Source organism: Artibeus jamaicensis, unplaced genomic scaffold (assembly GCF_021234435.1).
Source record: "Artibeus jamaicensis isolate MK-2021 breed Jamaican fruit bat unplaced genomic scaffold, CSHL_Jam_final contig_354, whole genome shotgun sequence".
NCBI classification, from domain to species: domain Eukaryota; kingdom Metazoa; phylum Chordata; class Mammalia; order Chiroptera; family Phyllostomidae; genus Artibeus; species Artibeus jamaicensis.
In genome coordinates, this window is record NW_026521803.1 from 42,723,119 (window position 1) to 42,857,993 (window position 134,875).

Below are 134,875 nucleotides of genomic sequence, written 5' to 3' on the forward strand. Positions count from 1 at the left end.
AAAAGGTTAATTTTTTTCTTGTCCACCAAAATTCGATGGGAAAATTTTGCCCTAAATGAACGTGTCTATGTAGACGGTGCACACAAACACACCAACTCTTGTTTTAGTCTCAGCCATGATCTCCACGTGTTTAGAAACTGCTGAAGCTGATGAACTGAGGTGGGTTTCAGCTCTGAGCTGCACAGGCCGCACCGGGTCCTGGGTAGCTGGACAGGCCCGGGGCCGGTGGGTTTCCCGGCCTTGCTCTTTGCGGTGTCTGGACCGGGCTGGAATGTGAACCCAGAACTGTATCACCGAAAACTCTACTTCTTCCTCTGTTATTACACAACACTGCAGAGGTTGAAAGGTAAAAAGAATAAATAGCTTTACAAAACACAAGGGAAGGAGTTAATATCGCTAAAAATCGCAGAAAAAAGCTACTCACAAAATTATACAAATTTATATATAAACATCCCTTCACGACTGTGTATGTTCTGGACAACCTAAAGGTTTAGAAGACAAGGATTTATACTGACAAGAGCCAAATTTAATGTAGAAAAGTTACAAAAGGAAATCAGAATACAACATCATCTTTCCATCCCTAAAATTTACATCCATGAGATAATAGAAGTCTGCAGGCAGCCATTAACCATTAGTCAATTTCCAGTTTCTAGACATATTTCATTTTATTAAATAACTGTTAAATAGAATTTTTACAAAGCTAATTGCATAGAGAAAGGCAGCCCCCAGAACTCTGTGTCTTTTTTCTACGTGGTCCGCCGCTCTCACCTGGAGAGCCAGTGGGAGGCGCAGGGACAGAGCGGGCCACCGGCACCTGGCGGACGGCTCCCGTCTTCGGGCGACGGCGGGCACGGAGCTGGCTCCTTGACCGCTCCCCTGCGTGGCTCGCCGTCCAGCTGCCCCGGCCGCAGGGCAGAGCGCCTCCATCCTCACGAACAGGCCAGCTGCTGAACGAGGTTTTCGAGACATTTCAAATAATAGGCCCTTAGAGGGTTTTCTTCTGAGTTTGCACAGGCTGGGAGAGAAAAATAAGAGCATGGAAGAGCACGGTGATTAAACTCAGTGTCACACCTGGGGGCCCAAGTTCCACTGGACTCCTCAAAGGACCGGCACGAGGACCCTTCGGTCGTAAAAAGACAGGGCAGTTACAGGTTAGCCAAGGAGTCCACACTGAAAACATCGCGTCTCCGTGACGCATCCCCTGTCTGTGACCCACACCCTCCCTCCCAACACAGAAACGCCCACCTCCGCTCCGTCGGTCAGGACCCTCCTGGTCACAGCGGGAAACAAACAAAACAGAAAACCCACGACCCCTTGGGAGAAAACCGCACTACAGAAACATGTCTGAGCCCAAAACACGGTCGAAGAACAACACTCCCTGAACACCCGTACCACTTAAAGCGGACACTGCACTTTAAAGGGCGGATCCCGCCGGGGGGGGGGGGGGGACGGGGGTGATGGGCTGTTCGTGGAAGGCTGACTCAGCTGCCCGGGTCAGAGCGAAGTCTTCTGGCCGAGGTCAGCTCGGATGGGGCCCAGTGCTTATCACCCAAGAACACAGTGCGGCACAGGGGCCAAGTCTGGCGCAAGAAAAACGACTTGGAGAAAGACTGCAGACGTCTTCGAAGGAACTACTGCGTTACTTTAAAACGTCAGAATGAAAAGCATGGGCCAAATGCTGACACACCGTACGATGCTTCGACTGACAATCTCCTCCAATGTCACTGTCAAACAGCAGCATAGAAAAAGCTTGTTTTGTCATGAACTGTCCAAATATTTCATTAATCGGGGCATTCACTTAACCTCTTCCAAGTTGAACTGCGGTCTCTCACAATGAAACTTACTTTTCTTTGCTAAGGAATATGCTTCCTCCACTCTTCTTTTTATCGATGGGTTTCTCAAAGTCGTTTTCGCCTGGGGAGAAAGAACATGGGATGGCCCACGAGTCAGACCTGTTTCCACGTGTTTCGGGTCAGGACGCAGTCACTGCGCCCCTCCCTCTCTGACTGGGTCCCTCCTCGTCTGCCCCCCTGTCCTTGCTGCCCCGTCCTTCTGACCGTCTCCCGAACCTCAATTCACTGTTTTAAATGCTACACCTTCGTTTAGTTCTTTCTCACCCCCTCGGACCTCGGGGTCCGGGTCCAGCGTCCTGCATGACCAGCTGGCCAGCAGAAATTTACTAAGTGACGCCAGAGCGCGGAGCCCTGGGGCCCAGGGTGAGAGGGGTGGCAGCAGCCCCTGTCCTGTGAGCATGAGCGCTGTCCAGCGGGAAGAACAGCTGCCCCGACAAGCGAAGAGCCCGTCGGGGACACTTGTCTGCACTCACACTGACACCCGGCCACCCCTGAATCACCAGGCGTGCACGGGCCTTTCTCTCAGGAGTGAGACGTCTGCACAGAGAGACAGACAGGCCGAAGACAGGGCAGGTGCGAGTCCCACCTGCTGCCCTGGGGACTGGGGCTGGGACCGGGGAACTGAGCTTAGTCCAAAACTCAGCAACCACCTGCACCAGAGGAAGGGAGGTCCTGTGACTGGATAGAACTTTGGTACTTGGATTCATTTCAAGATGCGTTTTTCCATGACCCTTCTTTGAGCATAAGTAGCCTATAACAACATCCCATGATACGGCAAGGCAGCCGACACGAACAGGGAAAACTCACTCCAAAGGGGGGGGCCCTCCTGCAAGGAGACGCGCGGTGAGAGGGCCAGGTGGGAGGGGCTGGCCGGCGGCGGTCGGCTCCCCGTGCGGGTGCATGCACAGCGCACCACGGCCCCGAGCTGGTCTTGCCCGCGCTGACGCTCCACAGATGCCCCTGGGTGCCCGAGAGGCTGGTGCCCTCCCCCGGATGTGACAGACCCCACAAACCGACCTTTTGGTAATTGTGGGTCAGAGCCCACAGCGCGGCGGCACCGATCCTCTGGGTGTTCGGACTCTCGCTCTCCAGACAGGCGGCCAGCACACTGACGACTTTTTCTAGTGATAAACACAGAAAGGGTTCGGTCCCAGACATGACACTGTGTTCTCATCTCAGGGGTCGGACCGCCTCTCCTGCCCCGCAGCACGAAGGAGGACACCTGTACCAGGTGCCAGGACAGACGGGGCGCGGCCTCGCTGCCTCTGACCCCTCCCACAATGGCGCGTCCCCTGACAGCACTGGAGGGGTGAGGGACTTGCAGTGAGTCGCACCAGTGAGCTCTTCAGTTGGAGCTCACACGTCGGTGTGCAGGAAAACAGATTTGCTGTGATGAATGATAAAGACTGTTGTGCGAACATACCCACAGCACGGGCAGCTGTGTAAACCAATAATCAAGGAACAGCGAGAGGTAGGCCTTTCGCAAAGGACCAAATGCTGTAGAGGACCGTGCTTTGCTGTGGTCGTGTGTGCCAGAGGGAAAGCCACTCACAGCAACGTTCTGGACACTGGCCTCTGACTGGTCTTCCATCCCTTGGGTCTCTTCTCGGCCACCCCGGACGCTGCCGGGCCCAGGGGTGACTGTGCTGAGCAGCGCGGCTCCCACGAGGGTGCGAGTGCTGACGCTGCTGCTCAACAGCCGGCCCAAAAGTGCAAGTATGAGGTGTCGGTTACTTTAAGTTTAAACACCTCCACGCGGCGAAGCCATTACCATGTTGGACAGTGAAGTTCTCGAAGCTGTTTGGTTGCTACTTCAAATCTCTCCACGTTTCAGTTTCCTATTCCCCGTAAGTGTTCTTAAGGTTTTCATTCATTCACTACACAGGGTATCCTTGAAGCTGCTTCCCAATCTGTGTTTTACAATGGCAACATCTGAGGTCCGACAGCTTCTCGCTCCTGTGGCCCTGTTTCCTGACAGGCTTGGTCTCCTTCAACCGTGCACACGTAAACACTTCTGAAAACTCACACGTGGAGGCTCCCGGAAGGTTAGCATGACCTTGTCCTCCACACATCGGAGTGGACGTTCGCTTCTGCACTGTCGATCGAGGGCCAGCTCGAGCCCAGGTCACGGGCCTCCTGGGCCACGAGTCTTGGGGTGCGGAACTCTCAGGGGCAGTCTGTTGTGCGCAGTCTCACATGTGTTCTTTTCTTTATTGTCCCCCAGATGCGGGTTGGGGCACCAACTTAATTCTGATCCACCCTTTTCCTGAAAGGCCAGTTCTTTGGAGTTCCAGCTTCACACAGGCAGGATGGCCCCCAACCTGCCTGTCACGGGGAGTCTTGACTCCCGTCCCCGACACGTCAGTGCTCCTGAGCAAAAGCCCGAGCACACAGTGACGTTTCTGTGTACTTCTCACCTCTCTGGACACAGACTTCCAACCAAAGCTGGCTGGAAGCTCCCCGCCACTTTCCCACCCCTGAGGCGGTCTTCCAGGTTAGTTTTAACCTGTGCTACCTGGAGGGTGGCTGCTGTTTGCAGAAGAGACGCGGCCTGACTTGGCCAGAAGCAAGGAGTCCTCGGGATCCACTCCGACAGCCAGGCCAAGCCCCGTGGCCCCATCCAGCGGGACCACTGGAACCAGATGGGCCTGAACCGTCTGGGCGGGCCGACCAAAGCCAATGGTGACCCCCGCCTGGCAGGTGGCGAAGCCAGTGGGCTCTGCTGAGCCCGTGGGAGTTTCTCCAGGGCTGAAGCCCCACCTGGTTTGTCTCTGAGGACAAGCGTCACCCCGGCTCACTCTCTCTGCTGCCCACTGTACCTTCCCCAGAGCGGGGCTTAATGAACACCTGGCAAATTATTCACAACGATGTTGTGTTTCAACCTGAATACAGCCCGCTGTGGACCACATGTGTTATGAAGGCCATGCAAGTGCGTTGTGTGGCGTGTGAGAGGCACTCACCGTTGGCCAGGATCCTGGGCTTGTGGGCAGGGCTGAAGCAGATGTTGTGGAAGATGAGGAGCGGCAGGCACGGGCCGCGCCGGGGCCGGAACCTGCTCATCTCCGCCAGCAGGTCCAAGCAGCCGTCCAGCCGCAGGATCGTTTGCTGCCCGTCCTCCCCAAGCGACACATTCAGGAGCAGCTTCAGCCAGAGGATGGTCAGGGGGCTGAGATGCTTGTTCCCTCCTTTTGGCAATTCAAGAGACAGAAAGTTCTGCAAGAAGTTAGTCTGTGGGTAAACAGAGAGAACGTTATTTTCTTCGTCCCTCGGAGACCAATTAACGAGCCTTCTGCTCTTTTTCCCAACTTCAGTGTCTCCTTCCTCCAGAACCTTCCAAATGCTCCATCTACACTGTTCCCAGGTATAAGTGAGAAAGTTAAGGAGGACAAAATACTACTCAAATTTTAATTCTCAGCAATACCTTTCTGATGATGGATAAAGTAGTTACAGTCAGTTCTTAATTATTTGGGATAGTTCAGTTTGGGGATTATTTCTGGCCTGAGTCTTCTCTGTCTTCTGGCACTTCCACTGCTCATCAAAAGCTACAGTGTGTGTGTTGGGGGGGGGGGCACAAAGAAGCAAAACCCGCTGCCGGCTGCCGGCTGCCGGTGGGGACCAGGGCTTGGGGGAAACCGGTGGGAGGGCTCCGAGTAACGAGATTCCAGTTCTGAGGTACATTCCAGTTATAAGCCACGCGACTGTGGAGCGCAGCACAGGGAAGCGGTCGACAGTGTCGTAATGGCTTAACTGCGTGGGGGACAGAGAGGCCTACAGTCACTGTGGTGGCTGCGTCGTAGGATGCATCCACGTCAAATCACTGTCAGACGCCTGAAACGTGTACTAGGAAGTAACAGATAATGTGATCCCATTTAAATTTTAGGGTTCTTTTGAAACTCCCTTAAATGGAGTTCAACTGAACAGCTGTACTAGAATTTATTTCGACCATTCAATCCCTTTTAAATTAAAATCAGCGCAAGAAGTCAAGTTGGGGCACTGGAGTCCCAGGGGACTGATGAAATGACCTTTTGTCACACGGCAGTCAGGTCCGACTCAGAGAAAAAGGGGCCATGATTTCATAAACCATTCTGACAATGTAAATTGAACTGAAATTGTCACTGCTCAATTTGCTCGTTTAAAGACCAATATATTACTTTTATGATCTCAAATAAATGTAAGACAGCTGCCTTTCACTTCAGAGTGATAAAATATAATCCAAAGCTAAGAAGATGAACTAAAAGAAATGGTCTGATCCAATTCTAGCTTCTGCAATTCCCACGTACCCACTTCCAACTGGCTTTAAACAAAGGGAACCTCTCAACATTTTACCACCCTTTCAAGTCACATGTCTTAAAATTGAGTAAATTAATCCGAGAAGCTGAGGACTGGGTTTTCCACCCCTGCCCCTGACGGACAGGGACCTCACCTCGCCGCCCCGCATGGACGGTGTGGAAGAGGACGTGGAGGAGGACGTGGAGGAAAGCGCAGGCGAGAGCGCGGGCACTTACTTTCTGGATCACGGCTCTGCAGTCGTGCGACAGGACCAGGTTCGAAAGCAGCAGGAAGACTGTGTGCTGGCCGGTGGAGCCCCCGAGGGGCGCCGGGGAGGCCAGCTTCAGCACACACAGCATCAGAGAGCTCCCGGGGCCGCCCCTGCACAGGGCCGGGGCAGGACACTGTCCAGAACTTGACCAACAGAGAGAGCTGCAACCTTAAAAATAACAGCTTGTCACGACGGCTTCTCAGGTTCACCGTCTGGTCCAAAACACCCCGAGTGGTCCAGCCTCTCAGTCTGTGCAGCGACGGCCACTGAGCTGTGAACTGCGGGCCGGCACTCGGGCTGGTGCTGACCACCCAGCGAGCCTCGTGGCCCTGCTGGCCTCGTGAAGGCCCTGTGATGGCAACGGAGCACTGCAAAGCACTAGTTTACTTTTTAAAAAAGAAAATAGGCATAAATATGGGTTTTACATAGCTCTTAAATAAGACATCTAATTAAACAGGAAAAGAAGTTTAGAAATGGGCGGTAACTTGGTCTAATGCCTTCATTTCCTAGAAGAAGAAACACAGTAATGCCAGGGCGTGGGGACAGGACAAATGCCACAGCCACCCATGTGGGTGAAGGACATGGCTCAGAGAGGCCAGTGACCCGTTCACGTCACACAGCTCGCAGGCTGCCACAGCCAGCAGTGGCACCCCCGGTTCTCCAGACTCTCGTGCCTTCTCAGTAAATTAAACCACTGTCTGGGAGTTGTCGAGGGAGAAAGAGGATCATGAAGGAACCGGAAGTGGTGGGGCTGGAACGCGACAGAAGCGGAGGCTGAGTAACTGTGGAGGGCTAGGTGCAGAGCGGGGAAGGGACGGACTCACGCAGGGCCAGCGCACTGAACAAACACACTGCTCTCCCCGTGTTCGCACTGCACAGCAGTGTGCAAACACCACTGCTCCCACTCGCTGTTACATGAAACTGTCACGAATGAGGCGACTTTGCTTGAAAGCAAACCAGACAGGAAAATAGAAAGTTTCTTCCTCAGTTTAGTTACCTGATCACATTCTAATAGTTACACCACTTTCAAGTATGAAAGTAACACAGATAACAGTTTCAAAAGATTAATATTAAAGTAAGTGGATTTTTTTGCTCAATAGTTAGCCACTGATTCTTCTTTACTCCTTCCTTCCCTAAGCCCTAAACTGAGGGGTAAAGGGGCATGCAGAGTAAGTGGTAGGGACACGCACCCCCCGCACCCCACAGGGAAAGGTGCTGGAGCTCCAAGGCCACAGACAAGCTGCGGGGACCCACAGACGAACAGCTCCAGAGAGCACTAGGCTCGTCTCGGCACTGCGTGGGGGCTACGTGGGCTCTGATCTGCTCTTGAGTTCCAGTCCTTTCTCTGTACACCTTTCGCTCTTTGGAAAGCCCAGCTGCCACGCTGCCGATGCGGACAGAGGCAGCGGGCAAACTTGCCACACAGCAGCAATCCCGCCCCACCTCCCCAGCAGGTGTCCTATTCCCCCCCACTCAAGCAGCCTTTTCGCACACCGTCTCACCTCTCCTCACACCACCTCCTCCCTGCCTACACTCACCCTCAGCTGCTGGCCTCCACAAATGCATGGCCCATAGTAGGTGCTCAATAAAACATCTGGCCCAGGAATGAAAGGAAGAAAAAGGCATCCAACGTACCAACCATCACCAACCCACTGTATGCAGAATGACCTTTCATTAAGCCAGTGCCCTGCTCTCAAAGCTATTAAACTTTTAACATTTCCCTATGTTTTAAGGACTGACATCATAATTTCACTCTCTCAATTTTCCTATGACGTTCAATTTCCCACTGACAGAATCGGGCCAGTTTCTCCCTCTCTGTGCCCTGAGCTGAGTCACGACTTCTCGACAACATACGAACACACCTGCCTGCTCTCAGACACCTACGAGGAAGCATGCCGGTAAGCAGGAGAAACGTGAACCATGTGCTGGTTTTGCTAGCCCATTTTAACAAGAGCACAGGAAACCAGGATTTCAGCGCACCACGTCACTGAAAGGCACGCCAGGCTCATTACCGTTGGGGAAATCCGCAGTGTAGACACAGAGCAGCTGCAGAGCGATCTGCATCAGTGAGTCGTCCACCAAAAGCCAAGGCCAGAGGGCATGCAGCACAGGCACGAGGTGGGCTTCAAGCGCTGCTTCCTGTTGTAGACAGGAGGTGAAGGCAGCATTGGTTTGAGTGCAGGAAAATATAACATGAAATCCAACCCAAACAGCAGTCCCCAATGCCAGGAGGCAAAGGCGAAGTTCATCCGCATTTAGATGAGTGCGAGCTGCCATAGAAGCCCTCGCCCCAATGGCCCTGGGGCCAGACCAGCCTCAGGAAGTCCCACCCACCACTGGGAGACTGGACAGACACCTTAGGTAAGAAATGGAGCAAAGCAGCTTCCAATGTGTCAGTTAAGCAAGACAGTGAGGTCTTCCAACACGGAATAAACCGGGAATGCTCTGATATGGTTAAGAAATGGGATTTTCTGCTTAAGTAAACACTCTAATCAACTCTGAGCTCTCCCTTCTGCCCTCTCTCCGTGTGTGTGTGTGTGTGTGTGTGTGTGTGTGTGTGTACGCACACCCAGTGTATGGGGATAGACAGAAATAAATCAGTCGGGGGCATGGTAGTGTTTTTAAATCATGGCTCAGCGCCAGAGCAAGCAAGCCCCTGGGAGGTTCTGGGCCGAGGCACTGAGGCGGGCAGGGCGCCCCGGAGGCGGGCAGGGCACCCTGGAGGCGGACAGGGCCGTGCTCAGCACTGGCGGGCAGCATCCCCACACAGAGGCAGGAGGCACGCTCATCCCCTCTCCTTAGGGATACAGACACCCCCACTCACTGCCCTGGAAAGCTGTCTGGCCGCCAGCCACCTCTGAAACTCCTGTCTCAAAAGACATACGTAGCCATTGGCTCCATCTCAGCAAAAACAAGTGAAACGCCTGACAGGACGGGAAGGGGTGCACATGTGTCTGAGCCACACAAAGTCAAGGTCTTGGGGATAAAAAACGCAAGCATGACGGGGACTGTCATCGGTGCTGAGGAATGAGACGGCCAGGGGCATCGATTTTGAGAACAGAGGTTGGTGACCAATGGACTGTGCAGCTGAAAAACTTCGAGGGGTTTCTGTTTTCCTGCCCACGTATCTCATTCAGAAATCAAGCTGCCCCCTGCCAGGACTGCTAGGAAAATGTGAGAAGGGGCTCTACTCACCTTACATTCTCCATTCTGATAAAGACAGTTCCGTAGCAGCTGCATGGCGGTGCCTAACTCTTTCGCGAAACCACCCTCCTGTTCAAACAGAGGGCAGTTGAGAGACAGGAACACAAAGGCACCGTCCACATCAGGGCCGCAGTCCCCGGTCCTCTGGCCGCAGTGCAGAGGACCTGACTGCGCCTGACCCCATCACTCCAACGGGACCGGGAAGCTCCTGCGCTCTGAAGGGGGACCACCTCTCAAGAAGCACGCCCCTCACGAGGAAGTGACTTGTTCTACCACACATGGAGAGCCTGAGATGCTCAGTAAACTCCCTGTTCCATCTCAACAAAGTGACTCGGGTACCCACTGGGGCTCAGGCACCTCAGGTGTCCGCCGGCCTTCATAAAGGCGATGTCAAGGGCCTTGGCCGAGAGGGTAGGCAAGAACCTGAAAACCACGGCAACACCCCGCATCAATCAACTGATGAAACCGGCTCTCTCTCGGTTTCTAACCCAATGCAGCTGAAACTGGTTACTCCACAGACGGCCCTCCAGCGGCCTTAGCTGCATACGTGAGTGTGCACTTACACATTTATAAATACACACACTTCCACTTCCTCAAGGGGCCTGTGTGGCAGATCTCTGTAACCACGGGTACGACTGTTCGCCATCGCTACTGCATCCAGATCGTGTTACTTCCAGTTTCCGTACACATGCGATCTGAACACGAGCCCGGCGGAAGGACGGGACAATCAGACATTAGAAACGTTCGCCCTGCAGCCGCCAGGCCGGGCCAACCCTGGCTTCGCTGATCACTAGATGTGCGACTGTGTAGTCGTGCGCGTGCCCGGGACGATAAACGGGAAAGGGTTAGAGCAGTGCCTGCCGGGGTAAGTCAGAGCTCACTCCTACTGTGCCTGTGCTCACTCGGAAGATCTGCTTTTGGTGGTACAGCATCGCACACACTGCAGAATGTAAGAGCAAATATATGCCTTTCGTTTAAAGATCTTCAAAGGAGAGCTAAGACTCAACACAAAACCCCCAAACTGCTAATGTGGAAATCCTACTATTTCTGACTGTGCCTTCCTTCTAAATCAGACCCTCGTGCGAACCCAGTGTTGGTGTCCTGTCACGAGGACACTGGCGAGAGGGCCTCTCCCGAGGCCGCGCGTTTGTCCCGGAGTTCCGGAGCCCGCTACCTTTTTCCTCAGCGCTGCTCTCCCCGGCCTCAGGGAGGCGAGGTTCAGCTGGGCGTGGACATGCTTCATCTGCTCGAGGCAGCTGTCTATCAGATCGGCTGGAAGACAAAACCCAGACTGGCAAAAGGGCGCGCCACTTCCGAGGGAGTGGAAGCCACACGTATCAGACTCTCGGAAACACACAGTGCACTGCTGACCCACTCCACTGGAGCATTTTCAGCGGGCGAAGAATGAGTCAGAGGAAACAGTGTACGGGAGGTAACAGGCTAAGGCCGCTGGTTCCCACTCGGCACGACACTCCCCGAGTCTGAGTTCCGCTCTGGGACAGGCACCCTTGGTCCCAGCAGTGACTCGCATCGGCGACCCATGGACCTGACGGTGCTGATGCCCTTGTACCACTCAGACCTGGGCTCTCGAGTTCCGGATGAGACACCGCAAAACTCAGGGTGGGAGGTGGGGCTTGGAGTCTGTATTGAAATACAGGATCTTCTAATGCTGCTGATTTCACCATCAAAACTATGTTTGATTTTCCGGCCATGTAACATATGCTTGTGGTTACTAATATTTCATTACTATAAACTTAAGTGGTGTGTTACTTCTTAAGCCTCTATACTATTTAGAGATTTTCAGGAGTAGAAAGCATTGTGCACAAAAAAAATTACACATATGATCTTACCATGTTACAAGTAATGCACGCTTAACCGTTTTTAGTGACCCTGAAAATACATTTAGAGTCAAAGGAAATTAGAACGGACAAGCAGCAGCCCCTGACCCCACGGCAGGCCCCCCACAGGGGCTGCCCCACGGCCCACCTTTCAGGGCGAGCCTCTGCGCCCGGCGGCTGACAGCCAGCAGCGCCAGCAGCCCTCGCCCCGCCACGCTGCGCAGGGCGTCTCCGGGGGACTTCCCTTGGTAGCACTGCGGAGAGAGCAGAACACCTGCGCGTCAGGGCCCGAGCCCGCACCCCTGCCTTCTCCCGCCCACCCGCACCCCTGCCTTCTCCCACCCACCCGCACCCCTGCCTTCTCCCGCCCACCCGCACCCCTGCCTTCTCCCGCCCACCCGCACCCCTGCCTTCTCCCACCCACCTGCACCCCTGCCTTCTCCCGCCCACCCGCACCCAGCAGGGTGTCCGTCGCCGCTGCTACCGGCACAGGGTCCTGTTGCTGAAGAAGCCGGGCCGTGACCCGCCCCCCCCCCGCCCCCCGGGTGCGCCTGCTCTGCACGTGTCTGCCCAACCCCCCCCACCCCGGCCCATGAAGACCTGACCTCGCCGCCTCCCCTCCGCGCTTCCCAACCGGATGTTTGAGCTCTGAAGACTCGACCGGGTTCGGGTGGAATTTCTCGTGCTAAGAGTCTCGTGTGGAGACACGTACACATTTTTACTACACTGTCAAAGGGCGTGTCAATGCCGGCGTCAGATCAAGAAGTTCCTCATTAGATTTATAAATATCACTTAACTCAAATTCCATGACTTTTCTTTCTACATCACTTTTCAAAATAATCCAGCTTTATAATATCCTGATTAAAATTAGGCTTAAGTGACAATTTTACATAAAACACACTGCAGCATAATTACTAGATGCAACCCCACTCACAACTGGAGCGCACACTTGGCGCCGGGGAGGGGCCTGCGCAGTGGGGCAGGACCCCCGTCTCGGTACCTCGGGCTGCGGGTCAGACACTGAACGCCTCGGGACAGGGATGCACATGTGATAAAGGTCAACTGTTCCCAGATGATGACATCCCCTGGAGCACACCCTGCAGTCCGCAATGGGAATCCTGCTTGTCTACGAACTTGGCAGGGAAACTGCCCTTCTCCACACAGACGTACTGACACTGCGTGCGTCAGTGAGGTGGGAAGCAGCAGACTGACCTCTCTGGAAAGCACCACTCCTCTGCTCCACGCAGCCATGAAGGGCAAGAGCTGAGAACCCTAGGTGCGGCTGTGCACACAGATGTGTCTTTGGTTCCCTTGGGGACTCTCACTAAACTGACAGGAACGGAACGCACACAGACCAGTCCAAGTTCAGAAATGGGAAACCCGGGGGGTGAACAGCAGGTGCATTAGCAGGCTGGGACCCTGAATCCCCGGCACAGGGATGACCTGCCCGGGCCGAGGAGGCTGGGCCGCAGGCGGCCCTGGCAGGGAGCTCGGGGAGGACTGTCTGAAAGCCACTGACGAGCAGCCACACGGCCGAGTCGCCCACCAGCCCCCAGTCCCGTGCGGAACTGCCACTCTTCCTGCCCAGCTCTCCCCAAGCACCGGAGGCTGTCTCCGGAGAGCAGGAAGTGGGGACTCTGCACTGGCAGAGATGGGGCACGTCTGGGGGGGCGTGTGAGGCTGTGCAAACCAAACCCTAAAATCCCAACTCTCTCTTCTCCCCTTTGCCACAGGCGCTCGGCAGCTGGGGTTCCCCTCCAGTTGGGAGGACCAAACTGCCTCACTGGGGAACGCAACAACCTCCAGAAGACAGGGTCACCCACGACCCAGCCGAAGCCCCTCCCAGGGCCGCCTGCAGGTGGCAGGCCCCACTCACGTGCTCAAGGCTTCCAATGTGGACACACGGCAGGCAACCAAGGTACCGGAACTCAAAATAAAACCCTACCCAGAAAACAGAAGCGAACATAGAAAAAAGGGAAGAAAAGAGAGGTTCTCTAGGAAGAAGAAAAATTCACAGGGGCTCCCAACATACAGAGCACACCAGGGGCAGGGAAGGTCAGGGCCGTGATTAGAGGCAGGCGAGAACCCCCAGGAGAGCCAGCCCGGCGGACAGGGAGAAGGCTCTCCATCAGGAATATGGGATCCACGCAAGGCCAGGAGACAGGAGCCTGGTGTCCGAATGCCTTCAGAACGCTCTACAGCAACAAGAAGTTCAAGGCAGGAGGCAAAGCCTTCTAAACCCTAAAGCGAATGATTTCCGCTCTAGGGTTCTCACTTGATCAGGATGAAAATTCAGTGTTAGGGTGGAAGAGCATGTTCAGAAGATCCCATCCCAAAAAGCCTGCTATGCACCTTTCCTCTGGAAGGTGCTGGAAGAGAGACTTCCCAGGTGTGGCCCAGGAAAGGAGGACAGGGGACAGAGGACACAAGGAGATGGCAGCAAACAGCGAGGCCTAAATCCCCAGGGAGAAGGCTAATAGCAATCCCAGGGTGACACTGGGCACCTCGCGGTCACGAGGAACTGAGAGTGATTCCCTCTGGAGGAAAATGAGGCTGAGACAAGTTCGGACATTTCTGAATCTACCCAGAGGAACAGGGAGATTATCGGTGGTAACAGAAAATCAGCAAATTGAAAAATGATACAATTACCACTAAGAAAAAAGAAAGCTGTGCCGGAAAAGGAAAGTGAACGTTGTGTGCATTGCTCTCACCGCACGCTGCGTAATCAATGGTCAGAGTGAGCAGGTGCAATGCTGGGGGACCAGGAGGGAGCCCGCTGTGGCTGGGTGGGGGCTGGGTTGTGGGAAGAGTTACAGTCTCGTTTTCCATAGCAGGAAATCAACAGGCGGGGTCCCAAACCGAGTAACTAAGGCAGGGAAGTCGTGTTATCTATGTATTTGCAAATGAAGCTGACGGAGTAGCTCACTAGAGAAGGCAAAACTCCATTAAGTCAAATGTATTCCACATTTTAGGGTCAAAAGCCCACTAAGAGTTTCTTAGAGGATATTCAAATGCTGGCCCTTGGAAGGCAACTGCAAGGCTGACGTGGCCCCCGGTGAACGTGAGTCTCACGCCCCTGCCTTCCAGGGTACTGCTACAGAGCAGCCATTGAACCGATTCTCTCTGCCACGACACTCCAGTCGCAGCCATGGTACCATAATTTGCTAGAACGGAGAACGGAATCAGGAGAGGTCCAGTGATGTGCCGAAGACCACACATCAAAGACAGACTGGCGTGTATGCTGCTGCTTATAACACATGGCACGACCCACGGCTTACGTGGACGCATGTTATTTACTAACATATGCTATTTCATGTGGTTAAACAATATTCTAATTCCCCTATCTTATAGAAGGCAGGCCAAAGAAGACAGTGCTCGCAGTTTAACAAGCCTTCCGACGGGTGCTATCTCGTGGCTGTGTCTCGGGCACGGTGCCTTTCCTTACTTTGAGCCTTGCCCACGCCCTCTTAACAAACACCCCATCTTCACAGCTGACTGTTTAGGCGACGAGAAGAGTATGACTTAATAAGAAACAGTTTGCATCCTTGGTTAATACGCCCGTATCCACACTGAGTACCTCACGCATTGTGCAATCAGAAAGACGTGGAGGGAAAGTCAGCTCGTCATCAGGAGAATCACTGCGATGCCCCAGACTCGTTTTCCTTGACCCAGAAGGTAACAGCAAAAGGTTAAAAACAGTACCTTTTATAAAATTACAAAATATTAAAGAAAAACCAGGGCGTGGTACACGGAACACGACCCTGGGGCACCGCTTCCCTGTGCACCGCACTTCAATGCGGCTCCCGGTCCCTGCGCGGACCCGTGGTTGCACCCGTGGTTGCCAGAAGCCCAGTCCCTTGAGACCCAGCACCACTGAGGAGCAGGAGACAGGAGCACAGGGCCTTGCATCCCCAGGCCCCGGAGGCCTGGCTGCGGGGCCCCTGCCCTCCGGGGAAAAGAAATCAGCCTGCACTGTGAGTCAGCTCCCGGAGGAGGAGAGCACGTGGAGGAGCGCCAGGGCCCTTCCCGGAGAAGACCATTCCGCCGGAGCCAACGCTCGGAAATTAATGATGCTTTCGGGTTGGGCTGGAGGATTTTTGTCTAGGTGTGAATTTGAGTTTCCCTGCTTAGTATGTATTTTTAAGTACATTTTTTAAATCCTCACCCAAGGACATTTTTCATTGCTTTGAGAGACAGACACACAGACACTGATGTTAAAGTGACAAAGAGCACTAAATTACTCATCAGGGGAATAAAGCCTGTTGTTCTGACAGTGAATGAGATCAGCGAACAGTGTCCAGTTTGGGTTTTAAATGGAGAAAAACTGAGTGGAATGAGGATAGTAGCTCGGAGGAAGCTGTGTCTTCCCAAAGAGAGGGACGTACAGAAACTCTTGGAGGACTTTGTTTCCCTAGAGACCCAGTGTCTGACCAACGTGCTGAGCAAAGGCGCCGTGCCGGAGAGCAACAGGGAGAAACCATCAGGCCCCCTTAATCGGGCTCCTTATCACTGCCTCGGAGGCAGTCCAACCGGTTGGGCCGGAGCAGCGGCTCCTGCAAAGCCTGTGACCCCTCCACGGGCAGGTGTGGGCCAGGCCATGCAGCTGCCCTGACGCTGTCGGCCTCGCCCGAGTTCCAGCAGGGTCAAGGCCGGGGGCAGCACGCGCACGTGGTCATTCTGGGAAGGTCTGCGAGAGCAGGGCTCGCACAGGCAGGCCGGGGCAAACCCCGCCCTGAAAGCAGGCGTCCTGATGACCGCACAGCACGTGCGAACCCACCCGCTGCGAGTCGGCCTCTCCCAGCTCACAGTGAGAAGACGGCAGGCGTGAAGCCACAGGGTCGCTGCAAACAAAGTCTTAATGCCAAAAATCAGTACCTCCTAGTGGTAAAGACAACTGTCTAACCCAGGAAACACTTCCAGCTGTTTTCACTGTCACCCTATTTATAAACACAGTGCTTTTCTAATGTTTCTGATGAAACAAAAAGCGTGGTTCATATCTGAGGATTGCAAAAAACAAGTGAGAATATAAAGCAGGCATCCAAGCTCAGAAAGAGGGCGTTTCCTCAGAGGTGACAACCAGGCCTGCTATCTCATACACACGACCTCCTTAAATATACACAGTTCATGTACCTACATCAAATGTCACTTGGGTGAATATATTTTCAAAGATGGAAACTGTCTTTAAAATGGAAACAGACTGTGAATAACACCATCACCCTTGAAACACGGCCAGTGGCCGTGGTCATGATATGATGCACTACTCTGATAAACTGCTTGACGTAGATCACTAATATTTCACTTTGAATTTCTGTACCATATTCTGGTCCACACCAGAGGGTGGGACTGATTAGGAAATAGTCAATTTATCTACATATAAACTCTTGTATGACTTAGTCATGAGTATTATTTTTTTTAGGGTCTATGTATTTATTTTTAAAGAGCAGGGGAGGAGGAAAGAGAAAAATATCAGCGGGAGCAGGCAACATGGATCTCTGCCTCTTACACGCGCCCTGACCTGGGAGGGAAACTGCAACCCCAGCACGTGCCCTGACCAGGAAACGAACAGGTGACCTTTCACTTTGTAGGACGATGCCCAGCTGACTGAGCCACACCTATGGGGGCAGTGTTAATTACTTTTTAATTCAAAAGATTGAAATTTTTTTTTTTTTACAAAACTAAGCCTGAAAAAGTAAAGTTGTAAAAACTCAAGAAATCACGCACCTGAATCATGACTTCATTAAGTCGTTCGAGAGGCTTCTCACTTGCCGGTGCTTCGTCCAGGAGAGAAGCCATCGTTGCGCCGTGACGGGAACTGGCTCCATCCTTATCTCGAAGGCGCCGCTTTGCTTCTTCGGTCAAGAGGATGGAGAGGAACTGCAGGCTGGCGGTGTAGAGCGCCGGGCAGGTGGCGGACAGACCCGCACACTCACAGAACCTGTCTGGAAGAGAGGACAACCCGACACACAAGTGTCTGAAAATGACCTCAAAATGAAGTGGGTCAGACTGCTCTGATTTTTATGGAAGTGAAGCAACCAAGGGTCACAAGAGCAGGTCGAGTGTTTGGGAGGAATCTGAACAGGACTGAGACAGCAAGCTGAGTCAGGAATCTACTTAATGTTCACTTCATCCTTTTTACATGAGTTTTTATGTGAATGAGTCTGTGTGTGCACGAACGCACACATGCATATCTGCCAAGACCCAGAATACTCCTTGTACGAGGGATGTGGATAAACGGCTCTTGATCCCTCTGCGATCTACTGGATCCACAAAGTCTCTAGGGTTCTTAACTTTTCCATTTTTATTTCAGTGCTAACCTAAAAAGAAGCTAAGGCAACTATACACTACATTATTTAGATTTCCACCCCATAGGTGTGACTGTGTTTCCCCTTCCAAACAAGTTGATGCTGAGTGGTACCCAAAACAAGACGGCGTGCAGTATGGCAGGATCGAAGGGTTCACGGCCATTCCGCTGGAGAAGGGTGTGAGGGACGGACATGCAGACACAGCAGAGCGGAAAGAACGGGCAGACCCACTCAGAAGAATCTACACTGAGTCAGCCATTATTAATTCCCTGCTGTGAGCACTGATTCATACAATCAAAGGAACATTTGCTGCATTATGTTAATTTTATTCAATTGCTAGCACAGGTTTATAATTTTGTTGTTTCATTTATATATTATTTCAGACTCATATTTGTGTAAGAGTTCTAACTGGGAGAATTTCTACCTAGATTTAGGTTACAGAAATGCTCGTGTTCTTCAGTAACCTAAGAAAAATAATTTGGTCAGCAGTGGATTCCATGAGAATTATGCTCATGTAAATTATATCTAAACATTAGTCCAGTTTGAAAGTTTGAGCAAAGACTGTTACAGATCACATAAGCTAGAGTAACCACAGACATCTTGAATGTGTGTGCATGCACAGCATAGCAAATAAACAAAACCACCCTAAAACATCTCCATGTCAAGGAATGTCCCTGATCCTTATTAGTTACGTTTTCATCAGCATCACAATTACCAAAGCCAATCATTTATGTAGTAGGCTATTTTTGATTAGCACCACTATTATATAAAATGGTGTGTGTGTTGTAGAAAGATTTTGAATTTAACATGTCTTTTATTTTATCCCTAGAGAAACAGTGCCAGGTCAACAGGCTTAAATTGGGGTCAGCACCCTTCTCTGCAAAGGCCCTGAAAAGGTAGGTATTCTAAGCTTGTGGGCCGACCTCGCTGGACCAGTTGGCTCAGGTGCCCCGTGCATCCCATTAAACATCTTGCTTTAACTTATTAGTGATTCAGGCAGTGACACCCTGTGCATGCAACAGGAAAATCTCCATCTCAGCCAGTCAATCAATCAATCAATCAATCAGTTTCAACTTTTACTTCTTTTAATAAAATAATGATCTCTAAATGGATACTATTCCCTGTAGGGTAAATGCAGAACTCTTAACTCCAGGTACCTAACAATTCCATTTCTTGTTAAACATATTTCCCCATAAATCTTACTTCAGAACAACTCTCTGGTTACAAAACATATCACACATTTAACTTACAGAATGACCAAATGATATAGTGTGGGGAAAAAAGTCAATTAAATTACTGATAACTTAGAAACTTAAATTCAACTCTGAAAATTAAACTGGTTATTTTTAAAAAGTAACCAATGTCACTTAAAATATTGATATAAAAAAAGCTTCTTGCCATGCTAAAATTTAGAAGACCCTTTATCAAAAATTAAAGGCAGTAGTTATTTAAGCAGTTAAGAAAATATCTTATAAAAATAACTACACTATATCCTTGGCGCTTCTGTTGAGAGAACTCGCTGCATGAGGAGCCGTGTCTTGAGACCAGACACCACCTTCACTAGAACTCTCCACGTGACCAATGCACAGGGTGCCAAGTGCAGGTTTGCCCACGTAAGCAAGTGCACGCAGGCGAGGAAAGAACAGTTCCCACACCAACCAAGGTGAACCTCTCTCGCCGTTTTATAATCACGGCATGTGTACCTGCAGAACACCACAGGCTTTCCTTACCTATGTTCACCTGAAAGGTGTTTCAATTTTTCTAACATACACTTTGGGGGCTCCTCAAGGGCACTGCAAATGCCTGGAAGTGAGCGCCCGGTTCCTCTTTCACAGGCCATGCCGTAACTGCTCAACTTTAGAGAGGGCACATGTAGGTAAAGGTGTAATAGAGATCGTCCCATCTGAATCAGCGGAAGACCCCGGCCGGATGAGTGTCCCTTACCAAGCACTGCCACCCAGTGCTGGGCCAGTCCTGTGGTTATGGGTGGCAGAGAGGCAGCTGCAGCTTTCCTCAGGAGGGCGGCCAGGAGGTTAAATAAATGTGTCCACGTCTGATAAAACGCCAATACTAACTCGCCATCTGTTGAGTTAATCAAAACATGTCAAGTTATGAGTACAAAGAAAATGGGCCTTTTAAAATACAAAATTCATCAGACACTTCATTACACTTAAAATAAGGTGTGTACTTGTGAAACAGAGCCAAGTATAATTCAGCATGAATTTACTTCACTTACTTTCTCTTTTACAATGCTTAAATAGGTCTTTCCTCCCTCTTCCTACAGACAAATAAGTGCACTCACAAACCCCCCTCACTCAAGCAATTGCAACAATCACGGAGTGTGACAAACTGAAAGTGAGGCCAGGACTTCAGAAGTACTTATTGGCACATTGTAAACAGATGTCAGTGTTGTGCTGCTTCTATAAAAGCAAAGGTTCTCTGGTTCCCTTCCCCCTCCTCCCCCCCCCCAGCTTTGTGGAGGGAGGAAAGGGGCAACGATGTGCCAAGGTCACCACGCAGAAGAGGCACGTTTCTCTGAGGCCCCAAGGAGGGCTGCCCCACAGGGAAGAAGGTGCTGCTGAGGAAGAGGGTCCGCAGCTCTGCCCCTGGCTGACGTCCCAGTTCACCTTCTGGGGGGTGAGGTGCAGCTGCTCCCTTCCTCCGCTCGGCGCCTGAAAGCTGGAGGCAGCCACTACATCTCAGGGCTGCCTTCCCCACAGACACCACCCTCAGGCTCTGCCCACGTCTGTCCACCTCCCCCATCGGGCGAAACTGGGACGTCCTCCCTGGTGTTCTTCAGCACCCATCAGGCACCAGCTGCTTCAGGGCGTTTGGAGAACAGCCCTCGTCTTTCTCTACTCTTTTGTTATTGCCAGTTCTCCAGGAGTCTTTTCGGCATATATTTTCTCATTACCAGCCCTGTGAAATATTAATTCTACAGATAGTGTATCTGTTTATGTACTATCTGTGTGCCTGCACTTCACACATAAAAAGAGTAAGTATAAAGCTTACTAATTTTATTCAACACAGGCTTAAGGCAGCTAAATGAAATATTTAAGTTGCAAGTTAAATTAAAATTTAAAAAACTATTAATATTTAACTTTATAACTATGCTTGCTGAACAACTTCTAATGTAATTTATTCATATATCAAATGTATCAAATTATATATGAACATTACAAATCATAATTTTTATAAAATTACTCAAAACTTTTATTTTTCCAGAAAAAAACTTAATTTCTTTTTTAAAATAATTTTATTTAGTTATTTTTCAAGTACAGTTTTCTGTCTATTTCGCCCATCCCAGCCCCGCCCCGCCCCGTGCTCCCCACCTCCCTCCCATTTCCACCCCCCTTAGTTCTCATCCCTGTGTCCTTCCTATTTGTTCCTCCAAATCCCTCCCCCCCTTTCCCCCTTAAATTCCCTTCCCTCTCCCCTCTGGTCACTGTCCCCTTGTCCTCTATTTCAGTGTCTTTGTTTTTATTCTGCTTGCTTGTTTGTTTTGTTGTTTAGCTTCCTGTTAAAGGTGAGATCATATGGTATTTGTCTTTCAACTCCCGGCCTATTTCACTCAACATAATGCTTTCCAGTTCCATCCATGTTGTTGCAAAGGGTAGTAGCTCCTTCTTTCTCTCTGCTGCATAGAATTCCATTGTGTATATGTACCACACTTTTTTGATCCATTCATTTACTGACAGGCACCTAGGTTGCTTCCAACTCTTGGCTATTGTAAATTGTGCGGCTATGAACATTGTGGTGCATAGGTTTTTTTGAAATTGATGTTTTAGGATTCTTAGGATATAATCCTAGCAGTGGAATTGCTGGGACAAAAGCCAGGTCAGGTCGATTTTTATTTTTCTGAGAAAATTCCATACTGTTTTCCATAATGGTTGTACCAGTCTGCAATCCCACCAACAGTGAACTAATTTCTTAAAAAACATTTTAATGCACTTTTAATTTTTGCTAGATATAAGAAAATAACCTTTAACTTAACCACTTAGTAGATATACATTCAGATGTCGCTGACATTTTTCTCTCCAGCACCTGACATAATTGATAGGTTAAACACTTTTATGTAATTAAATAACAATACACCATTTTCATTTAATTCTCAAATCCCAAGTCACGCCAAAGGCACAGGATCAGCGGTGCGTCCACAGGGCAGGCAGTGGCCGCCGAGGTGCGCAGGCCGCTGCCACGAGGCGCTGGCGCCTGCCCCCCAGGGAGCTGTCTAGTCTCGGCCACCAGGCCTGCAGCTCCAACCTGGTGCTGTTCTTGTCTGCCTTCCAGGGGCTCCACTTCATGCTTCTCAAGTGACACGCAAGGAAACCCGACAGGAGAATTAGATACTAAGGAACAGATTTTACTGGGCAGAGGTGAGCTCTGGCAGCCACTGACTACTGAAGAGCTAGAACACTTCCCCTGGCCCTTCCCCCGATGCAGTTTTTGCTATGGGCCTGTGACTCCGCCCTTGTGGAGAAGGCCCGGCCTGGCTGGTTAGCTCAGTCAGGACATCGCCACCTGGAGCACTGGGATATTTACAGTGTCCGTGAGACACTGGGGACCTGCGTGGCTGAGCATCATCGAACATCTCTCTTAACGGACCTCAAACCAAGCCAACCCATAAAATTCAAAGGACCACACAGGAATGAATCGACAAGCAACGAGAATTGCCAAATGATCAATTACTTCATTATAAACTATTTTAGACAACTATCACATGTTAATTTTGATAAAGATACTACTTTTTCTATTGGTCTCCACTACTAAGTATTATATTCAACTTTTCGTCAGTTTATTTTTCCATCATTTCAGACCCAGATGTTGTACGCTAGCCTTGCTTATACTTATAATTGGAGTTGAGTCGCTGGTGGGTCTCCTGGCCTTAGCCACAGTTTATAATACTACTTGCTAAAGCTCTTCCTCACATTCCTCACATTCCATAACAAACTTGACCTTTGTGTAAACTGTCGGTGCAGAGACAGCCCTTGTGCCCACACGGACTGCCCTGAGGTTGTCCCCTGGCACCTCTTATCGCACCCGAACTACAGAACACACCCTGAAACCCCCCAACACGGGGAAAGGGTCACCTGAAGTATACCTTGCAGTGGTATCTGGTGCAAAGGTTTTCCCTTCTGAACCGGGACAATAAAGCTTACCCAGCAGATGGTTGGTGCGGATGGTGAGAACTCTGATGACGTTCGCAACAAAAGGTTTCAGAAGCTCGTCCTGAAGCACGAGGCCGGGGTCCACCACCGCGCAGGACTGCAGAAGCCGGGACAAGGAGCACAGGTACTCCAGGAGGAAGGACGCCTGCCGGGAGGACGGGGAGTGAAGCAGGGCCTCCTCCGAGGGGAGGACACGGCTTTGTAAATATGGTAACAGAAAACTAATAAAATAGTAATCATAACTTTCAAAGACCTCAAATGAATGCACGGCGGACGGGCATTGTTTTTCTCGTGAGCAGCACACCATTAACTATTGTATTGACACTACCAAACAAAACGACATTTTTTAAGTCAACCGAATTTCCATTTAGAGAAAGCAAGCCTCAGAATTTTTCAAGTAGCTAAATTGTGAAATCAATATTTTTCAGAGAAGCAGCAAAGGGCATTCCAAAGCCATAAAGCCTATAATTTTGTACAAAAAAAAAAAAGAAAAATTACAAAACACTCTTCAAAGGGCACAACTGGGGGTGGGGGCGGGTAGCCTATTCGCCTAATTATTGCTACAAATAAAATGCAAATGATTGCATGTCTGCCCTCAACTACCCTTCAGTATAAAAATACTACTCTTAATTACAAAAGAAAAATTCACTCTGCCCCAATATTAGCAATAAAACCATTTCTGGAATGTTGCTTGGAATATTATAAGAAGCATTAACTGACAAAAGTACTTCAAGAAAATCTCCTGGATATATAGGAAGTAAAGAATAAGCTGAGACGTCCCCTTTATCTGTTGTCCCCAGGAAATGTGACTGTCCACACAAATCAACATGAGACAGACACTGAAGGCCCCCTCTGTACGTGTGTGTACACACCACACACACCTATTCCCGTGACGCTGTGCCACATGACCTAGCCCTCCCCGGTGTCGGGGGCTTGCCTCGTTCCGAAAGCTCAGGGAAGATGTCACAAAGCAAGAGGGACTGGGCTAGTCCACCCCTGACTTCATCCCACATGAATCTTGCAGCCCTTCTTACAAAATCGTTGATTTTGAGCTAATGTTTCTATCAGCCTCAAGTACCCAAAGAACTGTTAAACATTCTGTATATATGGACTCGTAGTCAAGAACCTAAAAATAACTAACATATTCTTATCAAACTGGGTTTTGAAGAGACACAGAACTTTAACAATGCCAGGTTAGATGACAATGACAGAGAGAGCCTAAAATCAGAGAAGGGGAAGGAGGCTGCTATACCACGTCCTCCTTTCCGATCGCGGTGCGGAAAGATACCCAGATCCTTGATGAAACATTTATAGCTCGTTAGCGATGGAATCAGGAGTGGAATGTAGGTCTTCAAACCCCTCTGCTCCTTTCTACCCCCAAAGATGAAAATGTTAAGTAACCTATTTCAAATGACCCCATCACACCAGCAGAGCCGGAGAAGTATCTGCCCCCCTCCTGCACACTGCGGCCTCGGCAGGGCTCCTGTCTCGGCGCTCACAGCACAGGGACGCACCGACTGGCCCAGGGCCAGAAGGAGATGCAACACCCTCACCTGGGCCTGCGTGTGCTCCGCCGGGGGGGACGATGGCAGCGGGGCCTTCAGCTCCTGCACACAGCTCTCTATGAGGGTGGCATCGGCGACACTGTCAGGGACAGAAAAAAAACCCTTCTGATGATGAGCACGCCTCTTGTTAAAGACGAGTAAATCCGAATTTGAAGTCAGAATGTAACCCTGAATAGAACTCAAGAGAAAGGCTTTTACAGAGAAAGTCAATAAATGGCTACAAAAAGGTATTTCCGAGCACAGGAAAAGATCTTATCAGATACAAGTGGGAAGCAAAGAATTTCAAAGGAAAATGCCTTATGAAAGCGTAAGAAAAGCATCACTCATAACCCTCATGCTGACCGCACTAAACAGGTGCAGTCAGTGACACCCAGGGCCATGGCCACAGCGCTGCTAAGGGGACCAGCTCAAACCGGACCCTAGGGTGGGCTGATTCAATGCCGTTTTTATCGCACCGCACCAACGAGAAACCAGAAAACGTATGCCAGAGGCTCATTAGTATTTCAGATAAATGGAAGACCCAAATCATGACTTCCCTAAATCTTGTGAGAATTTTTTCTAATGAAAAGTTCAGTCTCGCATAACTAAATAAATCCAAATGAATTTTAAAAGTGATTTTTCGAACCGCCGACATTCGTCGGACATGACCACTAGGGAGCTAATCCCCCAGCTCCTTCACTTCCAGTCACAATGACCAAGGGGACTGGACAGTCCTTGCGTGTGATGGAGGACAAACAGGGTTCAGAACCTCTGAATTTTACAAAATCAGGACTTTTCCTGGGGGGGAGCCGAGCAGTCAACATAACGGACTGATACAAGTGGCTGATTAGATCTAAAACCAAGGCTGTCAGGACAGCTCCGCCGGAGCAAGCTCTGCGGCCAGAGGGGCCTGCAGAGGGGGAAGAGTTAGCCCAGGACACGGAGCCCTGCAGCGGTGCAAATACAGCCTAGGGGACCCGGCTCCCCCGAGGTGCCCCCGGTGCTTCTCTCACCTGCAGAGGAGCTCTAAGAGCCGAGCCTGTCGGAAAGCACATGCCGTGTCCCTGGGAGCAATCACCAGGAGGCTGTCGGAGAGGCTGCACATCGCGGAGAGGAGGGGTGGGGTCACCAGGACGCACGGTCGGGGCCAGGCAGCAGAAAGGGACGAATCACGAGGCAGCCGCGGGGACGCAGTTTCGGCCTGACCTGTGATTGAAAGCATGCAGAGAAAACATCCTACTTGGTTTACCCTGCGGTTCTGTGCAACAGTCACGGGTCTGACACTCAGAGGAAAGTTTCCGCATGTGTCAGGGAGAGACACGGCTGGGAGTCCCACGTGTGCCACTTGGGGCCGTCAAGCGGGGAGACGTATAGGCCCCACCCGAACCAGATGGTCAAGGTCACCACCACCAATAACGGGACAGGCAGGAATCATGGTTTTCCTGCGTGAGGCCCTGAAGGTCTCATCACGGGGGAACAATGAAACATCAGACCTCCTGCAGTGCCACTGGCCTGGGACTGTCACAAAAGGCCAGGGTCCGGGAAGACCACGCAAGACTGCGGAGCACTTCCGGGTCAGCACCCGGAAGACAAGGCAGCTGAGGGCGCAGCTGCTCCGACCTGGACCCCGGCGAGAAAGGGCACTTTTTTCCTCTGCTACCAAGGACATTCCTGGGAGAATATGCAATTTTTGGAAAAGGACTACAGAACAGATCATAGGCTGCGTCACTGTTAATTTCCTAGTTTTGTCATCATAAAAGACAAAATTTTCCCTCTGTAATTATTAATTCCTTTGGGGAGGCACTCTGAGAATATACATTACCGAGAAAATAAATCAAATAAAACTGGGAAAATTAAATTTAGGCAAGTCCCCAGAAATACTTCAAATGGTTTTGAGGAAGAATTTGAAATACTAGTCACAAAACATGTATTACACGCCTTCAGCACGTCTGTCTGGGGTCAGCACATGGAAGAAAGGAGACCAGTAAAATGGGAGGGGCACAGCATTACAGAAATTCACACTCACTCAATGTATCCAATGTAATTTTTACATTTTATCTGCACAGAATTGTCCCAGTTGTCTGTATGTACTGTTCCCAAACAGACGAACACTGTTATTTTGTGATGATTAAACTGTATTAATCAAATGTAGCTTATAGCTCGAAAGACTCTGGTAATGGTTTTCTTATAACATAAAAAAATATTTCTGTAACAAAGATCAGAAACTAAATGTAAAAATGAAGTCTGGAGTGGCCCTGATGCATGTGCTGGAAAAAATGCTGGTCACCCCGTTCTGAATCACCGTCCTGAATCGCGTTGGGACAGGATAATTCTCAAGTAACTCAAGAGGCACAGCACAAGCAATGAGAGGACTAACGAGCTTCACTGAAAAATCCTGCTAGATGTTCCAGCTGAGGGAACTAAAATCTCGTTATCACTAAAAAAAAAAAACAAAAAAAACCAAACTTGCATCTGAAGACTATTTTAAAAACACACAATTCAGAAAGACATCAACAGCCCTCAAAACCGCTCCAGTCTCGCAGCTCGCTGACAGTACAAGTGCTGGGTTCCAGCCAAGTTCAAAGACGTGTGACAGACTCAACACAGAGGCTAAGAAGCTTTCTGTCGAATCCACACACTACAGTGACTGGCAATCAGTAAAAGTGTCCATGAACATATGTCCTGAGCACAATCCTTGAAAATAAAATAAATTCAAATTGAGAATGATAAAACAAAATACCCATGCAAAGGTACAGGGGTGGCGAAAGGAGCGTTAAATTACCAGTCATTAGTTATTATATGGAAGGTAAATCAAAAATAAGGATATAAAGTAACAACAAAAAGACAACAGATCATACAATAATAATTAAGAATAAACTCTGGGTTTCACAGACTCACAACTGAAATCCACTTTTGCCCACCCCTGGACATCCACACAAAAATCTGCACAGAAGTGACTGCTGCATTATTACTCATAACAGCCAGACAGTGGGGAAAACCCCAGCGCCCACAACTGAAGAACAGGTAAACCACAGGGGTCTATCCAGACCGGGCAGCATCCTTCGGAAACGAAAAGGAACCAGGCACTGACACGTGCCACCGCACCGCGGGCCTCGAGGACCTCGTGCTGAGTGAGGGACAGCAGCCACAAAAGGGCACATGCTGTATGGTTCCATTCACAGGAAATGTCCCAAACTGGTGGCTGTCTGGGGCTGGTGAGAGTGGGGGCGGGGACGGCGAGTGCTAATGGACGCAGGGTTCCTTCGGTCAGTTCTAGAACTGACCGTGGTGACGGCCGCACAACTCTGTGAACTCACTGAGGACCGCTGAACCATGCACTTAAGATGGCATGTGAGCTGTATCTCAAAAAAGAGTAACAACACACATTCACAGGCAGATACTCCTGAAACTCGCCACCAAATTTCATTCCGCACTGTGTCCTTAGCTACTTACACAATCTGTCTGTCCCTTTGTTCTCCAGAAAATCAAGAAAGTGTTTTCTCACTTTTGTATACTGTCAACATAAACTACTAAAAATCCAACCGGGAATTGGTTTAGGAAGTTATGAGCAAGTACTGAAATAAAAATTCACAGTAATGTCTTAAATATTTTTGAAGTTCTAGAAAGCATTTTCTCAGCAGATGCTTACTCTTCAATGTTTAAAATTACCTTTTTTTTAAGATAGTATATTCTGACCTGGCTGTACGTGTAGCTCAGTGGATTAAGTGCCAGCCTGTGAACCAAAGAATCACGGGTTCAATTCCCAGTCGGGGCACATGTCTTGGTTGCAGGCCAGGTCCCCAGTAGGGGGCACGCAAGAGGCAACCATACATTGATGCTTCTCTCCCTCTCTTTCTCTCCCTTATAGCCTCTTACTAAAAATAAATAAATAAAAGCTTCTTTTTTTTAAAGATGGTGTATTCCTTACAGGTTAGGAATTTAATGTTAAGTTATAACCTTCAAGTATATATATGTACATGTACTTATATTGAGAAGCATAATGGAATTGGGAACAGTCCCTAATGCAAGGTGTAACACTGTATATATATATTGCCATTAATAAAAATAAACCCGAGGCTACTCATCATGCATTTGCAGTAAGAGACCCAGTGCATTCTGTGTGCTCTAAAATGGAAGCGCCGTCTGAGAAATACTTAGGACCCGACTGCCCTCACTTGGAGTGAACTACCGCAGTAACTGACCGTGTTCTTGGGAAGGAGGGAAAACGCAGTCAACAAATCTCCACCAGCCCGCAGTTATCTATGCTTAACTAACAAAGCCCCACGCGGCGAGCAGACTATTTAGTGGATGGCCAAATTCCTGCTTGTAGTTACAAGTATTTGTTTTGTTCCTTTCTGATATATTTATTCTAATTTATTCTATCACGTTCTGTGACATTTTGTTTTGTTCTTATCTAGACACTTTGTTCTGGAGCTTATTTAATTTTGCTCTTATCTGGACGTTTACTGTCAAAATATCTATCTGGACCGACTTGTCCTTTTTCCTTCTGAAAATACCGAACAGACCGCGAAGGGTACCTGGAGCCACCAACAGGCCGCGCGAGGGGTCCGGGAGAGACGTGGCGGAGGGGGGCGCCGTCGGTGACAGTCCCGAGCTCCCCGAGGAGGGCGCCACCTGCGGACCAGCAAGAAAACGCTTTTTTACTCACAGGGATCACACCTGCGTGTCACAACGCGGGACGTGAACACGAGCAAGATATACGCGGGCAGGATATCCGGAAACCAAAGGCTTGTAGCAAAACCACACTCGCTGTCTAACTGGGAAACGTTCTGTGTTTTGAGAGTTATCACCGTTTGGCGAGCGGCATTTTCTACTTCTCATGTAAGACCTGTTGCAGTTCCTGCATCTTCTGTTTTTTATGAGCTTCACTTACCCATTTACTTAGGTGTGGACTCCACCTATTTGAGAAAGCGCATGGTGTTCTCTTTGTCTGACTTACTGAACTCAGCGTGCCGCCCTCGAGTCCACCCTTGTCTTGCGTGGCGCGAGTCCACGCTCGCTCTGGCTGATACCACCCCCCCACCATCCACCCCCGGGGTCAACGACGCGGTACCGAACGTGGGCTGTACAGATCTCTCCGCGCTCGTGTTTTCCTTTCCTTTGGCTTAATTTCTGGATTTCTCAACTCATAATCAAAGGGGTTTTTTTAAGCTTCAAGTGGCACGCAAATCTTAATGGTGCTTATGAAAAAATTAGCTGCAGTATTAAAAGAGTTTTCTCTACCTCTCCCCATACTGCAAAAGAATTGTTTTAAAAATTAGGCAATATCCTGACAGTGTTTCAGTTACACTTTTAAAAATGTTAAACGTAACGGAAATTCTGTAGAAGGCAGACACAATTCCTAAAACTGGAAAAAGCCCAAGCCGGCGAGTTCTGCGCCTCCAACGCGAGAAACGCCTCGCCCAGAGAAGGGAAGCCGCCCCGTTTGCAGCTCCGCAGGCTCCGCCCACCCGCTCTCCCGAGACCGCGCGCCCCGGCACCACCGGGCGCGGCGCCCCAGCGCATGCGCACGTACCAATCAGCCCTGCCTGCACCAACACGGCGCAGCTCCCACGTGGACCGCAGAGCCACCCTAACCCCCACAGGAGGGTGAGGGTGGCTATGCCTTGAGGTAACAGAATGGAGCAAAGGCCACGGCTATTTTCATTTACCGTCGCCTCTGAGAGTACAAAGATTAAATTGGAAGGAAATACTAGATGAGACTAATATACAGGTTTAAAACCCACTGTTCAACTGTAAGACCTTACGCCTCTCTCACCCACTTCCAGTTGGACGTTTTGAAAAAAAAGAAATGTGACAGGAAGCTGTAACCAAAAAAAACTAGCTACACACATAAAGGCATACAAAAAGGAAACCTAGGTAACCTTCAGTCTAAATAAATAACACATAAACAGGATGTATACTTTATGCTTTATATTAGATCCAGATAATAGGGGGAAAACCCGATAATTTGTTGTTTTTTTTTTTTTTAAATCTGCCCACGACTGGACATAATGTATGAGACAGAAGATACACCTCCATGCAGCCGGGACCGCACCCGCAAGCTGGCACCGCGGCAGCCTGGACCTGCTCCCGCCGGCTCCAGCTGGCCCCAGCTGCCCGAGTACCTGTGGTCGCGCAAGGAACCGAGCAGAAGGTGCTGGAGCCCCTCCCTCTGCACGGACCTGCCTGGCTGCGAACATCCGGCAGCCCTCGCAGGCAAGCACGGAGGTGGCCTCAGGGCAGTTGTTAAGGGCCTGGTCTCAGAAGAACGCACGGCTGCAATTCCTGACCCAAGGTCAGGGGTTAATAACAGTTGTACTTTATATACTTGTTTTTCTCAGCACAGTCCAAGGAAGGGAAACAGAAATTTGTAAAACATGATATTACAAAAAACCTACCAATTAGTTGTACAGGGTTGGGCAAGTAAGTTTCCAGCTGTTCACATGGAAAACACGAATGATGAATAATAAAGGAATAAACTGTGCCTCACGTACTCACGACTGAACACCCACCCTGACCACTTGTGGGCTAAAGCTTGCACCTGTGGATGAGAAGACACAAGGACTTCTTCACACAGTGATATGCTGTGTTTTAAAAATTCACTACAGGTGACTTATATTTCTACTAGCCTATCTATACTTTGATGTTTGCTACATTAATATATTTTAATAAGACAAAAAAGTATTAGACTGAATTGCTCTAGTTCAACACTCAAATCCTTGCTTGTTTCAAAATAACTTTCAATGAATATTTATTGGATTATATTTACTGAGACCCATCAATATATAACGACGTTACTTGTCGTCTTGAAATCTGAGTGTCAGCTACTGGGAGGGGGAGGTTCGTGTGAGTCTCAGATGCCGCAGGCACCTCAGGCCTGACCTCGTCTGGGTCGTCACTCACAGGAAAGGACAAGCAGGGGTGTGCCCACCTTCAGACTGCAGGTAGGAAGGATCCTGGACCAAGACGGTAGTCACGGCAACACAGATCAACTCAAGTCAGAGGGGACCTGCTTTTCCAAGGAGAGACTCTGCTGGCCTGAGATTTCCACCCGTCCCCAGGATGTGGCAGTGGGCTTAGGTCACTAGCAAACTGAGCATGTTCCGTCACCCCCTCCCTCCCCTCCAGGGGAGAACACAGTCTCATTTGCAGTGCACCCACCCCACGAGGAGGACAGGCCCCCGGTGAGAGGCCGGGGTCGTCGTCCGGGAACAGGGTGTCTGACCTGTTCCTACTTCTTGCTCTAGTCATTAACACGGCCTCTGGACAAAAGCACAGCCTAGACTTTTCCCTCCCTGCCCTCTGCTACAGGCCACATTCTGAGCTTTGGAATTCACATCCCGCAGTAAGACAATGACACTGAGCTCTCCTTGAACTGAAGTGCACACACTTCCGGCCCCACCGCCCCCCTGGTGTTACAGAAGGCAATAAACGGCCACTGCACTGAAAGACTCAGACGTTGCTCATAAAAACTAAGAGAGAACCTCGGCTTCAATGTCCATAAACAGACACGGTAACTAAAGAACCTATCGTGCTGCGCTGCAACATAGGCCGTTCCAGTTTGAAGAGAGTCCTTTTGAAATAGCTGGAAATAGCAAAGTCATTTATCACATCAAAACAGAATTTGAGTTTAAAACTATATTCCTAATTTCCTGTTAGATAGACAAAATGTATCAATTGATCAAAAACTGTTTTCTTTGTGTTCTGCCTTACAGGAATGAGAGCTCACTGGAGGCTTCAAAAATTTTCAGAAGTTACTTCAGGAGTTGCATATTTTATTTTTCAAAATGCTTTCCTAATACCTTTCATCCTCTTTCATCAAAAACAGCATGGTACCTAAACACATTTGATTTAAAAAAAAAGTAAAAGAGAACAAAGGAAGAAAATGAGGGTCTGCGATGTGAAAAAAAGATAGGGTAGAAATCTACTCGCATTTTTAAAGCACAACAAAAATAAGATCTGAGAAGTTTCTAAGGAATTTCCGCTTCCACGTGGATACCTCTCTACACGCCCTAGGGCAGAAAAGCGCTGGAAGGCTTCACAACTTCCAATCATGAATTCCAGGCAAACTGCAACGGGAAGTTACATCGCTTTAACTGTATACACTGGAGTCGTCGTTCAAATGTATACAACATAAAAAAAGAGCTCAGAAAACACCAGGAAGGACCAAGAGGAGATGACAGGTCCTTCCCATCTGACTGCAGCCTCCCACTCACATCCAGACACCAGGACACAGGGAGGGTTCCAGGGGGACGGCATCCAGTTTAAGACCACAGCCTACAGAGCCTGTCCTGGCCCCTACACTAGCTCTGGGGCCCTGGGCCAGAGACCTCAATGCCCCGAGATGGCACCGCTTCGTCTGTGAGAGGCCACCGCCCTCCAGTGGTGCGGTCCCGACCGCCGAACATGCAGCTGCACGGAGCTCACGCGCAGGCCGGGCTGGCTCCACACGTCAAGGGTTAAAATAATTGATTTTTACCAAAATTCAGGAAATGTATTTTAGTACAAACATATAATAAGACCCAAACCCACTTCACCTATTTCAGTTAGAGATTACTGCTTAATAAAATTGCTGAAATCTAGTTCAAAATGTTTTTGTTGGCTTCTTTAAATGCCTGCCCTGACAGCAACGGCTGTAACTCTGTCATTACTCAGTTTGGAAAACTTCAAACACGTGAAAATGAGTACAAAACACAGAAAAAATACAATAAATATTATTGGCTCTTCCTAATAATTTTAGGTGAGGAGTAGTTATTTATAAAGTAGCATGTGCTATGCACACATAAGAGAATGAATGTTCTGTTTACAGCTGCCACTGCACTCGTCCTGAGCAGGTGTCACTGGGACGCACTGCTCTGAGGGCACGTGATGTCCCAGCACAAAGGACCTAAAGGCTTCCACACCGACAGAGGCCCCCTTATTTGAATGATGATTACGACAAATAACACATATCCAAAGCTCTTCTCAGAAAAACTGGTACCCTAATCTCTGAGATTTATGTCACAATAAAATTGAGAAATGCAAAAGTTTGACTTGCTTTTGCTTCTTGTACTTAAGTATTTTTGTACACGACCAATACAACTGTTATCTACAAAACAGCTGAGATAGCTCAAAACTAATCACAGCAGTTAGCATTTACTGGGGCCTTACTGTGAGCAAGCAACTGAACAACGTGCGGAGACTCCCAGGTTAGTCAGCACCCCTTTAACAGACAGGGCAACCCAAGGAGGACTGTTGGGCACAGGCTAATGCCATCCTTCTGTGAGTTAAATAATCCTCTTTGCCTCAGTCACAGCACTGCTCTCATTGAGACAAAGACGCGCAGTCTTTCTAGCTTGGAAAGGAAAGCGTGACACCTAGTGGAACGGTAACTGTTCCACTTCTCTAAGTAAAGGTGTAGTTTAGCGCTAAAAAAAAAAAGAGAACTCTTCTCTCAAGTCTCAAAAAGATAAAAAAAAAATCTTAAAACTGTAGTAAAGAGTACCAGTTTCTGGAGAAACTGTACCGTAAGTAGCCCCTATTGATGCCTAAATGACGGTCATCGTTCCCAGCCTTCTTTGCCCCTGGAAGCAGATGGCAGTTTGGGCCTTCCTGGTTCTACAACACTGTAATCATTCCAACAACACCGTACAACCGAACATGATGTTTTCCAGTCAAGAATAAGTGATTCTGCCTGCTTGTAAAACAAATGAACCTTAGGATCATTATTATCTAGAAATACTTAGTGTGCCAAATTTTGTGGAACCGAGCACCTAAGAACGGAAAGCAAAGGGGAACAAGGCGGGCAGGCCCTCCTAACTTTCCTGTGCTCTGCACCGCCCAGGTGAGAGCGGTTTCCGGACACGAGTGTGCAGAAATGTGCGCATCGGCACACCAAGTCATCCGAAGGGGTGGCTGTCTCCAAACTGCTGGGCCCTAAGCCAAAGGTCAGGGGCACCAGGCACTATGAACCCTGTGGGATCTGTGCTCTTTTCCTGCTACCACTGGAAACACTGGTAAAGTTTGGGTTCTTTGGAAAAGACAGGAGAGAGCTGGAAGCTCATCTCCGGGGACAGCCAGTGCAGCGGCAAGGGCTCGGCTCAGGCAGCGCTTCGCATCCACTGTGGCTGTCGGAGCAAACACAGCCTGACACCCCCGCATGACACCTCCCCACTAGGAAAGATTCAACTTTCTTCAGGGATCAAAGAAAGCAGTTGTGGGCCCTTTGGAGGTACCATTGTTTCCAAGGTGGAGAGAGAGCTTGGATCTCGATCTTGATGGGACGTTCTGGAGGGAGCACTCCAAAACTTGAATGAGTCTTCCAAGCCTGTGACAACAAGAAGACTGTCACCATGAATGTCTCCTGGATACTGTAACAATTACCAGAAAAACAGTCATTACATGAAAGCAATCAAGAACTAAGGAAAGGTGTACCTAATTAATCTGTGTATAGAGCTAGTTTTACAGAAAATGATAGACAATGAGCTGAGTGTGCTTTAGCTTAATCATATGCAGTGTATCAGGGGCACCAGCTCCCGGACTTCCGTGTGCTCGTTAAAGCGGTTCCCGGCGCCCAACCCAAGAACCTCGTCCACACCCAAGTCCGGGCAGCCGTGCACCTGCATGGCCGACACACTCGGAGTGGACGTCCCTGCTCATGCTCCATGGGCCGCGCTTCCTCAGTAACACGGGTCCAAAGACACCCAAACCACTGAATGGGTCACTCTCCCAGCAGGGACATTATTTAGAACACTCCTCTTAACTCCTCCAAGAAGTAAGCAGAAAAGTGAATCAGAAATTTACACTTAAATATTTCAAGGGAAAGAAACTTCATGTCTGGGCCCTGGATGGTGTGGCTCAGTGGACTGATCCACACACTGATGTTTTTCTCCCTCCGTCCTTCCCTTCTCCTGTCTCTGACAGTAAGTAAATAAAATCTTAAAAAAACTTCATGGCTATACTTTATTTTTCACTGACTCAGAAAAACATACATAAATATATACATGCACATAAATAAATTTTAATTCATAAACACATACACATACATGCATCACAGGGGGCATATACAATAAAATTAATTCCCAAACTCACATTTGGAAATTCTTTCTACTGTTCTTGCACCTTTTCTGTAAGTGTGAAGTTATGTCAAGATTTTTCAAAATTATATGAAATTAATTTTAAATTTCAATTTATTTCTATAAATAAATTATAAATTATTAAAAGATATAAATTACTACATGTTCTAAGATCTTATACTTAGGAAATCCAAGAGAATCTACAAATAGAAATAACGAGGTTTCAGCAAGATTTTTTCACAAATGAGTAACACGCCAAACACAAATGCATTTCTGGATACATTAGCAAAACAAATTACAAAATTTAGTGGAGAAACGTCTTACTCTTGACCTCTTAGGAAGACCCTTTTTAAAGTTCAGGACAACAGTAGCGGAAGCATAAAACTTGGCCGAAGGTCATGAAATACCTTATGAAACATTTATATATGATTTTAAAAGTGGTTTCCATGAAGAATTTGTAACGCAGAAAAATGCTTAAGCAATGTCTCGTGAAAGGAGGGAAAACAAAAATGCACGCGAGACATGAACACAATCCCGTGAAACACACCCAGCCACGCGGAGAAAGGGACTGAAGAAAACAGACCACGGGGCGGCAGCGGCCGGATCCGGGCAGCAGGACGAGGGACGGAATCGATTTCTCCTGTGTACTTATCATGTTTCAACATTTTGTAACAAACACTCAGGTTTCTAACAGTTTAAAAGGCATTCCGTTTCATAAAAGTATCAGTGTGCTCACCATTTAAATCGCTGCCGTCTGAAGCTCTGTCAAGGGCGGAGCCCTTCCAGTCACAGGTATACAGTCCGAGGTGACACTGTCTCACCATCTGGCCCAAGTGTTCGTAGAAATGGCAGTGATGCAAAAGGGCCTGCAGGGCGGGCTTTCCTATGAGCGACAGCCCAGAGTCCTCGTCATGGACACAGGGGCCCTGTGGGAGAAGAGGGGGCGACAAGGAGAGGGGGCATCGTATGGCTCCTTCGGGGACCTGGCGGGTCCAGGACCCACAGGCCCCGCCCCTGCCACGCCCACCGCAGCGAGGCTGGTGCGCCCGGTCACAGCCGCCCAGGAGGGCACTGCAGGCAGAGGCTCCCCCAGTCTCTCAAGGGGCCAGTTAGTCTGAAATCTGTCCGTGAAATGGTGCGACTTCAACCAAGTAATTATACACTTGAGCTATCAACACAAAAAACTACTACACAGCCTACACAGAACAACAAGTATTAAAATAACAGAAACAATGGGACCCAGGCAGCTACAATTAGTCTTCATGGCTACTGACACTCTAGATAAAAGGCAGTGACCCATCAAGGCCCACAGTCAGCGCTGCCTGACACTTAGCCAACCGCCTAACGAACCTCGATAAATTAATAAAAATACTGAACAAGTAGCTCAAACAGTATTTTTCTAAATATATTTCATAATTAACGCCCAGAACAATTAAAAAATGTTACACAGATTACATACAATTATTCAGAATTTTTACTTTTGCAGAACTACGTCTATATAATAGCTTCCCGGATGAGTTACAACCTCAGGGCAAAACTGACCCAGGTGTAAGAAAAATGCACAAGAAAACGGGACTGTGCACACGTCAGAAACCAGTCATTCCAGAGCTCCTACACCTGCCAACCTTTACTCCCAAAGACTTCCTCAGGCTGACGGTTGGAGCTTCTGCTACAAGGACAGGTGTTGGAAACCTACTGTACTCTAAGGCCCATCCCTCCCTTAGAAATAAGTATTTTCAAAGTGAGAAATTACACATGAAACTACAATGGAGAACTATAGTAGCTATTCTAGAAATATGTATAATCGTCTTAAAGATGTCTAATTAATCACATTTATCCTTCATGTATTCACATATTTTAAAATTGACTCTATAGTTCTTACTAACAGAAAAGAAAAAAGATTTACAAAATAAAGATAACAAAAAATGTCATGCGAGGCATAAATTTAAAATTAAATCTACCTGATAAAGTTTTAGAACCTGTTTTTTTGTTCTTTGCCTCGAAATCAAGGTGAAAATTATTTGGTTTACCAAGACTGAAGTTAAACTAATTCTGATATGAAACAAAGCATTAATATCCCAGAAAATAAAGATTAAGAGACAAAAATGTAAAAGGAAACAAGGAAAATCAATTCAGGAGGCCTAATATGGGACTCCCATAATTTGTGTAAACATAAAAAAGAAAAGAGGTTTTTAAAATAAGTATGAGAAAAACGATCTGAGCCAAGAGATATAGAATATCTACATCTTTTAACTAAGGAGCTTAACGAATGTCAAGCAAGAGAAATAAAAAAAGATAATCATAAGTTCTAAAATATCGGAGGTGAAGAGAAGATGGAGAAGAGTCAGCCAGAGTCGACGGGTGTCCACCTGGTCATCAGGACCCCGACGTTAGGAGACAGTGGCACAGATTCTCAGAGAACAGCCTGGTATCTGGTAATTAGCCCAAACAATCAATCCAGTGCAAACTTAAATAAATTTCCTAAAATGCAAGAACTCATGAAGTTCATCACTCATACACTGGTTTTTAGGTAAGAATACAATTATTTTGAGGCTGATTACTAGAAAAGAAAAACCTAATTAAAGAAAAAGGATGATTGTGAGCTTAGAAAAACTTGCTATGATAAAAAGTCACAGTGCAATATAAACTCCAAGGGGGAAAAAAATCACCCAAATAAATTCTGTAATCACACACACACACACACACACACACACACACACACACACACGGAAGCAACTCCTCTGTGGGCCAGTGGGGCCCCGGCCCTGGAAGTGGACCTGAGAACGTGCAACCCCAGCCCAGCTACTGGTTCTGTAGCAAATCGCTGGTCTTCACTCTCTGGAATCAAACCATATAGATAAACGGAGGCAGCTGAAGAGAACACAACCGTACCCAACCTTCAGGAGGGAAAGGAAAACCAGGCCAAGATGATAAAACTGGCACAGATTAGCAGCAGAAGGACGGCGTGGACACCGGTGAAAGGGTAGGAACAGCTCAGCCAGACCTTCTTACCTTTCGCACGGAGCCCAGAGTTGTGGCCCATAGAAAACGAGACCAGAATCCGCAGGGGCGGCCAGTGGAGGAAGTAAGAACAGCAACAGAACTATATTGGAGGAGACTGTTTGAATGAGCTACATCCTACGTATCCACACAGTAAAGCAACAAACATATTACTGCAAACACGCTGAAGAATTAAAATCAGTAGGAGGCGAAGCTGCCTCTGTGAATGGAGAGAGGCAATGAATTTCATTATAGGCTCTATTAGCTCTTTTAACCACATGTACTTAGTACTTGAAAAAAATCATTTTTTCAAAAAAGTCAGACAATTCACTCAAAATACATTTTAACTTCTCAAAGAAAACCCAGCAGTCTGGAACACGTACACATCCTTTTTTATTGGATTTATCCTGACTAAGCAGTAGGCCTGACCTGCCTCCCCGACAGACAGGCCCCAGCTTCCCGGCAGCCAAGGCTCTTTAGCAGCAGGAGGGACTCCCAGCAGGGAAGCCACACCCAGCCCAGGGCCCCAGGGGTTCTGGCTCCGACTCTCCACAGGTGACTGAAGGTCCGAGGGCCAGAACGTCACCACCTTCCAGGCTCGGCCCCGCAGAGCCACCGTGTGGCAGGGAAATGAGGTGCCTGTGTCCTTGCCAGCCCTGCCCTCAGGTGAGGCCTGGGCTGCAGGGTCAGCCAAGATCAGCCAGGGAACTCGGACAATGTGTGCAAAGCAGAACTGTTCAGACCACTGGGAAAATATGAACTAGGAGAACTCTTCAGAGCACGAGGAAAAGACTGCCAGCACTTAGCAACCATTCTGTAATAACTGCTTTGGACAAGGACGTCATAGGACACGCCCATGAATCTGAAAAAGTTGTGCTCAAGGACGCAGTAGCTGCCACACGCCATTCAAACACAGCTCACCCCGTGTCCAAACGCAAACATGCCCATTAGCGATGCTTCATAGGGAACTAACTAGACACAAAATGGAAAGTACATTTAAGAAGGACAGAGATTTAGTATGTTCAAGAAAAAAATTTTTTGATATATAAGAAAAAATTTAAATGTGATAATGCCATTTAGAGATTGGAAAAATGACCCTAATTATATAAGAAATCCCTAACTACGTATAAATTATGAATATAGTTAAAATGATACTGTTTCTCTGACACTAAGTACTCATTGTTTTGTGAAATCAACACTCATGACTTGTGATGAACACAGTAAAAGATGAAAAATATGCAATGACAGTATTACATTAACTATGAAAATGACCTACAACTGAAAATGACCCACTATCGAACACACACACCCACAAACACACATGCAGCCAGTTCAGGGCTGTGTCCACTGAGTGCAGGGAAGCAGTGACGGCCCCCCCACCCCACCCCCCCGCCCCGCCCAGCAACAGCGCGCACGTCTGGACACCAGGTTTCCGTCTGAAGAAACCTGGGCTCCCTGCGCGAAGTCTGAGTCCAGGCGGGGGCTGGGAAGCCCAGACGTCCGGCTGCACAGAAAGGAAGGAAGGGCTGGAGGTGGACGCAGACACGGGAAAAGGACACGAGGCGTCACGAAGGGGCTCCTCCTGGCCAGATTCGGAACAATTTCAACATCTAAACACATAACGACAGAAACAGACTCAGTTTCCTAGAGTGCATATTGCACACTGGTGTAAATAATAAAAACGAGTAAACAAGTGGGGAAGAAAGGAAAGCTCTTCCTCACAATAAGATGTAATAAATGTCCCAGAAGCGATGGAACCAGAAAGTCAACACTTGGCAATCACTCTGTAATAACTGCTTTGGACAAGAATCAATAACACAAAGTTAAAACTAAGAAAGTAGATGAGGAACAGACACTCATATAGTCTCAAAAGTATCTCCCGGCAAAGGGGAAACCTACAACAGAACTCCACAACGAAGGAAACAGGTGGAATTTACCTCAGCCAAGTGAGCAAGTCCCAATCGGCAGTAACGGGACAGACAACATGTCTCCACAGAGACCGCACTAATAACACACACTCCCACGGCTTTTCTGCAAAACGCACGTAACCTAATTAGAGAACATCACAAAAACCGAACGGGCTGCGCTCCCCGAATGCACTCCTGTGAGGTCTCACATGTTAATTCAGGCACTTTGTACTTCAGAGGAAAGAAACCAAGCCACGTGACCGCCCTGTGGGTGTGCACTCAGTCACCAGCATGGGGACGTCCACTTCTGCTCCAAGTCACCTCACCGCCCCAGAGGAGAACGCATAAACCTGACCAAGCACGTGAAAATTTCTATGTTTCCTTGTAAGAGATCCTGCTGCCTAGTACAAATTTCATCAGTAATGAAATATAAACATGCTGAAACTTACCATCAATCAACCTCAAATATCTACTAGATTGATAATTGTTCAAAGTCACCCACCTGCCAAGTATAATCCTTTATAATTACTGACGGCATTGGAATTACAAGGAGATTCTGAAGAATAAACGCAGCCTGAAATTAAAAAAGAAAGTCAATAGCGCCACCTTGCGGTCGTCTCTGGAACAACCAGCGTGCCCTAACTTAGTAACAAGAGCGCCCTCCCTGGGTGACTGCGGGAGCAGACAGGCCACTCCCAGAAACGCCGCCCTGCACCTCGGGTCTGGGAACCACCACCAGGGCTGAAACTGTTTCATCGGGAAATACAGTTTCTCCTACTTCAGAACTTTGTTTTTCACAAATAAAGTGGTCTGTATAAACAGTTCTGGTGGCAATGAGTAAACATATTTTCACCATTCTGTTATCCCCTGCACACCCACTGTGCGCACACACCCCCCCATCCTCGCCCCTCCCTCACACAAGCCGCTCTCCATAGAGAGTCCTATTTAACAAAGGTCGCAGAGTGGTCCAAAGAGTATAGGGACAACCCCTTAACTAAGCTTGTACACAGGAGAGAGCCATCAACATGGAGGTCACAGAAAGTACTTTTCCTGTGAACCTTTTCAGTGTATCGTCGAGTGAGGGTACTAAAACGACCCAACTCTGCTCTGCCCTCAGCAGAGCAGAGGACTCCCACATCCACTGTGAGTTAACACCACTGTCACGCTGCACTAGCACCTCGCGTGGGTTCCTTGCAGGGCATCAGTGCGATTCCGAGGCCCAGCCCCACACACGTCTACGGGGAAGGGGGTGGAGGGGACACGGGCAGCGTACCTCCCGGCGCACCAGGCTGCACTCCGACTGGTCCAGGAGAATGTTCACCACGGTGCCCCAGAGCCCCCCAGAAATGTTCTGGCAGCTCTGGGCCAAGGCCACGCAGCCGCTCTCCACGGTGGTCAGTGCTGCCCCCAACCCCAGCGACGTGAACCGCACCTGCTCGGGTGGAAGAAATGCTCTCAAGTCGAAGAATCTGATTCCCTAACATAAATTCTTCGTTTTCCTGGTACACAGAATATCACATTTTATACACTGTCTCGACAAGCCTAAATTATAAAAGACACATAAAAACAGTGTCCTATAAGTGCTTGAATAAATAAAATCCTATTCCACAATTCAAGAAGGCAATAATATAGGAAGAAAACTTAACTGAAAGGAAATGTCACAAAATGTCAAAGCCAGGTATAAGAAGGAATAAAAAATACAGCTCACAAGACTTTTTCCGAAGAAAGCAGAGGGTACTTACATATCTTTAATGAGGCAACCCCAGATCATTCCTCATTTTTAAAGAGACTACCTATTATTTTGTATTATCATCCTTAATTTTTTAAAGACTTTATTTATTAATTTTTAGAGAGAGGCGAAGAGAAGGAGAAAGAGAGGGAGAGAAACGTCAGTGTGTGGTTACCTCTCACACGCCCTTAACTAGGGACCCAGCCTGCAACCCAGGAATGTGCCCTGACTGGTAATCGAACTGGTGGCCCTTTGGTCACAGGCTGGCATTTGATCCACTGAGCTACACCAGCCAGTGCCCATCCTTCATTTTTAGTTTCCTCCAAATAAATGGCTTTAACTTTTTAAAAATTTATTTTCAAAAAGAAATAGTGTAGTTATTTTTAAAAGATATTTAGCATTTTCGCCAAAATTTTTTTTAAAAAATGTTTTCAAGTTTGATGTAGTAAAATCGGTGTGTACCACAGCTGCCCAGGCTACACATTGCGCTGAACTTCTCAACTCTCTGAATTCTAACCCCCTAGTACAGTTTCACCGATAACTACAAGGTAACAACAAATGTAGTCATGATATAATCACACAAGTGCAAGGCAGAAACTTGCAGAAGTCCAAGTTCAATCTGTCTAAACAATGTAACCTCTCAGTTCAGATCAAATAATACATCTGTATGTACATCAAGGTTTCTATTATAATGGGACGTGACAATTTCTTGCTTGAATTAATGGATGATGTATATAGTTACCATTACTGTTTTATATACTTAAAGTTTTGCTACGAGTAGATCATAAAATTAAACAGTGAAGAAGGTGGGAAGAAACTTTTGGAGGTGAAGGGTATGTTGCTGATGTGGACAGTGGCGTGGTTTCTCCAAACTCAAGAAGTTGTGCACACTAAGTACATACAGTTTTTTGTATGACAGTCATATGAAAACTCATTCATAATATAAAACTTTGCACCGCAATGGGACTATTCTACTAATGACACAAGTGTCACCTGGCAGCGATCCTTCTAAACTGGCTGGAAATGACTGGGTGTTTCCAATAATTTTCACTGTTCTTTCTAAAAGTGACAAATCCTGTAATTCTTTCATTTTTCATGTGTTCCACCCATGTGAAAAGGCGGTGCTGTGGACTGAAACGTGTCCCTTGGAACTCGCGTGTTGAAGCCCTAACACCCCGTGGACTATGTGTGAGGACCGGGCTCTTGGCTCAGGGGAGCTCAAGGAGGTTGTAAGGGTGGAGTCGGACAGGACTGGGGGTCTCAGAGGAAGAGGAGGGAAAAGTCACACATCCGAAAGCAAGAAGCTTAGCCCTCCCCAGAACCCAACCATGTTATCGACATCTTAACCTTGGACTTCCAGCCTCCAGAGCTGTGGAAAACAAACTTCTTTTCTTCAATCCCACCCCCACCTGCCCCCTACCCCAATCTAGAGTATTGTTTCGGCAGTCCAAGCCGATTACACGGTGGGGAACAAAGTTTGAGGTTTAGCAGCCACATTAATCGCCCTTTGGAAAATACGAACGTGCACATGCCGTGCTTCATGTGTTTCTTAATCTGCACCTAAAGGACTCGCTTCTCCTCGCACTGACCTCTGGGTCTCGGTCGACCCACAGTGGAACCAGCCAGGCCAGTCCCTGCTGGGCGGGCGCGTGCTCCTCGCTGGGACCACCCAACGGCAGGGACCAGAGTGACACCCACTCCTGCAATTGAAAAAGGAAAAAGGGAGCAGAGACACACGAGGTCACTTTCCAAGAATAAAATACAGAGAGTTCTAAGTAACTCTGAATTTTTAAAAATCAAAACAAAGTAAAAATGTACTGACGCTTGGCTTTAATTCATTCATTTAGCCAAAATAAGGCAAACAAAAGTACTGGCTTCTTCTTAAAAAGTTAAACATAACATTTTTCTTCAGAACAGCTATTTCCCATATGATTTTGAAGCAACATTGTCTACAATGCAGATGTCAGTCAAAATAAATTTCAAATAAAATTCAGATTTGTGGAATAAGCAACTTTTCAGAAACATCTTAGTCAAAAATCTCTTTTGTCTCCTAAGGAGAGATTTTCCCCGCAGTAGCCCCCATAAACCCAAAATGCCGCTGGGGCCCGGACTGCCGCCCACGGCGCACAACCCCCCTCCTCCCGTGCACCGCTCCCTCGCAGGCTCACCGGGCTCCGGTCCTGGGCCGCCATCTCGTGAGACAGGTGGAGCAAGCAGAGGACCGTGCTCTTGGTGACGCCCTTCCCCATGAAGGACGTGGCGTTTCCCCCACGCTCCACGTAAAAGGAGGTGATGACCTAAAAAACAGCGCCGATGACTTGACACAGGGGCTTCACCCAGGGTGCTCAGTACAGACAAACGCATCACTCGCCAGCGACGTGTCTGAACTGACTCCTGACCATAGCTTATACATTTAAGAATGGTTACGATGGTAACTTCTGTCATCTCACCACAATTAAAAATATGTCGTTAACAGTACTGCACCATATATTTCAACATTTGTTAACAGTAAACCATAAAATGTTTTTTCCTTTGGGACTTACATGAAGAATGTATAGTGTCCTTCTAAGAGATTTTAGTGATTCAGAAAATACCCATAACATTCTTCAAAAGTTTAATTCCTCTAAATAAAAGAGCTTATACATACCTTTTTTTACTTTGTGAAAAAGTACGCTCAGAAATTACTAGCTATATGACACTCCTATGGACTACCAGAGTTAAGCTAGATTTTTCTAGAATTATAGTTTAAATGTAAATGGACATTTCCCCACTTCTGAGCAATCTCAGATTTCTATGTCATATTTAAGTACGTGCTTATTGAAATCATTAGCTGTCAACTCTTTTTCGCCCACACCTCAGGGTTTAACACATTTCCATCAGTAGCAACACAATGTTTCTCATCTAAACGATACGACCTTCACATTACAAATGATGCTATAAAGCAGGTACTTGTACACTGACTTACATTTTAAATGCATTAGGGAAGCTTACTTTTTAAAACACATTGGTACGTCTTTAGCTAATATATCCGTTCTAAAACTTCACACATTTCTTACCACGGACACCTTGAAGCATGAGATAACTGAGTAATATACTGCACTTTTTCAGTACTTATTCAAGAGAAAAAATTATTTCATTAAAGGAACTACACGAAAATTCCTATTAAGTTTTATACCTCAGGTAAGAATATTTAGGATTTTGAAATCTTAAAAAGCAAGGTCTACTTTTGGGAAGAAATTCTAGATAACATCACCTGAAGCAGAATTTAGACCAACATCACCTTTACAAGACTTATTAATGCAGGTACAAAATTAAATGTGTAATTTACACTCATTTATGTCCCATTCCAGTATTCAAACTGCATTCTGATTTAAAAATCACACAGAAGACACAATACAACTTAAGTTGCCCATCATCTGCCCACTGTGGACGAGTCCTGCGGGGGCGGCCTGCGGGGAGCTCCGGGACGGCAGAGACGGTCCGAGGACGACTCTTACGAGCGCGGTTCTAACACATCAGTGCACAGACGAGGTAAGAACGCAAAGTGTCGGGGACGGTAACAGTGACCCAAGCTGCTACAGGTCAAGAACTGACAGAAGAGACCGGTCACAGAACCCACACTGAGCGTCCACGCCGGGAAGGGCAGGTTCAGGCCCGCTGAAGGAAGGTTGGGAGTAAGCGAGGGCAGATGGACAAGTGAAGGCAAATGGATAACGAGAGGTAAATAAAGGTAAACGAAATGATACCAGGCCCAATGGCGGAACCAAGGGAGACAGGAACATGACCGTCTGCAAGGAAGTGGGGCCTCGCTACACGCCTGGCAGATACGGAACCAATGAGACGATCTGATGAGTCCTTTTAGGGCCATGAGTTCAAAAGTCTGGGTACATTTCTAGAAAAACACAGCTTACTGCAGCCGGCACAAAAAGGTACAAAATCTAAATAACTCTAAAAATTTCATTTACAACCTTCCCAAAAAGAAAAAACTCCAGGCCCCGATTGCTTCGCCATTGAATTCTACTACACATTTACGCTGGAAACAAAAACCAATTCAAATAAGCCACTCCAAAGATTAAAAAATATTATATGAAGAAAAGGAGAAAACTACATACATATACACAGGACATGATTTTAATTGTAAAACCTGGTAAAAGTTACATGAAAAGATGCAACAATTCTGAAAACATTTTTGAGTAAGAATATGGGTAGAATAATCTTTAAAACATTAACCAACTAAGTCTGTTTATAGTATAAAAGAAATAATACATCATAACCTATTTGGAATTTTCCACAAACTCAAGGTTAACATTTTAAAATCAATACGATGCATCATTGTTAATGGACTACAGGGGAAAACATTATGAATATCTTAAAAGATACAGAAAAAGCAACATGTGTCATTAAAAAAAAAAAAACAACTCTAAACCAAATGAGACTAGAAGAAATATTCCTAAGTCTGATTTTTCTTGAATTAATTTAAGAAACTACCACAAAGAGTATATTGAAAGATGAAAGAGTAAAGCCTTTCCTTTGAGCCTGGAAACAAGGATTGCCGGTACATGATTAATATATAAGAGCTAAGTGTATTTCCACACATAAACACTAGTTCGAAAATAAATGATAAAAACTCATTTTCGCCACGACAAGAATGTTCATAGCAGCAATATCCAAAATGGCTCTGAACTGGAAAAAAGAAAAAGGATGTCCTTCGACACCGTGGTGGAGAGCCCAGAAAAACGAAACTACGCCCACTCCACCCCCAGGCAGCGAGTGAACACCTCTGACGGGGTCAGTGACGCAGGAGCCAGGGTCCCGGTTCCCGTTTACCCATCGGGCAAACCAGGCACTGGCTTACTGCGCGCGCCCACTTAAACGTGAAACTACCAAGCTGGCAAAGAAGCGTTTAGACGAAACTCAAAAGAGCAGCTCCCTCTCGGGAGAGGAGCGCAGTCTGGGGAGGGGGCGAGGAGCTGGGGGGCTTGTGCTCAGCTGGCTGTGCGGACAGGGTGGGGGGAGTGGGCGGGGGGGGGGTGTGCGTGGGGGTGTTGTGTGTGGGTGCCGCTGCGCAACTGACTGGGCTCCCTGTTTACATTTTGTGAGTTTTCTGCACGGTGCTGTGTCACACAAGCATACAGGTTAAACAACGTAAGTAAAGGAGCAAATGACCCTAATGTGAGACTTAAATGTGAGCCCTAGTTTGTTTTTCTTGAAAATCAGGGTATGCGTAAAAGTGACCTTACTGAGCAAAGAGTGGACAACTGCCCACTGAGGGCTGCTTCAGTGGGGGCGGCCCTGGGACCGCGACTTACTTCCAGCAGGCCCGACAAGTACTTCACGCAGATGTCCAGCGGCGTGGCGAGGGCAGCGCGGGAGCCCCAGCCGGGCAGCGCGGTGAGGTGGGCCACGCCCCGCAGGGTCCTCTCCAGGGAGGGCAGGCCGTAGAAGTGCGGCGCGTCTGTGACGCGCAGGCACTGGAGCAGCTTCAGCGCCAGCCGCGTTTGGAAAGCATGGAAAAGTTCCAAGCACTTCCTGCACACAAAGGGGAAAAATCAACCACCAGGCGAGCGCGACGGCGTGGCGGGGGTGGTCTTACAGGTGGCAGCGGGTTCCGGACAAACACTGTATCAGAAAAGTACAAACTAACAGAAAAGCCAGACAATATTCCCTCAAAGAAAACTTTTCAAAAAGAAAAGCATAGTTAAACTACCACCTTGGGTACAGAATGTAAAATACCAGCAAAACAGTGAAAACTACATAGCCCAGGCCGGTGTGGCTAGTGGATTGAGCAGCAACCCTGTGAACCAGAAGGTTACTGGTTTGATTCCCAGTCAGGGCATGTGCCTGGACTGCAGGCCACATGCCCAGGAGGGGACGCTTGAGAGACGACCACACAAGGATGTTTCTCTCCCCTTTTTTCTCCCTTCTCCTCTCTCTAAAAAAACCTAAATAAAATTCTTTAAAAAAAGAAGAAGAATATATAAATGGATATTGTAATTCCCACCCAATAATATGAAAAATTGGCATGGAAAGCTAAATGCATATTTTAAATGAGTTTAATTGCTACATATTAAATTGACATACATTTAAATTATTCAGTGTCATTAAAAAATTTAAATTTATTAGAAAATGTATTTTCCCAGAAAGCTAAAATAAAAGAAAATGAAAGGTTTTAATACATTTGACACAATTTATACAAAACCGTTAAACAATCAAGATACATTTTCTATTAGAAAATAAAATCTCTGAAATTAAGCAGCTAGGCATGGATCCAAAGATATACTTCCCAGAAGAAGTGATATCATTGTGTAAGAAAACACAGAATAAAGTGTAAATTTTCTTCAGCTTTATAGATCTTTAGACTCCAAAAGTGACAACTACTGACTATATCAATATTATAGGTGCGTGGCATACAATTTTTAAAGATCATAATTTTCATATACCTGTCATCCAGATGCTTTTAAAGTTTTAAAATATACACACAAACTCATATTCCTCACAGGTCAGTAACAAAGTAATCTGACTAGTACCATAGGAAAAGTTCGCGTCCCCGATTCCTCTCCCCACCCACTGCCCACTGCGTCCTGTCTCCTCCACACACATCTCTCCCCTCCTCGCTCCCTTGCCGCCTTCTCTACTTGCCCCCTCCCTCCCCCTCCCCCCGCCCCTGATTTTCCTCTTAGTCTAGTTTTCCTTTGCAGTAGGTGCACGACCAGCAACCTATAAGCATACACAAGTATCTCCAGTCCTGAAACAAACAGAAACCCTGACCTGTTCTGTGAAAGAAGGTGCTTCAAACACTCCTCTCCTGACAGTAAAACTCACCGAAGAACAGCCCACACCTGCATTTCTCAGAGTCCAGTCCCAGGACCCCCTGGAGCGCTGATCTAAGGGCAGCTTCCTAAGCTACTGACCCGACCACTTTAAGAACACGTGTGTAAGAGACCTCTCCCCCACTCCAGGTCCAGGGGCTCGGACGTCCCTGTGCTTGGACCCACCCTGCTCTGGCCTTCAGTGCTTCGCTCAGGCACAGCCTGCCTGCAGTGAAATTCACGGGTTCCACGTGCGCCCCGCACGATGGTTTCGTGTGTGCACATAAACATGTAACCACGAAGCACGACAAGATGGGAAACATCCCCAGTGCCTCGGGAAGCTCCCCGGGGCCCCTCTCTGGTGCCACCTGTCCTGACTTGTGTCCTAAAGTCACCCACCTTCTCTTTCACTGCGCCTTGTCCACTGTTAACCCCATGCAATGAATTCTCTATTTTAGGAACTTCATTTCTCGGTTGCAGAATTTGTATTTAGCTCTTTTGTGCACTCTCCATTTCTCTGCTGCTGGTATTCTGCACATTTTTAGTAATCTTGTCCACATGTCCCTCTAATATTTATTATGCTTATTTAAAATAACATTAGTTATAATGGTAGCTTTTAAGTTCTCATATCTGACATCAACGGGTCTGCTCTTAATGACTTTTTCCTCCTAACTATGGGAAAGAGTTTCCTGTTCCTGCACAGTTCTCTTCCTTTCTGGTTATGTGTCACTCTTTTTTATGAAGAGCTACTTAAGCGTGAAGTGCATAATCCTTTCTCAGAGTGACAGCTTGCCCTTTGGTCACAGGACTTGGGTCGAAGCTGATCTCTTGGACCCGATCAGGTGTGGAGCGGAAGCAGGCCTGTGCGGACACCACGGTTTGCTGAAGACGATGTTGCAAGTGTGGGACCAGGGCTTTCCTTCCACAGAGCCTTGGGGTTCAAGCACAGGAAGGCCTCCCCAAATTAAAAACTTCTGTGCTTCAGAGGGCACTATCGAGAGAGTGACAAGAAACCCACAGAACTGCAGGAAAATTTGCAAATCAAACATCTGAAAAGGGGTTAATGTCCAGAGCACAGAAAGACAACTCAACAACAGACAAACGAGCAACCCAGTTTAAAGCCGGGGGAAGGACTTGACAGAAGTTCCCCCGAAGAGTCTGCGGGAGCGGGAGCCGGTGAGGACGTGGGGACTCGAGGGCAGTCGGACACGCCGCAGGTGGGGCAGCGCCTGACCGCCGTGGCCGGCACAGACTCGGCTGCGTGCGCGCGTTCACAGCAGCACCGTCAGAGTCCTACGGGTGGAAATGACCCACGGTCTACCGACAGACACACGGACAAACACAAACTGGCACGTCCACACAGGAAGTAAGCACTGATACGTGCTGTAAAGGGGGCAGGCAGTCCTGGAACACACAACGTTAGGAGACAGAAGCAGACACAGGAGGCCGTGCTGTTTGATCGCACTGATACAAACATCCAGGGAAGTCAGATCCACAGGTACGGAAGGAGCGGTACTCGCTGCCACAGCCCGGGAGGGGTGACTGGGAAGAGGCTGATAAATTGGTACAGGGGTTCTTTGGGGGAAACGAAAATGTTCTGCGATTAAATAGTGGGAGTTGCAAAACAGTGTGAATACACCAAAAGTCATCAATTCTACACTTTAAAATGATCAAAATGACTAGTGAAATTTGCCTCATTTTAAAAATTGAGAGAGACGTGTCAGAACCACATCTGAAAAGCATGAAAGCAAAACTACTCACAAAGCCACAGAAATGGGTATGACTGCACAGCGCGACGTGCCGAGACTCGAGAGAGGACGGAGAACTGAACCCAGAGAGCAGCAGACTCCCCTGCGTGCGGAGCTGCAGAGGGGCAGCCCAGAGATCCCGCCCGCCCACCGGTGCAGAGGCCCTTCCTCCTCCTCGTCCACAGCAAGTGAAAAGTGAGGCTCTTTGGAACTCAAACAAGAACCTGGTCCTCTACCAACATCCCCAGACCTTTGGTGACGCAGCGGTACCTGTCAGTAACTGCCCCGAGACTGAGCAGCAAGGTGTTGAAAAAGGCCATCAGCTCCTTCTGCAGCTGCTGCCTGACCGCGGCTCGGACGTCATCTGCCTCCTCCCGTGCCTGAGACTCCGTCAGAACCAGCAGGTCCAGCAGTGGGTTTGGACTCTACGGAGTGAAGCGGGCAGGGAACATGTTTACTCTCTAATGGGCGGTGGGTGGCTCCCCAGGACAGCCTCAGAGGCTCACGATGTCCTGGATAACCCAGAGGCGCATGCATGCACTTCGCCAGCTGGTGGGGAACCCGCTGCACCCCAGGGCGGCTCGGTGCTCCGAGGTGCTTCGGGTATCATCTCAACAAAGGGAGCATCTCTATTAACAAAACTGAGGAAAGTACAGAGAAGCGTAACGTCGAAAACAGACCACCTGTGATCACACCTCGCAGAGACCACAGCTTCTAGCAGACGGGCACGCACGTCTCTTTGCATGTGCGAGTGTAAGTGTGATTCTGTATTTTTAACAAAATGGGGATCAAGCGAAAAAAATCCACCATTAAAATAATTCCTTTTGCTTCAGCTTGTTAACAAGAGTTCTTCAAAACCACGTTAGTATCTGATTGCTTTCCACCCCCGAGAACCAGCCGCAGTGGCGGCTGAGCCTCTCGACTCTGCCGGCGCCCTCCGCCCTTCACACGCGTTCCAGCCAACGCTGAGTATTGGGGTCTTTGCCAACTTGCTAGGCTAACAAACAAACAAAACTAATGCTATTTAAATTTTTTCCTGTTTTCCACTTTTAAAAAATGTAACTAAAGAAATGTAAAGGATTATTTCTAATAATATTGAAAGAACAGAAAATATCACATTAACCCCCAGCATTAACGATACATGCAATATTCATTAACCACCTATATCACCACGGGCAGTGTGCTACAGACAAGAAACAAGATTTCATGTAACTTTTCCACTGAAGGAGAAAACCTGCATTTTCTTATTTTACATGTGAGTGAAAGGGGTTGGGTAACCTGTCCAAAGTCATGAGTACAGGCAGAGCGAGGACTTGACCCCACAACCGGGGCAGTGCAAAGCTGGCTGACACTCTGGGCCGGCACGGCGTCACCCAACAGTGTACAAGCAACAGGCAAAGGGAGGCACAGCCAAAACGTCACTGCCGCTGTCACAAAGGCCATCCCCTGAAGAACCCCACTCAGGAGTGACCGTGTTCTCCCAGGGAAAAGAAGTGAGGAAACAGGGACCCCGGCTCTTCATGTCACGCACTCCAACCTGGTGCCCACCATCACAGACCACGTCACCCAGGGCCTCCGCCCGCGAAGCCCCGGGGCGTGACGTCTTGCTTTCACGTCACTCGACGACATACACACATCAGCGGCTTTCTCTTTTGCAGCCTTTCCTTTCATCTGGAGCAAGAACTGGCTCACATGGATCAAGTATAATTACGTGAAACATAACCACAATTTCCAACTTTCATACGTGAATAAAACAATCAAGGTACACGTTTAATAACATGACAACAATAAATGTATACTCTAAAGTACTCTCAGCCCCACATCACCAAGGGCGGACCCGGGCCCCCATTCGCACTGACAACACGGGACGCGCTGTTTTCCATGCCGACCCCATCTCGGTAAAACACGACCTCACTGTCAGGAGCTACTAACTTTGACATACAGATAAAACCTTAGTAGAAGACAGAGTCACTTATGAATATACTGATACAGCATGTATAACCATACATACTATGTACAGTACGTACTATACATAGTATGTATACTATGTACAGTATGCGTAAAATCAAGATTCCGCCAAAGAATATCATTCTATTTACAACTCGTTTTTGCTTCTAAGCTGCTGAGATTTTGCCCTTCATCTTCTGCCTTGGTTCACATGTTCACATCAAGATTCAGTGAACCTCGGCAGCATCACTACTAAAATGAGGCGTGAATTTCCATCCTCGGGTACAATAAAGAGTGGAATAGAGGTCTCTAATAATGCCTGTTCATCTTGTTCATCTCAGGTGCTTCATCAGACCTGAAGGCTCTGTCTTCAGACATCAGTATCCAATCCTAACGTTTAACCACCTACTCGGGCCATTGTTTTGTCACAGCCGACCTCCAAACGGCAGCAATTTCTGGAAAGATGGCGCATTTTCTTTCAGCACAGTTACCAGGCATCGCACCCAATTTTCCATCCATCAGCAACCTACAGAAGTAGAGCCTGCACTGCCCCCAGCCCAACGCCAAGTGCACAGGTGCCTGGGAAAGTCAGCCAGAGAGACACACACAGCGTGGTTCTGAATAGCCACCCTACAAAAAAATTATGGTTCCACTTTTATTAACTTCCATCCAAAAATTCATTCTATCAGGAAAGGTGTTAAAACTCGCCACTTCTAGGCAATTTTATATATTTACAAATATCATTACACTTCCTATTAGCATTCTACTGTAGAATCAAGTATTTATAACTGCCCATTTTTGTTAGTTTCTGCCGCCGACACTTTCGTAATCTTTTCATATTGTGTCTATAATTCCGAACAATTCCTTTGGAAACGCTGTTGTACTGACCACCTGAAATCACGTCTCACTGTCTCACCCACTCCAAACGGTCAACTTCAGGAGGCGCTGGGCTGCCCGAGGCCAGGCTTCCGATTTTGAGCCTCGGTCATTACAGACACTAAGTTAACTCCTGTGGCACTTAGAGAGGAAATGCCCCCAGAGGTGGGCACCGAGGTCCACTCCGGCCACCTCGAAGCGTGACTTTCCACACTAGTGATGCGTGACGTGTGAGGAGAGAAAGTCAAAGCTCTGCCAAGACAGCCCTGGTGCTACTCAAAGGAGAGAAAGTCAACTATTCCAAAACTCCTTCCTGAAACAGGATTCAATTACAGCATAACCATCTATAACCACACAGAAATTTCACTTTAATTTCCAAACTATGAATAAATGGTACAATGTGTATCTGTACTAAGCACACTACAAAATTCACAATCATTTAAATATAGAGCTTTCGTTATCGTTTCAGTTATACACAATTTAGGAAAACACAGTTTAATATGCAGTGACTTTTCCACTGTTATATAGTACATACAGTCTTTTATGCTAGTTTTTAATTAATGCACAGATTTTAAAGAAAAGCTTCTACAGCTGAAGCCCATGCTATCTGCTACTTTACAACCCAAAACAACCATCATCTTCGGAACACACGATCTCTAATCTAAGAAGGAGACTGTTTTGGAGCTTATTCTTTTTAAAAAAATGAGTAAAAACATTAAAGTTATAAAACATTTGTAGATCAAAATTCATTTGAGTTATCAAAAAACTCATTCAGATGGAAAGCTTTCTAGAGATTCTTTTAACAATATTTTAATACCCAATTTCCGAGATATTCAAACATGCTTAAAAGTAAAAAGCACTATAATCACATTAGGCTTTACTGTTTTTGCTTTATCGAAAATTCAGAAAATAACTGCCTCTGGGTGCTTATTTTCTAATATTTCAGAGATAAGAGAAAACTCTAAGTAAATATGGGTTTTTGCAATCATCCTGGAGAGAGTAACTAAAGAGCAAACGTTACTGGATGAAGAGTGTATTTACTTTAGAAGTTTAATCATCTTACTAGATTCAAAAAGTGCACTTTAAGAAGTTAATCTTTTGTCTCTCATTTGTAATATAAATATTTTTCTGAGTTCATCCTATCTTTTTAGCTGTGTTGAGGTATTTCTTGCCTGACATTCAGAAGCCAATAATATTCATCCACAGGACAACTGTTCTGTCCTTAAGTTTCACAAAATGGAAATAAAGTTAATCTGAAAGGAGTAAAAATGGCCAGAAAAATATAGAAAATAAAGTTTATTAAAGACAAATTGTTAAAATTATTTTAAAATGTAGTTCTCTAGAAAATACAGACATATCAAGGGCACACAGTACAAAGTCCAGCTAAATAGTCATGTACATACAGGAAATTAGTATGAGTGTTTTAATGGTGGCAGTTCAAACCAGGAGTAGACACAGCATATAGAGAAAATGCTAACCACTTAAAAAATAATCTACGTCCCCAAAAAAGAGAATTAAAAATATAAACAAAAATATTACTTAAAAGTATACGAGAAAACATGGGAGTATCTACTCAAAACTTTGGAGTACAAAAGACCTTTCCGATGAAATACATAATTTAGAACTTATGAAGAAACATATATGTGACTACATAAGAATAACATGGCAGCCCTGGCTGGTGTAGCTCAGTGGATGGAGAGAGGGCCTGCAAACCAAATGGTTGCTGGTTCAATTCCCAGTCAGGGCACATGCCTGGGTTGCAGGCCAGGTTCCCAGTTGGGGGCACATGAGAGGCAACCACACATTGAGGTTTCTCTCCCTCCCTTCCCTTCTCTCAATAAATAAATAAATAAAATATTTTAAAAAAAATAAATAAGTAATATGGCAGCGAATAGAAATACCTTGTCCTGTCCTTACAGAGTTTACTTTCCAGTGGGGTGGGGCACAGGTAAAAACAGCAAAGCCACTCTGCAGACGGAAGTGACAGGTGCAGTGGGGAGACACAAAGCAAGAGCTGAGGCAGAGAGAGACAGCGCGGAGGGAAGGGCGTCACACTGCTTGATGCCAGAGAAGGCTCCCTACGTGACTAACATTCGAACGGAGCACCAAGTGCGCTGGCAGTCAGCATATGGGTATCTAGAGAAAGGGTGCACCAGCCAGGGAGAGAGGAAGTGCAAAGGCACTGAGGTCACTGTGAGTCTCAAAACAAACACACACAAGTATCTCTGCCACGTGGAACTGCCCCAGCAGTCACAGTTCTGGGAATCGTGTCTGTAAGTACACACTCACAGGCGCAATACAGGCCATTGCTTCCACTTCTGTGAAAATTTAACAGGTTACAAAATGAAAGTTATGTTTTCTCATAATTAACCACGTAGATTCCACAATGTCAGAAGTTTACCACTGACTTAATAAATGTTTATTGAGAGTTCTCCCTGCGCAAGGTGCTATGGTATATAACTGTGAACAAAACAGTCCACATTTTCACTATCAAAAAAAGGTAGAAGAAAATGAGCATCTAAACACCTCTCACACAATCACACACACACAGACGTCTTAAATCTATAAATGCTTCAGGAAGTACTCTGTACTAGAATTTCTAACATAAACCAAAAAGTCTTCTCGGTTAGAATTTTTAACTTACACCATATCAGCACTTGGTACTTTCACAGAGAATCATGTTTTAAAATAAGCTTTGTAAATGTATTAACATACAATGAAATGTATTTGCGTTACAAAGTCTGCCATCTTCTCAGTTTAGGCCCTCTTTTCTCATTTTTATGTAGGTTTTTTACATGACCACTTGCATGAAGGTTTATGGTTGCTAGGTTAAGTAAATTCACGTGGTGTTTGGGGAAAAATGGGTAAACGATATATGGCGAGCCAGCGGCCTGGCAAGTTTCCCTTCGCGTGCAGTCAGCTGGACAGCTGGGCGCAGTGGGGCTGCAGGAGAAGACCTCGGTGGGCGCGCAGCCAGGCCCGAGCCCCCTGCACTCATTCTTGCCCGGCTCTCCACCACCACGCCCTCAGGCCTCTGTCCAGCTCTGCTCCCTGCCTCTCCGTACTCCTGTCTGCCCTCCCGTGCCCCAAGGCCCCACTTCGAAATATCGCTGCAGCAGGAAACTCGCAGGGAAAGAGGTGGTGTTGCCCAGCAAGACTGAGGGTCCCACTCACCGGCAGACTTCCAGTTGCATAAACCTGGTCACAACCACACCAAGAAGGCCACACGGCCACGAGCCCTCTGACACCACGTGAGGGCACTTGGCACGGGCTACATCAATATTTTACTTCTCCACAACATCGAGTTAATAATTTTCAAATAAACCACCTGTCACACCTAAATCCCAAATTCCTTAACAACACTTACAGGTCTAAGAAGTAATTCTAGAAGCCAGCTGAGAAGTTCCACCGATGACTTTTTCCTTTGTTCCTTCAATAACTTATTCAGAAAATGTACGATGTCTATCAGCAGTTTCTCATCTTCAGCGCAAGCAGGCAGCACCTGCAGAAACCTGCAGTGAGGAAGACAACACTCAGGGTTTCCGGCTCTAACAGTGGTGTGCTGATAAATACTTAACCACCAGCTGAGCAGTGGACGCTGATTTGCTGTGTCTGCCCACTTCCATGGTGTAAATACCCTCCACGGCTGACAGCCAGACACCAACGTGACACAGAGCCGTGGAGAGACCCACAGCATCATTTCGGTAACACAGAGCAGAAGTAACTTCGAGAGCATGGAAAACAGTGCCGTAAAATGACTGGGGAGTAATAACTTCTGTATAATCGTCCCCTTCATATTCACATGACTCATTTAACTGTAAGTTTGCATAATTTCATATTAAAGAGCAGCTCTGTTTAAACCAACCAGCGTGGCAAACCCCTGACCAGGCAGTGCTGGAGACACACGGTCAGAGGCACATGGTTGGAGCCTCGCTGTGTAAGGACCCAGCACCTCGGAACACATCCACCTCTATTTGGAGAAGGGCACACTTTATGTTAAACCAGAAAGTTGCCCATTCCCCACTGGAGTGACAGGAGGGCCAATATGTGGGGCCACTGCTGCCAACCCCTGCGCCCCCATCTGGCAGGTGCACAAGCCGTGACAGGGTCACAAGGCCGGTCTGACACCTCTCCCAGTTACTGACAGTCCTCCACACCGGGCCACCATCTTCACAGAAGTCACAGCAAACACCAAAGTGAGATCACACTCACGGCTAAAAGCAAGAGCAAAACCAAACAGCCTGCTATACGGGTAGCAAACCCACTACCCACCCACTGACGTCCTAAGTCGCATGTAATATGGACAGCAACAAACCCTCAGTTTGTTCATTCAAGTCTCAGCCTGGTCATTTATTGTATAAGAGCAAAATTTTCCATGATAAGGAAACTTTAAAAGCTGTTGTAAGTTGACTAATAATTCCTTCTAAAATGCAGTGATTAGGTTAAAATTTTTCTCTTCTGCTGTTATTAAATATACATTACAAGTAATAAAAACCCTGGGTTTTTCCTTCTACAAAAGCATTTTTCCCCTCACAGCATCAGTGAGACGAGATGCTCATATTGTCACAGCTGCGGCGACAAACCCGCACACAACCAGCCGGTCTCCGGAACCGGCCGACTGCAGCCCCACTGACCTGCCCAGGGCGCTGTGCCAAGCCAAGGACCTCAGCGAAACCCCACGGGGGCCGGCGCCGCCCTCCAGTGACAGTCTGTCATTCAGGAAGTAGAAACTCATGCTGGTGACCGCGGCCCTCACTTCTTCGTGGGCGGCAGCCTCTGTGACGGCCTGGAGACAGCCCTCCAGGCCGCTGGCTGCGTGTGTCACCGTGAGCACCAGGGTGTCCTCCGGGGATAATCTCAGGGTGTCTGAGAACCTGAGCGCACAGGAGAAAGGAGGAGGGCACAGCTGTTAAACTAAAAGCTCACTTTCATTATAAACTCTGCCTCCAAAATCCCGCTTTATCTCCCTTTCCCTTTCACCAAGGGCGGGCTCCCAGCCGCGCGGCGGCCTGGTCCGCCTCCGCCAACACGAGACTGGCACAGCCGCACCCGGTGCCCCGCTCCCCGGCCCACAGAGCGACCTCCACTCCGGTGGGAAGGCCCCGACGGACCACTCAGGGTTCGGGAGCAGTAACCCTCCGCCGCCTCGTCGCATGCGACCCCGCGTGTGCACACTGGCCTGTCCTCCAGCCGCCTCGTCGCATGCGACCCCGCGTGTGCACACTGGCCTGTCCTCCAGCCGCCTCGTCGCATGCGACCCCGCGTGTGCACACTGGCCCGTCCTCCAGTCCAGAGCCCTCGTCCGGGCGACTCTGCGTGTGCACACTGGCCCGTCCTCCAGTCCAGAGCCCTCGTCGCGTGCGACCCCGCATGTGCACACTGGCCTGTCCTCCAGCCGCCTCGTCGCATGCGACCCCGCGTGTGCACACTGGCCCGCCCTCCAGTCCAGAGCCCTCGTCCGGGCGACCCTGCCGGGCGGCTGAGCAAAGGCCACCCGATCACTGAGGCCCCGCAGGCGCCCTGTGCTTTCTGGGCAACTTCCTCGTGTGACAGTTTTTTAAAAGTAATGAGCACACGTAATCTTTAAAACGAAGTAAAAATTATAATCTTCAGAACAAACGCAGAATCAGGTGACAGGAGGTAAAAAAAAACTACTCGACTTGAAGGAAAAACAAAACCTAAGCGCCTAATGAAAGGTAAGTGCGTTTTCAACGAACTGTGACAGCTTACTCTGGGATGCGCGTTTCGGAGCTCAGGTGCCGCAGCAGGCCGTCCGGCCCGTGGTGCCAGGACAGGTTCCACGCCATCCTCAGCATGTCTGAGACCGGCCTCAAGGCCAAACAGTCGGCGGACAACGGCAACACCACGGAGTAAGGGCTCACGGCGTGGTGGCCGAGCACTTGCACTGGCAGGTGATACCTGAAGAAAAGGCACACGATCATCACAAGCTTCCAGTTCTTAAATGCCCCCCGAAGCGACGAGCCCCAAAGGCGGCCTCGTTCTACACGCCCCAGTCTGCGGGAGGCTGGAGGCGACGGTGCAAGTGCTCCTTCACCGCCCTGGAACCTCCCAAAGCCACCTCGTTCCACTCAGCCGACCTCACGGCACCGAGGCTGTCTGCAGAGAGGACAGTGCCCTTTGAACCCGTAACAGGTGTTCAGCTAAAACAGAGACGCCGCTTTATGCCCGGGGCTGTGTGCTGTCCCTCGTTCACTCATTCAGCTGCATGGCACGGTGATGGGACCCCACCATGCCTACGAGACCCCAGCGGTGGTGTGGGCAGGGCCCCTCGTGGTTGGGTGGTGGTCCGTGTACGAAGACGGCACAGCCCACTGACCAGTTCTTCCCGCTGGGGACAGGGGGGAGGTTTCTAGCTCTTGGCCACTGCAAGCAAACGTGTTGGAAACATTCTAATAGCAAGAAAAAAAGAGTGGGTGGGCGGATACCGACGGCTGGGGGGTGTGGAGCAGCGGGCACTGCCGCTGGGAACGGGAACTGCCGCGACCACCGGGCGCCTGTTTGGAGGCATCGGCTGAACACGAGAACACGCTCTGGCCCGCACGTGCTCAGAGCACACGCCCATCGATGACCGGGGTGGACACACCGCTGCACACCCCTACGCCGACTCCCACGGAGCGAGGAAAGTGACCGAAGGCAAATCTCTCCGCAGTGAGCCAAAGAAGCTGAATACGAGCACATGCTCTGTTTATGAAGTGCCCGACCCCGCAACACTATTGTACAGTAACAGAAATTAAAATGGAATTACCTTCGAGGGATGTGGGAAGCAGTGAGGGAGGCACGGGAGGGTCTCCTGGCCTGCTAGTAACATTCTGTGCCTTAACCCGCAGGGCAGTGACATGGGTGTGTTTGTCCGGAAAAATGTATCGAGCGCTCTTATGATTGTATACTTTATGTGTGTATTTTTACAGTGGTTATGTAGGAAAATGTCTGTAATTTATGATTTAAGGATGTGTAAGCTAAAATAATTGGGCGGGAAGTAAAATTGTGTCCTAAACTTATTTTCACATGGATCAGGAGGGAAAAGTCACGTATAAATAAACATACGGGGGAGGTAGGGAAAGAGAGACCGGCAGCCCACTTGCTACCAACTGCTCAATCCAGGCTGAAGGTGGGCCGGTGCTCACTGCTCGGTCTTTCCACGGTTCTGTGGACTTGGACACACTGTGGACTTGAATGTCCTGTGGCCCTGAAAGTGCTATGGACTGGAACGTTCTGTGGACTTGAACCACACCAAGACAAAAGCCTGGCTACGGGGACAGACCCTGACTGACTCCCCCAGCACCACCGTGGAGGACAAGCCACGACACCACAAGCCACGTGGGTTACACACTAGATGATCACTATGACAGATTTACAGGTTCTGATTTCCATTCCCGTAACAATAGTTTTCCTTCAAGAAAGACAAAGAGAAACATCCTTACCTTCTACAAACTGAAACAGGCAAACTGAAGACCGACGGTGAAGACGGTTTCCCGGGAGGAGCGACAGACCTGTTTCAGGACGGGAACACGGAAGGAAAGGGGCAGCTGAGTGGCTGTAAACCCAACTCGCTTCACCGCCTCGACCGAAACCCCAGGCACAAGGCAACCGGTCCCGGCATCCAGTGTAGCTCTAACGAATCCGCCACGACCTGGATTTGCGGAGGAGAAGTAAAGGACGCTTCCGTTCAGGAAGTGCGTCTCGCAGCTGGTTCATGTAACACGGGTGCTGTAGTGGCAGGTGGACCGGTGCCCCCGCCTGCTGACCCTGCTCAAGGTCAGTGTCAGACAGCTGTTACCATCCTCAGCATCTTCCTGAAGGTTTTTAAAAATAAAATATTAAAGAAAAACATGCAAAATTGAGTGCACTGAAAAATAGATCACTGACAAAATTTACTGCAGTAACTTTAAATTTTCTACCTCGTCGTAATGTTTACAAATAAAAGTTCAGCGTGACTCTGTGAGCCAGTGAGCTTCTGAATGCTGCTCACTCAAACCCGAAATCACCCCGAGGCACATCTACCACGGAAAGCACACGCTTCCTACACCGGGAAGTCCACGCACTGCCGTGAGGCTGCGTCACAAACCGCAGGTGGAGAACCGTGAGCAAACACTCTGTGATCTGTTAGCGCTCACCACGCGTCCATTCTCGAGACTTCATCAAATAACAGAAGACAGAACAGTGCCCCGACTTCAGTCACGACAGTGCAATCTTCCCGAAATATCAAGGACACTGGGAAGGAAAAAGAAGCATGATATCACAAAAGATCAGAAGCAATGAACTTTAAATGTAAAGTATCCTAACTCGGAGGGAAGAGAGGCCGTTCTCAGAGTAAACGTCCAGGAAAGTATTCAACAGTTTCTTCTGCGATGAGTTTTTTAAGTGACTAACGAAGTAAAATGGAAAGTTAACGTCCCCACAGTTCAACGTGCTCACCCACCTCTGAACAGCAGGGTCAGGAGCGAAGGCCGCTGTGCCAGGGCGTCTCGGGCCGCCGGGTCCGCGCACAGAAGCTTCCTCAGGAGCGCGAGGCTCGGCGGGATCAGACACTCTACCACCTGCGGGGGGAGCACGTCACTCCAAGTTCACCAGCTCTGGGGTGAGACCGAACACACTTCACTGTTATCCGGTTACATTCTCATTACCCGATTACAGTCCTGTTACCTTACTCTAAATTTCGTGCTTTATCAAAAGTGTGTGAAAAATGCAAATGAATATTAAGAATTAATTTCCACTAAAATTAAGCTTTGTATATACTTTTGTGTACGCACCAGATAGAAATTTCTAGACTAGCTTTTGTTTATAGAGCTGTCAATCAGAAATGAACAAACAAGGCAGAGGGTGTTCAGAGTTAGACTCCAAGGCAGAGTCAGCTGAGTTCACCCTCAGATCCGACCGATAAAAACACTGTATCTGAAAAATGTACCTCAACACCCATTAGTCTTACCTCGCCGTCCTGACCTACACATTCATTTAAATATTCAATTATCTTGTCAATTAGGCATAACTTTTTCACCACAGCATGCATTTTAATATCTGCAGACAAAAAAAATGTTACTAAAAGTTAAAGAATGTTTTCGGTAGTTTTAATAATACAGAACAGACGTCCACATGACTTTCAAAGTATTAAACATAGTCACACCTGGTGTCGAAACTAACGGACAAAACTTCAAGTTTTTTTTTTATTATTCAGTTACAGTTGTCCCACCTTTTTCTCCACTGCTCTCCCCAACCCCGTCCCCCAAGTCCCAGTCAACGCCCCACCGTCCACGCCCATGAGTCCTGTACTCATGTTCCTCTGCCTGCCCCTTCCCCTTAAGTTTTTACTTAATACACCTTTGAACAATTTGCAAACGTTTTTAAAGCAACACAGATTTTACTCTTGTACTGTTAAAAATAAAACAGTTAAAAAAGAATAATTAATTGAATGAGTCCAAACTCAAAAGTACTAGAATTTTAGGCATACAAATGAATCCTTTTATTTGTACATAACACATTATGGTATCTGTACTGTTTCATTGACAATTCTTTTTTCTAAATCCATTACCTGAAAATGTTTAGAATTCCTCACAAGCTCATGGATAAATATGGTTTGCAACATGATCATTTTTCTACTAGTAAGATCTCTAACCTCAAGGTGTTAACAGCAAACCGGAAGGGGAAGGGGGGGGTTGTAACATACTGTGTACATTTTAATGTGCGTATGTGTCCACTGCTATGGACCCGGTTTTTATGCCCCCCCCCAGTTCCTCTGTGGAAATCAAATCTCCAGTGTGATGGGGTCAGAAGGTGCAGCCTCTGTGAGGACACCAGGTCAGGAAGTGGGATCGGGACCCTTAGGAAAGAGGCCCAGGGAGCCCCTGCCCTCCTCCAGGGCAGGCCCGCAGCAGCCCCCAGACTGCTGGACCCGGGACCTCAGACGTCCAGCCTTCAGCACTGGGAGAAACAGAGGCCTCATTTCTAAGCCCCCACCTGGGGTGCCCGGTACAGCAGCCCGAACAGACTAAGACACATGCACGCACACACACACACACACACACACGATGTCGCCAGCTGCAGGAGACTGGGCGCTTATAGATTAGTTACAAGTACTTAATAATTTCATAACAAATTGTGTTAATCTGTTCTGCTAGATTCGCAGTGACTACCACACTGAGGAGCAAACACACACTCACGTCCGTACGGGATCAGCAGCTGTCACTGCAACTGTCTCTAGCCGACACTTACTAGAAAAGTAGTCTTCACTGCCCCAATACAGCACACGCCACAACTGTAAGTTGTAGTTTGGGAATGTTAATAATGCTAAAAGAACACTTTCTGAAACAGTTTTTGCAGCTTTCTTGTCAAGGCTCAGCACATTTTTAGAGACTTATTTTCTGGAGTCTGCGCAGCCACAGACAGGCTGCGTCTGTGTCTTTGAATCACTCTCATCCCAGCTTCTGCTGACGCCAGGAGAGAAATACTAACCAGGCCCCACCTTCCACGTCAGAAAAATCTTTTCATGTAATACAATGTTGTCATCTCTCTCGAGCATTAGAGATGTTACATATTTCAAATATAGGAAAAAAACCAACCCGAAGAATGGAATAACAACATTATAAAGTTAACAGTATAGTTTACCAGTTTTTAAAAAATAAGCCCTTAAAGAAAACAGTCACAGCAATTATCATCTTACCTACCCACAAACAGCACTGTTTCACTGACTCTCTAAGCAACACGGAACAAACTGAAAACGCCATCTACCAGGTCACCTGAGACAGGAGCCTGCAGCTGCTGGAACTGCAGCAGTCTCTCGAACTGCAGCAGTCTCTCGAACTGCAGCAGTCTCTCGAACTGCAGCAGTCTCTCGAACTGCAGCAGTCTCTCGAACTGCAGCAGTCTCTCTGAAGGACGGCTCTACCCAGTGACATCCTACCGGTAAAACAGTGACGATGCAGACCAGGGGTCAACACCCTTCCTTTGTAAAGAACCACAGGTGATAGGTTAACCTCTGCTGGCCACACAGGGCGTCTGTCCCATATTCTTTATTTTCATCTTTTTTAACAATTATTTAAAAATGTAAAGACCATCCTCAACTCAAGGGCTGCAGGAAAGACAGACCGGGCCCGGAAGCCGCCGCGCGCAACCCGGTACAGCGACCGGACACACTACCTTGCAGAATCACGGCCAGCTGCTCCGCGGCTGACTTTCTCAGCACAAGGTCAATGTCGTCTGAGATAAAGATTTCATACACCTTTTCAACAGTCTCCAACTGCAAATCAAAAGGAAACGAATTTCATCTACTTCCAGTTCTCCAATAAAATTTTACAGTTCATACTGTAAGAATAAAGCTCACACAGCCAACTTAAGGAAATGACATAATTACATACGTGTAAACTTGCAACACTAAGGTGCTGGGTCAGGGAGGAACTTAGGGTCTAAACAAAGAGCCATCATCTAAATAAGCCTCTCTTCATGGACACTTTTGCTGGGAAGTCCTTCCGAACCGATGATGCATCCAGAGGTCATGGTAAACTTCCCAGCAGGGACAGCAGGCCACCCAGACGGGTGGCCTGGCTCTGACTCCGGACTCTGACTCAGGAACCTCCCCTGCTCAGAAGCCACCCGGGGATTCCCTGGGCCCCACCCTGCCCTCTCTCCCTCCCTCCCACGGACCAGGAAGCACCAGCCTCCTGGACCTGTGACCCGGCACCTGGTGAAGCCACCATGAAGCTAGGCCCAGACTGTGTTCATGCCAGGACAGGATGTGAGGTGACAGCACTGAGCCGGAAAGGAGAGAAGAACGACGACACCCCTCCGCCCTCCCACCCGCTGTCACCTGCTGGCTTTAACAAGAACTCACGGGACAGGTCCAGAACAGCCACCCCTGCCTGCCTGCCACACGCAGGGCACAGGAGGGACGACCAATACTTACGATGCGGGGGGTCCCCATCAGGACCCCTTCCGGGGCCCAGGAAGGTTCTCCAACCCTCTCGCCACGGCTATCTGGGGGCCCCAGACGCTGAGGCGGGGAGAACACTGAACGTGCTCCCCGAGGTAGAAAACCCACTGGGCTATGCCAGTGGCCCCCAGAACCACCACAGGCTGGGAGCTGCTCTATCCTCAGAAGGGCAACTGCCTTGGCCCCCATATTATGTTTTTCCTCTTACCATGAAGAGGCTAAGGATTTTTATTACAGGAACTTTTTCTTTTTTGCTATTATAGGCAATTTCCAGCATGAGAACAAGAATTCTGAATAGCTGCACGTTACTGATCTTTCCACTATTTTAGCCTTATGCTGTACTTGAGACACTATTCAAATGAAGTGCATTTCCAGTGTCTGTATCGAATGAAAAAGCACGAAGGGCCTGGCATGTCGTAGGCACTCAAGAAAGTTGCCCACTCAGTAAACAAACGTATCCACGGGCCAGAAGAAACCAGACCACGACCTCAAGGCAGCCGCGCAGAACCACCCTCGAAGCCGCCACTGCTCTCCCTCTGGCATCGACCACCCACGGGAGAACGCGGCGCCAGGTGTGTGGGGCGCCAACGGGCAGCACCACACAGGGACAGGTCACAGTCACCTTGATAATCAGCTCTCTTCTGTCATCCAGTTTGAGGTCAATGGGCGTCTTCGCCAAAAACAAGTTGGAAACTCTGGAGAGGACTCTGGCATCCATCGTGGGGCGCTTCCCGCCGGCCCCTTCCTCCCCGGTGAGATGACACGCTAGCAGCTTCAGGGCCAGCGAACGGACCCTGGGGGCGGAAGCGTGCGGGTCAGCACCGTGCACGATGGGGACGGACCAGAAAGGGCTACAGTCACAACCGGTTATCACCTGTCAACACGAGAGTCAGCTGCACTCGCGCCGGCAATCCTGGTAGAATTTTACTTCTTCTGTCAGAATACTTACTGTAGGACTGCAACCATCCTCTCAATTTTGTGTATGTAAATAAACACCAGAAACAAGGAAGAACTGATCATCAATCACAAAGGAAGAAACAGACTCACGGAGCCTGTCAATGCCCCCGTCAGCATCACCGTGAGCGTGGGGCGGTCACACGGTCCCTCCCCTTCAGTAAGTTGACCTGCAACTGCAACTAACCCCGAGACTCCCAACGCCGAGCCTCACGCTCTGTCTCGGCCATAAAAACGGTCGCAGAGCCCTGAATAGTTTAAACGTTAGCTCCACACTAATGTTCAGTGCAGTGACCGCACTAGTAACTGACAACCAGCATCACAACACGGATAAAAATCTGATGGATTCCCCTCACACAAGGACAGAGGAAAAACCCTACTTTTCTGGAATGCACCAGGAATGAGGTCAGTTGAGTGGGAGGTGGCAGACCCCCGGGGAAATGACTTTCTGCACGCCGTGAGCAGCGTGGAAAAACAGAAAAACCATCCCGGGACGAAGGGCTCGGAGCTGGGAGACAGTGAGACAACAAAACACCTGCCGCTCCTCGGACAGGTTCCTGAACCACATGGAGCGGGGCAGTCTGAGTTGTGACACAAGGTCCGGGTCCAAGGACTGCTGATGAGACAGCAATGGAAATCCGCAGGCTCCCGCCACCACGGCCGCCTCCCTGCCGTGTTGCCCTGACGTCCCCCGTCCTAACACTGGCCCCGCTTTATCCCCGTGAATCAAGCTCCGCTGACGGGGCCTCTCTCCTCAACCCCACGCACAGGTCAGGAAGGGCCTGCCTGTGCTGGGTGCGGCCGGGTCCCCTGGCTGACACTCAGTGCCAGCCAACTAAGCAGAAAATTCCCGTACAATTAATTACTGATGAACATCATCTCCGCAGGATTAACATTTACCCCACGACAGTGTGAGAGGTCAGGTGGACGTTCTCCCTGCCCCTCCAGCTGTCCCCTCCGGCTGTCCCCTCCGGAGAGCTCGGAACAGCCGACTGTACACAGGCTTTCCCTGGGCTCCCTTCGCTCCCACCCAGGGCCGCCTGCTGGAGTCTGGGGCTGCCAGTCCAGGGCAGTCGGCGCCCCAATAAGAAAGCCGGGGTGGGGGGTGCAACACGCAGAGCTGTGCATCTCCTTGGGGGCACACATTCAGCGCCTTTCTGGGTTTAGCCTGGGGCCCCAGAGTCCAGCTATTCATTCCTCTATACTATTTCTTCCAACGAATACATTCTGAACATATTTATGTCCAAGGTCCTCTAAGAAGTGCTAAGGATGTAAAGATTAGCCAACAGACAGGGTTTCTGCCCAGTGGAGTTTAGGGTCTAGTGGAATGGGGTAGAATGAATCAAATCATTTAAAAACATATATGTAATCCAAGCTGTGTTGAGTTATGTGTAATAGAGCCTCACCCAAAGAGAGGCCTGGCCTTGCCTGCTAAGAATGTCTTTGTTTACCCAGAGACCCCGGGCCCCAGGGGTGATCAGAAAGTCAACTTCCACTGCACTCAATGGCCAGTTTCGGGGGAGGGCGTGTGCCACACCAGCGCGAACCTGAACGTGCGGAAGCCAACCCTGCGGAGCATCCACTGGACGGCCACCCACCTGCATTACCCGCAACTGGATGCTACACAGAGATTTTTACAACCGACCTTTCTGACTCCCCACACCCGCCCCCCCACCCCCAGTCTCTTAATATCTTATTTCCACCCATGGATTTGTCAGCCCCATCATCTCCTTATAAACAAGCCGATGCCTCATCGGGATGTGAGGTTTGGGGAGATCAGAACTGCGCACTGTCCGAGAGCACGCTGGTCCCCCAGCCTTCCAGCTGACCCCTCACTCCACCACAGATCCTCCTCCTCTGACCCTGAGCTGTCTCCTCTCAGTGGGGCAGAACCCACCCGGCTACCTGCAGAGCAACGGAGAACATGCCCACGGCACTGACGGAGAGGGAGGGACAGCCTACGGTCCCTCTGTCAGTTAAAATGACACTAACACTGACGATGGAGCAGAGGCCACTCTCAAGTTCCCAGAGGACAAGCCGGGCAAGATTAAACCGCCTGCACACTCTGCTATGTGAGGCACCGGGCCACTGCACTCCTGGGAAACACCTCATCTTCAGAGCGCATTTAGAGGAGGCCCACTTGCAGCGAACAATTTCTAAAGAGAAGAGACGAGGAGACGCTCTGTAACTTGTGACCCACTGGTGGCGGCGGCAGCGGGCACTGCCCACAGCACCACCAACGGCACCGAGCCCAGCAGCTCGGCCAGACCACTGCCCTGGGCGTGAACAGAGGTTTCCAGAAAGCACCTGAAACACCAGGATCTGCATAGAGAGCTTTACCCATCGGTTTCTTGTCTCTGTCTATTAAAAAGAACCGCTTTCCTTTACCGCCCCCAGCTCTGGTCTGCCGCAGTCCGATAGAATTACCGTGCTATCCTTTCTCGGGTCATCCCCATTAATCTTTGCCACGCATACGTCCCCGGTACTTACGACGGCTTCTTCACGAGCAGCAGGCGCAGCACGGACCTCAGCCGGGCAACGGAGGGCAGAGCCCCTGCGCCCGCCTCGGCGCCCGCCTCGCTGAGAAGGAGGATGCAGCTACCCAGGGGGTCCTCTGTGTCGGCGTAGCCCTAGCAGATGCCAGGAGAAAAGAAGGCATTGTTCGGGTGTACACACAGTTTCAACTTGAACATGAGAACTGCACTGGCCTGTCAGGCAACTCGTGCATTTCTTTCACTTTGGCTGAAAAGTCACTTTTCAAAATAACCTACATGATGTGAAAAGCCTACCTAACACTGTACTTCCCTTCAGGAAAATATGCCAACCTCTGGACACCTGCTCACTGATTCCCCGGGTTTTGGGGGTGGAGGCACCCCGGGGTCTTCAGACCTGTCCCCACGGGACAGACGTGGGCATGGCAGACACACCTGCACGGTGAGCCTCGAGGCCCACCACCCCAGCTCCTGTTCCACACGTTGTTCCTGGGGGTGGTACCCGCTGCCCCTCCCCGTGCAAGGGGCAGGAACCAGAGTCCCACAAGGGCTGCTGCAAACGCTGCTTCCGAGAGTTCATCATCAGAGGAAAGCTCTAGTCACACACATGCACAGAACTAGTTGGTGGACCAAGCTGTTACGTCGCATCTGCTTAACAGCCTGAGCTTTGCCTAAAAGCCTCCATGTAAGGCTGAGTTCTGTTCTTCATGTCACGGCTGAAGGCCCGCGCCCCACACCAAACCCCCCACCCAGACACAGAAGGGGACACAGGACAGCCACCGCTTGCTGCTCGCTCAGCCGCGGCACCTCCACGGCGTCTCTTCACCCCCTTACGATGTGTCGGCCCCGCCAGGGGCGCCCTTCCCACCCATCCCGCTCACCAGAAAGGGGATCGTCAGCGGGACGGACACCTACCTGCAGCACTGGGAGGACAGGACACAGAGACTGGACGAGCCTGTCCCAGGTCGCCGCTGTCATCATCAGCCGCCCCTGCAGCAGGTACAGCAGGATGGCCTTGGCCGCAGCGTTCACCTGCCCGACACACAGACAAGACGCCCGACAGAGTGAGGTGGCCGCTGGGTGGCCGACACACCTGGAACCTCAGACAGGACCTGGACAGGTGCTGTGATTGACAGCTCGTCCTCCCACAGCTCGCACTGCCGCAGCATCATCTCACACTCCTTTCTGTTTACCTTCAGGGTATGTTCTTCCGCTGAATCAAAACACCCATAAAGAAATAACCTGCTAACTATACCACTGCACAGCTCTCTGCATCTTGGATAAAAACCCTAAGTAAATAGTTTCATGAATGCTTTGAGAGATTATGTCATGTAGTTTGATTTATTTAAATAACTTGACTGAGCCCACACGTCAAAGACAAGTTTCTTCTCTGTTTCTCAGAATGCTGTCTAGTTCTATGAGGACATTACCCTGATATAGCTGCGTCTCTAAGGAATTGGTGCTCTGCGCTTACCTTTAACGTACCATACCTCATTCTTAGGCTCCTGTAGGCCGAACGCAGAGATTTCATACAGAACTTTTGGGTGGAGTAGAAAGTGAATTCCATTACAAAGTGAAGATACAGGTTCACTAACATTATGGACACCTAAACATTCCTGGAAAACAAAACCAAGATAATTTTACATACTAGTGACACTGATTTTTCAAGAGGACTCCCCTTTCTCCTGCTTAAAATTCAATTCCGATTTTAGTGTTCGCTTCGCTGAAACTTTTCTTTTACCCCAAGAGGACGAAAGACCCTCCCGACCGACAGTTTCTGAGGCCGCACGAGACGTGGACTGTGTGACTTCCGGCCGGCACTGCAGCCTCGAAAACCAGCCAAGGTGCTGAGACACCCAAATCCCTTAAGTTGCTCATGAAGACAAACACAAAGGAAATAATGAGCTACATACCCAAAAGAACTAAGGCAGGTACTCAGGCAGGTATCCGTATACCTGCATTCACAGAAGCATTGGTTACGATAGCTAAAAGATGCAAATAACCCAAATGTCCATCATAGATGGATGGATGGATAAACAAAATGTGCTCAATGCAGACGAAAGAATATTACTCAGCCTTAAAAAAGGAATGTAATTCTGGTCTATGTTATCACATGGATGAGCCTTGAGGATATTACATTAAATGAAGAAAACGTACCACAATTAGTCAAATTCAGACAGAGAGTGGAGTGGTGGTGGCAAGACGTGGTGGGGGGCCCTGGTGGGTGTAGCTCAGTGGATTGAGCGCAGGCCTGCAAACCAAAGGATCACGGTTCGATTCCCAGTCAGGGCACATGCCTGGGTTGCAGGCCAGTTCCCAGTGGGGGACGCATGAGAGACAACCACACATTGATATTTCTCTCCCTCTCTCCTTCCCTTCCCCTCTAAAAATAAATAAATTTTAAAAATCTTTAAAAAAAGACATGGTGGGGGATGAGGAGTCGCTGTACAATGGGCAGAGTTCCCACATGGGGAAGGAGGACGTTCTGAAGGCGAACCGTGCCGACGGCCGTGCAACGATGCGAATGTACCTGATGTCCCTTAACTGTACAGTGAGAATGACTAAAATGCTAAGTTCCACGTTGTGTGTATTTCACCACTACCTCCAACAACCAAACTGGACAGAGCTAAAGAAAGAACTAGTGTACTGAATAGCAGCACTGAGGAGTTCCATCCAAACAGAACAAAAAGAGATAGGAAAAATACTTTCAAAAGGCTTAAAAGGGAAGGTCTAACACAGCCGCCTGGAGGGAGCAGCCAGTCCTGAGAAACAAGGATGACGGAGAAGCATCCAGAAATGAGGGCAGACGCGAGGTTAAAGAATGCTAAAAGGACAAGGGAAGTTTTTAAAATATACATATATATATATATATACGCACAAAGACACATCGTAATGAGACAAGGAAAAGATCTTAAGAGCAACTAGAATAAACAACACAAAGCAACTGGAATGTAAATGACAGCAGACGTCTCAACAGTGACAAGAGGACGAGGCAGTTCTGCGCCTCGCGAAGCGCCAACGGCGGCCAACCGGCAACTCCACACACAGCCAGGCTGCCACTCGGGCGACACCGACAAACTCACGAGTAAGGGAGCCCTGAGGCTTTCAAACACATGCACCACTCGTCAAGACTGTAACTGAAAAACCTACTTACGTAAAAAGTGGACTGAACTCAAATATTAATTTAAAAATGAATGAGAAGATACTCAAACTAAACAGCAGTTAAGATGAAGGTACCAGGTAGATCTCAAATCCTACTACTACATGAAAACAGGCAGCTGAAACATGTTCAGTATAAAACAATAATATGTGTTGTGTATAAAGACACACATATGTACTAAAAACATATAAACAATGAACGGGAAGGAGCAACACCAACTTTGTAAGAGTGATTATCTTGGTGGAAGAAACAGTAAGAAGAGGAAAAGAGGCTTCAGTTATAACTATAATATTTTTATTTCTCTTAAAAGTAAAAATGGTAAAGTGTAAACATTTGTTACATATAGATAGTACTTACAGGAATGTTAAATGTAAGAGGACATTTTCAAGAGTACAGAGGAACATACATTTTTCAACATTGTCCTACGTATAATGTTCTTTCCAATATTGAAAAAGTTAATGTTCTGTGTATTACTCTATGTTGAAATATTTGATGACTTAAAAACACAGAAAACAAATGTTTCAAAAGAAAACTATGACAAAGGAAAAAAGACCTGAAACTATGTAACTGAAGCCATAATGACCTAAACCTTTCCCTGAGCATGGAGATCACTTTAAATACCTGGCACTTTTCCTGACGAGTTTCCATCATTAATAACACAGCATGAATGCAATTCTCACCAAAACCTCTAATAAAGCAATTCAACTGCCAGACTTACAAAATTAAGGGAAATGAATAGTACAAATGTCTTAGAGTTGACTAATAACTGCATCCATTTTCACAGTAGTAGTTCTTATATTTCATTTAAAAGGTCAAGTAATTTAACTTTAGAGTTACAGGAAGAGAATCCACTGTTAGTTCGCCCCCAAAAATCAAAACCCAGAGAACCCACCTTAACGATCTCCAGGCAGCAGCGGTAGGTCTCCGCCCTCACGGGGGGCAGGGGGTGAGACAGCATCCGCAGAAAAACCCGCTGACTCTCCCCCTGCAGCAGTGGGCTGGCCTGGGCCGGCCTCCAGCTGGTGAAAAGACAGAACGGCCAAGACGTCTGTAAGGCAAAGAAATGGCCATACAGCCCACGAAAAGCACAGTGGAAAGAGCTTCTTCCTACCCCGATATCTCTGACTGGGATCGGATTTAAGTAACACGATATTAGTATTTACCCAAACATGCACTTGTTTCAAGGCAAAGAATATTCTCTTAAAAGAGTATAAAAACACCCAAAACGTATTTAAAAATCTGTGCGTGGGACGTCACTTGGTACAACCATGACAGAAAACATATGGAGGTTGCTAAAAAAATTAAAAAGACAACTCCTACAGAACCTAGCAATCCCACTCCTGGGATTAATATGCACAGAAAATGAAATCAGGACGTTGCAGAGACATCTGTACTCCCGTGCTCATTCCAGCATTCTTCACAATGGTCAGTGGATGGAAATAACCCAAGTGTCCGTCCATCAGTGAATGAATTAAAAAAATACGGTATATGCATACAATAAAATATTGTCCAGCCTTTAAAAAAAAAAAGAAGAAAATCCTTCCATTTGCCATTTAGATAAACCCAAAGGACACGATGCCAACTGAAATAAGCCAGACACGGAGAAGTAAATGATGCACAACCTCACTTGTGTGGACCTGGAATGGTCAAGCCCACGGGGGCAGAGTGCAGGGGTCACTTCTTGGGGGAGAGGTCAAAGGGCACAGCATTTCAGCTGTGAGGGATGAGCACGTTCTAGGACCTGACACACTACACGGTCACTGCCGTCACGGATCCCGCGCTGGACATTTGGAATTTGTTAAGAGAGTGTATCTTAAATGTCACACACACGTGAAATGGTAATCACATGAGGTGAAAAATAAGTACATGTTAAAACCCCATATTGAATTGATATTTACCAACATGCAATTTGCTCTTTCCAAAAGCAATGAAAATACTAAGTTCTAATAGGAATCTGCTCTAACGATTCCCCCCAAAATTAACCAATGCATGCTTTCCAAAAATCCATATAAGGAAAGGGTAGGAAGTAATGCAACTTACATTAGAAAAATAATTGAAAATATTAATTAAAAATGTAAAGATAAATAAGTAAACTAATATGCCCGAATCCCTGGTTTGAATGGATACCAAACCAAATGTATAAGTATCCAAGGATAATTCACTCCAATTGTGGCATGAGATTTTTAAAGTTTCCTCCTGAATAAGTCAACTGTCCTAATGCAGCTACACATACACAGTGAAAAGGCCGGACCCACGTAAAAGCAATTTAATCTAAAAAATAGTGATGATACCGAGATTTAAGACCAAACTCAATTTTCATTGCACTTAACGTCTCTCTCTCTCTCTTTCTCACACACGCACACACACCATGTCCTATAATATAATCACATTAAGAAAGAAAATATTACATCATTGAACAAATGCGGATGATTTCCTTTATGAGGGGAAGATACTGATGATAGGAAAAGCTACGCAAAGCTTGGTCTGCCAGCTCCACTAATTCTAGAAGATTCTTCTCTCCCTAAGGAAAAAATCAGAATAAAGCAGTAAGTGTCAAGTTCATGGATAACCAAATAACAAAATTCTCCATAGTTAACTAGCAACTTGAAGAAACTAGGTTATTCAGAGGCCCTGAGATTGCTCATACTTGCTTTAAGCCCATTTTCTCTGTAAGCATCAAAAACTGTCAGTCCTGGAAGAAAGATGAGGGAAAACCCCAGCTAAGTCCACACAGGACTGTCCGACTCACCGCTGAGCAGGCCCGAATGGTCCCTTCGGCCACGGCCACCGCCTGCAGTCCCACCTCCCTACCAGCTGGAGCGCAAAGCGGGGCTCCGGTTCCCGTGCCCACTCCCCCTCCTGACTTCCTGCCCAATACGTGCGAGGTTGGCTGGCAGTGCAGAAAGCTACAGAAATAATTCAGCTTAAAGACAACTCAAAATCCTACCCTGGACGAAACAAGAAGCCAATGGCGTCAACACACGGCAAAAAGAGGGGGAAAAAAGCAATAGCGGATAAAGGAAAATCAGAAATATGAACTTCAGGCAGACTCCAACGTAAGGACCAAAACAGAGAATTTTGTGCCCAGTATTCTGAAGACCTTCAGGACCCAATTTGGTATTTCCAGACAATAAACAATTACTGCAGTCTGAGTCTGCTTTAGACTCGCTAACCCTTCACTGATGCGCACTGAAGAGCAACGCACTTGTTTTTCTATCACTGCACACAAAGGCCCCTGCGCCTCACGACCTGTTCACGGCTTCACTCAGCAGCGCTGCCGGGCTCCGTGCGTGAGGCAGTAAGGGTCTGTGACGTCAGAGTGGCAGGGTGTCCGCAGGGAAGCACTCAAACAGCCCTCACAGCCCTGTGTGCGGCAGTGCGACCCTCCACCCGCAGCGCGCCGCCTCCCAGAGGGGACGCGGTACTAAGACGCTGAGAATAATTAATGATCACTGATTTCTTAAAACCTCTAGTTTTGTGAATGTACACCAGTCATTAACCTAAAGTCTTCACCTTATGTTTTTACAAGTCATATCCTTACTTAAACCTGATAATTGACCCACTCACTAATTATGTGTCCTGTGTCTAACAATTCAATTGTTCTATGTCCATTGATTTGAAAAGTACAGGTTACACTTTCTAAGTATTTTATCACAGGAGTTTAAAAGAGGTATTAACAAAACTTTTTACCTCCTTCCCAACGTCAGACAGGAAGTTGCAGGCACATTCAATTGAATACACAGCCTCTGCGGTTCGTTTATAAATACTGTAGTTTTCAGAGTTCAGCTGTTCCAAATAGGCCACCACAGCTTCGTGAATATTTGGATATTCCAATGAAATAGGCATGTCCAAAGAAATGAGAAACAATGCTGCTGACATAGACTCCGGTAAAAACTGGCTTGCCTTGATGGATAAAAAAATAATAATAATTAAAAAAGCATTTTTTAGATAACCATGGTAAACTATAACCTTCACGTAGTTCAACTTTCTTTCTTTGCAATTCTCTATCACAAAGTCGATACTTTTCTAAAGAAAACTCTACTCCCAAAAACACCTATCTGTACGCCTTTACTGAATACAATTTTTCTCAGCCCGGAAGGTCTCGAGCCCAGATTCCAACTCTTTCTGGGTCCCCCCCACACCAACACCCAGAGTGACCAACTCTCCCCAGCCTGCCTCTTGGTTAAGGCTCTGCCGTGGGCCTTGTGCTCTGAGTGCCTCACACGCGCACACACAAGTCACCAAACTGATGCGCTGGCCTGGGGGCAAGGACAGCAGCCACGGCTGCGCACACAGGAGACCGAGCCTTAGGTCGTATAAAATCAACAGGTCCACATGAACTACTGTTCTATACTTTTAATCAACTGGTTTATGAAACTAAAACAACTGTTTTTATTTTAAAAGAATTCTAGTTTCATGATAGGATTCTATGTATCAACTGAGAAAAGAAAAAGGATTAAAAAGTCAACATTCAGAGAAAAATCTGGCAGACAGCACTCACTATTATGGCGGAAATGCTGTCTTTATTTTTAAAAATTGGTCATGATTTATTTCACAGGTAACCTATTTTAAAGGTAATCACTAACTGCCTAAAAGTCTAAGATTAGGAGCTAAGTCTGCTACACAACGCTTTTAAATCAAAGTTGCCACGTGAGCATCAGAACTACAGGACTCAGATGCTTAGGTCCCTGCGCGCACTGCACTCTGGGAAGCGCTGCTCCGCCAGATGACGCGCGTCCAGGGGCCTCTGAGGAAGCCACAGCCTTGGGGTCTAAGCCCCTCCTGACCTCCGCCGGCCTGCTGAGCGGGTCACAGGGGCTCCTAGGAGGGTCCGCACCCGCCTCCGGCACAGGGCCAGCGGTTCTACCCCTTATTCCCGGATGGTTCCTCCAAATAAAGTTACCTTCATTCATCTTACCAATTTGAATTAACCAAGCAGAACCTTTGTACAATATTCCAATGTAGCATTTTAACCTATACATGGGTTAGAGTTGCTGATTCTCCAAAATCATTTAAAAAAATTGGTTTTACGTTTTTCTAGCACTAAATTAAAACATATATAAAACAAATTACTGATTTCTATATTAACTTGTTTCCTGCCCAAATGAGCCCATAGAAGAGAAAATCTACATTCAAAAAAGCAATAAATAATCTATACACTACAATTGATCATTGTGTTTCCATCAACACATCAACTGACAGAGATTGATCATTTACAATATTTAATATCAAATTATTGTAGCACTAATTTTTCAGTTATATATTATTATGTAAAGTGAGACATATTTTAAACACAATTATGAGTAGAATGCTCCAATTTATGTTTATGCCTTGAAAAATTATCATTCCTTAAAATCAAACTCTTCACGAATACGACTAATGAATAAAAGTTAAAAATGAAAATGAACAGAAATGGTGTTATTCTCCCCAAAGTAAAACACTGTATTCATAATGTAATGTTTTACCCTTGTTTTTCCAGGTGACCTGACAGTGCTGCACCTGCAACCCACTTAAAATGGGAGTTTGGACTATGCGCTCTGCAGAACACCGGGAAGCAAGGGGCAAACGGTCACAGCGGCGCCACAGCGGGGCAGCAGCGGCTCTGAGAGCCGCTCTGCCATCACACTGGTCCCTCCAGGCGCCCTCCGAGGCGCCCGCACTGCCTAAGGGCGCAATGCGCCCTTGTGCACGAGCCATCCGAGATATTTCCACCATGAACATTCAAGTGCAAACATCTAACCTCCATTTAGAAAAAGTCTAAAAACAATTAAAAAAATATTGACACCTATGAAAACCACCTTTACCATAAAATCATACAGTAGAATACTATCTTACAATAAAAATTAACGTGCAACTGCTACAGCCAGTAACAGTGAAGAATCCTGGAAAAAAAAAAACCCTTGGGCACAAATTCTCACTCCATTAGTGTGATGTTTGGAAACAGACCGGTCTGCCATGTGAAGTCCACGGTGAGAAGTCCGAGAGGAGCAGGTGCGGGCGGTGGGGAGGCCGCGGAGGACGGCGAGGCCGTGCAGAGCAGGGCCCCGGACCCGCTAGCAGGGCTCCCTGCCCTGTGCTAAGTTTCGCCTCTGAAACACGATACACTCACTTACTAAAAATCCACTGAACTGTGTCTCTGTCTTAACATACGTTACACTATATTTTTTGAAAGTCCTTCAAAAAACACTTTACAGAATATGTTTTTTCCAACCAAATAACTGGTCAAAAATGCGGCTTGTCCGTTCCCACATTCCAGAGTGATCTTCGCACGTGGCGAAATGATCGGCGGGCACTTACGACACATCCGTGTGACACTCAGCGCACTGACTGGGGTGGGCAACGCCCCCGCCTCACCTTCTCCACGGGGAGCAGCGTCTGCAGCAGCCGCACCGCTAGCAGAGCCACGCTGACGAACGCCATCCGGTGCAGCCGCCACGCCGGTTCCACCTGCTCCAGGCCCACGCCGCTGTGATGGTGGCACAGGGTTTCTCCCAGGGACCCCAGCACCGCCAGCAATCTCTCCTTCTGCAGACAAGTAAACGCAAAACAGGAAAACAACCAATCTGTCACAAAGAACGCGAGAAAAGTGCTATCATTAAATTACAAAAACCCAAGTGCAACTAACTACTCCAATCAATAGCTGCTGAGGTAAGGAAAGAATGAGAACACCTACATTTTTAAAAAACTAACAATCTGTAAGCATTCGATCTGATGACTTCTAACTAATGAATAAAAAACAACAGAGGAAAGGTGAATGACCCATGAACGTCTCCTACTGTCCTATGCGTAACTGTTCCCACTTTGAACATCCCCGGGTAAATCAGCAAGTATTCGGTAAGCTCACCATATGCAAAACGCACTGGCTGGTATAATGGAAAAACACGTTAGTATAAAAGACATGACCTTCACCCTCAAAGTAAACCCAAAAGTACTAGAGAAATGAAACAGGGAAAGTCAAATAATTAAAAACAATTAAATATAAAATTGTATGAACGCTCTTCAAGTAATGAGGTTGTTTCAAGGGAAAGTGTTCTGCCATCATCAATTTCTAGATAACTCATTACTTAGATATTGTATCTTTTAAATTGAAGTACTTGAAATACAAAGAGAAAGCTAAGACACAGCCAACTTGCCAAGTGCAGCTACAGGTAATAGACCAATCACATCCTCGACCTGGGGACACGCCCCCATCAGCAGGTGGGAAAGGGACGCAGCAGGTCAGATACAGACAGGGAAGCTGTGGCTTCTCCCTCTCACCTTTCCACAGGGAATGTCAGAAAATAACACAGCACGGAGCCCGCAGACTAAGGAGGAAACTGTCCTGCGTGTAGTAAGTTGTTTTATTCAAGGGCCAACACATGGGAAACAAAACTAAAAGGTATGAGCACTATAAACATCAAAGCCACATGAGCTGCCACTTCTCACCCATTAGGATGGCTGCTGTCAGAAATAGTGGAAAATAATTTTGTGCACGGAAAGTTAAAGATTCAATGTTGTAGTGAAAAACTGACAATATGTGAAATATGAATAAATAATTCAGGGCAAAAAATAGGTAAAGGGGGCATTTTGTGTTGACGAAATGCGTAATTACGAGTAAAGACCCAACATGAATGAGTCTCTGTGGTCTGACTCACAGTATCAAGAAAAACCTGTTACTGAAATGAAAATGGATTTCATAAGTTTTAACTCAGTCTGTTTGAACCTAGTTAATAAAATAAATAGATTTAAACCTGAACATTTCAAAGGATACAACTCCAAGTTTCCAAGGACACTGACAAAGGACGAACCACCAACTTAATCACACAGAAAACTTTGACGTATGTTTATGGCTACATTCTCCTGATCCCAAGAAATAAAAGCTAAAAGTAAAAATTTAAACCAAAAGGAAGGCAACACTAACTAAATTAAAACAAAAAAACATGACAGTTGCACCAGAAATAACTGCCGGTCTACAGAAAACAACTGAGAAACACAGTGACAGTCTGGTCACACCGGCAGGCAATTCTCAGTACCCCTCCATTAACGCAGTACTTTCACATTCCACCAACATATCTGCTACTCAAGATTAACTCTGACAAATTACATTTTTAAATCAATAAACACGTTTAAGATCTCAGTATTTCCAGGTCTTTACTAGAAGTCTATTTGCTTGTAAAATTGTTTCAAATAATCCTGCTTATGCTCATGATGAATTAAGTGTGAATCAGTCTTGCAATTTTCACTACTTCCGTCATTTCTTCCATGTCAAATAAAAGTGTTCTTTAAGAAAAAAAAAGCTTTAAAAAAAGGGTTGAGGCCCTGGCTGGTGTAGCTCAGTGGACTGAGCGCAGGCCTGCGAACCAAAAGATAACGGTTTGATTCCCAGTCAGGGCACACGCCTGGGTTGCAGTCCAGTTCCCAGCAGGGGCCAGTTCCCAGCATGGGACACACCAGAAGCAAACCACAAACCGAGCTGTGGCGTTCCAGACGTGACCACTGTCAGCACGACTGGGAAAGATCTGGAAATCTGTACATCCAGGTATTCGATGTCTGAACTAGCAACAGCAGATTTATTATTCTGCTTCCTTAATCACAGAACACAATTATTACTTCCATCTTTCTTTTTAAACTTGGCAAAAGTAAAGACAATAAGAAATTCTACTTAACTATTTCTTTTTATTAATATATAGCCAAAATACTGAGATGTTTCCTGAGGCATTTATAAGTAAAAGTAAATCAAATATAATTTCAAACAGTACTGTTTTATTTAACATTTCTAACATACTGATTGGCACTTATACAACAGATTTAACCTTTAAAGTAAAAATAATTCAGTGAATCACAAAAGATTAGCAGCCAAAGATTAAAAGTGAATTACTAACTTTTACAGATGAATGTTCTGGCCAAGAAAATTGAAGTTAATTTAAGAAGCAACTGATGAAACAGTCTTCACACATCTGAGGAAAAAGCTACTTTTTGAAAACCTTCAGTGTGTGAAAATCTGTAAGTGCCATAAAACAGCGGGGCAACCGTAAAGACTGCAGCAAAACTAAGATTAAGAACTGCCTCCCTGTGTCACAGATAAAGAAACTGCAGGACTCACACAATGTACTATGTCAACCAAAAACATTTCAATGGCTCCTCTTTTCAAGAAACTCTGTTCTTAAAACAAAGTTTAGGGTTTTTACCCGTGAGTATTAGTGTTAAGAGAACATCAGTACCGCGTTTATTTTTCACGCTCTCACCTCTAGTCACAAGGAGTTCAGGCAGCACGTGACAAAGGTTAACGAAACACAGACAGACCCAGGTCACAACAACATACAGAGAAAACACTTCGATAACCATGTAAGTCAATAAGTACTCCTATGACTAATAAATTTTGCTTCTACTTCTCTAACGACGCAAGAAAAACAGGCTGTTGCTAATTTACATGAAAAAAAATAGAACACCAGTATTTCAAAAAAAAATCAAGGTTGATGAATAATTTCAAAATAAAATATATAAAATGACAAATAACTGATATATATTGAAGTGTCAAAGAGGATATGATTTATAACTGCATGGAGACATACTCTGGTAGTTCACAGATGTCTTAAATAATCATTTACAATATAACATTCCTAGAAATCTTGTACATGTGTTGATTACTCATGCAAATATTAATAAAAATATTCCTTTCAAAAAAAACAAAACATAATGTCATCTTTTCCAAAAAATATTTTTTTCCAAAAAATATTTTCCCTACTGAAATGCAAAAAACGAGGCATCCGGCAATAACATGAACTAATGAATGCGACAATATGGGAATATCTCAAAGGAAACACACTAAAGAAAACAATGAGACAAAAAGGCACACAATGCATTCATTCGGACCAAATTCTAAACAACGCAAGCTAATCTCGATCACAGGTGTGTCTGATGCTGAGAATTCTACCACTGAACCCCACACGTAGTGTATCTGCACGTTGAAATGTACCAACAAACTTTAAGAAACATGTGCAGCCTATTACATGTCAATTATATTCCAATAAATCTGTTAAAATCCACATAAACACATTCACACATATACATAAAAAAAGATAAGAAATGTGCAAGATCTACATGAAGAAAATACTCCTAAAAGACAAAAATGTAGACTTCAAGAACTGGAAAGATACAGCACATTTTGCCAAGGTGTAAAGAAAATCTTTCTAAACTTTGATTCAAAATACAGAACCAAGTTTCATTTTGTTTTGTTTTTAAAAATGAAAGAAGCTGATGAATCCAGTTACATAAAAATAAATAAATATCATTAGGAGAGTTAAAAAAGAAAAACAAATAGGGGAAAAATTGCAACTTGTTTCAGAAAGCCAATGTCCTTAATATATAAAGAGTTCTTAGAATCAATAAAAGAACAAAAGACTACTCAATGACCCCAAACAAAAATGGATAAAGGTTTGGACAGTTTACAAGAAAAGAAATGACAGTGGCTCTTAAAATTACAGAAAGATGTTCAACTCTACTCAGAGAAAATTATAAATTAACACTACCTTGACATACCACATTTCACTTATCACAATGGCAAAAATCTAAGGTTTGGCTATAAATCCTACTGCTGAGCCTGTAGGTGAAACCACATCCTAACCAACCGCCAGTAAATGGCTGCAACAGTAAAGCTGTCTAGGATAATGTGACAGTATCTACAATTAAGACTACATTCTAATACAGCAATCCCACTTGACAAAAATCTACTCTAGAGACACACTTGTAGAAGCAGGAAATGATTTATGCACATGGTTCACTTCATGACTGATAGCAGCAATAATGTCCAGCACCAGGAGACTGAGTGATAAGCACCAACGAAGCCCCTGGAGCTTAAAGAACAGATAAAAATCTCCACGTACCACACAGAATAATCTCTCCATGCACAGGGGATACAGTTTCAATTGTGAGAAGAGTGTGTAAAATCGTATAGAATATATTACCTTTTATTTAAGATGCGGGAGACAGAATAAAGCTCTACATACTTACCTGCTTACATTGCAAAAACTAAAATAAAAATGGAAAAAATAAATCAGAGAACAAAAAGGCAGAGGGAGATCTCTGAGTTAATTTTATGAAGAGAAAACTATGCCCCAAAGTGAAAACCAACTAACAAATCTAACTGTACATTGTGTTGTTAACAGAAAAAAGAATTCTTTCAAGAGACTTTAAGGCACAGTACTGTGACTCTATCTGATTAGTGAGAATGAGTCTGAGTGAAAAAGAACTGCAGGGAAATCCTGCACTTTATTCGTCATGGACCACGGTGATACGAACATTGCAATCTGAAATCAATGTGAGCTGAAGGTAACGCTGAAAAGCAATGATGTTGACACCGTTAAAAACTAAGACTCTGTGAGTGACAAGTACAAGCGAAAATAGGTAAGTTTAAAACCATAGAAACAAATCTGAACTTATGATTTTTAAAAAATATATTATTTCCTAGTTCTGTTACTAAAAGAGAAGAACGATATTCCTGTACTAGAAGCAGCCCTGGTGGCCTGTTTCCGCCTTGACATTCACCGCTCCTCTGTGACAGGTGACCAGAATCTCTGGAGAAACAGCCTGTATGTAACAACACGCAAAGCAAGCCTGGGACACACTGTGTCTGAGAGAGAGAATGCTTTTGAAGACCAATGGAACAAAAGATACCAGCTTAAAAGGACCGAAATAAAGTAAGATGCAAGGCTACTACTCGTAGCCCAAGGAAATCACTGATTCTCACCATATCTATAGCAAAGAGGCTGCTGTCGTCCCAGATGTCTGTTGAAATTGCTTCACCAATAAGTATCAAATCCTCTGCAAGCAACTCCAGAACTCTTATTAGCATCTGTCCACTACCTACAAAAATGACCAGGAGAGAAATAATAAGAAAGACAGTTAACTTTCAAATAAACAACTGAATGCCATATTGCTCAATCCTCTAGTTAGTCATACCCACAAATTCCTATTTCTCTTTTGATATTGCTTTCAGAATTGTAGAAAGAGATAAATATGGAAGTCACAATCTACCCCTGCCATTAGAGTTCTGTTCTGATCACAGCGTTATTTTACTACAACAAATTGAATGTACTCGTAAGTGGGAGAGAGACTCAAGAGTAGCAACAATTTAAGTATCATGAGACAGACTAAAATGATTTTTCGACTTCAGAGACCATCCACGCTGCACGCAGCATGCGACAGAGCACCAGGCTGGTTCAGAAAATGTGTTCTGAGAGTTTCACGTTCAGGACTAGCAGGCCTGCACCCCGTCAGGAACTCCTCCCCACACAGCAGGGGCCTGGAGAGCTTCACTTGGACAAGAGCAGCTGAGGGGCAAAGGTCCACGCAGGTCCTGGCTGGAGAGGTCTGCAGAAATTGCACCTGGAATGTGTTCTCCAGCCGCTGCTCACCCTAAACCCTGCTGTGGGAGCCACGCCACCTAGTGTGACATCCCTTCTCCAGAGAGACAGGGTAACGAAGGAACGCCAGGACCCGGCACTCTGAGTGAGGGGGGCATTGCATGAAGACCTTCCTGCCCGCCTACCAGAGGTCCATTTCAGATGAGTGCAGAACAGACCACCAGATCCTAAGAGTCTACATTAAGCATGTCATTAGAACAGCTGGAGAAAGTGCTTTCAGAAATCTCGATAATACTGAACAATTATAAATTATGCAATAATCTACCACAAAAGGGCAAAAGAACATTTAGAAATTTTTATATACCATGATACAGCTTTGTAATTATCAATCTGACTTTTCACAGCAAATTAAGAAAAGGTTAAATACGAAATCATTAAATCTAAAACTGTTCTTCTCCATTTACCATGCAAACATATACACTTTATAATGCCAGAGTTCAGATTTTCCTTCACCGCATTATTAGTACATGAATTAGTATGTACTCCTAAGTCCCAGAAGCAGAGTTACTCAGTCAGAAGGTCGGGATAACATAAAAATGTTAATGCTTTCCAGATAAATCTCTGCCTCCTGCTTTCCTCCCCATCACCCTCAAGCAGGCAAAAAACAGGCACAGGCCTTAAAGAACCAACCTCTTTGTCACTCAGCCAGCATAAATGAAAAAAGGCAAAATTCATTTAGCTTGCAGTAATATCTCAACAAGTTCATCAACTACTGAATGCATCGATTTATTGAATAAAACTCATCACTTCCACCAGATCAAGTCTCTGTCCGCAGCTGTCGGGCTCTGGACAGCCCCTAAACCGAAGAGGGCGGGGACGGAGAGCACGCGATTCTGCGTGGAGAGCCAGCCCGGAGCCGGCCAGCCTGTGCCACGGGCATCATTCCGTCCCTGGTCACTCGCATCACAACTATGCACGCCACACTCCGCTACTGAGACTGCACTAGTACTTTCAAAAAAATGTAACCTGTTCGCGTGTTTTGAGTTTCGTTGTTTGTTTGGTTTCTTAGGAAAAACTCCAGCAAAGGTAAGAAGCCAGCTGTAGGTGTGTTTCTAACATGTTTCAGAGGTGCTCTAACAACCAAATGTAAAGAATGAAGTGAGGGCAACTCGGGAAGTTTCTAAGGAGCAAACCGGCGGTCTTCCATTCCGGTCTGTTCAGCGGCAGGTGCACGACTTCCGCACCCACCGAGGGCTGCTCCGCGCCACCCACGGTTAATTACATGGATTAATGAAGGCCGCACTGGGATCCTGGGAATGTCTCCCCCAAAGGATAAGTAACTCTGATTCTCAAGGTCCTAACACAGACGGTGAGAAGGGAAAAACAAGAGTCCCAGAGAACACACGAAACACACACCGGTTACACGAGCACCACCCCCAAGGGCGAGACCGCGCACCTGAGCGCAGCAGCGGCGCGGCGGCCTCCAGCACGCAGACGCAGAACTGCGGCAGGCTCAGCTGCTGGAAGCGCAGGCGCAGCGGGTCCTCGGCCTCCAGCTCCGGCAGCTCCAGCGGCACCGCAGCGGCGTCCAGAGGCGAAGGCAGGGAGATCCTGGAGTGCGCGTGCGCATGGCTGCTGCTCCCGCTGTGGAAGAAACGGGAGCGTCCTTGAGGACCGGGCGGCCCACGCAGAGGCCCACGGCGTGCCTGCCGCCTGGTGCAGTGCAGGCCTCAGAGTGGACATCACTCTAAGGCTTCACGTACCCATTCGGGTTGGGTTTGTAGAGACCATGATAAGTTTATGAGAGTAAATTCCATCCAGATGGCTCAAAATTGTAAAGGAAACCAAAATGCCTTTACAGTTTGCTTTCAAACTGATGTTCCAGAAATGTGTCAAGTCTTACAGCAGCAATCAACATCATGCACTTGTTGACCCATTCATTCGCTTGTTAAGGAACGCAAGCAGATTCACTGCAAAGTTCTCTGAAGTCAACTACAAAGACAAAACTAAATGGTTCATACGGTGGCCTGGGTATTTCGTGATTTCCACCAAATGTGTGTTCTAAGTAGGCCAATGTTAACAACTGAGAAGTACTAAAAGATGCCAATAAAGAATGAGAAATGGATTACTTAGTACATTCAACATCACAAAATGATTTTGAAAATATACCAAAAGATGGAATATCCCACCTTTGTTGGCTTTCTTCATAAAAAAATTCTTACCTGTCTATAAATGGTACAGTAGGGACAAAAGTGTATAAGAGGCTGGAACCTACATTTGCAAACACCCTACAACCAGACTTTTGATGTCATCCACAGCAAAGCTGTCACGGGGGTGCACTAACGCCACCAAACACGCAGACTCCCAAAGGTTGATACACATTTTGTCTGCCTTCCATTTCAATATCCCAAGCATCCCCAGCTCCTCTCAAACTCAGAAAGGCCCGACGAAGCAGACACTCAGGAGCAGGAAGCAGACACTCAGGAGTGGGAAGCTGCCAGAAGCAGCGCTCTAGACGCAGCTCAGAGAGGGAGGCAGGAGGCTTCCTGGGGCTGAACAGACAGAACTCCGTGAGCAGCACCGACCGCCGGAGACCGGAGCGCAGGCTCTCCAATCACGCTGCCCAGACCCCCCCTTGCTCCTCACACACTGCACGAACTGGAGTGTGCAGCCCTGCCAACCTCGGGCTTTTCTGTAAAACTGTAACGACAGTAACGCCAACCCCCTCACAGGATTACTATGAGGACGGCTAAAGGAGACAAAAAGCAGGGCGGCACCCGGCACAGCGCCAAGCATACTGCAACACGACTCAAGGTCAGTAGTGGTTGCAGTGTCATGAGAACACTATCAAGCCAACAGAAACGTGCTCACCTAACTGTGCATTTATTAGAATGATACCAGAGATTCATGTTTTTAAGATGCTTGCAGCCTATGGATGAGGTAACAAAATAACACCATGTGACCTGGCTGGTGTGGTTCAGTGGACTGACTGCCAGCCTATGAACCAAAGGGTTGCCAGTTCAATACCCAGTCAGGGCACATGCCTGGGTTGCAGGTCAGGTCCCCAGTACAGGGCACATAAGAGGCAACCACACACTGATGTATCTCTCCCTCTCTTTCTCCTTCCCTTCCCCCCTGCCTAAATATAAATAAAATAAGTAAAGTCTTAAAAAAATATATCACACCAACACCTTTAAGAAAGCTTGATATATAAAAATCAGTATTTACACAAACAAGTAAAAGACCACACATGTACACCTTCAAGGAGTCTTTGTTTTACAGATTATCCAATCAGGTACTTGAATAGGAAACACTGTTGCATTTAAATTACACTTACAAAAATGGGTTTAAAAATACTATCAAAATGTATTTAAACCTATAATGTTAAACTAGATCACATTCCATTTGGGGCTGGTAAAAATAGTGGGTTGGAACTATCATTCTTTTTCTAATGAAATACAAAGAAAGAGAAAATATAGTTCGCTGTGTAGCATATGGAATCAGAGTACTATTTTGTGAACATTTTCTTGTAGTGGATAAACACACACGCACACACATACACAGAGTAAAACCTGCACCCTGAGCACAGAGTTACAATATAACATTTATTTCCTGCTGTGGGCCATGGTCAAAAGAGCATGTGAGTCACTGGTTTAACACAAGACTGGCCCTGGTGGTATGTCTGAAGCGAGAAGGCAGAGAAAAAAGAAGGAGCTTCCTCAGAACCTGAAACACACACCCGGGTCACCTGGCCTGTCCGAGCTCACCTGGATGACGCTGCGTCCCAGTCCTGGCCGTCCCCTCGGGGCCGCAGTCCCGTGCGTCCGACCACAGAGGGCCGGGGGCTGCTGCTTCCCGGAGAAGGATTCTGAGAATGATGAGTAACCCTTACTTCCGGGCAGTAAGACAAAGAAGAATTTTGGGAAACTGTGTCTGGGGGCAAAAAGAAAAAGAAAATTATCCCTCAGTAGAGCCAGATTACTGATTATGTAGTATTTCTAACTAAATTAAGTTGGTAGAAATGCTTCTAAAAGGGTAAAGATAAAAATAAAGGTCAGCTTTTCCTGCCAGTATTCACTGAGCACATTGGGGTTTCTACCTCACCTGATTACAGACACAACCTTCTAGCCAACGTCACTCACCTCTAGCATTAGAGACCGCCAAGGCTGAGCACCACATCATGCATGCCCCTGCTTAACACTCTCCAGGAACCCCCACCTCAAACCATATGCAAAAGTTAACTCAAAATGAGTCAATAACCTAAATATGAGAGTTAAAATCATAAAGCTACGAGGGAAATACAGGGATAAATCTTCATGACCTTGGATTTGGCAATGGGTTCTTAGATATGACACAAAAGTACAACCAACCAAAGTAAACGTGAACTGGACTCCATCTACATTACAAACTCCCTTGCATCAGAGGAAATTATGAAGAAAGTGACAACGTACAGAACGGGAGAAAGCATTGCAAACAGAACCCTTGATGAGAATTTAATCTCCAAGATACATAAAAACCTCTTAGATGCAACAATAAAAACTAAATAAAAACCTAATTTAAAAATGGGCTGTGGACTTTAATAAACATTTCTCCGCACACATCTACGTGTCTGAAACCAGTTTGCTTCTGCCTGTCCCAGCCGTATAAAATGTAAGCTCAGAGGCTGAACCTCATCCCAGTTTTGTTCAGTTGTACCCCCATCGGAGACTAGAATATTGGTTGGTATATAGTAGGTGGACTATAAATATTTACTTAATTAATGGGCAAATCTTCAGAGATATACACTATTCCTACCGACACTGTAACTCTTTTTGTGATGAAGTATGAGCTACTCAGAGTCTCACTAAGATCAGTCATCTGCCAGAGGCTGTATTTCAAGGGCAGTAACAGGAAACCCCACACCTCTGAGATTTGTAATAAAGCTAATCAAAGAACAAATATTCAAATGGCTGAGAATCAGTGAAACTCTCAACAAAACAGGTTATCTGGGACGCACAATCACCAATCCCCGTAAGGTGATGTTCGACTTTCAACGCCTGTTGCGTAAGTGCGTGCACAGAAACCCTCAAGTGTGAACGGTTTTGACAAGGCCAGCTTGTCCTCTATTTGTCCAGTAGGTGGTGCTTTTCCATGAAAAGTCAGGCACTGGGATCATATAATACTCTGACATCACAAATTGCATAAAAATCATTGCCATAAAATAAAAATTGATATTTTTCAACCAAACAATTTATTACATATAATTGCAAAAAACGCCCAAAGCCCCACGTGAATAGCTGGACTGAGAATTTCGGTGCCTAGCTTCCAACAACACGGACGAAAAAAGAGGCACACCTTGCAAAGGTCTCATAAAAACAGCATTGGCTCATGCGTGGTTGTGACGCGCAGCTCGTTTTCCACGGCTGTCATCTCACTACGCTGAGGAATGGGGAGTCTGCCCGCCAACACAGCAAGCCCCCACGGAAGGCACGGCCGGCGCATGAAAACATGACAATAAATACCCTGTTTGCTGGAGAAAAAGCCCGGGTCACGGTGGAAGTGCAGTCTGCTTCGTAAAGACACACACAGCTGCTGCAGGCAGGACAGCGACTGCAGCGCCAGGCGGGGCGCGGTCCCGGCGCCGAAGGCCAGCTTCAGCAGGGCGAGGAGGCTCTGAAATGAAGAAGAGCCGTGAAAACCACCACGGAACCAGGTGAGGCGCATCAAAGGACGTGGAGCTGAGGACGGTTAAGTGAATCGCCAAAGGATAGGTAAGTTGCTGGGTATTTATAAGACAAGCAACAGGAATGGGCAAAGGTGATTTAGCACAATGCAAGAAAACGGGCCAAAACTAGAGAAAACATGAGAACAGTCAGCGTTGGTCACACTCAGAATCAGTTAGCTGAGCACCTTCGGAGAGAACACAGGCATCGTTCGCATCGGGGACATCAAGTTTCACGGTACTTTTTAAAAATGGCACAAGGTTTCCCCATCTCAAAACCTAAACCACTGTGTCACATTCTGGTAATTAACGCCTCTTCTTCTGCTGTCACTGGACAGCAGCCACACTACGCGTTCACCAGTGGGTGCACAGGAGCGGTCTTCCGCACTGTGAGCGCGGAGTGAGGACGCCCGGGCACTACCAGAGCACACGAGACGGCGGACCCGCCCCACCCCCAGCCCTGGACCCCACGCCCCACCGTACAAGCAACGGAGCAGACTGCAAAGAACCCAGCTCTGCCGCTCCCACAGCGGCCAGCACTGTGCCTGACACACAGCACACAATCAGGGAGGGAGGTGCCATTCTCAGTGTTCCTAAGGGCTACTGCTGCCCCCTCTCGGTTTCCAAAGTCTAGTCATCACTGCAGGTGACCCATAAATGGCAAACTCAGGGTGGCCACAGACTGCACATGTCAAATGAGACTTCCTCCTATTAGAAGAACTACCACTACTGAAATAAGTCAGACTAAAGGGTTTAAGTAACCAAACACCCTACTGTTTACATATGGGAGTGCACATTTCCTTCCCAAGGACACCGAGGTTGCAAAATTCATTTCACTGCAACAAGTTCTCTATTTCCAAATCCAGAACAATGAAAGAGGATACACACCTGAACGATCTTCGGCCTTTGGAGGAAAATCTCAGCAGGAAAGTCTTGCATGATGACATCCTTCAACAGCTCACAGGTGTTCCAGATCAAAGTGTGGTTACTGCTCCTTAAAGAGCTACAAAGTAGGGCAGTATGTATCTTTAAAAGGTGTTTACCTGCACCAGACTCTGAGTAACCTACTGGTAAATGACTCCACTCACACCCTTCAGGTCTCAGCTGAGGCATCTCTCCCCTGAGCAGTGAACAACCCTGGGTAGGTGCTTCTCCCACCACCCTGCACTGTCCCGGTCACATGGTGACCACATGGTCACTCCGTGTCCCCCACCAGACCCTCCTCTAGACTGCATGCCTGGATTATCACTGTGCCACAAAATGCGATCAGTGAGGTCGAAGGGAACAGACTGCAAAGACATCTGTCGTGTGAACTAAGCAATAAGACAGAAAAAATAACAGTACCCATGGAGTTAAATTCCAGGAATCAGACCCCTTCCTGTTCTTCCCCACCCGAGGTGAATCGAGCTGGGATACCCCTGAACTTCCCAGACTGCATCTGCCCTCCGGGGGACGCAGGTGGCCCACCCCCCCTTCTCTCAGCCCGGCCCCAGCGCCCACCTCTCTCCCTCAGGGGCAGACCCAGAACTGACGGGTCGCGTCGGCCCTGCCTCTCTCCAAGTGCATTATCAAACACCACTTAGCAGCATCCTCCTCCCTCCAGCCCTCATGCTAAGAAGTTGGTCTTTATTTTCCATATTTTCTGCTGCCCCCCCCAAAAGACAGAGCATTTGTTGTAGAATTTATAGAAATTAAAGTTCTAGCAAAATAAGGAAACTAGAAATTAAGACACTCTCCAAACTTCTATAAATCAGCTACCTACTGTGGGGTGCAATGACCAATCAACATCCACTACGTAAAATCGCAAAAATCGCTGGTCCCCACCCTTATCACGAAGCGCATGTTCTAAAATATACCGCCTGCTAAGAAAACTTTGAGTGCGCTTAGTTTTTCCACTTTGTTACCCAAAGGCACAGCCACAACAGTGGTCAGGGAGAGGTGACCAAGGCGCTTTGGTCAGCTTCCACCTGCCCAAAGGCTTGCTTTCGGAAATGCTGGAAACCACCATCCACTCCCGTGACTCCATTCACAGCCACCTAGTAGCTCTGTCTTCCTGCTGAATGTGCAGGGGGGCACTGCCAGGTACAGCAGCTGGCGACGACCCGAGCCCACCAGGCAGCGTTGGGCACCGTACCTCTCGTTAGAGGAGAGAACATGTCTGTCCGTGGTGGTCAGGGGCAGCCAAGGGAACGTCGTGCACTTGAAGCACTTCGCGGTCGGAGTCACTGGTAACGGAAAAGCAAAGCTGAAGCCACCAGAGAAGACAGTGTTGCACATTCCCCTTTAAAGTAAGTCCCCAAATAGAGTCACATACACAGTAACCTAAAACATACCGAACAGGGTCAGCTGCAAACCCTTTCCCTCACAGGACAAATAACTGAGCTCTCCTTTTGAAATTTAAACAGAACTCACATGCTATTATTACAAGAAGAGCATTAAACACAAACCCTTATCAAATGATATTTACTTTCAATTACGTTCTCCATTTACTGGCTGACCAGAACACAGGGCTTCAATTTAACATGAAACGACCTGCCATTGGGAGATCTGTAATTATAGAAACCAAAAACGATAAAACATAATCACAGACTATACTTAACGTCATTTTCAAAAATCCTGAATGGTGTTAGATGCTTAAACTTCTTTGAAGATGAAGACCATAAGGCTGAAGATCAAGTATCTTCAACCTCAAAGAAGATTAAAAGAAATCTGAAAAACCAACACGATTTTGAACTTCCACTCTTCACATTATTTTAACAGGTTCCCCCCAGGTTTACTGCGACGTCACTGACCTATGCGTAACACTGTGTGAGTTTAAGACATAAAACATGATGATCTGATACCCAGGTGCTGCAAAACGATTCCCGCAGCAGCGCAGGTAAACTTCTCCAACCTCTCACAGAATTACAATTTTTTTCTAATGGTGGCAACGTTAAAGATCTACACTCTTAACTCTTTAACGTTAAGATCTTATATTGCAGAGATTAAAGGGCACACTGAGAAATCCCTTCCGAATGATAAACAGTCCTGCCAAACACTCTGAGAAGAGCATGGAATCGCTCAGTTGAGTTAATTATTTCCCAAATTAGAGCATGGATGCTTCTTCCAGCAATGCTAACAGAGAGGCGAGGTTTGCTTCCCAAGAGCGAGCGGTGAGCGGAGGGAAGGACAGGCTTACACTGCCATGTAAAAGTGCGCCCTAAAGCAGCCAGACCACCAACCCACAAGCTGCAACTCACATTTGAAAGCACCACCACCTGCAGGGTCCTCCTTGTCTTCGACGGTTCCGGCTCCAACGCCACGAGCCCAGCCCTGGGGACCTCGCTCCCCCCAGACACCTCTCACGGACACTCAGGTGAGCCTCAGCCACCACCCAGAGAACGACCACCTCAACACCAAAGCTCCCTACCAGCCTCACGAATTTCTCCAGAAAGGAAAGATACAGTATTTTTGCAGCTGAACAAGTTTTCTGTTTTTTCTTACGCTATTATTTCACCTGAGAGTTTTTAAGGAATCTTTTTAATGACAAGGGGCACCCAAGTGAAGTTAAATAGCATCCCCAACCTCAGCAATTATATCCTTAAACACACATTTTTTTCAACTACACAGGCAGGAAAGTATAAAAAATGTCTTTACTTACAACTCCTAACCGCCAGGGGGACAAGGGACAAAGGTCTCCTCCTTACCGGGCCTCAGTGACCCCATCAGAAAATGGGGACACTAACGTCCATCTCACCAGGCTCCGTGGGGACTCATTACTCAAAGAGTGTGCTCTGAGTACTTAATGCATTTTTGGCATCATTCTGCACATGGGGCTAAGCCATGTTTGCAGCTATTACTAACCTTATCATTACAAAAACAAGAAAGAGATATATAACTTCCGATCAGGACACGTGTTAGGAAGAAAACTAAACACAGAAAGTGACCACCGGCTCAGGTCCCCAGAAAGGCCTCTTTAAGGAGGTGGCGTGTGAGCAGAGACCAGACACAGCCAGACATGCAAAGACCTGGATGAGAAGTCTAAATCGGACTCCAGAGTCAGCTGGGTGTTGGGACAAAGGTGAAGAGACAGAGGTGACGCTGAGTCCTGGCCCCGAGTGACTGGGTGGGGGGCACACTGCACAGTGTGCCACCAGCGGGAGTGAGATGAGATGTGCGGGGGCACCGCACAGCCCGACGCAGGACTTGCGTTCCGTGAGCACTAAGCACTGCTGCTGCCGTTACGTTACCACCTGCCTGTTTATCTGCTCAGGTGCAGGTAGGATATCAGACAGTTTTACCAGTTGGACTCCACATCCTAGACTAATCTGAGGGAACTGAACCACTCGATTGGTACTGAAACATCATGTGGGAACACACTGTGTCCTCACGACAGTGAGGGAAGTACATTAGTTCCCGATTTTCCCGGAGAGCAGGGTCTGCCTCCTGTGTGCACTCACCCACGGCTCCGGGCAGCCCGTCCGTCTGCTGGAAATGGCTTTTGTCTGGAGGAAAATATCCTGTTAAGATTTCAGGTGGTTGTGGCAATTCTGAAAAGAAAACACAAATATTATTGCATGTGTTATTACTGACTCATTATTTGCTAAAAATGAAAGTTACTTTTTTCAAAATGAATGTTTTCTTTTGAGTTTTTGAGTCATTTTAAAAACTAGAAAAATAATCCAGTCTTTTTTCCTCTGAATAGTTTGTCTTCCTAAAGAGGAAAAAAATGTGAATTTCATATTGGGGGCTTTTTCTTCCCTCTCTCTTTCACTGTTAAGTAAATTATTTGTTAGAAGGAAAATACCCACAAGGTACAACAAGAATCTGTTTTAAGGTGTTCATTCAAGGACTGTCTGTCTCTGCTTCTAAGCCCACCTCCCCCCTCCCTTCTGCTCCAGTTACACAGTTCCTGGTCACAGCAATTGACATCAATGTCGTCTTTTAAAAGTTGTCCAAGTCAGAAGTCAAGCACCATTTTTTGATGCTTTCACAATTCTATCACACGTGATTACATGTTTAGCAGTACAGAGACAACGACATGGAGAATGACAAAAGGACTAAAACTAAATTTTCTAATTCTCTGTTTGAAGGGTTCACACCAGCAGTTCTTAATACAGGTGACTAGAAATGAGAGCCTTAGACCACACCTCTAACCTCACCTGTGAAGAACTAGCTTGAAAATTCACGATTTAACGTTCTACTTTATTTGTTATGGCTTAGACAGAAATTGTGAAATGTGTTGCTAAACACCACAGTCATGCAAGATGTCAATAAATGGCACCACCAGAGTTGTTGTTAATGGTGGTACCAACAGGCGTGGCAGCAGCAACACAGCACAGACACAGAGGGAAGTACCGTCTGACAGGGTAAGCAAGCAAGAACACTTCTTACACTTCCACACTCATCACATCAACTGCATGGGCCTTTTTCTCCCTTCAAATCAATTCAAATGCTTCCCAAACACAAGGCACCCTGTTGGGCATAAAACCAGAACACAGCTGGAGCAGCCAACAACTCTGCGCCTAACAGACGCCACGCCCAACAGATGCCACGCCCCCGCCGGAGCTCCTCCCAGGCATCGTCTCATTCAATCCTCATGACAATCTTACAGATGTTCTTTCTTACTGCCCCGACTTGGGATAAGAAAACTAAAACCTGGAGGAGTACTTAAGTGCCTTAGCCAAGGTCACACAACTAATGGCACAACTGAGACTTAAATCCATGTCTCTTTGACTCCAATTTTATCCATCATCATTTTGATTGGACCCCGTAAAAAAAATCATGAGCTAGGGCAGATACCCTCCTTGAAGAACAGTCCAAAAATGCAAGTCCAAAACACTGAGAACAATACCTCATACACGGTAATGAGTGCTCAAGGAAGATGAGTGTTATTATTGTTCAAGGAGTAATCTGTCAAACTGGTCTCACAAAGAGAAACTCACTACACCTCTTCGGCCCTTTTACCAAAAAAGCAATGAATACAAATGTATCCTCCTCTGAACAACAGTAGGGAAGGGACAAAAGGTCAAGCTCAATTAGTCAATACAAGAAAAATAAATTGTTTTTTTTTTAAATCTAAGGTTCCTTTCCTTAGAATTAACCATTAGAACCAATATATTTGTATTTTAACCAAAGGCATCAGAATGATTCCAAAGAGTTACCCGTTTGAATGGTCTGGAAAGAGGCAGAACACAGCGCAGGAACGTCTGAAGGAAGGATAAAAAGTCCATCCAGAATGCCATCGATTTCAGCCTGCAGACTGGGCTCCACATCAGCACGAAGTTTGGACAAGAAGTCCACTGCGCCGAGGTCAACCAAATGCTGGACGGCTGCGGGAAACTGAAGGAAGAAGAGAGTCATGACATTAAATAGCAACATTTTGGGACATTACCTTACAGCACTTTAATATACCAGACGTTCCTTCTTTAAAAATTAGATCATGCCCTGACAGACCCAAAAGTAAAGAACTTCCATAAATAGGACACAGATTTATAAAAACATAAAACGTTTAATAACAGCTCTGAAAAACCCAGACTAAACACCAGAAATGCACACCATCAATTCCTATACTTTCATTTATCAGAAGAAACACTTCTGTCCACTGACATGCACCCTATCGCCTCCGACCTCCAACCAGCCAAAATAATAATCACCCACAACTGCACACCGATTCAGTTTTGAAAAGTTAAACTTGCACCTTGACATCTGACTCTGGCTACTAACCAGTCTCAAGATACAGTGAGGAACATAAATCTAAAAAACAGATATGGAGAAAAACAACTTAACACACTTGTCAATTAACCATGGTCTGTAATATTACCTTTAAATGTGTCCTGTTTCACACAGACACGTCCGATTTTTAACATGCAAATAACAGACCAGACGGAAAAACAGAATGACAACTATTAACCTCCCTGGGTGACTTCCAAAAACCAGAACCTAACAGAACTCAGATCTGGGTCCCTTAAGAGCACAACGTGAGGTTTAACATCACAAACCAGAGAAAAGGAAGACTAGAACCGTATACCCAAATGAGTTCAAATTCAACGTCTTTTGAAGAAGTTGTTTTTCAAAAGCTGGTAAAAGTGACTTTTCCAGCAGTGCCGCGATGAGATGACTAAGACACACTCTCTCCTGGGTCCCTGTGTCAGGATGATCGTACCTTGACCAGCGTGCTCAGCAAGCCAAGCACCTCTGCTTGCAGGGGAACCGACGGGAAGTTGAACCACTGCAGCAGGTGCACGAACAGCAGTCGGTCTTGCGCCAGGTCCGCGCCGCCCACCAGGTTGAGCTCTACCTTGCTGAGAATGGTGCGGAGCGCGCGCTCTCGGATCTCTGCCAGCTGGTGACCTGCGGAGGAAACGCCGCTCTCAGCCATGCCCGACACCCTGGAATCGCCCACCCAGAACCTGCCCGAAGACCGTGATTACGCGGGGCCGAGGGCAGGGGTCAGCGGGAGTCAGGGGGACAGAGAAAACCAATGTTTTCCACCAGCGGGGCCGTGCACGGCGGCACCTACTCAAAGTCCGACAGGGACCCCCGGGGGCTGCCCTGGACAAGCCAGGACCAGAAAGAAAGGACACGGCCATTCTCAACACATGGCCACGCCGGGAGGGCGAATCCAGCGAGGGGCAGCTCAGACTATTACCGAGTTTCCTGATGAGCCCAGTCAACACCATCCTGTCCCGCTCAATCAGCAACCACGGGAGAATTAAACTGCCGCGCCACAGCGTCCGGCCACGATGATGGTCCCCCCGGAAACTCGGGCAGTGTGACTGCAGGTTCCGCCACGCCGGGGTGAACCACCCGACCTGTGAGAGGCATTCCGTGGGCTGTTCCCGGCCCCCGTGCGCCTGGAGAAGCTTACGGTTTTTCTGTGATTACCACCACGCAGTTCCTAGACAACCATCTCTGAAGCAGGAACGGGAAAGATTGAGGAGGCGAGCAGAAGTGGAACCTGCTTTGGCCGCCGTGCACGTCGGGAGTTGTAGTCTCAGCCCCGTTGTGCTCCTTTCCCGGGATTCCGGGCCCGCCACTGCGCCCGCCAGCGTGGGGTTCCCGCGTCGGAGCGCGCGCTCCAGGCGGAAGCCCGGCTCCGCCACGCACCGTCGCTCTGCATCCTCGCTCTGCGGAGATTCGTTCAGGATCCTGCCGATCTGAATTAGCAGGGCCCAGAACTCCACAAGTCACAGTGCAGGATTTTGTTTTGTTTTGTTTTGTCTGAATTGCCTCCACCCACGTTACAAAATGACTTAACCACTAACTGTGAAGCGTACCCAGCAAAGTCAAGCTGGGTCTTGGATAAGATCAGTATAAACAAGCAAGCCTCTGAAGGAAAGAGAGGAGAGAAAGGGAATAAAAGAACAGAAGAGAAAAAAGGGGGATGCAGACAAAAAAAAAAAAAAGCGGGGCGGTAAAGGTTTGAATTAGTATTTGCACCAAAGTTGAGTTTTGCACCGTGATAGTTCTAAGCAAATAAGGGAAAAATTCTAAGCAATGGGAGAGCAACAACGACAAAATTTAATTTGTAAAATGATTTGCACTTTTAGAGAACATTTCATCTCACTGAGCCTTTTCAATCTCCCGTGGTAAGAAATGCCAAGGCAGCTATTTCTGTTCTTATGTTGAAAAAAAGCTGAGGTTGAGACGCGGGGGGGGGGGGGCAGCTGTCTTAAAACTCAAAGAATTCGAAGAAGTGCCTCACCTAAGGTCACACCGAGTGGTAAGTGGTGTATTAAGCACCTGACTTTAATTTCCTTTGTAATAAATATTCTGAGAATCTTGCTGTCTGCATGTGTAGAGAGGGTGGACCTATAAGCAAATCTTGAAGGGAAGTAAGGAGGAGTCTATTTGCCAGGCAAAGGAATGGAGTAAGGGGTTGCCTGCGGGAGAAAACACCACATGCAACAGCAAGGATTCAGAGGGAGTCTATCAAAGAAAGGGAAAATGAGAGATTCCAGGGGACCAAATTACCTCTGGACTGAAGGAGGAGGGGGAGGGGACTGCTGGTGTGCTGGTTATTTTCCACCTCACCCCCACCTCTTTATGGGCAGAAAGTGGTCTGCATCTCCAGCCTCCAAAGCCCTTAGCTTATAGTTGCTGCAGAAATCAGAGAGCTGGAGGAAAGAGAGGTTTGGGTATTTAATCGAGACTCCAGAAGCCCGTACCTAAGCCTGCCTCACCAAGATTGTAACAGCGGCTGCCTTCCTCCGCCCTAGGGCACCAAATGGACCAAAAAGTGGAAAACGTGGAGGCCCTTACACCAGCTGAGAAGGTCCTGGCATTTGCCGGGCACGAAGGTTTGAGTTGTGGATTTGACATGACAGAACACAGGAATAACAGAAATAACTTCTCGGTGATATCTCCAAGATGAAAAGAAACTGGGAATTGGGGATGTCAGAGGGTAAAGGGTGCTAATACTGTGGGAGAAAAATAAAACAAGCAAGTTGAAAGTAAAATGGAGTCAAACTAGGAAATGGTCTCATTTACGTTGCTTTTGTTTTTTAATTTGTATTGTTATTTTTTTTAATATTTTATTATTTATTTTTAATCAGAGGGTTAGGGAGGAAGAAAGGAGAAACATCAATGTGTGGTTGCTTCTCACGCACCGCCTACTGGGGACCTGGCCGGCAACCCAGGCACGTGCCCTGACTGGTGACCCTTTGGTTGGCAAGCAGGCCCTCAACCCACTGAGCCCCACCAGCCAGGTGTATTATTGTCATTGTTGAGCATATGTTGCTTTTAATAACACAGACTCATTAGGTCCTGCTTCTTACATTCAAAACAAAGAAACTCTCATTTTCCTGTTAGACTAAATAGTAGTTGCCAAATTTTCCTCAAAATATCAACATTTAATTTGTTGATTCTACTGCTAGGAATCACACATACGTATTCTAATGTATTAACTATATTTTTATTTACTATCAGTTACTTTATCGTTCTTTGGTTAGGCCCATTTCTCTGTTTCTTTTGTAAATTCTTGAGCTAAAGGTTTTGTTGCTTTATTTTCATTCTTTCTAATTTAGTTGTAGAAAATTTGAAGTCCATGAATCTGCATCTAAAAAAAGCTTTAAACAACACATTGTGAATTTAGATTTATAATGTTCTAACTATTGTTATTCACAACCACACTGTAAGTGCTATTTTGATGCTTTCTATTTCACCTAAGATCTATTTAGGAGGGTTGTTTTTTAATTGTCAAGACTTTCTTGCATATACATTCATTATTTACATTACATCCCAATCAGCAACTGCAGATTCTGTAATTTTGAACTTCAAGGTCAAATGTTTTAACTGATACTGAAGAACTTGAAAAAATGGGCAACATATATTTCTGTGGGTGAACTGTAGGTGTATGTAACTTTGTAACTTTCTACTTGTATTTACAATAGTTTTTGTTCCATTTACTTAAATGCTATCTTGTAATAAATCCTGTTGACTTTTACATGATGGAGAATGATAGTCATTCAGCTGGTGATACATATATAGATGGAAAAGGTGCGAAGGGTGGAGGCTGCATAGGCTGAGGTTCGCTGTCATCACAAGCCAAACAGCAACACGTGGCCCCAGAGCAGAGCACAGGTCACAGTGAGGTTGTGACTGAGCTCCACAGAATTCTCAGAGGTTCTTCCACCTCTTAGTCAGGCGTGGGAACCACTGGCAGTCACTGCCACAGTCTGCTGGGTCAGATCATTCGGATTAGATGGAGTTATCTGTACCCAAAGTCACCGGAAACACTCAGCTACTCTCCTAAGAACTCATATTACTGTCTGTGGTGATTTATTCTAAGAGAAAAATAAATGCTTTATTTTCTCCAGGAAAGGACATGCATTTTTGCTCTTCCTCCTAGAGCAGACATGAATTTTAATACTTGGGGTCAGGGACAGTAGTTCTTTTAGTTGTCGTCAAGTGCATTCCAAACCCTTTGTTCCTGTTCCTTGACTGACTTAGAATGTCTGGCTCACAGCCCGTCGGCAAAGTGTTGCACAGAGCGCAGAATTCGGAGCCACGCAGGCCTGGGTTTCAAACCAGCTTTGCAGCCCCTTCATTTCACAACAGTGGGCAAGCTTAGCTTTCCTGTCGCAAATGGCAAAACTCTCCGTTGGAGAAGTAAGCAAAAATGAGTTACTTCTCATCTCACTCTGGAAAAGGATCTGGCCTCAGAGACTCTGAAAACTATCAACATTTTCCTCTCCATCTCTTGGCTTGCTTCTCTCGGGGCTTTTGTCTCATTCTCTTGTATCACTGGCAGGATTCTATCAAACTGGGGGGCGGGGGGAGAAGGGATTGTGGTCCAGGCTTCCACCCTTCCCGGTAATGAGCCGAGAAAAAAAAAGAAAGCTTCTCTCTCAACGCCTGTGTATCAAATCCATGGGGGAAAAAGTCCCCAAGTGAATCACCATTACGAGATTTCCTGATCCTGCATTGCTCATTCACAGTCTGAACAGGAGGGCAGGATATTAAAATAGGATTACAGGGATTTGGGCAGAAGACTCCCACTAAGGAAAGAGAGGTATTAACAGAAAACCGGGGAAAGAGTCTAGGGGCCTGGGCAGGAGTGGGAGAACCTGATGCCTCCATAATCTCTCAACCTCAGTCTCCGCAAGTAGGAGTTGGGATTAAACAGTACCTACTGATACAACTGTTTTAGGACAAAGGAGATTACTTAGAGAAAGCACTGACCCCAGACCCCCGTGACAGGTAGTTACTGTAACAGTTGTTGCAGAAGCTGTCAGACTTGAGGTCGCCTTGTTGCTGGGGACTGCGTATTTGTATCACCCCCAAATCCATGTTAAAATCCACCCCCCACTGTGATAGTATTAGAGGCAGGACCTTTGGGGTTAGGTCATAAGGGTAGAGCGGTTATAAATGGATTTAAGGGGGGAAAAGCCATCTATGCACCAGGAAGCGGGGTGTCACTAGACACTGCGTCTACTGTCATCTGGATTTGGGCTTTCCAGCCTATAAACAGGCTGTCTGTTGTTTATAGTTCACCAGCCCATGGTATTTTTGTTATAGCAGCGCCAATGGGCTAAAATATTCCTCTTTCTGGGCATCAAATGCAGTGTCAAAGCACATCCTAGTGCCACCTACAAGTAGAACCACAAGGTAGTAGCTCTTCCTTCATCGCAGGGATCCCAGGGCCCAGAAGGAGCCTTGCCCTTGGGTAGGGGATGCTTTGATGATGGACGTGTCTTGTTCAGTCATATTTAGGCAATCTTTCTAGGAAAGAAGGAAAGGAAGGAAGGAAGGAAGGAAGGAAGGAAGGAAGGAAAGAAGGAAGAAAAGAAAGAAGAAAGAAGGGAAAGGAAGGAGAGGAAGAGAGAGAAAGAAAGAGAAAGGGAGGAAGGGAGGAAAAGAGAGAGAAAGAAAAGAAAGAGAAAGAAAGGGAGAAAAAAAGAAAGAAAGAAAAGAAAGATGGGCTCTGACCCATTTTTCCTTGTTTTTCAAAGGGAAGAAATTATTGGCCCAAGGGGATGTCCTTTTACAATTAATACAAAAGCTACATTTACATTAATTTGGCTACTAATTTATTTATGAGAACTGTTTTCAAAAGAAAAGGAAAAAAAAGAACGAGCAAGCAGGATTCCCAAACAAGAGGTGTCCGATGCGATAGACCTGTGGAAGGAATTCACGGTCCCCCAGGGCAGGCAGACAGTCTGTGTCCGTGTGTTTTCCAAGAAGGTCACCAGGGCTCCAGCCTCTTATCTGACAAACAATTGTGATAATTCTGATCTCTAAGGAGGAAAAATGGTTGAGACATGAGGTTTCACCCCCCTACTTATGAATTTTCCTGCTCACGCCCCATCACTTCATCTTATAAATTTATATGATATTTAATTTTTCAGGGCACTGTCAAATTCTAATTCATCTTCCCAATGCTAAAATAGAAAGTTAATAAATATTTCATACCATTTTAAAGTGAAAGGGTTGAAACAAGGTATATTTTTGTTCCATTTCAAATGGCAAAGCAACATGGCTTTGAACTCTGCTTTCTCTACACTGTTTAACAAACAGGGGTCTTCATTATAGATGCGGAGAGGCACCTATTGTCTGCCATCACCATCTCTGCCTAACATTGTCCTAGAAGTTTTATTCAGGGCAGTTGGACAAGAAAAAGAAATAAAAGGCATCCAAAGGAAGAGTAAGTCTATTTCTATCGGCAGTCAAGATGACCTTAGGTACAGAAAATTTTAAGGAATCCACAAAGACATTATGAAAGCAAAGCAAAGACTTAAGCAATTTTGGAATATATAAAATCAATTCTATCTCTATATACTAGCAATAAAAAATCAAAAAAATAAGAAAAACAATTTTACTTATACTAACATCAAAAAGAATAAAATACTTAGGAATAAATTGAACACAATAAATGTAATACTTCTATACTGAAAACTACAAAATATCATTGAATGGAATCAAAGACCTAAATAAATAGGTATCCATGTCATGGGTCTAAAGACTTAGTGTTATTGAGATGGCAATACTCCCAAACTGAATGACAGATGCAAAGCAATCCCTATCAAATACCCAGCTGCCTTTGTAGAAAACATTGGCAAGCTGATCGATCTGGAAATAAAATAGACATCATTGGCTTATATTCACATGGAAATCAAAGGAGTCAGACTGGTCAGAACAATCTTGAAACAGAAAAAAGTTGAAAGATTTACCCTCCCCAATTTCAAAATGTACTGTGAAGCTACAATATCCAAGGCTGTCTGGTGCTGGAATAAAGACAGACGTATATGTCACTGGAAGAGAACTGAAAGTCCAAAAACAGTCACTCCTGTCGATGGTGAAGTGATGACCAATCAGTGTGCCAAGACAATTCAATGAGAAAAGAATAATCCTTTCAGCAAAGGGGACAACTGGATATTCACATGCGAAAGAGTGAATTTGGATCCATACCTCACACCATATTTAAAAAAAAAAACAAATCTCAAAATGAATCAAAGGCCTAAATGCAAGAGCTGTGACTATAGAATCCTCAGAATCGGACTCAGGCCTGAACCCTCATGAGCAGGAACAGGCAACGGCTTCTTACCTGTGAGAGAAGAACCACAGCAAAAAGTAAATGGGGCATCATCCAGATTCCAAACACCTGTGCCTCCAAGGAGACTGCGAAGGAAGTAGAAAGTCAGCGTGAGAATGGGGGAAAACGTTTGTAAATCCCATGACCAGTAAGAGTCCATTATCTAGCGTATGTAAAGCATTCTACAACTCAGGAATAAAACAACAAATAACTCAATTAAAAAATGTGCAAAGGGTCTGAAATTTCTTTGAGGGAGATCAATAAATGCACAACAAGAGTTTAAACATCATTAGTCAACAAGGCAACTCAAATCAGAAAGCCAGAATGAGGTACCACCAGGGTGGCTACAATCAAAAGTAGGGGCGATAACTTCACGGGGAACATTGGGAACCCCGTACATTACCATTGGGAGTATAAATGGGTGTGGTCTCTGTAGAAAATATGGCAGAAGTTCCTCAAAAAGTAAGACATAGGGTGAACATATGACCCGGCAATTCGCAAATATAGATACTAGATATCATCCCCGAGGAACAGAAAATGGGTATTCAAACACAGAAGTGTGCCCGGCAGCAAGATTTACAGGAGCCGAAGGGGAAACAGCCCAAGGGTCCCCAGTAGGGGAATGGACGAACAAAACGTAGTGCGTACCCGTGCAACGGAATAGTATTCATTCAGCCTTAACAAGGAATGAAGCCGTGATACCTGCTGCAACATGCATGGACTTGGAAAGCATTATGTTAAGGAAAATAAGCAAGTCTCAAAGGCTGCATATTACATGATTCCATGCAGGTGCGTATCAATCTGCTCGGGCTGCCCTAACAAAGTACCACGGGCTGGGTGGAGTTAATAACAGAAATGTATTTTTGCACAGTTCTGGAGGCAAGAACTCCGAGATCAAGGTGCTGGAAAATGGGGATTCTGGTGAGAGCCCCCTTTCTGGCCTGTGGTGAGTTACCTTCCAGCTGTGACCTCACATGGCTTTTGCTCTCTTTGTCCAGGGACAGAGAGAGGCTCCCAGGTGACATAATCCCATTGGACTAGGGCCCCACCTTTTTTACCTCATTTATTCTTAATTACTTCCTCAAAGGGGAGGGGGTAGTTAGAACAATGCCGTCCATAACAGAATGAAATATCCAAAATAGGCAGCTCCGTAGAGCCAGAAAGCAGACCGTTGGTTGTTAGGGCCGGAGGGACAGGGAATGGGGAGTGACTGATGAACTGGTACAAAACCTTACAGAGGGGGCGGCAATGTTTTAGACCTAGATAAAGATGATGGTTGCACAACATCGTGAATTTACTAAATGCTGCTGAATTGTATCCTTTAAAAAAAGACAATATTATTAGCAAGGAAAATCCATAGCAAATTGAGAAGCTGCAGCTGCTGCCACATTAAAAACCAGGTCTTGCAAAGTATATATTCTTACCAGATGTACAGACATATTTTTCTGTTTTTCACTGAATTGTACACTTAAAATTTTAAATTTTAGGTGATGTGAATTTCCCCTCAATTAAAAAAAGTAAGTGAAACTTCTTAAGTCAGAGACTAGTGACTCGGTTGATTGGAGAGTGATCCCACAACCAAAAGGCTGCAGGTTCGATTCCCAGTTGGGGTACAGGGGGGGGGAGGCAGCCAATCAATGTTTCTCTCTCACGTGGGTGTTTCTCTGTCTCTTCCTCCCTCTAAAAGCCATGAAAAAAATGTCCTCAAGTAAGGATTTAAAAAAAAAACTTTTTAAAAGATTTTATTTATTTACTTTTAGAGAGTGGGGAAAGGAGAGAAAGAGAGGGAGAGAAACATCAGTGTGTGGTTGCCTCTTGCACGCCCCCTACTGGGGGCCTGGCTTGCAACTCAGGCATGTGCCCTGACTGGGAATCGAACTGCGATCCTCTGGTTCCCAGGCCCGCACTCAATCTACTGAGCTACACCAGCCAGGGCAAAAAAAAAAAAAAAAAACTTTTTAAGAAGGTCAGACAATAAGTTTTGGCAAGGATGTGGAGAAATTAAACCATTGTATATCAAACTGTCAAGTGTTACTGCTGTTTTGGAAAATAGTCACAAGTCCTGTTTAACTTTGGAAAAAATTCAACATAGAGTTACTGTATCCTCCATCAGTTCCACTTCTAGGCGTATACCCCCCGAAATGAAAGCGTGTGTACTTGCAAAAACTTGTACACGGATGTTTATAGCAGCACTATTCATAAAAGCCCACATGTAAGGACAACCCAAGTGTCCATCTATGGATGAATAAACACAATATGGCTGATACAGACAAAGATATACTGTTCAGCCTTTGAAAAGGAATGAAAGGGTAACACGAGCAACAACATGGACGAGCCTGGAAGATGCCAGGACGAGGAGAGGACAAACACTAAACAATCCCACGGACAGTGTCCGAGGCACTGGAGGCAGGTCAGGAGCCTGGATGGGGGGTTAGAATCACACAATGTCAGACTTCCAAATAAATGTAGAGATTGCGATCATAGTTGTGTTTGTGTGCTTTTTAAAAAATTTTTATTTTAGCCCAGTGACCATGGACCTCAAGAGTGTGCTTTGATGACTACCTTGTTATACTTTTTTTTAAACCTGCCTATGTGCGCTATTCTGTGGCATTCATGGGATTCCCCAAACATCCTATCGACCTGCAGAAAAAAAAATGCAGAAACGGACCAGGCGACTCTGACCTTGGCCCCACGTGCAAACTGAGATGGGAAGAAAGGCCGCTCCCAGGCCCAGGTATCTCAGTTCGCCAGATTTCGCTTCCCTTTCCCACGAAGGTGCTTTGAGTTTCAGGTGACTTTCCCTCGCGGGCGAGTTTCCGGTTTTCAAGGGCACTGCTGGAACTAGCTGTCCTGGGAACAAAGGAACGGATTGTGGCGGCCCCCAAACGTTACTACCCGTGGCTTTCCCGATCCAGTGCGAGTCCTGCGGTGAGGGCCAGAGGAGGGCGACCCGAGCGGAAGCCCAGAAAGGGCACAATGTTTGCCAGCAGCGACGGGAGGGGCGGGCCCGGCTGTGACTCTTTGGATGTCCTTTGGCCTAAATGACTCCCCTGAGGTGGAGGCAGGAACTGGAACAATGGTCCTCCTATCGGAGCCCAATCTAGATGCAGGGCTGGGCACGGCGCGCTCCAGGCTCCGAGCGATGGAGAGCGCTTTGCCAGCAGGGCCTTCCCGGAACAAAAGCAAGAGGCAGAAACTTGGCCGCAGCACCGGGACCACAAAGACCAGGCAGGCAGGCTGATGAAGCGCCGCAGAGACACCTGAGCCCTGCGCTTGGACGGAGCTACTGGCTACGAGTCAGTAACACGATCCATTCTCAGGAAAGCAGGTGCTTTGCAGGCAACGCGTCCTAACGAGCGCATGTCCACAGTAGGTTTGGCTGAACACCGCGCACACCAGAGAGCAGCAGAGTCAAGTGCAGAAGTGAGGGGGCCACAGGGGGCGCGGTGAACCAGGCCCGCTGCCGGAAACGGCGCCCTCTCCCAGTGAGTCTCAAAAGTGTTGTGCCGAGTGGCCCAGCGCTGGAAAGAAGTGTTAGTTAAATTAGTAGATGAGCACGGGGCTCCTCTAATTAAATTACGGGGCACAGCGCTGCCAGCAAGAAGCAGCAGTCAGCAGTCAGCAGCCAGGGCTGATTCCGCGGCCACTTACTCTGCAGAATCGCCAGTGGCGGCCCAGGGGACTCGCTCCGTGAGGGCGAGAGACTCGGCAGGGACCTGGGAAACCCCGGCAGTGAGTCACTTTCCTGCACGTGACTTTGCGTCCACCTCTTCCAGGCGATGCGGGCACTGACCGGTGTGCAGCGGCCCCTGGAGTGCGTTTCCTGCTGACCAGTCAGCAGGCCTGAGCCACCTCGGGGAGACCGTGTGAGGAGGACCCTGTGCTGCAGCCAGACCTTGGGCGATGCACTCTGTGAAAAATAAAAATGATTTTCCTGCCATATCACATGTACAGGTTTCTATTGACAGAATTTTAAAAAATCATATACTGACTATTGAGCTATCTAAGGATTGTAATAATGTTTAACGTGAATACATTTTAATAAGGGATAAAAAAGACACTTAAGAAAACCTACGTGGCAAAAAAAGTCCAACACGTAGCATGTAGATACGATTGAAATGAAAAATCTATATGGCGAAAGAAATTTAATAAGTAGTATGTAGATATAGTTTGTATCTAAATATCATGTAAATGGATGTTACTCATGCAGCTTAGCATGGGAAATTGGAAAAATATCTCATGTGATTAACTGGCATCAATTTGACACAAATGCGGCAATTTTATTTTTACAATCACAAGAATAAACATGCAATAAACCCTCAAAAATATATTGCAAATAATCTAGTCTGTTTATTTTAACAACCTAAATAATTCAAGATTATTAGATTTTTAAAGAATTATATATTTGGAGGTTGCACTATAAAAGTAATTGTCATTAAAGGCATGTTTGGAATTACAAAAAAGTGAAAAAGAAAAGTTATATTTACTGTCACTTTAGGAATTTTATATACAGATTTCTTTGCTTATTTTGGGTATGAGTCACAGTTTACAATGAATATGATTTGTTATCATTTTTTCGCCTTAAGTAAAGATCATCTTCCAATGTTATTATACTTTACTTCCAATAATAACTTCTGTTATTATACCACACTTTCTAAATTGTGTTTAACACTTGCGTAATATTCCATTAGTCATGTATTATTTATGATAAAATAAAAAATACTTAGGAGTAAACTTAACAAAATAAATGTAAAACTTGTACGCTGAGAATTTCAAAATGTCACTGAAAATATTTTAAAGACCTCAATAAATGGGAAGGCATCCTGTCTCCTAAGTTGAAAGACACGCTGCCCTTAAAGCGCCCATACTCCCAAATTGATCTGTCGATACAACGCAATCCAGGACGAAATCCCAACTGCCCTTTCTAAAGCAACAGACAAGTTTGACCCTAAAGCTCACCAAACAGAGAGGCTCGCAGACCCAACGAAGATGCTCACGTCACACGGTTTGTTACAGGTCATTATCTGTGAAACACGGGTGCGATTCCTCACTGCCATCACAGCTGCGTGTGAACGGAAGCCACCAGGGCCGGCTTTTAGTTCTGTGTAAACTGGCATTCGATTCTAGGTGCAGCCGAGGAACAGATCTCAGAAGGAGTCACACCTTTTCTCACTGGGTGGGGACGCTACCCTGAAGTATGATTATCGGCGAGTGGTCAATATTTTACCCTCCTGAATGTCTCATTTATAATCCATATGGCTTCCAGGATTTCAGATGGGTTTCTTCAGTGGTTCTTGCTAGGATATAATGACACGTGTAAGCATTAAACCCATAGCAACTGTCCCCATTTCCAACAAAGCCAGAGAAGGTCATTCTCCATTGTGTGAATTTTTACCTCTGTCCCATGGAGTACAGATTTGGCTGTAAATTCTTTCCTTGATCCCATTGTCCAACTGAAATATTTCAACTGTGATTCAAAATGAGCTCCATTCCAGGTACGTTATGATACTGGCTACGTATGTACAGGGGTGTCTCAAGAGCAAAGATCAGTTTAAGTATAAAGGAAGCACACCAACACGGTTCATCACAGACAGCTTGAATTGTTTTTGAATATCGGTAGAAACTCAAGACTATACTGAAGTTTTAATAATTAATCAGAAATATGCAATGTTAATGAAGCTCAACATACTTTATATGACTTGTTATAACACAGTATGGGCATAGAAAAGCAGATATTATGCTATTTAAATGAGACCACGAGTTGGGAAAAAACCCAACACTCATCGAGGTAACATCTTTCCCAGCTTAATTAAAGCAAGTTTGTATCATATTATTAAAGTCAAACACAGGATTGGCCACAAAGAGCCATTTACTGTATACTCTCCTTATTATAAAATGTTTTCACCCTGGCTGGTGTGGCTCAGTTGGTTGGAGGGTCATCACAAAACTGAAATGCTGCAGGTCTGATTCCCATTCAGGGCACACACCTGGATTGCGGGTTCCATCCCTGGTCCAGGCGGGTATGATCCCTAGTCTGAGTGAATACAGGAAACAGCCAATCAGTGCATGCTTTTCTCTCTCCCGTCCCCTCTCTCTAAGAACAATTGGAAAATTTCCTCAGGTGAAGATAAAAAATATATTTGTTCAAGGTAATAGTATTACCTTGACAATACTATGATAGCAAGGTAATGATATTCTTGTTTAAGAATGATAATTCTTAATGATATTCTTTAATTTTCTATGTCTATTAACTAAAGGAATAACAATTTTAAAAGTGTGGCAATGTAAGAATATGCAAACATTGCTTACGATAGCAAGAGATGTCATAAAGAATATACTTTTAATAATAATAGTTTCATTTGTGAAAATATTTTTAAAAGACACATGTCTAGATTGTAACTACTTTATACATTTTAAATAACGATCCTTATATACTTAGAAATGTGTCCTTTCAAAACATCTTTTTGAAAACACACAAAGATAAATAAGTTATTGTCCTACTTCAATGGAACTTAGAGTCCAGTAAAATCTAAGATTTAGGCCGGAACCCTCATGGGCATTTATCTTTGTATGCAATCTTCAGTTATGCAATTACTGATACAACAACTGTATGTAATAATACAGTTATTAGTCTGAGAAAGCACCACTCGCACTCATCTCTCTTTTGCCCACCCAGCCCAGAGCCATGCCTTTCTACTAATTAGGGAGTTTGAAGAAAAATCAGTACAACCCTTCTAATGAGTGGTGGGCTGAGGAATGGTGAGCACCTGGTGGGGGGCCGCACAGGGAAGAGGAGGCTCGGGCAGACGGCCACAGACTCCGAGAAGAGTTGCAGGGCCTCAGGTTTTAGAACCGAAGACTTTGGAAGTTACCTAGTCCTGTGCCTTCTCTGCTTCACAAGAAAACCTGAGACCCAGCAAGAAGTCACTCCCCAAGGTCACGGAGCTAGGACCAGACCCCAGGTCCCACCTTCCTCATCCCAGTGGGCGATTCCCCGCGGCTGCCCCGTGGACACTCCGCACCGGAGCCATTTGTCCACAACGCTTCCCACGGAAGGGAAGTGTCTTTGGTTATTTCCACTGGTGTAGTGCTTCCCTCTCCCACGCACAACGTAAAATGAAGACGCCCCGTTTCCTCCACATGGGACACTGTTCTGATTCCACACCTTCAGGTACCATGCCTGTCGTTATTTTTTAAATTAAAGTCAGTTCTAGGTCTGAAGTGAAAATCAATCACCAAGATGGAAAATGGATAAAATTGCCCGTGTCCGCTAACAACATCCTGTCCCGACTTCACAGCCAAGCCGCCCAGAGTATTTTTCAAGATTCCCAGGTAGTTTCTGTGCCCTCAGAATGAAACTCTGCCCGTCGGAAGTGGGCATGAAGATTCCAAAAGTTCTCTCACTACCTTCCCTGCCAATCATTCACAGATTTAGGGCAGAAACCCACAGTCACCTTTGCTATTTATGGCAACATTCCTGGGGGTCAGAAGTACATCCCCTTAGTCACAAAGAACAGGCTACGAAATCAAAGATTTGAATTGAAGGTCTGGCTCTGCCGTGCTGGGCCTGGGAAACTCAGTGCCTCTGGACCTTCCCATCCATCTGTGCAGTGGAAGTGATGTTGACTCTTTTCTTTTTAAGTATTATGGAAATAAAAAGTGGTAATGCACTAGAAAATCTATTGCTTTCGTGTTCACTAACAGACGTTCCAGAGAAGAAAAGCGATGTGTTTGAAATAGACCCGCCTGCAGAGGACTCGTGAAGACAGCGCTGTCCATAACCTGCCTGCGAGGTGTCCTCACTCCCAGTTTTGACACTGGGTCATCCCGGAGAAGGCGAGCAAAACGCGGCTCGTGTGAGTGAATCGAAGATCAGCCCAAGGTCGATTCCCCCTCCTTTTGTCACAGACAAGCAAAAAGTAGTCACTTCCTTCCATGTTGCAGAATTTCACAAAGATCTCACAAAGACGAGTGTATGGAGCGTTTGCATGGCTTTTGACAAATGCAGTTCATGTATGGCTTGCTTCACAATTATTATATTTTTAGGTCTGAAAAAAAAAGTCGCACAAAACAACCCATGAAAGAAAAAACGATTTTGAGATTTAAAAGGCTCGGAGTAAAAGCGTACTGAACAGGGTGGCAGTTCCCTTGTGGCCACAGCTACCATCTACTCGATGTCACCTGGCACTAAGAACCGAAACACTGTATTTCCCAGTCACCAACGTCCTGAGTTGGTTTGCAGATGAGCTTTCCAGGATTGGTCCACCTTCCTGCACTCAGAGCACCGGACAGTGAACAAGTGTTGTTCTGACCGGACAAGCTGTCTCTGAGCGCGGTGTTGAAGTCAACGGCGGGTAGGCGGCTGAGGATGGACAACTGTCTTCCTTTTTAGATGCCAGTGTTGTCACTTGTTCTAATGCAGTCGGTTTTCCACTCAGAAGTATCTATCGGTTCAGGCAGGGAAGCCTGGTATGCAAAGGGGGGGTATTTTACTCCAAAAAAACAACCCACATTTCACTTGGAAACTGTTAGCCTTTTCCCCTAAACAAGCTACATTTGTTAACACAGGAAAAATAAAACAAGCTCATAGTATGAAGCCCCCAGGTGTCCCCATTTGTCGGGGAGGAACAGGTTCTCCGGTCCCCTGGGGGTTCTTATGGCCAGGCTAATAATCGAGTGGACCTGAGACAGAGTAGCACATTTAACACACATGCATGGGAACCCCACATGCATGAGAGAGTCGGGGACCCCACATGCACCGTGGGTTCAGAGGCAGGACGGAAAGATAGGGTGTAAGACTCCCTGAGCGAGGGACGAGGTGAGAGACCTGGGGGACTTCAGAGAGTCATTGCAAAATAAGAACAAATATTTGGTAAATAAAAGGTTGCTCTGCCCTAATGAGAGGTCAAAAAGCTTGCTGCTGATCATTTTGGTGGGCAAGGCACCTAATTCAAGTCCCCCTGGGTAGGTAAGGGAGGGGCAGAAGTTTGTCTCGTGCCTGCGGCCAAAGCTGCCTCTAGCTTAAAACAATCTGCACACCAGTGAGGCACATCTTGGGGTGACTGTTCTAAACCCCCAAGGAGTGATATCTAATGAGACTTGATCACTGTGTATTTTAATGGCCCATCTCTATGTTCTCTACTCTGGGGCCCAAGTGCCTGGCTCATGAGTATCTCAAGAATATTTCAATGAATATCAGTGCTCATTGATTGTTTCTCTCTCTCTCCCCGCTGCTGTGTGTGTAACTGTTGGGAGGAATTAATTACATGGTGGGGAAGGAGGGTCTGGGGCCTCTGTGTCTGAATCAGAGGGTGAAGTGGAGCCACCCCAACGCTAGGGGTACCTCCCCATGGGCACAGCCCGCATCCTACCTGTCCTCTCTGGGTTAGAGGGGCAGCCGGGCAGTTCCTTTAACAAAACTGGAAAAGAAAGAGTACAACTCTGTTCAGGCTGTAAGCCATTCATTCCTCTGGGCCATCTCAACTCCGGTTTGTCAGGAAATAAAATGGAATCTGAGACTGAAAGCTGCTGGAAGGGCACGTTTGATACCAGAATGAAGGAATCTGGGGAAAGTCCAGTTCCCGTTTGAACCTTTCCAGCCTTTTCCAACAGTTGCTCTTTGTAAAGAATCATTCTCTATTCACTCCAGCTTCATTTAATTGCTCCAACCAGCCAAGCAATGGTGAGATTTTACAACCAGGAAAAAGTGACGGCACATCCTGCATAGTTTTCCAAGGTGTGCCTCTGTTAGCAAAACTGCACCAGGGTGTGGCGGAGGCCCCACTGGGAAATTAAAGGCTTATCCAAACAAAAGCTCAGAAGACACCCCATTCACAGGCAAATGGAAAACTCGTAAGTTATTGCACTGCTTTCTTGGATGTTCAGACTGGAGCCACAAACAAACAAACAAACAAACAAACAAATGGTCTTACTGAAAGTTTTGAAGTAATTTTGAAAGGCTTTTTTGGTTGGTTAATTGTTCAACAGGGATATGGTTCTTGACACAAGTTTGTAGGGCTTTACAATGCAAAGCAAAATCCTGGCTGTGCTTGAAGGAATTCCAGAGAATACAATAGCTTGAACTGGTGTGGAAACCGGTCCTGCAGAGGGGACCTGAGCACCTGGCATCTGCCCCCGACTTGGGCCTGCAGGAAGGCTGAGTGGAGTCTCGCTCCCGTGGGGAGAAGAAGGGTCCTGTTTGCCTTCTCTGGGTCCAGGAACGAGGGCCACACGTGACCTGACTGTGCCTGCAAAACCTGGGGCTTTATTTCTCTGCTTACTCAAAATTATTTTTCTCAAAACTTAATGGCAATGGTACATAAGACCCAGGTCTACAGCATAATATTCACTCCATTATATTTTCACAAATTATTTTTAAAACAGAAAAGTGTCGTGGGAATTTCTGACACTGTTTTGGAGACAAAACGATGGGACATTTTTTGAGTAGCAAGGCAATGTTGTGTTAGTGGGTGGAGACAGCAACAGCACACGTTCGGAAACATAATGCTTTTTTATTTAATGGAAAATTCTTTTCAGACTTCTTGCTGTTTATCTATAGAAAAAATAAATGTACCAAAATGAAAATATATGGCTCCTTTTCATAATCATAAAAATCAGACAAAAACTTAAGACTTTATATACAAGAACAAGGTATTAAGAACTCTAACAGAAAGCAATATTTTTAAAAGATTTTATTTATTTATCTTCAGAGGAGAAGGGAAGGATAGAGGGAAAGAAATGTCAATGTGTGGTTGCCTCTAGTGTGTCCCCTACTGGGAACTGGCCTGCAACCCAGGCATGTGCCCTGACTGGGAATTGAACCTTGATACTCTGGTTCACAGGCCCGCGCTCAATCCACTGAACTACACCAGCCAGGGCTTAAAGCAATATCTTTTTAACATAGTAATTATGTTAAGGTGGTCTGGTAATTTGTGCTTTTCTTTTTGTTTTTATCAACATTGCGATGTAGACACATAGAGGCAGATACACAGACAGACATGGAAAACAGCTAATTTATATCACTGGTTTTTCAAATGAATATTTTAAGTATGGGAATACATTTAAAGCAGAAATCATTTGTTTGAGTTTAAAAGCTGTATTATATCATCAGCTATATTGCATTGCTTAAATCACAGATATGTTGTTGATATAAATATCAATATTTATGCACGTCCACAGTATTCCATAAAACAAGCGCTCAGAACTTTTATGCCAAAAATGCACTAAATGAAAACACACACACACACACACACACACACACACACACACACACTCCAAGCCCCCCACTTCCTTTTGCAACATCCATCTTCCCATCATGTCACACGGGGTGGCTTCTGCCGAATTCCTCTCAGTGGGCCACAAAGCCTTTGCTACAGCTTCTACAATAGTCAATATCCCACTATTCTCCTGAGAGTGGAACACTTAGTTCTACTTAAACAGTGGTCAGTGATTCCAAGTTTAACTGGGCATCAATAGAAGCTGATAATCAATGAATGTTTTTAGTACAAATAAGTCCCAAATATTGTATGCATGCTTATGTACAAAATTACTTGTTTGCCTGAGATTTCAAACTCAGTGGGGCTTCCTAGGTTGTATTTGGCAACCCAAATTGTCTGGCTCTGTGTAAAACCCATTTAATGTACAAGCGATCCCTACTCTTTACATTAGTGCATTTACTGAGAACTGGAAAATAAAGATCCTTTTAATCTTACTAAACATAAGCTTCTACTTAACCAGAAATCACCATTTGTATCATCGGATACCACTGTACATCAGTCAATTAAAATGTAAATTGAGGCTACTTTTCCTGATGAACAGATTTCAGAAATGGATAAAACTCATGAATAACTGATTAGTGGTAAAAAATTATACGTGGGTTCTAAAGGCACACTTAGATAAGTCAATCAGTGAAATTGCAAGCAGGAAGAGGAATAAATGGCTGTATAATTATAAGATGCTCTGTGAGTGATACAACAGCAAGGCATGTCCTGAGGGGGATGCGGTATACTGGGCTATTTCTAGGAAGTATTGGGGAACACATAATCTCATTACATGCTTCCTTCCCTTCCTAACCATCCATTTCTGTCCAGCTGGAATCGAGTTAAATAAATTCCAAAGCTTCCCTTGAGGGGAAAGAAAGACCACAAAAAGGCAGAGGGTGGATTGTTTCTCCTTTTGCCTTTGGAAAGCAGGGCAGGGTTGAGGAGAGCGAAGAGTGAGTGTACATGCCAATCAATTCTGCAGTAACCAAGGGGGAGGAGAGGTGGGAGAGACAGTGAACCAGCCGCTCTATTTTCTCCTGTGCTCCTCCAACAATGGGCCCTCCAAGACAAAGGTCTGGTGCTCTCTATGGTCCAGAAGCTATAAAATATGGTCGGCTATCATGTTTGGTAAGAAAGAGTTTATTTATTTAGAGAGGGGGAAAAGAGGGAGAAAGAGAGGGAGAGACACATGAATGTGTGGTTGCCTCTCGTGCACCACCAACTGGGGACCTGGCCCAAGACCCGGGCATGTGCCCCAGACTGGGAATCGAACCTGCAAATTCTCAGTCCCCAGGCTGCTGCTCAATCCACTGAACCACACCAGCCAGGGTGGTCAGCTGTCGTTTATAACAGATGCCAGCATTCCAGAAGGTATGGGTTTTAGAGAGCAAGAAATAAGTCATTTGTCATTTAAAAATGATAGGTAAATGTTGACTCTCAACAATGTGCAAAAGAAGCATCCCCCAGATGTGTCCATGGTCAGGTCAGCTGGCGAAATGCACTGACTGGCCTGCTGGGTTTCGGTGTGTCTCCTACCTGCCCCTTCACTCCAACAGCCCGGCCTCGGCACAGCCCCATCTGCCACTGCTCTGCCTGCTGCCCCTCACCTTCCCTCCAGTCCGCCACCAGCAACACTGAGAACCAGAGCTGGTTCTCATTCCCCTCTTTTCCCTATTTTTCTCCGAAAGACTTCACTTTGCTCCGGCCTGTGACTCTGTGAGACAGAGGTCAAGTGAATCACATGGAAGCTTGGTTCTGAGTAAAAATCAGCATGTAACAACTTATCTGGTAATTTTGATAGATTGGTCATCCATTTCCAAGCTTGGGAAACTGCCTATTTAAATCGTCCTAGGTTTCTATCAGTGAAATCGACTTTCTTCCCACTGATGGATAAAACATAAAAGATGAACGATCTGAAGAGAAGCCAAAGTATAGAACATGCAAAGCCCTCCAGGTGGTTTGGAGCTGTAACATCAACATGGGCGACTGTAGGAACAGTATGACTACAGTTCACCCCTCTGCAAGCTGAAGCCAGGGTACAATCAGATGTATATGGCATAAGCCACATAACTGATACTTCCCCAAATGACATTGTCTGCTTTTGCTAGTTCAAAAAGAATCCACCTTATTAAAAAGTTGAAATTGTTTTTCCTTAAGAGAAAGTCACACCACAGTTCGTTCTGACACAGCCTCACTGGAGAGGGCGGTGACCAGGAGCAGAGCCCTCAGGGACCAGACTGATGAATTGGTGCCCAGGGAAGACCAGCAGGCCGAGACTTCCCAATTCTGCTCTAAAACTAATGTTTTCTACAAACATACTCCCAAATTGGGTGTTTGTTTTACTTTGGCAAATTGATTCTGAAAGTATTTGCTCCTTTTTCACGCCAATGCTATAATTTCTCAGAACAACCTTCTCATCTTTTATTGTTTTATCATCCTCAGCTTCACATGAATAAATCATTTCTTTACTCATTGCCTTCCAATACCATTCTCTGAAGCCCATTATTCAATGAAGGGGAGTTATCATTTTTAATGCCAGGCACTTTAGTGTATTGACTTAACAGTAATTAGTCTAGTTGTTTTTCCAGTAAACAAAATTGGACACATATATAACATTTACATGGAAATTTCAAGTAGGAGTTGACCACAAAGACTACACATAGCCTGAAATTCCATTAGCAACACTGGCCCCTACCCGACCCTCCCATTCACCACTTTTCATGTTGTTTTCTTAACTTTTCCAACTATTTATTGAAACTTGAAAACATAAATTTGAAAGAATGACATGGTGAATGACCACACTGCTCACATTACATTTTATCTCAATGTCAACATGCATTACCTAAAAATATATTCTCCTGTACTATCACCAAACAATTATCATATAAGAAAATTCATAATAATTCCCTAATACCCAGGCTATTTTCAAATTCCCCCAATTTTCTGCAAATGGTTTTATAGCTGGTTTTATTTTAGTTTTTGTTTTCAGATCAAGTATAGTATTTGTCGTCATTGCAATTCTGTGCCAGTCCTGAATGGGAGAATATAAATACAGGACCTGGTACAAATAACACCCCTTCTTTATTACAAAATATTTCATCACACAACCATATGCATGCAATCCCGTAATGACAATCTCACACTCAAGCACACCATATGACATTTTAGGTGAAATGTCCAAATTAAAACTACAAATTACTACACCATATTACTACCATGCTAACCACACCCAAGCAGGTGTTACTTCTGCTGGGCCCTGTATATTCCATTTCCGTGTGGTGTAAAGCTTCACGAGATGCATTTACATATTTACAGCCATTTTACAGGTGATGTGTGTACTTCATCTTACATCCCATCAAGCTGTATATAATGTCCGATGATCATAAGATATTTCCTGGAAGGCAGGATCATTTCCTGGAAGGCAGGGACAGATCACTCTGCTGCTGGCACTTTTACACTTTGTCATTAAGAAGTAGAGTGGGTTATTTACGACTCAGCAAAGGCACTCCTAGGAACCATCAACTATGCCAAATTATAAAATAAGAGCCACAGAATGTATGAGAGAAACGGTGTAGAAATTCATCAAAAAAATTCATCAGTGGCACATATAAAAATCTCATTGAAAAAGGAACCCCGATGAAAATGCTGCTACAGTTTTCTGCATGTTAAATGGTTTAGAAATAGATAAATACTGTATACCTGTGGCATTTTCTCCTGAAGAGACCTGGAGTCTGTCTGTCAGGAGGATGACTGGGCCAGATGAAAGCGTGTGTAAACACGTGTGAAGTGAGTGTTAAGCCCACGTGGTGCTCCAGTGTATTGATCGAATTGGAACTGAACTGCGGTTTTAAAACAAGTCCTCTGTGGGTTGCTCCTTTGGAACCACACGAATTGCCTGTTCCTCACCCACCTTTGTCCTCCTCCTGCTGTTAGTTTCCATTGATTATCCCTGCCCGAGTCATCGATTTCAATGGTACTTGCAAAGTGGTGACTTCCAACTTCTGACCATCCTTCCGTATTCACAAGCAGACACCGGTTTTCACAAAATGCTTTTCTTCTTCCTTCCAGAGAGCGGCCTGTGCCGCCCATTTGGAACACACCCAAGACTAACCCTTCTGGTCCTGGCTGTCCTTCCAATGTGGCAAAGCCACAACATTCGATGCCTTCATCATTCCTGTCTCCCAACTGACATTCCCATTTGTTTAGCTGTTTCTCAGATCACACGCATCAAAACTCCTTTAACATTCTGGTCCCTGTCTTTTGAATAAGCTCTGACCTGCACCTAAAAAATAGACTTTCCAATGAGGGTCTGATTGAGTGGATTGAGACAGTTGCCTTATTCACTCTAGACAAATTAGTTCTAGTAACGCAGCCCGAAGTCAGCATTCTGCTAAGGTCACATTTGACTGTTGATATGTATTATTGCTAAGCTGAATTTCCTTCACTCATACTGTTCAATTTTTTGAGGCCAGCTTTCAAGGATTTATTGTATCAAATTCCATGTTAGTAGATTCGACCCAATTGTCCAGCTCTTACTGTTCAATTATTTTATACTAGCTAGAAATCTCAGGGGCTCTATATTTTTATCCAAGTCACTAATAAATTTGATCAACAAAGGGCCAAGGACAAAGCCTGCCCTTCATTATGATGAGTTGACATTTTTTTTTATCATGATCACTCATCCTGAGTTCCATCCATCAAGCTGCTCTTGCCTCTGGCTAGCAGTTCTGCACTGAATCCTCAAAGAGACCATGTGAGAGACCTTACCCAGTGCTCTGCTCAAGTCCAAACATCCTGGGTCTACAGCATGTCCCTTAATTACCCTTTTGGTCACACTGTCTAATAAAGAACTAAGGTTAGTGTGCCATCGCTTGTTTTCAGTGAAACCATGCCCCGGTCTCATGATCCGGCTTCCTCCCCAAGGAGCTGGCAAACTGCTGCATGTCAAGCAACTCATTCACCACCATAACAAGAGAGCTTTTTACAAAGTAAGCTTGAAATCCAGTCAGGGAGAATGATCTTAAAATTCAGATAAAATAGTACATTGTAATACTTGCTTGCTTAAAATTTTCTAAGTTCGCACTGTGCTCTGATGATGGATGAATGTTGTAGAAGAATGAAAATGTAATAAATGGCAATAAGAATAATTAATTTCAAAAGGAAGCCTTTCGTTTTTTGATGCACTGTATTACATTTTATTGTTACATATTTTTAACACAGTCTCATGATCTTCAAGGGTTTGTAATTTCCTGAAGGAAAACAATGTTGAAGTCAGTCCCATTCTCTAAACATGCTTTTAAAATTTTCACGTTGTTAGTCTACAATGCTGCTGTGCAACCACATTGAATAACGCTTCTGCGCCAGCAGCTTCATGGGATGCTCGGTGGGTCTATAAATCTGTCTACACAGAATGAGGAGGACTCCATGAACAGGCTCCAACCAAAGGGATCATGGTAATTTCATGGCAGGCAATCCAAGAAATAGATTGGTCTGTGTTAAAATTTTAGCATTGCAAGTTATAGTCTGGTGTGAAAATCCATGCTGTAGAGTCAACATCACATCATAAAATAAAAATCTGAGTGAGGAGAAGTCCAGTGACTATTTTCGCATGCCTTCGAACACCAAAGATGTGTTTCTGGCAATAAAGTTTTCTAGATGTTTCAGCAGCACGGTCTTTGTCTTTGAGTTCATGTGGGAACTCAGTCGGTGATGAAATGTGCAGAATTGCTTTTGTGAGTTATGCTGCGGAAAACCACCATGGTAAGGTAGGTAGTTGAAATTGTAAAGACATAAATAACACTCGGACTTAGGCACTTAAATGTTTATTTTGTTTATTCTAAGAGAGTTAAAAAGCAAACATCCATGATTAAGGTTTAGGGAATATAAGTAACTTGATATGGAAGGATAGTTGACTTGGGGTAGTGAAGACACAGTACAATATACACATGATGTCTTGCAGAATTCTACGCCTGAATCCTACATAATTTTATTAACCAATGTCACCCCAGTGAATTCATATCATTTATCAATCAATAAATAACTTGATATGAATGCAAATGCTAAGCAACTAATCCAAGTGAAATTGTATGCTTAACATTGTCATAGTATGTGAATAGATCATTTTATTATCACAAAATAGAAAATATTGAAGTCAAATAGTACCAATTCCAAAGCAATTTTTTTAATCCTATTTAAAAGAGGATACTTTCTTTTTTCTTTTTTAAGTATATTTTACTGATCATGCTATTCCAGTTGTCCCTTTATCCCCCTCCATCTTGCATCCCTCCCCCTTCAGCATTCCCCCTGCCCCCCACCCACTTCATGTCTATGGCTTGTACATACGAGTTCTTTGGCTCCTCCATTTCCTACATTATTCTCAACCTCTCCTTGTCTATTTTGTACCTACCATTTATGCTTCTTATTCCCTGTACATTTCCCTTCATTCTCCCTCCTCCCTTTCCCCACTGATAACCCTCCATGTGATATCGATTTCCGTGATTTTGTTCCTGTTCTAGTTATTTGCTTACTTTGTTTTTGTTTTTTAGGTTCAGTTTTTGATAGTTATGAGTCTGTTGCCATTATATTGTCCATAGTTTTGATCTTCTTCTTTTTCTTAGATACATCCCTTTAACATTTTATATAATAAGGGCTTGGTGATGATGAACTCCTTTAACTTGACCTTATCTGGGAGGCACTTTATCTGCCCTTCCATTCTAAATGAAAGCTTTGCTACATAGAGTAATCTTAGATGTAGGTCCTTTCCTTTCATAATTTTGATCCTTTCCAGCCCCTTTTTATCTATAAGATTTCTTTTGAGAAATCAGCTGATAGTCTTGTGAAAACTTTTTTTGTAGGTAACTGTCTCCTTTTCTCTTGCTGCTTTTAAGATTCTCTCCTTATCTTTAATCTTGGGTAACGTAATTCTGATGTGTCTTGCTGTGAGCTTCCTTGGGTCCAACTTCTTTGGGACTCTCTGAGCTTCCTGGACTTGCATGTCTAGTTCCTTTGCCAGATTGAGGAAGTTTTCCTTCATTATTTTTTCAAGTAAGTTTTCAACTTCTTCCTCTTCCTCTTCTCCTTCTGGCATCCCTATGATTCACATTTTGAAATCTTTCAATGTGTCCCAGATGTTCCTAAGCTTCTCCTCAGTTTTCTGAATTCTTGTTTCTTCATTCTGTTCCAGTTGAATGTTTATTTCTTCCTTCTGATCCAAATTGCTGATTTGAGTCAGGGTTTCTTTCCTTTCACTGTTGGTTCCCTGTGTATATATATTTTCACTTTGTATAGCTTTCACTTCATCATCTATTTTGCATCCATGATCAATCATTTCTGTGAGCATCCTAATCACCAGTGTTTTGAACTCTGCATTTGATAGGTTGGGTACCTCCTCTTCACTTAGTTCTTTTCCTGGAGTTTTGATCTGTTCTTTTATTTGAGCTATATTTCTTTCTCTTGGCATACCCATCTGGATGAAGGTTTCTTTTTGTAGTCCTTGGTTGTCAGACTTCCATACAGTTTGATTTTCTGTCAGTTCTGGTTGGTTTTTTTTTTTTTGGTTTTAAAATTGGTTGTTGTTCTTCTTTTGGTTGTGTGAAGAAGCAGTGTATCTACCTACACCTCCATCTGGGCCGGAAGTCTAAAGAGGGTAATTTCATTACTTTGCTTTCCTGGAAAGGAAATTAGCACTTTTTGCTTACTGATGGGAATTCCAGAAGAAATTCTGGATCTAAATATTACTTGGTGATTTTTACCTGCTGTTGAAATATCAATCTTTTTTCCCTGAAATGTCCAATAAATGTCACATTAAGCAAGGAATAAAATGTATAAGGCAAATGCTCTCTTCCTTTCTGTCCACATTGAAAACAGAGCAGGTATTGTCTGCCTCTTTTTCAGTGATTTTTTTCAGTCTAGGTAACTACTATGGTCCTTGTATTATTTTTATCATGACAGCCTCTAGTTTAGAAAATTGTGGAGTATATATCATACAAATGAAATCAATTTGTTGGTAGTAAATTATACACAATATGTTTTTATTGTGCAAAGTTGAGTGTTGACTTCATATGACCTTCCTCTGAATTTATTTCTCTTCCCTTCCTTCAGCCCATTTAAACAAACTATGTTAATGATCTGGCTCAGGAAATGACTAACCATGCTTTTCATCTATTTGTAGTGAGTTCTCCAAGACTATAAAATCAGTGAAATATAACATTGTCCAGGTTCTGTGCCAATTATTTTAAAAATAGGCATTTTTAAAGTCAAATGAACACCATAATGATACATGTATTTGATTTAGAAGATAGTTTTTAAAATTAGAAGAAAGCCTTGCCTTGGTTTCTATAATGGTCTAATATTACTCGAGTCTATTATTCTCTCCTGACTGAGGAGACCCACTGTGGACGGCATTTAATTAAATAAGATAATGCATGTTCCTGTTACTATGAATGTTTTTATTTAGCTCATAAAAGGGAGACCACATAGTAAATAAAGTCACATTTTACTGGTTACATCAAATGATATTTCCCAGGCTAGTGAATATAAAATGATTTTGAAGTATAATTGTTTTTTATATTTATTGTGTTATACTCAATGTTGTGTTAGTTTCACAAACTGCCAAATTAAGGTGTTAATTTTCCCCATTGTATTCTTTTTGAAATAAAAGGTCTTGTGATTTTTAGGTATGTTGGTCATGTTAAGATCCCATTTCAGGGGAAAAATGGGAGGGATGTAGAGGAACTAGTATAAAGGACACCTGGACAACAGCTAAGGGGGGCGGAAATGGGAGGGAGGTGGGGTGCATGGGGGGTGGGCTGAGATGGGAGTAAAAGATAGAAAACTGTACTTGAATAATAATTAAACTAGGAAAATGTAAAAAAAAGATCCCTATCTTTGTGAGAATAAACTTTTGCCTTTTCTAATATAAAAATATTCTATTACAACCCACAATATTTCATAATTCCTAAGAGCAAAAACATTCATAGAAAAGAAAGTGTTGGCAGAATTTGTTCTGGAAGTTATCACCTCATGTTACATCACATTTTTCTACCGGATATGGATATCAGATGATCAGTATACTCTATGCCTTAGAGTTTTAACTTTGAAGAAATAATTCCAAAATAAAAAAATAGGAATGTACATCCTTCTAGATTACCAAAAAGAAAAAAAAAGACTAACTAGGATCCTTTGTTTCACACAGAGGATGCAGATGACAAAGTAACGAGTTCAAACATGTGAAAAGCCTTGGCCGCGTGGCTCAGCCAGTTGGAGCATCAGCTGGTGCCACCAAAAGGTTGCAGGGTTGGTCCCTGGTCGGGCGTGTACGAGAGGCAACTGACTAATGTTTCTCTCTCACGTGGCCACCTCTCTCTCTCTCTCTCTCTCTCTCTCTCTCTCGTTAATAAGCATGTTCTCAGGGGAGGGATTATAAAAATATGTGAAACATTCAATAAGAAGAATAAGAAAAACGTGTCTGTTTGCAACAAATGTGGCATCAGAAACAGGCTCATATGGAGGAATTTTTATTGGACCAATGAAAGAAGGTCTTCACCTTCCATTGATAAAACGCTGGGATGAAAGCAGGTTGCTTACTAAGAGTGGTTTAATAACAGAATAAATAAAATGTTCAACCAATTTAGACATCTGCAAAATAAAGAGGAAAAGGGAGAGAATGAATGGGATTAATATAGATAAATGAAATGCACAGGTCATTTAAAATTTGTAAATTAATGACCTTTATATTTTTACAAAACCTAATAACTACCATACAATATTTTAAGAAATGGGAAAGAATAGCTAATTTGACGTTTGGTTTAATTTCCAATCTTAGCCTCTGTGAGGATGCTGATGACCTCAGAGCAGGCATCCAAATGGACATTAATTAGTTAATTATGTTCTCAAAGAGAGTACAGTCAGAGTGTTATCACTGAGATATTTTAGAACACAACGAGGCTCTGAAGTTATAGTTGAAATAGAATTAATAAGGAAGAAAGATAAAGTGTTTTAACATGTACGAGTGGGAAGATAAGAGAATGATGGAATACCTATGTGAGGCTTTTGCCACTATGCCTATTTTTATTATCCAGATATTGATATAAAGGCTGAGCTTACACACCCCTGGGATCTGGTCCGACAGTCTCTGGATAGCTGTAGTCTTCCTGTCTGGTCTTTGATCTGCAGTCTTCAGGGAGGAAGAAAAGACAGTGAAAGGCGGAGCAGAGTGTGGGCAGGGGTCCCCAAAGGCAGCCTGGAGCCTGGTGAGCCTCTCACCACTTCCAGCACTGACGTGGCGTCCGGCAGGGGAAGCTGGCGCTTTCCATCTGGACACCCAACGTGCCTGGCCCAGGCATCAGAGGAGAGATAAGAGAGCGGGGGTGTGATGAAACAGCTGCCCCCCAGGACGGCCCACATCAAAGAGACGAGCCAGCAGGAGCATGGCCGCAATACCTGTGCCTCTCCACTGACCTCCCGAGCGTACAGGGAGTAGGATGCTGCTTCACTCCCCACCCCCAGGGGTCTCCGCGGCTTGCCCTAACTAGACATGCCTGGGGATGACACTCCTGAGACCCGTTGTCCAGCCTCGCCAACTTAGCAGGTTGTCGGGCCGCCGGAGTGTGCTTCGGGACGATCCAGGAGATTAAAATGGCAGCTTGGTTCTAAAACATAGGCCCCAGTGAAACTTCCCCCAAACTACAGCCCTGAAGGACGTATGCCTGTGGGGAAGATGTTGCCTGTGTGACAGAGTGCTGGTGGAGACAGGAGGCAGACCCAAAGGGTTAAACCACAGGCAGCTGGAGAAGGGGACAGTGTTCGGAGCGGTGAGCAGAGTTAAGGACTAACCAGGGGCAAGGACACCCAGGAACTAGCAACAGTGGGAAGCCAATCCCCACCCCCCAGAGCAGCCTGCTTTGGCCAGAGGAGGGGACAGCTCCCGTGACAAAGGGAGCGGTGGCTGAGAGATGTCTCGGCAGGGCCCCAAGCCAAGAAAGGCAGCCTCGGTCAGCCTGCTATTAGATAAAAGGATCCACTCTATGCCAGTGACAATGTAACCTTGACCCAGGTGTTCACTGACAGACGTTCAGTTACTTTCCACCTATTGCAGAGCTGTCTTTGCCACGTGTTTTCATAAGCTGGGGCGCAGCCTCTTCTACTTCTGGGCCTCGCTGGAAGTCATACTTTTTCATGATGATGATAACCCAGGGGTAATTAAGGGAGAGAGGAAAGAGGTGCACAGGCGGCCTGCGTAGCCTCTATTGTGTTGGGATCATTATTAATATACGGCTAAACACTGAACTCTACTTTTAGGTTACTGCCAACTGCTCTTGATCAAAAGTTTAGGAATGAGCAGAAATGGAAAACTGGCCTGCTCTCCGTCTCTGTCACGAAATTGTCACGGCATTTCTTCCCCACCAGACACGGCTCCCATGGACACAGAGGGGGGTTGATCTGGTGTCCATGGTAGAGAAAGCGGAGCTAGAGCAAGAGGTCACTCAGGGTTCTTTTATGAGGATGTGGGGCTAAGAAAAGTAAGCAGTTTGTGTACTCTGACCCCTTACCAGTGGGGGTCAAATGTCATGTTTCTTAAAATGTTACTACTTCATCCAGTTATTGAAATGGAAATTCTAAACGAAGACAAATTAAATTTTAATAATCCAGGTTCATATTAATGGCGAAGGGAGGTAAATCAGGGTAAGAGAAATATGTTCCCCCCACATAAAAAGTTTTTTAAATAAAAAGAACACACATATTATTATATGTTATAATCTTTATTATAACACATTCAGTTATTCTCAGCTTCTGAAGAAGTTCGAATACATGCGAAGCCTTGATGTTTACAGCATAGTCATCAGTACTTTCTACTCCTTGTGGCTGTGAACCCCACACTGCTCTAAAAATGAAGTCTACTTAAAACTCTTTAAAAAATGAAATAAAATTCTATGTACTCATGCACACACTGGCCACTTGGAGTGCACCCCTCACTTTCTTTAAGGGGTATGGTGTGTGATGCTTAAGTAGGGTCACTAAACAACCAATGGGAGGTCACAGCCCGATTCTGCCGCTCTTTGCTGCAGAGCCCCAGGCAAGTTCTGTAACCTCTCGGGGAGTTATTCTCCTCGTTTGTAGAATATTAGTTATCGACCACAGCATAACCAACCACTCCAAAACATGGTGCGAGGCTAAAACTAAACACATGGACCTCACAGCATTGTTGGGACAAATACTCAGAAACAGCTCAGTTGAGTGGTTCTGGTCTGTGGTCTCATGAAGCCACAGTCACGTGTGGGGTGGACTGCTCTTATTCAAGGGCTTTTCTGGGCACAGGTTTCCAGGTGGCTCACTCCCGTCATGCTCGTTGTGGGCAGGAGGTCTCAGTCGCTACCCACTTGGGCTTTTCCTGGGCTGCTTGAATCTGCTTTCAAGACGGTGATGGTTTAGCACGAATCCCCCAACCCTCATGTCTCCTCTTAGTGATTTCCCCTCCCCGGACCACCCTTCACTCTGCTTGTTGGCTACAAATCCCCAGCTGTCTTCGCATACGTATTCAGAGGTAAACCTGCTCTCTTTCCCGTGGCAATAGTCTTGAAACCTATCACAGTAAAGTCTTCTTTGCAGCTGTAACAAGTGTCAGAATAATTTTCCCTCTAGTTCCCTCCAGGGAAGAGTGCTTGTCAGTAGCCCAGTCCAGCTCAGGTCCCAGGTCCACAGAGGCGGGTCAAGGGCAGGTGGCTCCCCGCCCTTGGTCTGACTCACTCCCAGGGACAGGCCCATCTCTTTGTCCTGCTGCTGGGTGACAGCTGCCCTGGGTAGTCCCCAATCTGCAGCACATTCATCATCTTTGGGCTTAACATGGAAAAGCAACAACCCTTCTCCCCACATTGGAGGACAGGATGCGCAGCCTCTTCTCTTGAAGCTGCACAGGTTGGCAGATCCCGGTGAAACGGGTTTTGGAGTCACTCCTTTGGCAAACCCGGTCTAGTTTAGCACCACGTGTAGGGCACTCAGCACCTATTGTTTCCGACCCCTGGACCTCCACCAACACTCCAGCCCCAGGCCACCGTGACGTGGACCTGGAAAACACCCGATGGCACTTCGGTCACGCAGAATGCCTTTGATCTCAAGTCCTCTGGCCAGCCCTAGCTACTGTGACTCAGGATTGGAAACCTACACACGCCCATGCCAGAGGTACACTCGTCACCGCTCTGTCACAAGAGGTTGGAATGACCAATGTTTTTTTTCCAGCCCTAGCACAAATCTCACACTTCCCAAATATGTCTGCTGCCCATTGAAAAGAGTGAAATTAGTCTTGTGTAAAGTGTACTCAATCTAAATGCTTTCCTATTCATTGATTGGTGGCCTTGTGTATCACAACTTATGTTCTCTCTACGTATTCACCGTGGGTTGCTCACTCTGCGATAAAACACTACACTCTGACGGTTCCAATGTCTGCCCCTGGACAGTGGGTTTCCTCTCATGAGCCAAATCTGACTCTCAGCCCAGGTAAGTATTTTCTAATCTGTGACCAGTTTCACTCTCGGAATTGAATCCGAATACACTGAAGCAATTCTTGCCCATCCGGCGGCTTCTCACGTCAGCAGGGGGTTGGTACGTGCCGGTCCAGGTATACCACATTGGCGGGCTGAGGGGTTTGAGCCGAAGGTGACCGAGAACCATGGCAGACACAGGAAGTGTTCTCCTCTCTCCTCCTGAAAAGCAGGGCACAAAAGTGACATCAGTATCTATTTGTAAAGGGGTCCCCTCTCCAGGGATCACACATGACTCTGCCCACCAAACCTCACTAAACAGCCCTCAGTGACATGCATTCCTTAGTCACTTTTCCACCAGTTTCCATCCCTGGAGCCCAAACACCTTTCCCTCTGTCTGGTCACCTGTCTGTAATTTATCTCCCTCTCTTAAAATTGGACATAAGCCCTCAAGGCTAACTGCTTCTTTGGCTCTCTCCTCTTTTCGGTGAAGCCCCTGTGCACATAAAAATAGTAACATCAATGAAAAAATGTATATGCCTTTTTGTCTGTTGTTTGGTCTTTGGTCAGTTTGATTTATTTACATGTCCCAGTGGCAGAACTTAAGAGATGAGAAGGGTTTCTGCCTCCATACTTCGGGTGACTGTGCTCTGAAAAAAAATAATAGTTAAAAATTAAAAGATTGGCAATGAGTTAGGTTTTTATTGATGGGATTCGGAACATGTTACCCCCAAATATGGCACCCTGACATAGGGAATATTTCAGGATGAAGAAATTGGAATAGTGGCAGGTGTAGGGTCTGACCTCCCTCTGGGGCAGGTCAGACACGCCCTTACTTTACCTGGAGAAAAGAGGCTCCTTGTCTGCAAGGACAGACGGACACAGGGAGGAGTCTGAACAATACCTTGCTAAGTTTCCTCAGTTCCCTGCGCTCAAGTCAAACTCTTTGTCCTTCTATGTCTTCCCACAACTTTCCACCCTTCATCAAACCTCGGATGAAGGCACTCAAACATTTCCTCAGGTTCTATTTCTTTTAGGAAGACCCCTGTGTCATATATAACTATATTAAATAAATTGGTGTGCAGCTGGGGAGGTTTAAAGTAGATCATGATAGTCTGCTCGGATTCAAGGACAGGGAACACAAAGAGGGAGGCTCAAAGAACTTCTAGATAAGCTTACAGGCACCACAACTTCGTCTTGTTCTTAAATTGTTGTGCTCACCGGGTTAAACTCTAACTCCAACCAAGTCCACCAGCCTCACTTCCGTGACCTCTGTGCCCTTGTCCAGGCTGCTGTGACCTCTCCCCTGGGCTCCTGCCTCTTCTTACTTCCAACTTTGTCCTGCTAACGTCCATTCTCCATGCAGGCAGTGAGAGAGACCTTTTAACAGTGGAAACTAGTGTGTGTCGCCCTCCGATTAAAATACTTATTACTTCCCGTTACTCCCTGACTAAAACGGAAACGCCTGACCTCTGAGGCTTCATCCAATCTGACTTCAGCTCCTGTCTCCCCACGACTGGCCTCCATGTTCCTGCTGGGCCTGCCTTCTTCCTTCCTCACTCAGACCTGCCGAGTTCCGTCACAGCTGAGAGTCTCCTACACTGGTCTTTGCCGTGATGGCTCATCCTTCAGGTCACTGCCTCCAAGGGGCCATCCTGGATCAAGCTATGTATCGAGTTGGTTGAAAAATCCATTTAGATTTTTCTGTAAAATAAAAGACACATTTTTCATTTTCACCAATAACTTGATTGATTTGAATATTCTGAGTATGTCGGCTGTCTCCCAGGTGGTATAAGGCTGAGTATTCTCAGTTAAACTCTTGATCTGATGCTATCAACTTCCACTTGTCTACCCAACACTGGAGCATCATCCAGTGCGAATTCTCAAACACCAAACTTTGCAAACCACCTTTGACACTTCTATCCAGCACAGAACCTTCTCCATACACTGCACATTTTTTTTTTGCATTTCAGTTGTGTTTTTACCTTTCTTAAAATAAGAAAGCATAATATCCTGAAAATGTTGTATGTATTCTCCCATCATCAACATTAAAATGACTACACAAAATTCACCAATTTTGATAAGTCTTTGGAAATGCATGCCGATATGACAGCTGCCAGAGTACAATCTAACAAAACTGTTTTTGAATGACATTAAAGACAACTAAGCACCACTAGAACCATCTTATGGAAAAAAACAGTTTTTGGTCAATCTAGTAGGTACCACCAACCCCTCCCCTAGTTACTACTTGCCCCATCCCCCCTGTTTATTTCCTTCATAGCGTTTCTGCAATCTGTTGTGTTCAATTGCTTAATAATTTGGTGTTGACTCTTCCTTCCCCTCTCCTCCCCCATTCCCACTAAATGAATCTCTCTGAGGTCAGGCAGTGGTCCACCCTGTTCATTCGCTGGTCCCTGCACCTGGACCAATGCTTGGAACATAGGAGATGCTCAATAGACACTTGTTGAATATTGAATGGACGGCAGCTGCAGCCTTACTCCGAGCAACTCAGAGGTCTACATGACGATATTGTCAGTTATCTATGTCTGTTTCCTAAGTCTGGGATCACAAGGAACCACCAACCGGGTGGCTTCAAACAACAGTGTATTCTCTCCCCGTTCTGGAGGCCAGAAGTCTGAAGTCACAGTTTGAACAGGGCCATGCTCCCTCTGAAGGCTCCAGGGCCTCGTGCTTCCTGCCTCTCCGGCTTCTTGTGATTGCCAGCAATCTCGAGCTTGCCTTCACTTGCAGCGGCAACGCTCCAATCTCTGCCTGCATCTTCGTGCGGCGAAATCCCTGTGGGTCTGTGATAAATGCTCCTCTCCTAAGGAACCAGTCAGTGAACATGTCCACTCCAATCCGGATGACCTCAGAGTCAGCTGATTACATCTGCCATGACTCTATTCCGACTAAAGTCACAATCACAGGTATGAGGGGCCAGGACGTCAACATACCTTTTGGGTGATACATTCAAACCACATCAGTACCCAACGCTACTGATACTAGGGGCTTGGGATGGAAAACTCGTTTCAACTGACTTTTCTGTGACCCCCTTGAGATTCCCTGCTAAGATTGGAAGCCAGCCCCAGGCAGTTCACTCATCTGAGACCCTGATACCAAGGCCTCCCAAGGTTTTCCTCCTGGAGGCTGGGACCTGCTGTGTCAATCATTCTGATTGAACGCCCTGGCTGCCAACTGCTACTCATTCCTCAAGAGCCCACCGCTGGCTGATGCACTAGGGTAGCCTTCACGTGGCATAAGCCGTATGGGATCGCTGGGGAGACTTAATATTCATTCCAGTTGCACAACTTAATTCTATCATAGGCTTCATTTGGGAATCTAGTGACCATGTATCACGCTGCATTTTTCCTTAAAAACATTGAATTGTGAATTGAATTTCTAATCTAAATTACACATAAACTGTTAGAATGGAATTGCACAGGTAAATTGGGGAACACACAGATATAAGAAAGTTAAAAATGCCCTGACGATCAGGATGATGGTGACACACGATCACAGGGTGATAAGAACTGATGACACTTAAATGTGCTGTTGCTTCTAGGGAGGTGTTTGCACTTTGATGTCTCCGATCGCAAGGAACGAAGCTCCGATACAGAGTTTTAGTCAGTGCCCTAAAACTCTGGGGGGGGCACAGTGTTTTCTTCTTCTTCTTTGTTCCTGGTTTGCCAGGCCTTTCTGTTGCTTTAGAATCACACATATGGGTACCAATTTGTTCTATCCATAAAAGCTGACCCTGAAGTGGGTTTCCAGCTTTGCAATTCAGTACGCTAACAACGCACTCCCTCTTGCCACGAAGAAGGGAGCTTTAAGATGTGGAAGCCTACCCAGGCAGCGGTCTGCCCGGAAAGAGATGGTAGTTCAAGGCCACCCTGAGCAGGCCACGGGCGCTCTGGCTCTCTGCCTAGGAAGGGGGAATTCCAGTTCTTTCTTCCATTGCTCGGTGAATAGGGAGGAGTTCTAGGAGACGTTACTCTCTACTGTAGGATGCCCCTCCTCCTCAGTTTCCAGAAGAGGCAGACACGTGCCATTAACCTTTCAGGACAATAATGGGGGTTTGCTGGGTCCCTTTGCATGAAACCGGTTGTGTTAACCTGACATAACAAAAGACTTCTCAGCAGTCAGAGGGGTCTGGGTCCTGGAAGTAGACAGGGCGGACAAGAATAAGGTATTTCTTCTAATTGTCTACAAATAAAAATGTTTGATCTGAAACAGAAGAGAATGTCAAGCTGGTCCTGGTGTACCAGAGACTCTTGTCACTTGGGAACACTGTTTGGCTGAAGCACTCTCTTTGTGTGTGAACAAGCTGGTACCCACACACCCGACAGGCCCTAAAAATTCTCAGAGCCCTGGCTGCTGTGGCTCAGTGGATTGAGCACCGGCTTGCAAACTGAAAGGCCACTGGTTTGATTCCCAGCCGGGGCATACATATGGCTCGGTTGTAGGCAAGGTCCCCAGTTGGGGGTATGTGAGAGGCAGCCAGTCAATGTTTCTCACCTTATCTTTCTCCCTCCCTTACCCTCTCTCTAAAAATAAATAAATAAAGTCTTATAAAAAATCCCCAGAGCTCCTGGTTCTGGGTGGTGGGCGTCTTTCACTTTGATGTCATCATGTTCCCAGCAAGCAGAACCCAGCTGCTCATGGGAAGGAGGGCACAGATATTTCCCTTAATAATTATGCTGGAAATCAGGTGCTCTCACTTTCCAAAGGATGAGCCAGCCACCGCTCTATCTTAAAGGGAGTCTTTGAAAGCATTCTGAATGGCTATTTATTACCAGGCTACTCTCAGATACAGGAGAGAGGAATGGAATATTCATATGTATTCATCAGACATTTCTGGAGTCCCTATTGTGTGGAAAGTCTTTGTTCAAGGCACTCCTACGCATAACAGAAAGAGAATAAACAAAACACCTGCATTCAGAGCAGGAGAGAAGAGAATTGCTGCAGTTTAGGGCATAGCATGAGGTGTGCTCTAAGGGGTTGGCCTAGGTGGCGATTCTAAATAGGCCTGCCTCACTTCTGAGGGGGCGGATCTGAACCTTGACTGAAGAGGGGTAAGCTTGCAATATACAGAAACAATCGAGAGGGCGGGGTGAGATGGAAGAACATTCCAGCCAAGGAGAAAGGCAGGAGTTCCTCCAAGCCCAGGGCTGCGGCTCTCTGGAGGTGGAGTTCCGCGGCTCGGCCCTGCAAAGTGGAATAGGAGGAAGCAGAGGCCTCTGAGAGCCTTGAATACCAGGCAACTGAGTCTCCATTTTACACTTCAGGTGGAAAGCAGAGTGAGCACAGAATTTATTATAACCTGGTGCAGCTCTACGGTGACAGTGGTCATTGGGAACTCGCAAGAGCAGCTGTGATTGGGAGGAGACTGAAGTGACTTCAGGACAAAGAACGGGGCGACCTGGGGGAGGGGCGGGCGGGCCCAGGAGCACTGCATTCCTTCCCTACAGCCGCCACCTGCCAACTGGGTGCATCACGTAATGAAAATAGACTCTCTCGTGGTTCTGGAGGCCACCAGGGCAAGGTCAAGGAGCTGGCAAAGCTCTAGAGGAGAATCCTTCCCGCCTCTTCCTAGCTTCTGGGGTTGGCCGCCATCCCTGGCTTGTGGACGAACCACCAACTCGCCACAACATCTGTAGCGTTCTCCATGCGCCTTCACGTGGTCTCCCTGCTGCACGGCTGCCTCCGTGTCCCCGCTCTGACAGAGACCCCATCACATTGAGTTAAGGCCCCGCCCTACTCCAGCAACGCCCTCCTACTAACGACGCAGATCTGCGTAGACCTCACTTCCCAGCAAGGTCACGTTCAGAGGTTCTGGAAAGGATGTGACCTCGGGGAACACTCCTTGGCTGAGCAGAAGTAGCAAATGGGGAAGTGGGACTGTGTGCAGGACGCTTTCGACGCTCGGGCAGAGGACCTCGGGTGGCGAGAGGGAAGTGCAGAGCGTGGGATTGTGCTGACCCCAGCAGCTGCCCCCGGGTCCCAGGGGGCACTGC

At 46.2% G+C, this 134,875-nt stretch overlaps 1 protein-coding gene across 2 annotated transcripts; it reads right to left on the reverse strand.

Annotated features, from left to right (window-relative positions):
• Positions 1–510: 510 nt before the first annotated feature.
• Positions 511–98,004, reverse strand: RTTN (rotatin). 2 transcript variants are annotated; one of them, XM_037145524.2, is made up of 49 exons: positions 97,742–98,004; positions 97,256–97,443; positions 96,255–96,432; positions 94,551–94,640; positions 92,246–92,336; positions 91,000–91,114; positions 89,912–90,062; positions 88,178–88,343; positions 85,867–86,054; positions 83,795–83,910; positions 78,424–78,594; positions 75,760–75,972; positions 74,478–74,590; positions 72,962–73,088; positions 70,400–70,525; positions 69,825–69,941; positions 68,908–69,047; positions 66,086–66,257; positions 64,674–64,773; positions 62,470–62,558; positions 61,963–62,080; positions 61,658–61,754; positions 60,965–61,033; positions 59,253–59,441; positions 58,157–58,396; positions 56,890–57,034; positions 50,970–51,124; positions 47,452–47,671; positions 44,311–44,439; positions 43,732–43,842; positions 41,687–41,845; positions 40,916–40,987; positions 36,243–36,432; positions 34,667–34,758; positions 28,988–29,084; positions 25,463–25,655; positions 24,459–24,549; positions 22,897–23,050; positions 19,682–19,819; positions 17,157–17,374; positions 11,584–11,689; positions 10,772–10,869; positions 9,589–9,666; positions 8,406–8,532; positions 6,359–6,561; positions 4,814–5,081; positions 2,871–2,974; positions 1,845–1,914; positions 511–1,015 (listed from the first exon to the last, which is right to left on the reverse strand). In XM_037145524.2, exons 1-49 carry the CDS (start codon positions 97,770–97,772, stop codon positions 930–932), a joined length of 6,699 nt encoding a protein of 2,232 aa, XP_037001419.2. In that variant the 5' UTR covers positions 97,773–98,004; the 3' UTR covers positions 511–929. The 2 variants fall into 2 exon arrangements, with proteins under 2 accessions (XP_037001419.2, XP_053520272.1); XM_053664297.1 differs by having other exon boundaries at positions 25,463–25,685.
• Positions 98,005–134,875: the final 36,871 nt, after the last annotated feature.

Bases quoted from the DNA above. Each gene is read 5' to 3' on its own strand.
- RTTN (XM_053664297.1), bottom strand. From the start codon at position 97,772: ATGGTGTTGACTGGGCTCATCAGGAAACTCG. The intron at 47,672-50,969 runs GTACCGCTGCGT...CTTTGTGTGCAG, and splicing joins CTCGGGGCAGTTACTGACAG to GAAGTGCTTGGAACTTTTCC. The intron at 40,988-41,686 runs GTACGCTGCCCG...TTTTAATTTCAG, and splicing joins GCAGCCTGGTGCGCCGGGAG to GCTGCGTTTATTCTTCAGAA.